Source organism: Centruroides sculpturatus, unplaced genomic scaffold, assembly GCF_000671375.1.
Source record: "Centruroides sculpturatus isolate CEXI.00-Female unplaced genomic scaffold, Cexi_2.0 scaffold651, whole genome shotgun sequence".
NCBI lineage: Eukaryota > Metazoa > Arthropoda > Arachnida > Scorpiones > Buthidae > Centruroides > Centruroides sculpturatus.
This window is the reverse complement of record NW_019384960.1, coordinates 263469-370548: the sequence shown is the minus strand read 5'-3', so window position 1 is coordinate 370548 and position 107080 is coordinate 263469. Positions and strand designations below refer to the sequence as shown.

General features: G+C 32.4%; 2 protein-coding genes and 1 long non-coding RNA gene across 4 annotated transcripts; all 3 read right to left on the bottom strand.

The window, feature by feature from the left end:
* Positions 1-39461: 39461 nt before the first annotated feature.
* LOC111632433 (E3 ubiquitin-protein ligase SIAH2-like) lies at positions 39462-46685 on the bottom strand. Of its 2 annotated transcripts, none has more exons than XM_023376847.1 (3): positions 46387-46685; positions 40453-40741; positions 39462-39976 (listed from the first exon to the last, which is right to left on the bottom strand). In XM_023376847.1, exons 2-3 carry the CDS (start codon positions 40712-40714, stop codon positions 39630-39632), a joined length of 609 nt encoding a protein of 202 aa, XP_023232615.1. In that variant the 5' UTR covers positions 40715-40741; positions 46387-46685; the 3' UTR covers positions 39462-39629. The 2 variants fall into 2 exon arrangements, with proteins under 2 accessions (XP_023232615.1, XP_023232614.1); XM_023376846.1 differs by lacking the exon at positions 46387-46685 and adding an exon at positions 41303-41482.
* A 3270-nt stretch (positions 46686-49955) lies between these two features.
* Positions 49956-88960, bottom strand: LOC111632428 (zinc finger protein 728-like). The gene is given in 7 exon segments (XM_023376841.1): positions 49956-51454; positions 55583-55667; positions 71980-73589; positions 74433-74496; positions 75913-76101; positions 88376-88563; positions 88681-88960. Coding segments are annotated over 7 exon segments (3915 nt in total).
* Positions 88961-94430: 5470 nt separating this feature from the next.
* Positions 94431-100292, bottom strand: LOC111632440. The gene is made up of 3 exons (XR_002757860.1): positions 100135-100292; positions 98387-98471; positions 94431-94567 (listed from the first exon to the last, which is right to left on the bottom strand). It is a non-coding gene; the product is annotated as an uncharacterized LOC111632440 (long non-coding RNA).
* Positions 100293-107080: the final 6788 nt, after the last annotated feature.

Sequence of the window (107080 nt, the reverse complement as noted above, 5' to 3'; positions counted from 1 at the left end):
AGGCCGCGTTTCTTTATGCAGCGCTCGAGAAGCGCTTTACAGCGAACCCTCTGAAACCCGTTTCTAAATGCAGCGCTGCAATGTAGCGAACCGTTTCTAAACGTTTGCTGCAAGAGGTCGCTGCAGCGAAGATAAAGCAGCTTTTACGTCCGCTACACGTGTAAAGCAAAATGGACGCTTGTGTGTATAATACGATATTATGCTGTAAAAATAAAAAAGTCGAAGTGACTGTTAATAAAAATATTATGGGAAGATTAAGAAGGATTAAATTTTATGAAATGACTCTGAAAGTTATCTAAAGAATAAGAAAATACTATATTTTAAATATAATTATACATCTTTTATCTCTTTACTTTGTTCACATTTATGGAAAGATAAATGCTCGATTCTTTATATCTCTTTATTTAAATATTGTAGTTCTTTAACTAAAGCACTATTTTTGGCTGTAACTGGAATTAAAAGATAGATTATGACGTCCGTGTTTCGCTCGAGCGGAAAGCGTTTTTAAACTATGATGCAGCGACGTGTAGCGATAGCTGCTTGTGACGTCATTTACGCTGCACTCTCGCTGCATAAAGAAACGCAGCCCATTTAAGTGAGCAACGTTAGTTAAAAACAGAAATCAGATTCAGAAAAAAATTATATTAAGTTAAACATTTTTACAAGTAATTTTTAATTATATTCCGAATAATTGTAGTTTATAAGTGATGGACAAAATATATAACAATAACAGGGCTAGAAGCAAAAAAGTGAAAATATTAAAAAAATTATATTTAGTGGATCGCATTTATTCACAGCACTATTGCAATATAAATAACATAAAAAATTGCATTTAAATTTATAAATATAATAAAGACAGAAATTATAAAAAAAAATCAATAAAGTTCATTTTTAAACAAGAAAAACTCAAGTAACATATTGTAACATAGTAACAAATAGTGATTATCTGCATTCCTTGCAAGGAATGCAGATAATTACTAAATATCAATCATTTATTAACATAAAGGGTAATTTCCCTGTTACAGAAGGTGGTACATTTGTTAATGAAAGGGTTACAAAAAACTTGAAACAGTTTCTAAATTATTATTTGACTTATACTCTTATTTGACAATTGATTACAGACAATTCTTTACAGAGAATTTCCAAAATGGCGAAAACCGCACTTGAAAAAACAACGGAAATAGGTGCAATATCGCCACGTGGCTGCACTTTAATCACAGAATTGCCAGAAATAATGATTCATATATTTCAATACTTAAAAGATGAAGAATTAGATGCATGCAGCCAAGTATGTACTCTATGGAGAGATATCATCGTGAACATAATGTATCAGCGAGTAACAATGATCACAAATCCTATGATTATATAATTGCTACAAACGCTCAAAATTCCAAAATCGATTAACATAAATCATTTCTAAGTTACGGAACTCAGTTTACAAAATATTAATTACTAAAACAGCGAATTGTACTTTTTAATATTGTTAAAGTTTACATGATTTAAGCGTAAAATTGTGAGTTTTCTCTTTCTGATTCTAAACCTTTGTAGATTTCTCAGTCATCGATGGATTCAGTTCTGTATCTTACCTCGGAGTTCGTTTCTCTCCGTGTGGTGATTTTCCATTTATTTGTCTCTATTAAACTTTAATTTCATCATTTTTTATGAATTGTATGCAAATGGAGTAAAAATAGCCTATAGTTTTTTGGCTCCAATATACTTTTTATGACAGCCTTTGTTATTTAAAGTTGTAATTATGTTTTTGATATTAAAATTACGTGTTTTTGATATTAAAATTCTTACGTGAACAGCAAACTCCTACAACGTTGCAGTTGCCAGAATCTATCAACTCCAGCATTCGATATGGAGATATAATCAAAATAGACAGATTAATTATAAAGTCAGTAATAAAGAAAAAACGTAAACAAATATTTTATTGTCTAAAAAATTTGAATTAGAAAAGAGAAATAATAATGATGATGGAAATAATAATTGAAATGATCAATATAACATTAAAAAGAATATTAAATTAAATAAAAAATTTGATTACCTTTAAACTGCAGACAAAGAAGAATGGTTAAAAAAATTAATCATAAATTTAACAGATACAGAAGTACCAGAAGATTATCTACGTTTATTATCATATGGAAATAACATGAATTTACCTATATTTACAAAAACTATCGAAGTTGTGGCTGAAATAGAAAGTATTATTCAACGAATTCCGAGAAAACAAGAAGATAAAAATCAGTTAAGGAAATATTTAAGTATAGATTTTCAAAAATATAAAGGAAAAGATGCGTATAAAAATTATATATTAAATTTTTTTATCTAATATATAATTTTTGATTACCCTTTTATATAATATTCCAAATTATATAATATCGAAAATTTAAAATGTTATATTGATCATTTCTATTATTATTTCCATCATCATTATTATTTCCAATATTATTATTTCTCTTTTCTAATTTAAATTTAAATAAAAAAGCAATTAAAATAAATAAAAAAATAAATAGATTAATTAAGTTTTTTAAAAATAAATTTTTGTAATTAAACCAGATAAATATCACGCACTTATAATTATTAAAAATTCAAACTTGCAACAAAAGAAAAAACAAATAGTAGCTACAGATGAATATGAAGTTTTACCTAGTGATCCAACAGAAGACATTAAAAAGAAACTAATTAAATTAATGAAAACATATAGAAAGGAATTTACAAGCCAAGAATTTAAGAAGATCGTAAACTTTAATAATGTACGTATTCCACAACTTAATATTCCACTAAAAACCCACAAGGTGAAACAGATTTTTAGACCATTAGTGGATTTTAAATTTTCGGTATTATATAATTTGGAATTTTATATAAAAAATTATTTGTAGTGTATACCCTACTCTAAATAAACCATAAAAAATGCAGATCAATTGATCTCAAGAGTAATGCAAGGTCAAAGTAAAGAATCTTATAGATTCCTAAGTTTGGATATGAAATCTCTGTATCCTTCAATAAATTGGAATTTTATTNTGCAACCAGATTTGAAAGTAAGATTACATGTGAATAAAGTGCACATTACACAGATTACAACTACAGAAAAATTTGGATGAAGGAATGCCACAACAATAATGAATCGAGAAAACAAGCATCGTTAAAGAAAAAGGCTTCCAGCCGTACTTTGTACCTTAACGTTCTTTCGTTGATACTGCTAGAATATGGTCTAACGTTCAGCCAAATTGTTGTGGATGCACCGATTTTAAAACCGTTGGATGTTAGGAGTGCTGTATTGATTTTCAAACTTACTTGTAAATATTACAGAGGAATTATTTCCACTGTATAGAAATACGGCTTCACTTATCCACATAACAGTTTATTCATTTCATTGAATAAATTTTTCAGACTTTTTTTGATGTCACCCAATAAAACTATATAATCAGTTTATCTTGTGTTATTAATAAGACTCCCATTAATATCACTTCATCTTCTACCTTCTCAAATGCCTCTCTCATCATCCAGTCGTTGTAAAAGTTAAAGACCACATCCTTTAAGTCTTAAAGAATCTTGAAGTAAACTATCCTGTCACTATTATATTTTATCAATTATTTCACCGCATTAATTTCTTTACTCCAATAAAATAATTAAAATCTTTTAAATAGATTTAGGGATTTCTCTTCCTTTATCTGATCATTACACAAGGTAGTTCATATATTTACTCAAAAATGTTCACTAACTTTATTCTTATGTTGTTTATTTAATACCTTGTTAACAATATCGAATGCTTTTTTGTAGTTGACAAATTATAAACATAGGCCTAAGATTTTATTGTTTGCAATCATTTTTTCACCTATTAGTGTTAATAGTGTTATTGCTTCTCTGGTTTAGTTATTCCTTTTTAATTCAAATTGCGTGTTGCATATCTCTACGTTTATATTGTATTCTATTCTTATATGTATATTTATCAGAGCTTTGGAGACATGACTTATAAAAGTTACATTTCTGTGTTTATCGCATTCCATTGACTTTGCTATCTTTTGACATTGGTATGAAAATAGAACTAAGCCTATCAACAGGATATTGTTTCCTCTTAGAATTTTATTGTATCGAGTTCTTAAGACGCTTTTGCCTAATTTAATTAAGCAGTTTTCCTTGTATTTCATGAATTTTCTTTAGTGACTATTCGATCTATGCCATTACAGATTTCGAAACTTTAATGTAGTCGTGTTAGTACATTGTTATTTCACCTTGATTTTTTTCTTCCAAATACAATATTTTTTTTTCATCATTTAAAGAGTTAATTTTTGTCTGCCTTCTCTTACGAAAAATTACATCGATAGTTTCGTATTCTTTCCATAAATATTTAGATACGTTTTGTCCTTTTATTTACATTCAAAGATGATTTATTTTCTTTGGCTTTTCTGGCCAATGTATATCTGCCGCCTTGTAATTTTTTTAGCGAATGTTTTCTTTATGTTCTTATATTTTTTTTTCTCATTTATTTTTTTGCAACACTTCCTCTGTGATTCAACTCTTATTTATCTTTTCTTCTTCATCCAAAACATGTGTAGCGCCTTTTTTAACTTTAATTTTCAGGTCTTCAAAATTTCTTTAGTCTCTTGTTGTGTCAAAGTTTCGGAATCTATTGTTCAACTTTATTTCCAGCGGCATGTACAGAATTTTTCGCATATATATATTTAGCCGATGCGGATAGTTATTCCCTTTTGAAAGTAATTAAAAAAAATAACCATCCGAAAAACTAAACATATTATATTATTGACAAGACTATGTCTTGTTTATAAAATCGTTCAGCCTGCTGTATTACCAGCTTAGAGGTATGAAGGAGTATGTGTCAAAAGTTGCAATTTGGCACAGAGTATTAGGTGCCCAAATCATACGCGCATTAAAAAACCAGACTTGTAGGTACTCGGGAGACCGAGCACTGAGTCAAAATAAAATACAACAGGCAAACCGAAGTCAGGTGGTGAGAGTACCACCCACAGTCATTCTAGGAAGTGGACTCTGACTCTAGGACTGAACACGTAGTATTTTCTTTGTTAAATAAAATTTGTAATCTAATTTTGTAAATTTGGGAGTGTTTCAAATATGACATTAAAACAGGGTTTAATGTCGTTACAAATAGGTTTTTCTAACATTATCTAGTATAGTAAAATCGTGGAATCGATAAAAATTTGACTTATATTAGGGTTGTCGATGAAGTTATAATCGGGTTACTGTATATTCTTTGTGCAAAATAAAAAAATAATTTCGGACGATACAACAGCCACGATTATTTTTTTTCAAAAACGGGAAATTTTCGTTACGCATCGACAAAAATTCAACCCGGGCCGACACGCAAGGGAGAGAAATTTCGATATTGAATAGGTTAATTTCATAGAATCGTTGACGACCAGTGATCGTGGTTGGCGAAGTTTGAACGATTGCGCTCAAAACCCGCGATACCAAAGATTGGAGAATGAGAACGAGACCCGCATTGAGCGTCAAAGTGATTCCGCTTAGTAGTGAGTCTCATAGACATAGTCTTGTCCCAAATACAATTTTGCCGTTTTACTTTGTCTATAATACATTATATTAATGGTGACATTTTAACATTATACTAGTTTGTTACATCTGGCGTTGTTCGGATTTATAAGAGACAAATTTAAAGCACACGAAATTAATAATAAGGAAGAAAAATAACCTCCAAAATACATTAAGTAATCCGGGGTTGAATGGGTTGTGATATACCCTAACGTGATCGAAATTGCAAATTTTAATACCTAACGTGATCGAAATTGCAAATTTTAATATCAGATACATGTCATGTAACACTTGTTTAAATAAAAAAAATCTTGTAAAAATGCCAGAATAAATTACTTTTGAGTGATAATAAACTGTTAGTGCAACCTTTAAGTGATTTGAAAGATCATAAATTTCAAAAATGCATGTGGTAACCGCCATTTTAAGAACATAATCAATATGCCTATAAACTACATGAATAGTATGTAAATAGCGAGCTTAATAAAAAAATTATTAGAATTAAGTAAGTACTAATCAGCAATGAAAATGCCTTTAATTGTTAAATGTAGAGAACCAAATTGCCTACTTAGAAAGTTTTTACAGCGTAACACTGCTATCGACCCACGTGAGTGCTATTCGTTGAAGTAATAATATTGCGCGTATACTTCGCTATATACCACTGTCGTAATAATTAAGTGAATATAGTATATATATTATTATTTTTTAATTTTTTGTCAAAAGATAACGCTAAATGTAAATAAGAACATTTCCAGATTATTGGAATGAGTTCGGTTTATTTGGTTACGGAAATATAACACATGAGCGATTTATTACACAATCTGGCCTTTATTTCGCTATTTCTAACAAAAAAAAAAAAAACGATAAAAACTCCACGTAGCCAATGTGCAGACCCACGACCAGTGTTCTTTGGTTCTATCCACTCGGTCACTAGTGAGAACTTATTGAAATTAAGAAAGTAGCATTTAGAAATGAAAAGCCAACAAATCCAATGTAGACGGAAATTAATTGATATTTATAGATACGAATTCAATATTTCCGAACAGTATGTATGGTATTATCTAAGTTGGAAGTATGTTAACGTAACTACCAAGTTACGTAGCAATGGGTCTAGCAATCTAGAAATGTATAGCGAACAAACATTCTTATTTATACATATGTAAGTGTTTAACATCTCATCTGGAAGTATTCCAAATAAATAAGCAATCTTTTTCACTTAAATTTACTAATACTACACAATTAAAAGTTATTGTGCTCGAAAAGTCTTTTCTTTAATTACGTGATTTTATTACAGAATGTAAAGAGCTATATTAATCCGAAAACGACGGTAATTCTGAATGTTCACACAAAAGTCGCCCACTTACACACCGAAAATATAATCAGAGAATTGACAGAACTCATTGGTGTAGGTTTAAAAGTAATTGTAAAGTATACAAACAAAGAAATAAATTTCATTTAATATTATTTTTATTTCAAAATTATGAATGTGACTTAGTTGCATTAGATACGAATGTAAATAAATTAACCGAATTATTTCGCTTTTATAAAACTCAACATCGATATATAAACACCAGAAACTTTCTATGTCTAGATTGTGAATTGTGACGTCACGTACAATGACTTGATCGCAAATTAAAAGGAGGTAATTGTAGGAATGATTTCAAACGCTAGTTTATTGCACTCCACGATTTAAGAAATGTTCCCTCGTACATCTTTGCTTTTAACGATTTATACTGGCTGGATGCCGACCGTCTTATACCCCAGCAAATGACTAACTCCCTTGTCGAATACACGCAATAGTATAGAACCAAACACTTGTTTAAACGTTCAATTCTAATGGTGCAGTTTAATGCAATAAATTTATTTCCACCATACGAAAACCATTAATGAAAATCTGCAGGGCGCCGGAGTGTTTGTTTCTACACGAAAATACTCTTCTTTGCTTGCAATGATTGATACATAGGAGGGTAAAAAGTTATAACTAACGTAGTTTACTTGAGGAAACACTTCTCTAAATACTCGAGTTGCTGTATCGATGCACTTTATACACGCAACTTGGAAAATATACACGAAACATCGCTTCTGTACCATTTTGAGTTCAGAATGTTTCAGCTTCTCCAATTTTCTTTTGCCATTTTTATAAGCAATTTCGTCTGGACGAATAAGAACACAGAAAGCATTTGCTCTCTTACCATGAAATACTGTAAGTCTGTATACATCTCTGTGAATTGAGTAATTTATGAGATGTTTAGTTTTGTCTTCGTATGGAAGTACTGTAAAATCTTTATAGAAGATGACACATTTAATTTCTTCGTCCGGTATATTCATTTTATGGCATACATTCTTTATTTCCTTCTTTAAACATAATTTGTCAGAAAGCATAGGTTCGTTTCCAAAGAGATTGAACGGATAATTTAAAATATTTAAACCCGGAATGTTTGGAAACATTGATATTTTTATTTCGGTTCTTTCTTCTATTGATGAGAACTTACGACGTTCAGTAAAAGAGCGTATCTCATCTTCATCTGAAATTAAAGACGTGATGATTAATATCAATTGATGAAGAATCTGAAATTCACAAAGTTATTTACTATACTTTGAATAAATAATAATCTTATACTTACTAATTGGGTGTACAATCCCTATACAAAGATGTTGTCCCAGTAAAAAATATTTATATGGAGAATGAAAATTACGTAGAGATTCGTCACCGAAAACGAAACAATTGTATACAAAATTATCGTCGAACCCTGCGTAATGACGCAGTTTTCCTGATTCGTAGATTATAGAGTTTATTACGTTAAGAGGCATTTTCTGTTTAAAAAAATCAGAATATTAACGGTTTTAAATTTATGTAGATTATAAACTAATTAATTGTGTTTTGCTTTAAATGAGTATTTTAACATAACTTCACTTTATAGTAATCAAGGTAATACATAGAAAGAGTCTGCAATTTGCTTTAATTTTTGAACTAACATTTCTACAAATGCAAATGTTCACAATGCAACAGCTCAGTGAAATGCTTGGCAGGATGCAGGATGCACCTGCATCCTGTCAAGCACAGCTAAATTGCCTAATAATAGTTACTGTACCGATTTTGAAGTGACATTTACTCAAGACAAATGCAAAACATCTTTCTTAGAAAAACAAATTCTCGGGAAGAAGACATGCACTCAACGAAAAACAGCATTGTTCCATAGAATGCTGCAAAATCTAGATATTTTGGATTCAAATGGAGAAAACTCACAGTATTACGCATAGACTCGAACAAAATTAAAAAATATAATCCTACGTTTTATTAATTATTTTCTAAAATGGATTCTGTAAATTAGAATATATTTATGTTAATCGATTTTGGAATTTTGGACATTCGCAACAAGTATGTAATCATGGCGTACGATCAACTAAAATAATGATAGAATAATTACCCTTGAGATCATTGTTACTCTGTGATTCATCATGTGTTCGATGATATCTCTCCATTGGCTACACACTTGTCTGCATATATCTAAGTTTCTATCGTCTAAGTATTGAAATATATAAAACATTATTATTTCTGGTAATTCTGTGATTAAGATGGAGCCACGTTGCGTTACTGGAACTATTCTTGTTGTTTTTTCATCTATCGTTTTTGCACTTTTGGCCATTCTCTGTAAATAAAAAAGAATAATGATAATTTATTATTAACACTTATTATTATTTATCTTAACTTTAGTGAGTCCTGTCAACTTTACAGTGGTCTGAATGAAGGATTCACAAACCGCTTTTGAGTGTAGACGTCCTTTCTATGGTGATACAAATTAAGAAGAAATTACAAATAATATAAAAGCTCGTAAAATAATGAATAATACATTTTATATTAAACATAAATCAAAAGAAATTTGTCTTTCAACTTTCAAAGCGACCGTTATTACTTGACTGACACTTTGTGAATCTTTAAGGTACTGCTTTGATTCTTTTTTGAACGCTTAATAGTTATTTAAAAGATAAAAAATCTAGCAACGAGTTGCTTAACTTTTTCGACAATATTTGATAGCGCCATTTGCTACGATATTTTATTTTAAAACTTTTTATATTTTTAACTATTGTAAAATAGCGAAAAGTTTATATTTGAAAGTAAGTTTCATAAAAAGTTGTAAATGCCAGTAAAATAATCATTAAGTTTGATTCCACCATAGAAAAACACGACCCCTTGATCTTCCCACCACCTGGACCTGTAACTACGAAAATTTAACAGCACCAATCCCCTTAATATACAAATCTCCCTGCAAAATTTCAGAAATTTTCGACTAAAAACACAGGAGTTATTCAGCTTCGAAGAGGGGGAAAAATCGTTCCCCTCACACACACTAACACAGAAAAAATTCGAATTGTTTGCATTTCTCGATGTTTCAGGGTCCCGTAACTTAAAAAATGTAAAAACTTTCTGGGGTTTATTTTTTGACCGATTACCACTCTTTCTCTGTGTTATATATAACTGCCGGGAAAGTAAAAATAATCAGATGGAAGGAGAGAGACATCCATTGTGTTTATAAGTATTGGAACTACTAATACGGTAAAATTGTGTATTTTTGTGCATTATTTTGTACAAAATTCTAAATGTACAATGGATAGATAACTACACGATTTTTGTAATACAATCACGTATGTTACAGTAAAGAATCCCTATAACGGACTGATCAATTATTGCGGAAAGTCCGTTATATTGAATGTGTTTTTAAAACATACCTGCCATTCGAGCGTAAGGACCAATTGTAGTGATCACTGATAAGATAATCAGAAAACTTAAATTACACTTCAATAGAAATTCGGTTACTTTTACGATGATTTCATCTATCGAGGTGATGTAAATGTAGTCTCATATTTTTCTTGGAGAGACAGTGAAATAAGCGAAATTTGGCACGATGGCTTTTTACAAGGACATTGATGCTATTACATTTTGGTGATGACAGGTCGAAAGGGTAGGGAGATGGAGGGAATCATATGTCACTGTCGTAATACTCTATACCAGTGATGGGCAAACTACGGCCCGCGGGCCAGATGCGGCCCCCTGAAATGTTCTATCCGGCCCGCGCGACATTATTCCTAATCTGACGAGTAAAAAAGAATACAGGCTGTGGTGGTTGATGCACCACTTAACTTGAGTGTTCGTTGATTATATAAAATAACCGAAGCTTTATATCTCACCATGAAAGTTTATTTACAATCATGTACAAAATTTTGTTTTACACTTATTGAGTAAAAGCTCGATCGGTTACAAGCATGCTTCGGTACAGAACATCCACTCGTCGTGCGTAGCGTAGCCGAAAGAGAGAAAAAGAAATATGGCGGACGGCCTGCACATGTTTTTATAGCGCCACCTGGATTTTCAGATGCAGCGCTAGGTTACAATTATATTGGCCCGCCTAAAGTTTTCTTCTTTTCCTTTGGCCCGCTCTTTAAAAAGTTTGCCCATCACTGCTCTATACTGTTTAATGGAAAATACACATTCGGCATTTTCTTGTTTCTTATTCTCGCAGAGAAAACTTACTAAAATGCTCGAAAATGGTAAAACTACCTATTAACCAAATAGTTATTATGTTTATATTTTGTAAAAAAAAAACTTATTTCGACTGCGGGGAAGAGTTTTGGAAGAAACTATAAAGGCCAATAACAATTAAAGTTTTCGTGAAGTTTGCCTCCACTGGAAATATGACTCGTCACTTTTTCCCACTCTAGTTATCTTTAGCCATAAAAATTTAACAGAATAAATACACCATATAAAAAAATAATGTTGCCAAGTCTCAAAATGTTCGGTTTATCCAGTCCTAACACTGTATACTTGTCCACCAGTGGCCAAGCGGTCTTTGTTCTCTGAACAATGGCAGCCGATTTGAACAGACATTTAGAGGCTAATGGCAGTTTACAGATGGGATAGACCGCTGTTCAGAAAAATTTCATTGCAGAGACGGTATTTCTCGCTTGCGACAATGTAGACAGCGATTAGAAACAAGTTATTTGACCTACTTTCTAGACTCACTCCACAGCAGGTTTAGAAAGCTTTTTAATTCGAGTGGTAGCTTTGTTCGTGGAAAAGTTTAGATAAAAACAGATATCGTTCGTTTGATAAATGTTGTAAACGGTACGAATTGACAAAAAATTATTCATTAATTAATTGCTTGCAGCAAAAACAACAAAATTAAATACTTTAAATTTGTTTTAAGTGTTCCAATTACGATATTCAAACGGGTGAAGACTTAAAACTACAATTAATTTAAATCAGATGCATTTATTTACAATTTGAGTATCGTGTCGATTATAAAACGTTAATGCATTTCGGGGTCATTGTAGTTAATACCCTAGTCAGAACGTTCTGTTAAACAAACGAAACAATTTTAATAATTACCCTAATGTAAAGTTTCGTCCGATGGCAATAATTATAATTAAATATCTGAAGACAAAGTCCTCCCAAGTAAAGAACTACCATTTATAATCTCAATCTAGAATTTGACATAAATTCAATGATTTGTTCTCCATTTGGTCCTCGCAGTAGTCGTTACTGATAGAAAATGAATCTGCTCAGGCCCTGAACAAACACGTGATCGGTTCCTTACCTGTTTCGGCAGCCATCTTGGCTCAAAAACAGCGCCCTCTGTCGGATTTGGCGCTTGCCAATAACAGAGAAGATAATCGACCATCTCTGACCTTTCGCCCCTTGGGGGACATTCCAATTTTAAACGCGAGTGTTGAGTGTTGAAGTCAACAATTTGACGTTATCAACGACATTCCAACTCGAAGTGCTCAGTTCCCATAATTCCATTCTCAGCAAGATGGATTCCATTCAAATGTCTTACCAGTTACCCACAATTCATTGGAAAGTAGCAGTCAACATATCTGTTGAGTACTGAGTGTGTTGAGTCAGCGCTGACAACAGCGCTAACTCAACGTTGAAAAAAGGAACGAATTTTAATGAACGTTGAGATCAGCGCTAAGTCAGCGTTGAAAATTGGAATGTCCCGTTGGATATACCATCACGCCTCGTCTCGCCACACAGAAAACCTATTGGCTAGACATCGAACAGATACGGCCCCCCTGAACAACTTCCTCTATTCTCGACGCCAATGCGCCTTGCCAGATTGCCCCCACTATGGCTCGCCAGAAACTTCCGTACACTATCGGCTTCTCTGCCCGCAATACACACGGGCCCGCCAAGAGCTAGGCCGTCTCTTAACTTTGGACCTCACGAACGTCCGTACCTTAACTCCGATATACTGGCCTCATACCGAACTTCCTCCTCGCCAACATATCGAAATCTTCGAGCGTTTTGTTCACCGCACCAATCGCTTTACCTAATTTCAAAGCGGAATAATTCGGAGAAAAAGCCAATAGGCTAGAGTCTCCATATTAATAAAAAAGAAAGAAAGAAAGAAGATAATCGACACTTGTGCTGTTTACTGGGTACGGCTATTTGAGAGGTTTTCTTCCATAAAATTAATCAAATCTAGACTAATTTTACTCAAATATTTCCAAAACACGTATAATTTGTTAGAAATGATCGATATAAAATATGCCATCAGCAAAAAATTGTCGGAATACTTATCGAGTGTACCCCGTTCGAAGACGCCTTTGCATAAGCTTGTTTTCGTCGCGGAGCGGCACATCGGACGGCGGACGCATAGGAAGCGTGTCACGTGACATTTTGTGGGTGCTATCCGGTCACGTGACATTTGTGGGTGCTATTCGGTCACGTGACTACTCATCTGACGTATTAGTCTAGAATTTAGTCTAGATTTGATTAATTTTATGGAAGAAAACCTCTCAAATAGCCGTGCCCACTAAACAGCACAAGTAACCAAATAATCTTCCATCGGACAGACTTGATTANAAATTCACATGGTTTCAGCCAAAGAAGTACTTCGACTGTGTTCGTGTATACTTTAAAATATTTCGACGAAGAATATTGTTCATGGTCGTTGATGCATTCGCAAGGAGAAAGTAAATCAATGGCAAACACTTTTATAGCAGAAAATAGTGGACTGAATAAACGCGTTGGACAATTATCAACATCTTTGTCGTTATCGTTCATTGTTCTTCGATGTTGTAGTTAATGCAGAGATTTGATGCAATGATTCTGTTCATATATTTGATTGTGTGATTTAATCGAGAAAACTTTAAGCTATCTGTCCTGTTTGAAATACTTTCTATTATGTAAAGTTTCCTACTAATGATTCGTTTGGTATTACTCCGTTCTGTATTTACAATACGAATCAAAATAGACAACCTGGCATATAAACCTGCACAACGCTAGATTTACGTTTAATGTTCAGAGTATTTATTATTGATCTTTCTAACACTTTCTTTGTTGCACAATCGAATATTCATTCCTAAAAGTATCGAATGCATTAAATTCTACGACAATAATGTTGGACAATTTATCGTTTTGGACACAGAAATGTAATATTTCCTCCACTTAAATGATTAAAGTAAATGTAATTTTAATCTACTAATGCAATCGAAATCATCTAAAATCTGTTTATACGAATTACAGATTAATGAAACACGTGTTATATATATAATGCAATACAAAGATGACTTGGTTATATAATATAATAATATAGAGTATTCCCGTATTATCAGTAAACAATAACGTTCCTCGAATGTAATAGAATGTGCTTATTGCAACTACAAATTAAATATTATTATAATTAAATTATTATAGTAACCCAGACTTGGTCTATGTTATTAATAATATGAAAATGATAAGATTAACGTTTTAAGCACCGGTTAAGGCGCATAACGATTGCTCATTATAAATCTCATCTATAAGTCGATTGCACGAAGACAAAGCTTAATTGTAACTGTTTATTTGAATATAACAGTAACAATAATTGAAGTTTTGATTACAATTAGTTTAGTTTAATGAGTATCTTAATATGCATATTACAGTAAATCCTCCGATTCGGATGTACATAATCTTTCTCTTTTGTTTGCAAAATGTAGCTTTCTTCTGAAGTTCTGTCCTGCTCACCAGTTCTCTGGTAAGCAGGACATAACATCCTCTCAACCTTAGGACAACTTTTTAACAGAATATCTAGTTTTGCAGACAAAGTTATACAACTCGTTGTTGGATTTTTTGTATTTACTGGAGATTTGTTTTCTGTATGGTCTAACTTTATAATAATAGATTAATTTTCGTAATACAAATTTGAATTGCTTTTATATGTTAACAAGTCGTAAGAAACCAAGATATAAGTATCAGGTTATATTTTAATCTATATACAGTAGAACCTCGATTATCCGGATTTTCGATTATCCGGATTGTTCAAAATAAAAAAAATTTTACGAATTTGCTAATTTGTACTTGGCGAATTACGACACTGTTTATGTACGTAATGGAATGCATAACTTTTTTTGTTTCGACAACGTCTCACCCGGAACAGTGGTCGTAAACTCTAAAATATATTTTGCATCGTAATAAAAATATAACTTGACATACGTATTTATAAATAATTTATATTCAAATTACATCATTTCTATGACCAAGGGCGGCGTAAGGCATGGACGACGTGGGCCACCGCCTATGCCTCGCGCCTCGAAGGTTTATGCATTACTTAAAAGCCGTGAACGCGAAGAAAAAATTTTACTCGTCATAAAACGATAAATAGTTTGACAAAGTTTTATTCATAAAAATGCAGTTTCAACTGCTTTTTTATTTTATAAAATCAGTCTTCTTGCGCTACCAGAGAGCCTTTTAAACAATAGGTAGTCTGTTAGCGTTGGTCGATAGTAGTCCAAATTCAATACGAACGTTTGTTTCTTGAAAATTTGATCACGATTTAAATACAGTATTTATTTTTAATATTACCGATATGTCATCGAAAAGAAAACGTGTTGTATTATCATTAAAAGACAAATTAAAGTATTTATTTCGATTATCCGGATTTTTCCTTATCCGGACTATCTTTATCCCCAGTTAGTCCGGATAATCGAGGTTCTACTGTATTAATAAAAGTTCTATGAATTAAATTAGGATATAAAAGTTGTTTTTAATATAAAAGAGATGGGGATAAAATGACTTTTTCAATATGTTGCTATGAGATACCAGTTATTTGACATCCTTTTAATTACTTGTTATAAATTTATACTTTTACTAGCTGTTACCCGAGACTTCGTCCGCGGAGGTTTTGCAAGCAAACCCCATTTACATTCAATATTTCAATAACTATACTAATTGTTATATAAAACCTACTGCTGAAGAGAATTGCCGAGAATCAAACGAACTATTTTCAATTTGATCAATTTTCTGGAACGTTTACAATCGTTCTATAATCGAACCAATACGCAATAACAAATTCGAATTTAAAACGGTTCGAACATTTTTAAAATCGAAATAGATAAAAATATTTATAACAGTGTCTGAAATGCTATCAATTTAATACACCTAAGTACTCAATGAAGACTAAACGTAGTTGAACACAAAAAATCGCATCTAAAATAGTACAGTAGAAGCCGTTTTTCCGGTTAAGCCTTAAACTCTCCCTCGCCCTCCGCGGAGGAATTTCAAAAAATCCGTTCTTAGTGTTCGTTTCCATGAGGTACCCTAACTGTTTACCAAATTTCACCTCTAGGTGAAGCGGTTTGCTCTGGGCGATGATGAATGAGTGAGTCATTCAGTCAGTCAGTCAGGCAAGACAAGCAATTTTATATATTTATATTTATTTATTTTTTAATAAATCTTTATGGTAAACTAGGAAATGCTTTAAAATTATACGTAAAATTTAATATTTCTAGTAGTGATTTAATACCTTGACGTAGAAATTTTCACATAATGCATGTTACATTTATCGAAACGTCATATTTATCTAACAATTATTTCCAATTGTTCTTTTTCATTATTGGACTGGCGTGCAATAATAATAGAATCTCTCCAGAAATTCCGACTTATTCACATCGTACTTCGAAGCTATTTCGAATAGGAATATCTCGAGAAGGTAAGTATTACAGTGGTGACTCGTATAACGTACTGTACGCCTCGAATAACGGACGCTGCGAACAACGGATTTTCTGTTTGAACGTTAAGTGACTCGAGCAACAACGGATCAGCTGCGAGCAACGGACTTTTCGTTCGGCAGTTACGTGAGGCGAATAACGGACTTTCTGCGAACAAGCGCGAATGATGTTTCCACTCTTTTGCCGTTGCCAATGACAATCTGCTATTTTTATAATATATTAGTATTGTTGGAATATATTATTAGTATATCTGAAGTACAGAGCTCCCGTTGGGATTCGGCTCGCTCTCTTGTTTATTAAGTACATCACCTCAGTGTAGGGTATTTACATTTATTCAAGTGTTGTGCAAATCGTGGCTTCTAAAAAAAAACAGAAAGGTAATTTCAATTGAAACAAAGCAAGAAATCATCAGAAGGAGTGAAAGTTGACAAAAACTTCCTTTTTTAATCAAAAAAGACACAGTCTGCTCAAAATTTCTTTTTCAAACCACCATTTCTTATGATCATGTGTTCCAGAACACCATCGACGACCGGACCTTTCTTTGTAGGCTACTAGGTCATCTGGCTAAAACATTCCTTTAAAAACACACACAAAAAAAAATCCAATTAAAACATTAAAAAGTAAAGAATTGGAACTGGCGGTCTTACAGACGTCTTAAACTTGCATCCTTTCCAGTTAGGGAATTTTAGTCCTTTATATCCACTTGATAAATGCGCTGTTAAATGTAGATTTTGTCTTATCCCTCTGGTGACGATTTATTTCTTAAAAAGTTTTTAAGAAAACTTTTTAAGAAATAAATCGTCACCAGAGATTTTAAAGGAATGTTTTAGCCAGATGACCTAGTAGCCTACAAAGAAAGGTCCGGTCGTCGATGGTGTTCTGGAACACATGATCATAAGGAATGGTGGTTTGAAAAAGAAATTTTGAGCAGACTGTGTCTTTTTTGATTAAAAAACTTCCTTGTCAAATAGGGAGAGGTTCAGGAGTTTACCAACACTCATTATCCAAAAACAGTTGAGGCCAACAGGATCAATGATCTCTACAATGACACCCTTGCCCGTCATTTCCGACAAGTGTTAAAGAAGAAAGAGAAACAGACCACCTTTGTCATGTTTTTCAAGAAGCCAGCTGCCAAAACACAAAGGATGGAACAAGAGGAGTTGACCCTACAAGCCCGGGTAGCCTCTCCTGAATCTGACTCCGATTAAAAAACAATAAAAAGAGACCCGCTGCAATGTGTAAAAAGTCTGTATCTATATGAATGTGTGAAGAAAGTGTTCCTCCATCTCTTCCTCACAACATCTGATTACTGGGCATAATTGGTGACTGCTCCATTTTCATTTTTTTATGATACAGTATGGTTATTTTATGCTGCGGAACGAATTATATGTTTTAACTATGGGAAAATGCGTTTCGTATAACGGACGTGCACCTGGAACGGATTAAGTACGTTATACGAGGCACCACTGTACTTCTTTTCTTGGTCTGTGATTAAGATTGAATTTCAGCAAACGAAAGACAAAATGAAAAATCAACAGTCATTGGACAAATTGGAAGCAATAATCGATTAAGCGATTAATTTTAGAAATTTTTCTTGCAAAATGTATTAGCAGACGTGGATTTAAATTGAAAATTGAAACGTTGGAGGATTCGAAATAAATTTAGGTATGTGATTAATCTATTTACGATATCTCAATATTAATCACATTTTTTATGGTTTAGAAAGTAAAGGACGAAATTAAAATCAGTCGATGTTGGACGTATTGGTAATAAACTGCGGTTATGTGATTAATTTATTTAAAAAAAATTCGATGTTATATCATTGCTTAACGATTGACAGGCGAGGACTGCAATCGACGGACGATAGAAAACGCAAAATTTGCTTAAATAAATTCAAACGATTTTAAATTGAGAATTTTCATTAACAGAAATCAATTCAGAGATCCAGTTATTCCTTTTGAACGTATTGTATCAGAAATAAAGTTTTATAGCTATACGTAGAAGTTACATTCCGGTATCTGCAAGTGTATTTCATGTTTGAATATCAATAGGCCATATTAATACATAAAATAAACTATCTCTTTACTTTTTTCAGAAAAGTTTAACTCCAAGGTTATTTCTTAATAAATATGTTGTAGCGTAATCGATACAGAAAACAAAATTGTGTTGTGTTACATACGCGAAAGTTTAATGTTTTAAACGGAAAACTTGACGGTATTAAAAGTCAAATAAGCAGCAAAATGAATATTATCACGTTTAAATCACACAACATTAGTAACATAATATTGAGAATTACGATATAAAAAAATCTTTCAGAAATAATATTGAGCGATTTTCCAAAAATTCCTTTCTTCTCTGATAACGAATTAGCATTTGTATTTTATCTACTACACCTTTATTTATTTCTGAAAATAAAATTTAATTTTTTCACGTAAACAATTAAATTCGTTAATTTTGATATATATTTACGTCATTCATCATTTAATATCAGATATTTGACAAGAATATTATTTGGTTTGTACTGCTTCAATATGGAATTTCTTTTGATATTTCTTTGACAAGAAGGAACAATCGGGATAAGTAATCTCTAATATCTTCAATATGATTATTTTTTTGCAAAATTTAATAAGTATATTATCTTAGATTGTATATTATTTAACATTACAATTTGACAAATCAGTATACTTCCTACATTCTTTTCTTTTAATAACACCTCTCAAATTATTTTTTTTTGGAAACAACTTTTACAGAATGGATATATTTTCATACTATGACAAATAAATTATTAAATAATCAATGCAATTTCCAAAAACAAAGAAAACTGAAATACATCGATAATGCTGACATATAAGTTGCTCGTTTTATACATGTAATATGCTATGTTATATTTAAAATACTCGGATCAATATCAACCTTAAAAGATAAATTTATTAAAAAAGACAATGATTCTATTACGAATTTCCAAATATTTTTTTGTAATTTTTTGCTGTTATTCCATCATAACCTATAACAAAAGGGATTAAAAATTTATTACGTTGGCATAATAGTAAAAAAATTATTCATGCATTACTTAAATTCTAATAAAAATTCTATTTGAATCTATTTTTATAATTCTGCCTATTTTTCTTCTGAAAGTAATAATTTCTAAATAAATCAACGATGCCTAAGGCTATCTGGAATTTCCTGCATTACATACTTAATTGAAAAATCCTGATGACACTGATATCCTGAAGTAAAAGGTTGATGAGGACAAGAAATTTCGGTGAAATTCTATGATCACGGGTTCTGTAGTAGAATTCTGAAAATTAGTAAAACTGATAAAATTACGGATGAATAAGTATGGAAGAGATCTCACGCCATTTTATGTCTTTTCTGGACTGTCAAAGATCGCGAAATAGAATTGGCAGAATATGTTGTAACAGTTCTTACAATAACACTTTTAACAATAGACAGTTTTACTAAAAGAACTTGGTTTCAGGATTTCAAGAAAAAAAACTGTTAATTGAACGCTGTAGGACAAGGAGAAACTTGGTTTCAAGATTTCAAAGATTACTCTAGCATTCGTAGCTACCAAGTATCCGAAAGAAAAGCAAGTGATAGAGAACGTTAACAATTTATGGTGACAAACATTCTTAACGGCACACCATGACTAGGAAATGAATCTGCAACTTGGGGACATCATATATTATAATAATTATGAAGTAGTCTATATATTTTATAATCATATATTTTACTATACAATATGTATTTTTAAAATGTGCAAATACGTTATGAATTGTTTACATTTTTAAAGTAATCTTTTATTCGTTGCTACATTTTATTTATAATGACAAACCTGTAACGAGAATCCTTCTTTTCAATAAGAACATTTGATTAATTACAAAAAATTGGCGTTTTTGAAAACGATTTAAGTTTATTGAATTGATCGAATAGCAACGAATATCCAGTTTTATTCGGTGATTGTTATTCTGTCAAGCAATCAGGGTCAGTTTCTGGAGACCAAAAAATTACCACTAAATAAGTGTCGCCTTGACGTGGCTTTCTGGATTAATGTGTGAAAAGTTTATCGAAGTTTTACAGATAATATTTTCCACAGACTAAGTACAGTCGACAGAAATTTCAAAAGTATTTTAAAATAATTTTTCTCAAGTATTGTTTTGTCACTTTCTTAAAAACTACACAGAAACACAATGCATTAAATGGATTGAATTTACCCGCTAGTAATACTTAAAAATTAATATTGTTTAGATATGATATATGATATTTTTTTAAATACTGTTCAGAATGAGGACCAGGTTTCTTAAAAGTCGAAGAACCAAATTTGAAGAAGATAAATTTTTAATGAGAAATTTTAAAAGGCAATAAATATTGACACGCCATATTTGTCTTGAAAGATTTCGTGTCCATCGTTTTATCGATCAAATACTTGACTAATTGCATTAATACTAAAGAATTATAAAAATTCTGAGTAAAATTCGTAATCGAAATATGTTAAAACAATTGTAATAATATTTAATTATTAAACATTACGACTAAGTATTACTCAATTCAGTTTCAATAAGTCTTGAAAAATAGATTCATAAGAGATTGATTAGAAATAATTCGTTGTCAGGCAAATTTTCCAGGTATGGTATCGATTAAAAGAGCCAATATTACACCTACAGCACTTTAGAATATGATTACTTATGTAAACACGTAAGGTTTGCATAAGATCCTAAATTTGTTCATAATGCATTCATAAATTTAAAATACGCTGAAAAATGCAAATTATTGAAAAGATTTCCTTTCTATAATAATTATATAACGTTCATAAAAATGTTATTAAAATACGAAAGTGGTTTGGTTTAATGGGAAAAAGCGCAAACGAAAGTGATTTGTACTGTACATATCTTGGATGTACTGTATGAAACTGGCACTTAAGCGCATGGTAAAACTGCAAACATAAACTAAATTCGTTCAAAGTCAAAAATATTCAAGGTTATATGAAGAGACAAAAGAAATGGACACTTACAATGGAAATGGGAAGTTTTTCTGACTTTACAACGCTAGCTGTGGATTAACACTGAAAAATATTTACTAAAATATTGTTTATTTTGCAACAAATGGTAAGAAACATCCCAAAAACTGTATCTTTACTCATCTACTCCATCATTGTTGAGTAATATTTAAATGTAAGTTACTTTTCCCATTACACATAATATAAAAATATTTCACACGTTTCTAATTCATAATATTTTCAAATATGTCGAATCTTGAAGAGACGATCAATTGTCTCGAATGTGATTTATATCCTAGTCAAATTTTGGCGAAAGCTTTCGGTGTAGGAATGACTTTAAAGTGCACACGTCACAAACACCCGAAATTCCTAGAAACATTCTTTTATATTTACCACCGATTTTTAGTTGTTATTAATTGTTTAATTTCAATATATTTATTTATTACAATTCGATATCCAGAATGGTTTTATTGCGAACAGTTTATGAGAAGTATTTTCAGCGACACTATTATATGGAAAGGTTTTCTCTTCGAAATTTATCTTTGCCTATGCATAATAAGCACTATTAGCGTATTTTATAAAAGCGGGAAATTCTGCCCTTCTTTAAAGTATGAAAATACAAAAGAAATTGTTTTCATCCTGAATGCTCAAAAACGTCTCCTCCTGTTAGATACAGTATGCTATGTATCCATATTAATATTTTTCGGAATTTCTATAATAATACCGGGTTATGGAGTGATCTCTAATTCAAAGCATTTTACGTGCATAAGCATTGCAATTGTAGCTATTGGATACATTGCGGGATTCATTATATTTGGTTTATCTGTTGGTATAATTGCATTTTTTATAATAAAGAAAAAATTCGATTTATTGACTGAAGATATTCGAAACTCGAGTATCAGGGCTCATCAAATGAAGGCATTTTTGTATGAAGTGTACGGAAAATTTAACAGTTGTACAGAATTGGTTGATGAATTTAACGATTCCGGTAGTGTTATTGTCACTATTGCTTACAATTTCAGTATCTCGTTCTGTTGTACAGTTATATATTTATTAGTCTTTAACGTGAAAAATTTAATCTTTTTTATTTTTCTCGGTGTATTATGCATTATCGCATTTGGTTTGACGGCGATTGCGGTTGCATCAGCTTCTGAACTGTGGTTATCGGTAAGTAAGAATATACTTATTAATTTTTAATATAAAATATTTTCGTAGTATTAATGTACAGAGTGATTAACAAGTAACTTTTCTGAGGAACATACCTTACTGCATAATGGCTAAATCATGTAGAATCATCGTTTGTGGATCTAATAAATTTTTTAGCAAGCTCAGATGTAAGTTCAATCCCTGCAAAATGAACAGCTGTCGTTGTCTTCTAAACTTCCCCTTATGTATTTGGTAACAACCATTCGATAACATTTTGACAGAATTCCAGAAGCATCTTCAATACCATCCATAAGATATTTGTATAAAACATTTCTCGAAGCTTATTTTTGAAAAGAAAGTTTACTAGAATGTCAACAGTAAGGAATTTCTCAATCGTTTCCGTAAGTGGAGGAAATGTGAAAAAGTTATCATTCATTTTGGAGTAGACAGAATCTTCAAGCTTACATTCAGCATATATGAGACGGTCAGAAAGTAAATGTGTACTGTGCAATGGCACACGATAAGCTTTACGGATTATTATTCTCTGATGTCATCATCACCTGGACATGCTACTTCTGCCTCAGATTCTAGAAGACATTCCTGATAGCTTACTTTTGCAACATGGAGCACTTCCTTATTATCAATGAAATGTAGCAGCATATCTAAAGATTGATCCGAGGAGGAAACCTACAACCCGGGTTTCATTAAAGACAGTGTTAACGTTACACCATTGCCAAGAACGATAAAGCAACTGAAGAGAGGAATCACAAGCCTTCGCCAATGACACTAGATAAACTGCTTAATCTACGGTGCGAGGGAGAATGTTGGGTACACGAATGTCGGGCAACCACGTTTAATTGGAATAAGTACGAAACATTTCGAGTTTGTCTATTCTAAGATTCACAAACGATAATCCTACGTTCTGTTACTTTTTAAGCAATACGTTATACGTTATGCAGTTTTACGATTATAAGTCAATTTTATTTTTGACATTTAAGCGGAAAAATTAGATATTAACAAATCTTTGCAATCGTTTGCAGTGTAATAATTATGTAAAAATGCAATTCTCGCCTGAATAAAGTCAATATAAATATTTGAATGCTGTAAACACAGTTTACATTGTTCTCACAAAATGAAGAATTTCTTTCTCTCATACTCGAACCGAAGTTTAGGATGAGCGGACTTAACGAATTACAGAACTCCGAGAGTTTCAAAATTTTATCAAATTATAGTAGTGTAATAATCATTATTTCTAAACTTTATTATATAGTTATAGTAATTTTATGGAATCAAAATATATTATGTGCATTTAAACATATATTTTCATTTAAATAGTCGAAACAACCTTTGAAGGAACTACATAAATATTTTTCCTTAACGTGGGATGTGATGAATAATTTATTGGTAAGTATTCTAGTATAAATATAAAAATATTTCTAAGTAAATTATACAATAATCATTCTTAAAGCAAGTCAAATGTATTCTGAAAACAGAGTAAATATAGAGGGTGATAATGATTAAAGTATCCTATTCAACGCTGCTATGCAACAATATAAGTCTAACTTAACCAAGTTTTGTATTCAAGTATTGTGTCCGAACGTACAGATTTCCTTGGGAAAAAATTTAGTTTCAGAACCCACCGTTACGGAATTTGTCAAGCTGCGAGCAGCAATTACCTCGCGCAATGTCTAATGTTGTAATTCGAGCACATTCCAGTAATGACATTGTTTTTATTAAACAGCTTCATAAGACGCGTTCAAGCACGGTTATGATATGATATGCACTAAGACGAATTCTATTTTGCATGTTGTAACAGCAGTGGTGCGTTATCCTATTGAGAAAAATGGCGGTTGTTTTTGGCCCCCACTAGTAGGAGGGTCCAAACCAATCTTTTATGAAAAATGCTTTTTCCGAAAATATCAACAATTCTTCGAATAACGTCTTAATTCAACAGCGTACACGGGGCGCCTAATTCAAGTATGCCTGGACCCTGCATGTAACTATAACGTGTCACTGAGTAGTAGACAGTTCTATATCTACAAATGCAAGTATGCGTTATGCTACCTATTTTTTAATCGCTAGTAGCACCACAAGTCCCATAAAAATTAGCTTTGTAACTGAATTCGAATGCGGAAAACATTTCGCATATCTTAAAACTACAGCGCATAAAGTTTGATCAAATTTTATGCGCTGTCGTTAAATTTTTCGTGTAGATAAAACCAAAGTTCTGGTCACAGATGGATCGCAAGCCAACGTTCACCTAAATGGAGTCTTAATTCAAAAAGTGCAAGAATTTAAATATTTGGGATCATTGGTCGAAGAGAAAAAAGTGTCGTCTCTCTCTGACGTCAATAACCGTATAGGTTAACAACCTCGGCATTCGCCTCAATAAATGGTGTTATTGGCGAAAAACTAACATTGCACTTAAAACGAAAATTTGCCTATTTAGGACGGTAATCTTACCGACTCCTCTATGGATCTGAAACGTGAACTTTAACCGAACCACATCTGAAAAAACTCGAGGTTTTCCAAATGCTATGTTTGCGACAGATCTTGGGTGTTACCCTTCGCGATCGCCAACGAAATAAAATTATTCCGACGTACTGCGACAATCAGCTAATCGTCGAAGTGACCAACTGAAAAGATTGAGATGGTTTGGCCATTTCTGTAGAACGGACACCATATAAGATGCTTCGGCGGAAACGCCTTGTGGGCCTGAAAGTGCGGAGAGAAGCACCGAAAAAGTGGTCCAATCAAATCGAGAAAGATTTGCCAAATCTGCGACTAAGCCTCAATAATGCCAAAGCTATAGCCATGGACCGACAAGCATTATAAACGCTGTCCGAATTCCTGCAGCACCAACAGTTGTGTATGGGCTCTGAAAGATATCTAAATATATTTTCAAAATAAAGCTCATGAAAATTTCCTTTGATAATTTACCTCGGGAATATCCATAGTGGCCGATATCGACACTCAGAAATCGATAACGAATTTTCTGAGGTCGATTAACATTGGCTCATTTAGTCCAATGTTTATGACAATTTAAAATCTATATTTTGCACAATAAGTTGATATTTCCTATAAAAACGGTGTATGAATTAATACTGGCTCGCTTTATTAAGTATTCAGCAAAAAGGAGGAGTCGATAAAAGATTGAGGAATCCTTGAAGAAATCGGAAATCTAAACAATTTGGGGATCTACATACACTTTAATAATTTATGGTTGAACTTGAACATGAAAGCTCACTAAGTTTACCTACAATAATTGTGGTATAATATTTGTACGTAAAAAATTAATTAAAACATTCTCATAAGATTTACTTTTTAAAATAATTTAAAAATTTTTGTCTTTGATTTAGATGATTAACATTCAGAAAAGATACACAGGTCCAGCAATAGGTGTTGCACTTCTTCAATTTGTAGTTAAAAGAAATATTGTAATTAAGGCAAGTTTTGAAATTTATATTATTATATTTATTCACTAACCTACATTATAATTACTTGGACCATTATTACAGTTATGGAATTCCATGGTGGATTATTTTCTCTTTCTTCTAAAGTTCGCGAACATAAGAGGAGGAGCGAAATGTTCGAAAGGATTACTTGAATACTACTGATAGCATCCATTAAATACTTTCTTAGCCTTGGAATACACAATTGAGTTTAGAAGCACCCTAGATGTTTCTTTATTATTACTAGTTGACTAGAGGGTGGCGGCACCGACCGTGATGCCAGTCAGAACTGACACCACTGTGACCTTTTAAGGCAGATAGAGAAGCCTTGTTGGCGATAGTTTCGGTTTTTTGCGAGCGGTCGGATTCGGGAGGTTGGACGTCTAAGAGACAACACTGCCGAAAGAAGTGCACACTACCACTCAATTATAAAGAAATAATACTCGTTTATTTATGTAAATTATTTACACGTATACATAAGATAACAGAGACTTTCGTTATAGCGTCATAAAATAGATAAAGCTTATATAGCGTAAAATAATTGTATTTTATACTATGTTAACGGACCTTAGCCGAGAAAGAGCTTACATTATTACGCGCGATTCTAAATACCTTGAACGGTCGAATCGGCTTGATCGAAGTCGTGATTCTAAAACGGAGTGGAGAGGATTCGGCTCCTTGATGATACAGTTTACGATCAAATGTTCATTTCTAAGGCGTCTACGGCGAAGGGCGGTCGAAGGGATCGGAAGTGATGAAAAACTCACACGAAAAGGAGAAGTCGGTGAAATGTCATTGTCGTTTTCGATGCTTGTCTTTTATTTTGAAGATCCTCCTCTTGATTTCGATGCCTTTTTTTAGGCAATATCAAAGATGGCAAAGATAAAAATATAGAAATAGAATTTTTTAATATGTTCCCTTATATGATTTGTGTGTATTTGTATTGTAGAAATCCTATAACGTGCTATTTAAACAATGTCTTGTTCTTTATTACAATTTGTATATTTATTTAACAGCACTTAAAAGAACATTTTAGACGTTCCTAAAAACACAGAATATTGTGAGATATTGGAGAAGAATTATCCTGCGATGCAAAAAAATATTCTAATCTAAATTTCAATGTTGATCCGTTTAGAGAACTACGACGTTTTCCAGTAGAAGTCGTAACTTTATTGCCAGGAGAAGGTGGTATAAGAGACATTGAACGTGGATTAAGTTCAACTCCTCCAATAATAAGTAAAACGAACAATATAAAAAAGAAAGTATTACTATAGATAAAGGCATCCTCGATATAGGCAATTAATGGTAAACAGTTGAATTGTGGGTCGTAGCAGTAAGTGGTAAAAAACACTCCAACAGCCAGAACTGTCAAAAGCGCCCCGATATACATAATAATCAACAATATAAAAAAATTTAAAGACAGTGAAACCACAAAACTCTGTTAGTAAACAAAGGGTAAAACGAACACCGTGGCCAAGATGTTAAATTTTATAGTAAATAGCCGAAATGGCGTTTTTTATAAATCTTAAATAAAAAACTTTAGTTTGAAGCTCGTGAAGCCATTATTTATACAAATATACTGTTTTAAAAATATATATATACTGTATTTTTCCATTTCCCACTTCATATTTTAGCATTACAGTTGTGTTTCTCGTCCTTAAAGTAACACTGCAATCTTATAGAAAAGTGTTTTTACTCACCTTCACATCTGTATTAAATTCTTTCTTAAAATTCTTTAAATCAATTTGAAATTTTTCTTCGTTTCGTTCATTTGTAAAGTTCGAATGTTTTATTTCTAACTCTGCTTTTATCTTCATTTTCTCTATTTACGATATTCTCGTGTATCAATAATCTGTATTCAATCAAAGAATTAATTGAATAGAAATGATTAATGTTCTTCGAAATTTAAAGCAAGTAACGAAGAAAGACAAGTCAGCTTACTACTATTGTTCCCGTTATAAGGGGTGCACCCTCAAGGTCAACGGAAGAAACTCGGGTGGTAACACGTGTCTAGCACACGTGACACTGCAGCTATAAAATCATGTGTTATATGGCTAATAGTATTGTTTTTAAAACGCACCTATGAGTGTTTATAGTAAGAAATAAAAATTGAATTATGCCTATTTAATCACATCTTTGAAATTTAAAAATTTTCTGGTTTATATTATAATCGATAGCTTGATAGTTGAATGTTAATTCTCTTATAATTAAAAGTTAAAATAAAAAAAGTAAATAAATAAAATATAAACAGCATGTAAATTTATGAAATAAATGAATTAAATTACTAAGAAAAAAAATGAAAATAAATTTAAATTTGATTATCTTTTGTGTGAAACAACACGAAAATAATTTTCATAGTTATGTGAAAAAACAAAAGAAAGTTGCAATTAATTATAAATATTATAATACAAAATTAATATAATGCTAGGATCCAAAGCTCATAATTCACTTCTAATAAAACTTTGTTATATTTATTTGATATTTTTATCTATTTTTGTAACACATAGGAAATTGAAGGAAGAACTTTCTTTTATGTTAAAATACTTCAATTCCCCTTAACACATTTTTTCTTGTCAGAAATACTATAAGAAACACATTTTAAAGAAACTAACAAATTTGGCAATAATTGAAGGCAATGTTTCCTCACACCCGTTTTAAAACAAGAAACAGAAATGTTGTCAGTGACCTCAACCTTTGCCTATTGTCACCGTTCAGTACCACTTCGGGAACTGCGCTAAACAGTCCAGCTTCCTTCACGTGTCAGAAGAGTATAGGCCTTGTGTTGACAGTTCTAATTGGAAGTGTTCGGTGCTTAAGAAGTATATTATATTTAATTTATTATGTAAACTCTACCTTCATTTGAAAGAAAAACTGGAAAGTAGGATAAACCAGCAACTAGCTGCGCATCTTTCCGGCAACATTTAAAATTGTGATGGAGCCATCTTTTATCATATTTTATTTTAAAAACTTTTTATATTTTTAAACATTATAAAATGGCAAAAAGCTTAATTTTGTGGATAGGATTAAGTTTTTAAAAACACTAAAAATGCTAGTAACGGGTAAAATCGTCATTAAGTCTGACCCGAAGGATATAATATTAGCGGCAATCCCGTAAATAAGAAAGCAACTATTACCCCAAATATCGTTGACTTGTCCAGTTATTTCGCAGGTTTCCAAGTGTTTTCGCATTATATCATTAATTTCTTATTTCGCATCATTTTGTCTTACAACTAAAGCCAACTTCCTGGACATAGCGTCGAATCGTTCGTACTGTATTGCGCTTACTAATACCGTTGCATTAAGGATTAATACATCAAATTCATAAATCATAATGTATTGAATATACACAGAATAGACTAGAGCCCGTTCCCTGATGATCTCTGCTCCACTGTCGCAAATACGTAAAACGAATAAACGACTAAACAGATCTAAAAATTCCCTGCTTAGTGTATATTCTGTCTACCAAATTTCAACGTTCAACTCCTAACCGTTTGGGCTCTGCGTTTATTATTTCAGTGGTTTTCGAGAGTGATGATTTTAATATTGGGCCTTTTTCCGCAAAATTTCATTTATGGCCAGATTATCATTTGATATTCAGCTTTGAATAGTACAGTTTCTTAGAGTTAACATTAGAAAATATTATGATATCTTAAAAATTTAAGATATATTTTCAATTCCTGTCTATTTGACAGAAATTTGTGCCATTTTGTATTGATACTATTGGAGTATGGCGATGAACGTGACAACTGTAGATTGAAATAACCAAACTCCCTATATGGTTTTCGTTTTAATGTTTGTTATATTATAGTATTTGATATATATAACTACAAATATTATCTTACGTAAGAGTTTATCACACCGTGTGAACAATCTAACACATTTTAAAAATTCTTTATTCCTCTACCGTACACAATTTAAACAATTTTTGAAATGTGTTATAGTGGACACTCGATGTAATAAACTCTTACGTAATATAACCTTTGTAAATAGAAATCAAATACTATAATATAATACAATAGAAAGGTTAGAAATTCAAAATAACCTTAACGTTTGTTTTTTGTTTTTGCCTGGGCAATGCCGGGCTTACCTAGTAATACTTAACAATTTACATTGTTTAGATATGACATTCACAAATTCTTTCAAATACTGTTCAGAATGAGGACCAAGTTTGTTAAAAGGCGAGGTAGAAAATTTCAAAGAGATGAATTTTTAATTAGAAATTTTAAAAGACAATAAAGACTGACACGCTATATTTGTTTTAAAGAACTTCGTGTCCATTTATTATGATTAAAATCTTTAAGTTTTATCGATTAAAATACTTGATTAATTGCACCAATACTAAAGAATTGTAAACAAAGTTATAAGTAAACTTTGTAACCAGAATATGTTAAAACAATTGTAATAATACTGATATTTAATATTTAAATATTACGGCTAAGTAATATTCAGTTCAGTTTCAATAAATCTTCAAAAATATATTCATAAGACATAGATTAGAAATAATTTGTTGCCAGGAAAATTTTCCTGGTATGGTATCGATTTAAAGAGCCAATATTATTTATAGCTACAGCACTTTAGAATATGATTACTTATGTAAACACATAAAGTTTGTATGCGATCGTAAATTTATTCATAATGCCTTCATTAATTTTAAATACACTGAAGAATATAAATTATTCAAAAGTTTTCCGTTTTATAATAATTTTATAACGTACATAAACATGAGATTAAAATACGAAAGTGGTTTGATTTAATGGGAGAAGGCGCAAACGAAACTGATTTGTGAATATCCTGGATGTACTGTATAAAACGAGCACTTAAGCGCATGATAAAACTGCAAACATAAACTAAAGACTAGTTTATAGACGGTTGTCTCCTTCTTTTCAAATTAAAAAGATTTTAAGTACGTTGAGAGTGAAAAATAATCAAAGTTATATGAAGACACAAAAGAAATGGGCACATACATCAAAGTTTTTCTGATTTTACAACGCTAACTGTGGATTAATATTAAAAACGAGGTAGTGAAAACTTTGTTTGTTTTGCAATAAATGATAAGAAAAATCCCAAATACTGTACTTTACTCATTTACTCCATCACTGTTGAGCAATATTTAAGTGTAAGTTACTTTTCCATTACACGTAATACAAAAATATTTGACACGTTTCTAATTCATAATTTTTCAAATATGTCGAATCTTGAAGAGACGATCAATTGTCTCGAATGTGATTTGTATCCTAGTCAAATTTTGGCGAAAGCTTTCGGTGTAGGAATGACTTTAAAGTGCACACGTCACAAACACCCAAAATACCTTAAAACATTCTTCTATATTTACCACCGAGTTTTAGTTGTAATTAATTGGTTCATGTCAATACATTTATTTATTATAATTCGATATCCAGAATGGTTTTATTGCGAATCGTTTATGAGAAGTATTTTCAGCGACACCATTATATTGAAAGGTTTTCTCTTCGAAATTTATCTCTGCCTATGCATAATATGCACCATCAGCGTATTTCACAAAAGCAGAAAATTCTGCCCTTCTTTAAAATATGAAAATACGGAAGAAATTTTTTTCATCCTGAATGCTCAAAAACGTCTCCTCTTTTTAGATACAATATGCTACGTATCCATATTAATTTTTTTCGGAATTTCTATAATAATACCGAGTTATGGAGTGATTTCTAATTCAAAGCATTTTACGTGCATAAGCATTGCAATTGTAGCTATTGGATACATTGCGGGATTCATTATATTTGGTTTATCTGTTGGTATAATTGCATTTCTTATAATAAAGAAAAAATTCGATTTATTGACTGAAGATATTCGAAACTCGAGTATCAGGGCTCATCAAATGAAGGCATTTTTGTATGAAGTCTACGGCAAATTTAACAGTTGTACAGAATTGGTTGATGAATTTAACGATTCCTGTAGTGTTATTGTTACTATTACTTACAATTTCAGTATCTCGTTCTGTTGTACAGTTATGTATTTATTAGTCTTTAACGTGAAAAATTTAACCTTCTTTATATTCCTCGGTGTATTATGCATTATCGCATTTGGTTTGACCGCGATTACAGCTGCATCAGCTTCTGAACTGTGGTTATCGGTAAGTAGTAATATACTTATTAATTTTTAATATAAAATATTTTAGTAGTATCAGTGTACAGAGTGTTAACAAGTAGTATTAACAAATAATTTTTCTAAGGAAAATACCTTACTGAATAATGGCTAAAACATGTAGAATCGTTGTTTGNCACTGTTGAGCAATATTTAAGTGTAAGTTACTTTTCCATTACACGTAATACAAAAATATTTGACACGTTTCTAATTCATAATTTTTCAAATATGTCGAATCTTGAAGAGACGATCAATTGTCTCGAATGTGATTTGTATCCTAGTCAAATTTTGGCGAAAGCTTTCGGTGTAGGAATGACTTTAAAGTGCACACGTCACAAACACCCAAAATACCTTAAAACATTCTTCTATATTTACCACCGAGTTTTAGTTGTAATTAATTGGTTCATGTCAATACATTTATTTATTATAATTCGATATCCAGAATGGTTTTATTGCGAATCGTTTATGAGAAGTATTTTCAGCGACACCATTATATTGAAAGGTTTTCTCTTCGAAATTTATCTCTGCCTATGCATAATATGCACCATCAGCGTATTTCACAAAAGCAGAAAATTCTGCCCTTCTTTAAAATATGAAAATACGGAAGAAATTTTTTTCATCCTGAATGCTCAAAAACGTCTCCTCTTTTTAGATACAATATGCTACGTATCCATATTAATTTTTTTCGGAATTTCTATAATAATACCGAGTTATGGAGTGATTTCTAATTCAAAGCATTTTACGTGCATAAGCATTGCAATTGTAGCTATTGGATACATTGCTGGATTCATTATATTCGGTTTATCTGTTGGTTTAATTGCATTTCTTATAATAAAGAAAAAATTCGATTTATTGACTGAAGATATTCGAAACTCGAGTATCAGGGCTCATCAAATGAAAACATTTTTGTACGAAGTCTACGGCAAATTTAACAGTTGTACAGAATTGGTTGATGAATTTAACGATTCCTGTAGTGTTATTGTTACTATTACTTACAATTTCAGTATCTCGTTCTGTTGTACAGTTATGTATTTATTAGTCTTTAACGTGAAAAATTTAACCTTCTTTATATTCCTCGGTGTATTATGCATTATCGCATTTGGTTTGACCGCGATTACAGCTGCATCAGCTTCTGAACTGTGGTTATCGGTAAGTAGTAATATACTTATTAATTTTTAATATAAAATATTTTAGTAGTATCAGTGTACAGAGTGTTAACAAGTAGTATTAACAAATAATTTTTCTAAGGAAAATACCTTACTGAATAATGGCTAAAACATGTAGAATCGTTGTTTGTGGATCTAATAAATTTTTCTTCAGCAAGTTCAGACGTTTAATTGGAATAAGTAGGAAACATTTCGAGTTTCTTTATTCTAAGATTCACAAATGATGATCCTATGTTCTGTTAGTTTTTAAGCAATACGTTATGCAGTTTTACAATTATACGGCCTTTTTGATTTTTGACATTTAAGCAGTAAAATTAAACATTAACAAATCTTTGCAATCATTTGCAATGTAATAATTATGTAAAAATGCAATTGTCGCCTGAATAAAGCAAATCTAAATATTTGAATGTTGTAAACACAATTTACGTTGTTATCACAAAACGAAGAGTTTCTGTCTCTCATACTCGATCCGAAGTTCAGGATGTGCAGACTTAAAGAGTTACAGAACTCCAAGAGTTTTGAACATCCTGGACATCTTACATTATTATAATTTCTTCAAATTATAGCATTGTAATATTCGTTATTTCTAAACTTTATTATATAGTTATAGTGATTTTATGAAATCGAAATATATTATGTGCATTTAAACATATATTTTCATTCAAATAGTCGAAACAACCTTTGAAGGAACTACATAAATATTTTTCCTTAACGTGGGATGTGATGAATAATTTATTGGTAAGTATTCAGTATAAATATAAGAATATTTCTAAGTAAATTATACAATAATCATTCTTAAAGCAAGTCAAATGTATTCTGAAAACAGTAAATATAGAGGGTGATCGTGATTAAATTACCCTATTCAACGCTGCATAGAAGGCTATATTACAATATAAGTCTAACTTAACCAAGTTTTGTATTCAATTATTGTTTCCGAACGTACAGATTTTCTTCGGGAAAAATTTAGTTTTAAAACCCACCGCTTCAAAATTTGTCAAGCAGCGAGCAACAATTACCTCGCGCAATTTCTCGTGTTGTATATCTTCGAGCACATTTCAGTAATGGCATTGTTTTCATTAAACAGCTTCATAAGACGCGTTCAAGCACGGTTATGACATGATATGCACTAAGACGAATGCTATTTTGCATATTGTAGCAGCAGTGGTGCGTTATCCTATTGACAAAAATGGCGATTGTCTTGGCTCCCCACAAGTAGGAGGCTCCAAACCAATCTTTTATGAAAAAATACTTTTTCCGAAAATATCAACAATTCCCTGAAGAACGTCTGAATTCAACAATATACACGGGGCCTCTAATTTAAGTTTGCCTGGGCCCCATGTAGCTATAACATGTCACTGAATATTGGAAAGTTCTATATCTACAAATGCAAGTATGCGTTATGCTACCTATTTTTTAATCGCTAGCAGTACCACAAGTCCCATAGAAATGAGCTTTGTAACTGAATTCAAATGCGGAAAAAATTTCGCATATCGTAAAACGACAGCCCATAAAATTTGATCAAATTTTATGCGCTGTCGTTAAATTTTTCGTTGTAGATAAAACCAAAGTTCTGGTCACAGATGGATCGCAAACCAACGTTCACTTAAATGGAGTGTTAATTGAAATAGTTCAAAAATTCAAATATTAGGGATCATTGGTCTAAGAAAGGAAAGTGTCGTCTACCTCTGATATCAATAACCGTATCGGTCAGGCAACATCGGCATTCGCCTCACTAAAATGGTGTTTATGGCGAAAATCTAATATCGCACTTAAAACTAAAATTCGCTTATTTAGGAAGGTATTCTTGTTAAATGTAACTATTTGGCTACTCTGCGGTCAACAGTTTGCCAAGTACATTAACTGAATTCTAAAAGATATAGCTGTAATCTAACATATTCTTTTTATGTAACCTGTTTTACATGTATTATGCTTGTAAACATTCTCCTCTCAACTTCGGTGGCGCTCTGAGGAGCCGAGGCCGTCTTCGGAAAAAAGATTTATACAAAGTGAAGTTGTAATCTTGTCGACTCCTCTATGGATCTGAAAAGTGGACTTTAATCGAACCAGATCTGAAAAAACTCGAGGTTTTCCAAATGCTATGTTTGCGACAGATCCTGGGTGTTACCCTTCGCGAACACCTACGAAATAAAATTATTCGGACTTACTGCGACAATCAGCCAACCGTCGAAGTGATCAACTGAAATGATAGATGGTTTGGCTGTGTCTGTAGAATACATACCATATAAGATGTTTAGGCGGAAACGTCCTGTGGGCGTTTCCGCCTAAACCCTCTCCTTACTTCCCTCTCCTTACTTTCCCTCTCCTTACTTTCCCGCCGAAAGTAAGGAGAGAAGCACCTAAAAAGTGGTCCAACCAAATGGACCACTTTTTAGGGTCCATTTGGTTTTGCATTATTGAGGCTTAATCGCAGAGTTTGTAGAAGAATATGCAAAATCTGCGACTAAGCCTCAAGAATGCCAAAGGTATAGCCATGGACCGACAAGCGTGGTAGACTATTACTAGTGCTGTCCGAATTCCTGCAGCACTAACAGTTGTGTATGGGCTCCGGAGGATATCCCAATATATTTTCAAAATAAAACTCATGAAAATTTCCTTTGATAACTTACCTCGAGAATATCTATAGTGGCCGATATCGACCCTCAGAAATCGATAACGAATTTTCTGAGGTCGATTAACATTGGCTCATTTAATCCAATGTATATGACAATTTAAGATGTATATTTTGCACAATAAGTTGATATTTCCTATAAAAACGGTGTATGAATTAATACTGGCTCGCGTTATTAAATATTCAGCAAAAAGGAAGAGTCGAAAAAGGTTTAGGAATCCTTGAAGAAATCGGAAATCCAAACAATTTGGGGATCCCCGATTTACATACACTTCAATAATTTATGGTTGAACTTGAACATTCAGGCTTAATAAGTTTATCTACAATAATTGTGGCATAATATTTGCACGTAAAAATTAATTAAAACATTCTCATAAGATTTACTTTTTAAAAAAATTAAAAAATTTTTGTCTTTGATTTAGATGATCAACATTCAGAAAAGATACACAGGTCCAGCAATAGGTGTTGCACTTCTCCAATTTGTAGTTAAAAGAAATATTGTAATTAAGGCAAGTTTTTAAATTTATATTATTATATTTATTTCACTAACTTACGTTATAATTACTTTGACCATTATTACAGTTATGGAATTCCATGGTGGATTATTTTCTCTTTCTCCTAAAGTTCCAGAACATAAGCGGAGGAGCGAAATGTTCGAAAGGATTACTGGAATCTTACTGATAGCATTCATTAAATATTTTCTTAACCTTGGAATACGCAATTTAATTTAGCAGCACCCATGCAGTTTTCAATATTATTACTAGTTGAGCAGAGGATGGCGGCCAAGACCGTTGATGCTTATGTTAGGACTGTCACCAGTGTGACCTTTTAAGGCAGACACAGAAGTCTTGTTGGCGTAGTTTCGGTTTTTCGCGAGCGGTCGGAATCGGGAGGATATTAGATATATATATTTTGATTGTTTACTAATTAAAAACATCAAACGAGTTCTTTATATATATGTAATTTATGTATAATTTAGGGTAAATTGTTTACTTATCGACGGTTCTTTAAAATCATGTCATTTAAAATGGCAAAAGGCAAAACATCTGACGACCGTGGGCATGTTTTTTGAGTTTTACATCGGCCACAACGCTTACGATATCAACGAAGACTCACAGTTTATCTTCTTACAATATTTATATGCTTTGAACAATTGAATATTCGTTAATAAAGGAATTGCATAATCGTTTATTATGAAAGTGGTGCAAGTCTATTTCCCATAGTCTAATTAAACATTGGGTAAGTTAAGGATTAAAACTGGTGGCTTCTTGCCATTCGACTCACAATGTAATAAGAAAATCTAAGCGTTTATGAGGAAAATATTTAATTTTGTATTCAACATCGATAGAAGTGTCGAAATTATGAGTTCATGACTTCTCCAAAAGATTCTTGTCGTTTTAACAATACATAAATTTGATGTCGATTGTTTCTACTTATGTTCAAGGTAGCATTGAGTAGGGTGGTTTGTGATCGTAATAGATGGACAATTCCTTCGTTACGCTGTTTAATTTGGGAAATCTCAGTATTTAAAGCTTCAATGTCTTCTGACGTAGCAGTTTCGAAAAGGAATTTAAGAGCTTTTCCCCCTAGATTTATTAAGCCTCTTCTTCTTTTATGAGGGGTACGTAGGGTGATTAGTGCCATAAGTTCTCAATATTCTCGTTGGTAATTAATTCTTATCAGCTCGAAGCCTTTGGGAGGGAGTTGCGTGGTGCCGTTGTTCTGGAGATATTGTTCTTGACGCTCAATTATAGCCTCCAAATAAGAAAGGGATTGTGAGACGAATTGGACTTGTCATTCCAAGTGTTCGAAAGAGAGATCGTTTACTAGAGTCCAGTGTCTTGAGGTTATTAGGAAATTTCCTTGGTGTAGAAAAATTACTCCTTTCGTGAACTCTATTGGTCTCGACGGAGGTTCCAATGCTGTACTGTACACCTAAAGCCCTGGTCACACTATGCGATTTCCAGCCGCGCAGGCGACTGCAACCGCGACGGCTGTTCCCGTTAACTAGTAATCCCCCCTCGAAAACCGGCGCGACTGCAATCGCAACTAGAAACAAAAAGTTTGTTCTACTCGCGACGATTGCAAATGCGCATCCAATCAACAAACGCCTTTATGCCACGTCATACAGTGACAACATTGAAAATACTTCATCATCATGGCGGATAGTCGGAGGATTAATACTTTTACAGAATCGAGATTGATCGAGCTTATCCAGGCTCACGAATACCTGTGGGATTTTAATTCTTCGTTTTATCGAAGGTTTTATCTTTTCATGTATTTTCGCCAGCTCTATTAAAATAATCGCCTTTTTTCTTTTATTCATTCCAGAAAAGGAACTGCTTGCTATTTTAATAAGAAAAGTGGCTAAAATTCCGTAAATACTCTGAAGTAGATCGTAAAATATCGGCAAACTCACGAAAGTAGTCAAAAACAAGCTACTGTAATTTTATTGGTTTATTGTAGGGTCACGTGTTTCCGAGTTGCAACGTCAACGAACAATGTGTGACCACGAGAAGCGCGACTCGCGCTTGTTGCAGTTGCAGTCGCCTGCGCGGTTAGAAATCGCATAGTGTGACCAGGGCTTAATACTCAGGAAAATGACGATAACTTGGAGATAAAGCATCTTGGTCTCCTGGATGAGGCGTTTAAGTTCAGATAAGGGTGCTTGGCAAAAGGATATCTCCTGAATTAGAATTTTCTTCCTCTAGAACAGGGAAATATTTCTATTAACATTGAAGCCCTTCTGAAAAAGGGGGTGTGTAAAATATCTCCCTTAAGGGGACGGATTTAGAATAGGTTAGACGTGTTAGAGCAGTATTTCTCAACCTCTAACGAATCGTCGCCCCCTTCAACGTAGTATCGCCCCCTTCAATAAAACCCTTCACTAGTATTGCCCCCTTCACTACAAAATTCCGATGCCGAGGGACAAGGCTAACGCCAAATTCGTACTGCATCTAATAGACTAGTGACTAGTATAATGTTATTTGTTTAATTATTGTACGATATAACGAATAAAATATCTAATTATTCTTAATATAATGTTATACTATATCGCCCAGAAAATTGCTTTTCGCCCTCAGAATATAAATTGTTACTAATCGCCTCCTGAACATGGAAAAACGCCCACATGGGGGCGATATCGCCCCTGTTGAGAAACACTGTGTTAGAGTATTCTACTATTCCTGGAAATCTCCTTTTCTTTAAAATAAAAATTTCAAAAGATACGCTTTTTAAAAGAATTTCTAAGATAATAATCTAGCTCTCTACTATATTTCTCTAAATTAATTTTTTTCCCCCGATAAGATTAAGCAATAAGCTATCTTTTTTTTTCTCTATGGTCCCGTTTGGGTGTTTAAGCCTACGGCCTCGTGCCGTATAAGTAAAAGAGGACTCACTATGAAATAAAATAAGTGATATTTATTGAAATTTTAGACTGATATACACTCGTTAGATTTTTCTCTGACTTGGAATACATAACTTTTTAACTATGCATAAAATATTAAATATATATAATTTAATTAGGAATACATTGTAATTATAGGATACGTTATGGAGCATACAAGTAATTAGTTGAGATTTATGGACGAGAGGGTCGGCCCCGGGTTCTAGGAGTTCGAACTTGGCGGGAGCGTCCCCTCACAGGGGGATAGGAAATAATGGGGTTCTGGCTGCATAAACAGGGAGGTGGTGGCGTTCAGTTGATAATATCGGTCGGTGCGCTCGGTTTCTTCCCGGAAGGCGGTTTCTAATTGTGGAGGACATTTATAACCGACGGGTAAGATAATCGTAGCTGGTGTAGTTTCGTGCCTGTGTTGGGCTCGAGTAAAGTTTAGTGCGGCCTGTAGGGAGGCGCTGTTCACTTCCGCTGATGGTGGTGGAGGAGGTGGCGATGAGACCGGGGTGTCCCACCAGTCATTAGATTGTGCCATTTCCGGAAGGTGTAGGAGATAAGCTTTATTGGTAGGTAATAGTTAAGAAAAATTTAAAATTATTGGATGCGCAAAAGGAATATATAACGTTGGCCGGGAACTGTAAAGGAGAGTGACGACTATAGGCGTCGGGTGTGCCGAATAAAGGAATATGAGAGGATGTCCATTGGAGGGTATTGGGCCCCTTTTTAAAAGCGATAAAGTAAGAAAAAGGAAAGAGATTTTGCTTAATAGATAGACCTTGATAGTGAAAATCGGATTTTCTTGATGAGATTTAGTGACCAGGAGGCGAAATTGCTGATCATGGGCCACTAAAATTGTAGCCCACATCTGGGGAGGGATTTATTTTGCGTGTACGCCTAAGAAGAACAAGGAGGATCGTTGAAGTAATTTTACTTGAGGATGGGTTTGCAGAAGGTGAGTCACTACGTCAGAAAACTCTCCTTCCCAAAGACAGTTGAGATTTTTAAAGGGGTAAGATAGGGATTTTAAAGGATACTGTCGTTGATGGGCTGCCCGATTTGGTTCCGGTAGACATTTGGGCAGCCAAAAGGTTGATTGATGCAAGGCAACCGCAAAGAAGACGCAATCTGCTCGACCACGAGGCTGCGGATGTGTCCCAGAGTCTCGCGACAAGTGTGGCATGTGGTGATTTGTGGCCGGCACTTGGAACAGACGATGTGTCCATTAGTACACTGGTAAACCGGCGTTTTGACCAGCTCGTAACAGATGGGGCAGCTTAGCAACGTCGTAAGAGCCATATCCTGCTCGTAGGAAGCCACATGTATCTGAAAGGGAGAAGGAAGATATATAAAGAGTTGTAACCAACAATATTATCATAAATTACTCAGCAAATCACTGTACATATAACTAAACTCCTTATTTCAAAACAAACGTTTTCAGCCAGATTCATAGGCCATCCTCAGGTTGAGAACCAAATTTGAATTAAAGGATTCCATTAATGGAGTACAAAATTCAAAAATTAAACATCAAAATATTAAATAACCAACGGAGTAACATAAAATAAAAATATAAAAATGTAAAACATGTACAGTACATAGAAGTATTAAGAAATGCAATTACTAATATGTGAGGATCAAGGTTAATCCTCACATATTAGTAATTGCATCAGTTAATCAAACTTTTCCTACGTGGATTAACACGCGTATCGATATTGTATGGAGATGAACTTCCCGTTTTGATTCAGATAACGTAAGAGACATTTCTTTAACAATAAAAATAAATATTTAATGGAACAAAAATAAACGAAATTATACAACTTTGAATATTCGAATAAAGCGATTTCGAGAGAGAGAGAGAGCTCACAAATTCTATCAAATTCATACTACCTTTAAATATCTTTTATCTTCGTCTGTCTTTCAGATGTAAACGACGATTCTTTCTTCTTAGTTCATTAATGGCACATATTTAAATAATTTTCTTCTGTATTTACCGACTTAACTTATTTTGTAGAATCTTCTGGATTCGATTTTGGGCGTTGGCTTCCAGGAGATTATATGGAACACGTCTGTCCTCTTCTGAATCTTTCGGCGTACTCCTCGAATAATGCTAGATTCTTCCTCTTTCTCGCGAATTTGAACCAATCACCAATTGGTATTTTTCCGCGTGAACAGGGAAAAAAAGGGGGTTTTACCGAGGGGTTGCAGTTCCCGGAGTTGCTAAGATTTTTAGGAGATAAGGGAAAACTAAAAGGAAGTCGATCTTCCGTTGAAGGAAGTGACTTTTACCCGTTTCCTTCGTTTTAGAAAAATAATTTTTCCATCAAAATTAAAGAATATTTTCGTCAAAAATTTTACTTCTTAATTTAATTGTTAATTAATTACATCTCACAAATACATCCAACAAAATTACTATTTTGACTGGTTAGAGATCTTATTAAATTTGTTAACTATAAACTTCCATACAGAAGGAAGACTTTCTGCATCCTTCGCATTTAAATATTCGAATAGCAAAAAACAGAAAGTTCGGATTATTGAATGATCTCGTTAACCTAGAAAACGCCATATATAATGAGGATCCAAAGAAACTAATAGATGTTAATAAGAGGGTGGTCGATCTAGCTGAAGCAGTCCATAAGAATTCTACTAGTAGGCCTAATTATTTGAAGAAATTGAAATGGATTATGCATAAACAAAAGGTTAGAAATACCAAGAAAAACCTTATTGCTTTTCACATATGGGACCAAATAGAATTACCGGCAAGGATCAAGGAGCTTCTAGAAAAAGGCCCAAATTTTATTCCAGCGGATGCTATGAATTGGGAAACTTCCGTACAGGAAATTGAAAGGGGCATTGTTGGGCTAGATGATTTAAACAATTTTGTCCCAAATGGCGCAAGCACTAGCATCTGTAGTCGAATGGAATAAGGCAGCCATCATAAAACCTCTATCTTCCCCATCTTTGGCGTTGACAGCTGAAAAGTTACAGATTTATAGGAGTAAAATACAGGAAGGCTGTTTAAATGCGAGGGATACAGAAAGTCTTCCCTCTGCATGGAAGTTTATAGTTAAGAAATTTAATAAGAGTTCTAACCAGTCAAAATAGTAATTTTATTGCATATATTAGTAATTGTATTTCTTAATACTTCTATGTACTGTACTGTACATGTTTTACATTTTTATATTTTTATTTTATGTTACTCCGTTGGTTATTTAATATTTTAATTTTTGAATTTTGTATTCTATTAATGAAATTCTTTAATTCAAATTTGGTTCTCAACCTGAGGATGGCCTGTGAATCGGGCTGAAAACGTTTGTTTTGAAATAAATTATATTTCTCGGCAAGGATAAGGTTTTAGTTATATGTTGTAACCAACAGTCAAAGTATAGAAAAAGATATGTAATATACTCCTAATTAGTACACTCGTAAAACCACATAGTTTTTCTTGTACTTGGAGGGTACATTTATTAGTTTAGCTATCGGGCTTAAGGAGAGAACGGCCGAGTATTAGCGGGAGAAACGAATCGAGGTATGCGGCTACGATTGGGTCGTGGCATAACCCATGGCTGGTATGGCACTGGTCCTCGGCTTCGTAGAGCATAAGGAGGTGTAATCTCCTATTTTGCTTCCGTTTCCGTTTCAGAAACTTCGCTTTCTGGCTCGGGTTCATCGCTCTCACTCTCGCTTTCCAATTCTGTCTGTTCTTCCGGTAATAGTGTTGGTATAGAAGCCATATATTTTGTATATTTTGGCGAGTCTTCTCCCGGTGAGGCGTCAACGGTAATGGGTTGATCGGCAATTATATCGGTTTTGAGATAAAATTCTTTCCTAGCAGTTGTCGGTTTAATTCTGTCCGCATGTACCTTTAACTTTCGCTTTGTTTGGATGTTTTTGATCCTAAAATTAACAGGGCTTAGTGTTTCGATAATTCGATAGGGTCCTGACCAACGCGGTGCTAATTTTTGCATTAATCCTTTTGGAGTGACAACTTCCTTTAATAACACTCTGCTCCCAAGCTGTAACGTGGAGGTTTATTTTGTCGGCGGTGTCGTTCTTGTCTCGTCTCTGCCGCTTGTTCAATATATTGTTGAGCCGTTTGATGGGCGTGTTTCATCCGCTGACGTAATTCGGAAACAAAGTTGTCTTCTGTATCGTAGGATATCGTAGTAGGGCTCGTGACTAAGTCAAATGGATACGTAGGGTCTCTTCCGTATAGAAGGAAAAAGAGACTTTCGTTCGTAGAAGAGTGTACTGACGTATTATAGGAGGATAAAGGGTAGGGGATCCATTCGTCTCAATCTCTTTGGTCGTTAGACACATGGTGAGATAAAATGTCAATTAAGGTTTATTAAATCGTTCGACGACACCATTACAAGCCGGATGATAGGCAGTAGTAAGAAGTCTTTTTATCTGTAGCAGTTTACACACTTCCGTAAACATTTTAGAGATTAAGTTCGGTGCTCTATCGGTTAATAATTGAGTCGGCGTTGAGTGACGTAATACGATGTGTGTGACGTAATACGATGTGAGTGACGAATGCTTTTCAATTGTCTTGCTACTAACATCCGGTAGTGGAACGGCTTCTGCATATCGACTGAAATGATCCACAAATACTAGAATATATTTATTTCCGTTGGTAGTAAGTGGAAGTGGTCCTACTATGTCCATGGCGGTTCGTTCGAACACGCATACGACTAAGGGCATCTGCATTTTTATGAGAGTTTCCTGCCTTGTGTATAACATCAAAGTCGAATTCCTGGAGGAAAATGATCCATCGTGATAATCTAGAGTTCGTCGTAGGATCTTTGCAGTCGAGTAGCCATAGAAGGGGGTCGATGATTTGTGACTATAGTGAATTTACGTCCATATAAATAGGGTTTAAAGTACCTCACAGCCTACACTGTGGCTAAACATTCCTTTTCCGTTGTACTGTAGTTTACTTCCGGCTTCCTTAATAATAGGCTTGCATATGCAATCGGCTTCTCTTTGCCGTTTTCTTTTTATGATAATGCCGTCATAAGGATAAATAACATCTAGGTCCACTAGACAACCCGCAAACTAAAATCGCAAGTCTCCTATTTGAAAGGTAGGACTCATAATACCGTAGGTTTGAATAGGATGACCTGTGGCACTTCTTAGATCTGTTTCTTGGTTACGATCGAGAGGTACAGTACCGTTTTCTTCATCGTGTCTGCAAAAGCTTTAGATAAAAGTGACACCTTAGCCCCTGTATCTATCTGTACTGTGGCCGGATTTCCGCCGATATTACAATCGAGAATAGCCTCGTTTGGTGAGGTTGTATATTTTGTAGAATTTAAAGAAAAAGTTTTTCGCTTCCGTGCTCGCGGACTTTTATGGGTCTGCCGATTTTGGTATACAAAGAAACTCTGCTTCCGTTTAGATGTAGAATAAGGGAACGTACTGTACAGTTTCCTCGTAGATTATATCGAGATCGTCGATCCTCGACGCTTCGAACCTTGCCTCTCCATCGGGTTCGATTTTCTTCCGCAGATTTCGGTCAGGAATCCGTTTCTCGAACGCGTTGACGACCATTATTGTTATTATCTCGGCGGACAGGCGAGTTCCTGTTCTGATTGCTTTGTGTGTACGGTCGCTCTAATCGGCGAGTGGGTGCAGCCTGACGATATTCGTTTCTCCGGAAAAATGGATTATTATAACTCCCACGATTATTTCGTCTTAATATAGGGCTTCTTGCATTATTTATGGATGAGCCTCATACTAAACCGTCCATTCTAGCTTTAAGTTCCTTCATCGCGGTTGTCAGTTGCTCTAAATTGTCTCTTGAGGTGAAATCCGTATGATCTGATTTTCCGTATGATCTGATCGGTAAGATTTTCAATTATTTCCTCACTAATTGCCGCTTTTAAAGCGTCATCAAACGTCTCTGGCTCTCGTGATATAACATGTTGCCTAATCGATTCCGTTTAGGAATTGCGACTTTAGCCGCTCATCTAACTCTTTCCGTTGGAGTCTCTAAATCATGGCAGTTTCCGCGGCATTTGCCCCGGCCTCCGGCGTAATCTGAATTTCCATGACCAACTCTTGAAGCTTAGCAGCGTACGTTTGTACGTCTTCCTCTTTCCTTTGTACGCATGTGTAGAATTTATTTAAGCAGAATGAAAAGGGTTCTCGCTCAAACCGGGTTATCATTATTCGTTTAAATTCATCAAACTCTTCTACCTCTTTAATCCTACGGTCTTTTCTTACAAACTCCCGAGCTACACCAGTAAGTTTTAACTTGGCTACCGCCAGCATTTGTGCTTTCGACCAAGCCGCTACCTTTGTGACATCCGCTAATGAGTCAAAAAAGTCCGTAACTCGGAGACTTCCCTTACCGGCAATAAGGGAATTATTCCACCCAGACCTCCCAAGGTGATTGGGTTTGTAGTAGGATTGGAATTTGGATTAAGATTAGAGTTTTCTGCCGCAGACGCACGTTGGGTATCGCCCTCCATTATTTCTCCTAATCTTAAATCTACTTATAACGATTCTAATAATTCTCCTAATTTTAAAGTCTCTAACGCGACTACAATCGACCATTTTACTCGAATATAGCCTTTTTCCGCCTTACCGATAGTTCGAAAAAGTCGAACCCAACTCCTGAAAAACCAATTTGTGGGTAGACCTTGAGGTAGGACGGAGTCGTACCTCTTTCCTCTTTCGGGTCGCGTTACAAGCTGCTTAACTTAAGCCTGCCCACTGGTCAGAGGATGGCTTGTTAATTTTTTCTATCCCGAAAAATCGGGATTCTTTTTGTCAGGTCGGGTGGAGGTAAGAGGGGTTGTCGGTAAGACGTTGGCGATATTTAAATAAAAGACACCATTTATCAACAAAACAAGAATTTATTAGACAATAGCTTAGATAACATAACTAACATCGAGATTCTATCGACCTTACACGCGGAAGTGGATAGGTGCGCGACGAGAGAGAGTTTAGAATATTCGTTATCATACCTCTAGGATTTGGGTTACTGACTGACGTGAGAGACACGGACGTCTTTTTCTACGGAAGGCAACGTTGAACAATGACGACGGGCGGCGTTGATGGACATCGATCACGGAAGGTGACGGCCGACGGCGATGTCAAACAGGGACGACGGACCTCAATACGAACGGCGATCGGCGATGACAGGCCCTTCTTCTTCCGTCACACCTCTTTTATACCTCGAGTCACGTTATTCTTCTTCGCCAATAGCAAATTTTTATGTCATAAGAGCCTTGTGATTTATTCTTAAGTTCCTGAGAGATAGGAAACGGCTCCGGGGAAGGAAATGTGTTCATCCGTTTGTTATAAGATTTCGACGAAATTTCGAAAGAAGAAAAAATAGAGGGTTTCTTTGTTTAAATTTAATTTCTTTGTTTAAATTTATTCGGTTCGATCCTCACACTTACCTTTATAACGTTCCGCTTTTACACTTCTATAAATTTTTTTTTCATGTTCTTTGCAGCTGCGAGAGTACTAAAAACGACCCTTTTTTAACCATAGTAAATTCAGCATTAATCGGGTTGCCAAGTTACGAGGTACGGGTTTGGACGTATACAGGATGGCCCTACTAAAACCCTTGGAGAGGTGTCATTCCGGGTTGGATTCCGTTTCCATTAGAACAGTAGGATGACGAATTAACAGCCTCGGTTATAGTGGCAGATTTCCATTAGATCCACTAAACCTAGGGGCACAAAAATTCAAAAATAACTTTTCCTAGAAATAACTCATAAAAAATCAGTGCAATCTAAAGCTTATTTAGAGACAAAGTCAGATATATCAGTTGGTAGTAATACTAACACATCCCATAAAAATCTGGTAAAGCCAGGTAGAAAAAGTAAAGCTCAGCAAAAATATATAAATTAAGGAAATTTTTAAAAGTTGTAGTATGATAGTGTAAGCAGATTTGACAATAAAAATATGTGAATAGTGCACATTGCTTCATCTAAAACTTCCTTTAGTTGTAATCTGTATAACGTGCACTTTATTCACATATTGAGTCTTACTGTCAAATATGCACTACTGTCATCTTACACTATTTTTATATTACAACTTTCAAAAGTTTTTTTCAGTTATATATTTTTGCTGAAAACCTGGCTTTACCAAACTTTTAAAGAGGATTTCAAGTATTTTTCAGTCATCAGTAACTTTATAACAGAATAGTTTTTATGGTAACTCTATATTCATCTAAAAGTCAAGTCATCTAACATTGAAAAATTGAAAAAAATTTCGCAACTTTAACGGATCACCCTAGTTAATCTGCATTAACGGCTTTCGAGCTTTAGCGGTAACATATATATAAATGCTAGTATGTGTGAAGGACACGATTTTCTTCATCTGCTTTCAAGCTTATTAACTCGTGTTTTTTTTGTAGAAAATTTCTAAAATTTTGTTCGCGTATTAGGGGCATTAATGCTATTAAATATCGATGGTTAATGTTCGAGAAAGTGGAGAGATAAAGGGGTCGCGTGTTATATCTGAAGTAGGGTCGAAGTTAATGACTATTTTATTCGTTATTAGCATCTATAATATTTCTAATTAAACCCGTCTCTACCCTCAAAATTAAGCTTTTTGCCGTTTTATAATTAAAAATAAAATATGGTAACAGACGGCGCCACACGCGGTTTCAAATATTGCTGGAAAAGCTAAGCAACTACTTGCAGGATTTTTAAATAAATAAACAAACAGTTGTATCATTTACTATAATGATTTAGTACACGGTGCTATTGTACTGTTTTTTATTTGTGTAGATGTACCAAGTAAAAACATTTTTCCTCTTTTGATTGTCAATTGAATTCCTTCATTGCATTACCTTGTCCACTTATTTGTACTTTGCTCAGCTGTACACTGTAGACTAGCTTATCGTATTGTCATGTCATAACTTTAAGCAATACACTCTGTCTAATCTAGTGATTTTTATAAACTATATTCAGGGTTCCTACTCAAAATTTCATTTTAATAAAATACTGAATTTTTGTTTTGTTTCTCAACATTTGTTACTTCATGTACAGTTTTTGACATTTAATATTATCACTCATTATTGAACATTTTATAGATTTATTTTTCCGTATTTTATTTATACATATATAAAATGGAAAGCACGCGAGGGTCAACAGGGTTCGCGAAGGTTACCCCCAACAGCGTTCTCCCATTTTAAACATTGGTTGATGGCCAACCTACATAAAATTCATGTTTGTTTTATTAAAGCGGAATTAAAAAAACTCGTTATTTTGCCTGGGGGTAAGCGTAAGAAAAAATTGTTCACGTAAATTCTAGATTTAAAACAATAAAGAAAACCGAGGCCCGAGAACACTTAACTCCGACTTAAGCAACATAGAGTAAGAATTGGCTTTGTGAAGAGATGAGGAACAGCATCACAACGTCAAGCTCGACTTGAAGCTCCTCTCAATTCTTCAATCTTTATTTTCTCATAAAAAATGTTCCGTCGTGTTTGGCGGAAAAATTTCCAGTATAATAAATATATAAATGAAGGCACAGACTGAAGATAAACAGAAACTGAAAACTCCTTACTCCATTTGTTATCGATTTAAAGACACGTGATAAATTTAAACCAATCACAATGCACAACTATGCCAAACTCGGTTACAGGGCACCACCATTAAATTCTTATGGCATCGTTTTAGTTAAATTTATTCTTTTAGATTTATATTATTCCTAATTACAGATATTTATAACTGAAATATAAAAAAAAAATAACGATTGTACATATGAATATATTTATTTTAATACTGTATTAAAACAATTTATAAAAAACAAAACAAGAAAAATGCGAACAAACACGTAATATACAGTACTTATTAAAATATTTTATTATTAAAGCATTTTATTATACATTACTGACATAGTCAGATTGTATCAATAGATTAAAATACATTAATCCTGAGATTATTTCCACAAATTATTCAAAATTTGCCAAAAATGCTTAATTAAAAGTCTTAATATCTTTTTTTAAAGATAACATACATTTATTTCCATTTTTACTAAAGACTTTGTGTTCATAATGTTAAGTATTTTTAATATATGTTATACTTAAAATTAATAATAAAAATATCGAGAAGTCTGTATTGTTCCATCTATCCTAGTGCGTATATTATATTAATGCAAATGAAACAGAATAATTATTTTAAAATATTTAAATTATTTCGAGGCATTTCACAAGAACAACTCCATTGTGAAAAATTACTTCGCACGTTTATTTAAAATGTAATTTGAACAGAATATTTTTGCCACAAGCATTACATTTCTTAACGCATAAGTCGGAATTTCACTTCATGTGCCTAATTAATCCAACCTACTTTTTAAATGTTTTCTTGCATATTTCAATTTGTAATTCGATTTTGTTTTAAATTCGCTATTACAATGGCCGCTAAAGTACTAATAATTATGATAACGAGTTGATGGCTTAAAAAATGTTTAATATAAAAACCTTTGTTACACACTTCACTAATGTAACGAAGATTGTCTTTATTGTCTAGGTGTATTATACTTTTTCAAATAATTTATTACACATTGTACACTTTTAAATGTGTACTTTCGAATGTTCTTCTAATGTGTTTTTAGTCTTAAATGGCTTGTTACAAATATTGCATACATACATATTTTCATGTTTAGTAAGACAATGTCTGGCTAAGGCAGGTTTATAGGTATAACATTTTTTACATATGTCACAAGCATACTTTTCTCTATCGCTATGAATTACTTTGTGCTTTCTTAAATAATGCTTTGTTTTAAAATATTTGTTACATATATGACAAGAATATTTGTATTCATCGGTGTGTGTACGAATATGCTTTTTTAACTCAGAACTGCGTTTAAAACTTTTGTTGCATACCTGACAAGTATGGTTACGTTCATCACTATGAGTTTTTTGATGCTCTTTTAATAGGCCTCTCAATTTAAAACCCTTATTACAAATATCGCATTTAAAAGGTCGTTCTTCACTATGCATTGCTCCATGATGTATCAACAACTTTTTCAACTTGAATTCTTTTCCACATATCTTGCAGGCATGTATTTTGTGCGTTCTCTTGTGTATCTCTAAACGGCCCTTACCATATGGAACGCGCTTACCACAAATTTCGCAATACAGATTTTCCAGCTTGCAATTAGATCTTTTACTATGTCTAAGTTTATGTCGTCGCAAATAATATTTTTCTTTTAAATATTTGTTACATATATCACAGAAATATTTTTGCTCATCGCTGTGTGTATTAATATGCCTATTTAAATCACGACTTCGTTTAAAACTTTTGTTACATACCTGACAAGTATGGTTAAATTCGTCACTATGAACTACTTTATGAAGTGACAAACACTGTTTTGTTTTAAAACTTTTGTTACATACCTGGCAAGAATAGTTAAGTTTATCATTATGAGTTTCGTAATGGTTTTTTAGTACGTTTTTCCTTTTAAAACCCTTATTACAAATATCGCATTTGAAAGGACGTTCGTCACTATGAGTTTTTTTATGCGTTTTTAAATGATCTTTCCATTTATAACTCTTATTGCAAATATCGCATTTAAAAGATCGTTCTTCACTATGCACTGCTCCATGATGTAACAACAACTTTTTCGACTTGAATTCTTTTCTACATATTTTGCAAGCATGAACTTTACCATTTCTTGGAGATGAATTCACTCGATTCCCAGATGGCCGCAAACGTAAATTCCTAAGAGAGATTTCGTTTTTATTTTCAGTTTTGTGTTCTTTCACGTGTTTTCTCAATAGAAATTGCCACAAAAACTTCTTATTGCACGTTGTGCAGCGAAATGGTTTTTTACCAATATGACACAACAGATGTGTTTCTAATACTTTCTTATATCCAAAAGTCTCTTTACATAAATCACACGTAAATTCCTGTTTAGAACGAGGTGCAAACTTAATCCTAACGTATTTCCTTATAATCTTATCATAAATTGTATTGCATTTTCTATTCGAAAAAACGTATTTTTTTGTTTTGATATATTTGTAACACTTTCGCTTTTTTGAATTGTGCTGAATTTGCTCTTCCTTTTCAACTGAAAGTTAAAAAATAACATAATGAAGTAATACCTATTACATTTCTATAAACATAATATAGCTTCAATATTAAAATATTAGAGCTCTAGTTGTATATTTGATGAAGTATCCTAGGTTTTTCATTTAATAGCAAGGCATCATTTGTTGTTTGCACGAAAATTTTAACATCTTACAACCATAAACTGATTGATTCTGCTTTAGTTTCTTTATCAAACTTTTAAATGAGTGTGAAATATTAAATTGTTTCACTTTATCTGTTTTCTTTTATTTATTTTTTTTCTGTATGTAGTTTGTTCTAATGGTTATCATGAAAACATAGAAGAAATCGTATGCTTTTAGAGAGAGAAAGAAATCTTTAGTGTAAAAGACAAAGTTCCACAGCCGAAGCCAAGTCCAAGTAGAGAGAAAAAATCGGTTAATTTTAAAGATTTTTTGTATCAAAATTCGTTAATTTGAGCGTATATCCAGTAGATATATACGTTTTTCATATATTCGTAACGTGTTTTCTAATACGTTGCAAATATTTACTTAACTATGTCATTAAATAAGTTATAGAGCCCTCGTTTACTTTGTTTCAATACATTTTCTTTACTATTTTAGCGGATCCATGAACAAAGAAAAGTAACATAAATCATTAAATTACAACTTATGAGTTGTGATTTAATAATTCTGATCTTGCCAACAAATTTTTATTAACTTCAAAAGTTATATTAATACGATGTAGGAAGTTACTTGTAGACTATTTCTCAAATATCTAATGCCAGATAAATGTATGACAGTTGAAACTTGAATGCAGTTTTTCAGCTGCCTTCTAAATAATACTAGATTAAAAGGTCTGATCTAAGTAACATGTTACTTACTTTGAATGTTCATTTCATTCCTGTTAGAGTTTCCTTCCGGAGTGAAAAATTCATTCTTGACAGGCTAAACCATATATAAACAATACATGACAATCACTAATAATCACTTATGATAACGAGTTGCTCAACTTTCCCTGCAACGTTTTAAAATTTTGATGGCGCTGTCTGTAATGAAACGTTTTTTTAAATAAAATATGAACTGAATTTTGAAACTAGAGATAAATTTTATTAAAAAAAAAGTTAAATGCGAATAACGAGTAAAATCATCATTAAGTCCAACCCTACCGCCATTATCTCTCCATCTTCTTGAATTTTAATCAGCAAAATTTAATAGCCTTAATTTCCATAATAATCAAACTTTGCTGCAATATTGTAAAAATTTTCGACAAAAAGAACAGGAGTTATTAAGTTTCAAACAGGGTGAACAAAATCGTGCAACCCCAGACACAAACATTCATACATACCAACCTGTCAATGAATCTGAAATAAAATCTCATTGTTTATTCTATAATTCATCGTGCGCAGAAAGAGCAGAAATACCCAAACCATTAACTGAGAGCAATTTGAAACATATATAAATTTAATGTTAAAATTTTCTTTTTACTTTCTCGTTTGTTATGTATGTTATGTATGTTTGTTGTGTATATACAAGGTATGTCTCGTTTGTAATGTATATGTTAGACTCAAAGACCGAAATGGCTCAATGAGCGATTTCAGTCTTTGAGTCTAACATATACATAACAAACGAGCTATAACAATACAAACATAACTAACGAGCCTAACATATACATAAACAAGGAAAAGTATTGATATAGTGTCAAATTTCACCCTCCGATTTTTGCAAATTTCCAGCTTTTAAGATTATCTAATCCGAAATTTTGTACCATACGTTGTGTATAAGGAGCATTAATGGTATTAAATTTTGGTAAAGAAACGTCCAGGAGTAAAGAGATAAAAAAGGGAAACGTGTAAAATCTCGAATAAATTCTTCGTGGCAATAAATTCTTAGCATCTATAATTCTTCGTGGAATGCATTTCTACTATTAAAGTTAAGCATTTCTTCATTTTATAATAATTAAAATTATAGAGAGTTTTTATAAAATATTGCGCCACAAAAAATTTTATTTATTTATTATGATTAATAATATAAATGTTATTTTTTAAATAAAATCTCTTAACAGACAGGAAAGCTACGCAACTCGTTGTTAGATATTTTCTTATATAATACCCATATTATTTATTTAATATAGAATACACCTAAATTCAAAGCATAATATTATATTAGTGATATTAAGCTATGTTTTTATTTATTCAGTAAGCTAAGGTAATATTAAAATTTCACTTTAAATTTTTCGAAATATTTATTACTTATCATTACTTGTTTATTATCATCTGGATAATGATTAACTTCGTTACAATTTTTAGTCTTTACTTCAATCTTCAATTTTTTCAAATCAACTTTACATTCTGATTTTATTTCATGTTTTACATCCCAATTATTTTTTACATTTTCTTTCTTGATATCTGTAGTGGAATTTAAAATGTTTTGTGTTAAAGTAATTTAAGAAAAACTTGAAATATAAAATAAAACTGAGCATATTTTCAATAATTAACATAACAATATTAAATTACATGCTTCACTACATTATTTGTGATTACAAGCCGAAAACTAGCTATTTGTCGCGGCGAATTGGTGTGATGTGTGACACAAATTATAATAAATGTGATTAGAAACTTCTTCGTTATTAAATAAACAAGCAACGACAGCTGTATTAAGTTTCCCGGAAATATTTAAAACTATATGTGGCATCATCTCTTATAATATTTAGTTTAAAATATATAATTATAACTATTATAAAATAAAAATAAAAAAAGTTTGATTTTGAGGTTAAAGATGACTTTTATAAAAAAATGTAAAAGAGAAAATGAGTAAACTCCTCATCAAGTCTGACCCTACTGAAGATAAACACGTCCCCTATCCATCTTTAATTAATCACAAAACCATAAAAGCATTTTAATAAGTCTAAAAAGTCCTTTTAAATAACAAACTTTTCTTCTAAATTACAGAAATTTTCCTCAAAAAGCACAGTAACGAAAATGTTCGGGAGGATTATTTTTATTCTCGTAGATGTTGTAAAATATAACAAATAAGTTGTTTAATCAATCAAAGTTCGACCTTCCGGTGTTTCACAATTATCAAAGTCTGATTCTCTATTAGCACAAAAAAATATAAAAGACCTTACAAAATTCTATTTGTCGACGTTGATAACTTTATGTATGAAAATTCAGACGTATGTCAAATGTACTGTACAGTGCGTTACGTGTAATCTGCGTGTCACTCCCTAACACTTCGTTTCATATATATTACATATATGTATATGCAATAAAATCCTTTATTCAACACAAGTAATGTGTAAGTATAGACGAAGTGTACAGGGATTTATTTTCATGTGCATTCTGGGTGGATAAATATTTTGTTTTCATGGCATTCCAACATTCTTTAGAAGCACATATTGCTTAGTACATAGGTCAACAGATAAAATTTACTGCGTGAGTAATACAATCGTTATTTAATTAGAAGCTGATCCAGAATTTCGGTATTTATTAAAAAAAATCAAATTTAATCATATAATCGGACTGTAATTTAAAAAATTGTAGGCCTATAAATTCTCACTGTAATCTGTCTGTGTGTGAATTCTTTCTTAATCTCGAGAAAAACTAAGATAAAAGCCAAGGTAGGATAATGCGGAAAGTTTAAGGGCACGACACACCGATTAACTATGTTGGAACTTTTGGTGAAACACGAAAGTTACGTTATTTCAATTAAAATCTTTACTCCTGAAAACAGTTAACAAATGATCGGCAAAACTCCATTGTTAAAGGAAAAGTATAATGTACAGAGGCAAGCCACTATTAATTTGAGATGAAGAGCATATATTTTAAATTAAATACATTAAAAATATAATCATAAATTGCAGCCTAGCATTTGTGACGATGCCATAATAAACAATTTCTCTTTTCATTGAAATCTAAAATATCTAAATTGGACTTTTCTCTGTTGTAAGATTCTTATCAATTGAATTGACAATTTTAAATCTGTCAACTGAATTAATCGTTATTGATAATATTAAATTCTATTTAAATCCTTATTCACTATACACGACGTATTCGCAACATTTTTCAAATGTTATCATTTCCATTTATATAAATAAAAATGTATGTAGTGCCTATTATTCTTATTCTTATTAAAAGTATTAAAACACTTACCTCTTTCGATTTTATAACCGGAATGATTCCACATAGTGGACCCGTTTGTGTTGTATGCAGAAATTGGTTCTCTTTTAATATTTATCTGAAATAACAGAAGATTACGTTATATTATTAGACAGATTAATCTTTATAGAAAAACAAATGAAAAAATTATTTAAACTTAAGCATAAAAATACGGTCACTGAATTTAAAAACGAAAAAAATATGGCCTACTAACTACACTAGACCCCCTATAACACTGTATATAAATCCGTGTTATATGAATTGCATGTTGTACGAGTCACTTAGATTTTACATATACGTGAGCGAGCTGTGAATGGCTCACGTATATGTGAAATCTAAGTGACTCATGTTTTCTCTTAATAGTAGTGTCTGTTATTTATTTAACACCTTTCGAAAGAAAATTTTGAATTCAAACGACGGAAATTCCGGTTTTCAGCATATATACGTATACAGTTTATTGGAGCCTCCTTCCCAATTAAATGAATCTAATATTATATGAATATTTGTTTTTTGAAATACTGTATGAATATGTAAGTAATGGTTTATTAAGAATCGAACTGCGATTTTAAAATAGACTTATAAATTTCCACTTTCTTTAGTCTGTACGACTGTTTGACTGTCCTTTCTTAATTTCGACAACAGAGTTAGATAGGCTAAAGCCGAGACAAGATGTGGAAAACTTAGGGGCACGAGGCCCCGATTAACTATACAAGAATTTCTGATGCAAATCGGAAGTGACGTTATTTCAATTTACGTAAACGTCATCACTCTATTACTAACAGGAAAAGTATAATGTAAACAAGCAAGCCACTACTAAATTCAAGTGAAGAGCATTTATTTTAAAATAAATAAAATATAATGAAAAATTGCAACCCTGCATTGTGACCATATCACAATAAATATCTGCTCGTTGATTGTCTTTTCTTTTTTCTAATTAGAATAAGTTTGAACTTCTTATACTTTCGGATCTCGAAATGCGTATTTGAAGCGAAGGCATAAAAATCGTGTCAGATTTGACTCTCAGCTTTTGGAAACTTCTATCTTTTAAGACTTCCTGACTCCCAAAAAATGTTTAAAAATATAAAGATTTTACTTGTGATTACAAATTACAATATTTATAAAAATACGATTTATCTTTAATCTGAAAATTAAGCTTTTTTCCTTTTTATAACAACTAATAATATGAACAGGTTTTTGAATAAAATTTCTTAACAAACACTTTTGAAGTTTTTTGCCGGAAAAGTTACGCAACTCGTTTATGGATTTTTTTCGCTAAGAGATACAGTAATTTTAAGTTTTTTATTTTGTGATAATCAATCTCTCGATTATCGTCAATCTCCAAAAGACTTGATCGAAAATAGGAGAGATCTCGAGTCGAGTTCTACTGGTGCTTAAGCGTGATGGGACTTAAATGTTTCGAACACATATTAACTTCATTTATTTTACAAATACAGTAGAGCCTCGATTATCCGACCTTCGATTAACCGTCACCTCGGTTAACTGACCGTCCTAGTTGGCAAATTACAAATGTCCGCTAGTGATGTGCCGCTACAATATTTGGCTATGTCTTGGCTACTTTAATATTATTTTTACGTGTTTTAGCTGGCAACACTGGATCGACCACGAAAGGGAGCCAGTATTTAAACGAGGCTTAATTTTCTAATTTTTAACGATACAATAGCGACAATTATTATTTTAAAAATTTTTGTTAGGCTTAACATGGAGGAAAATTCAACGCGAAGTAGGTAATAACGATATACTAATATACAGTAGAGCGTCGTTTATCCGAATCAATTGGGGACTGGGGTGGTTCGGATAACGAATCGTGTACGAAAAAATATATTAATTTATCCCATGTTGAAATTTTTCTCCGTTGCGTGTCGCTTTGCGTTGAATTTTCGTCGATGTTAAGCCTAACGAAGACTATTGTATCGTTAAAAATTATTTTCTTATTTTGTACAAACAAAATAAATATATTGAAAAATATAAAAACAATAAAAAATTATACTTTAGATGTTAATTTAGTATCAAAGACATAAAATATTTGAGTAGCCCGAGAAATTGCCGAAGATTGCAGCGCGAAAATTTAAATTTTCCAACTGGAATGCTTTCGGATAACCAGCTTTCGGATAAACGACGCTCTACTGTACTAATATACTAATTACATAGGATATAATATTATACTACACTAATAATGAATTTTTTCATACTTTTCGGTTATCCGACTTTTCAATTATCCGACCAACCCCAGTCCCCAATTGAGTCAAATAATCGAGGCTCTACTGTATAATGCATTAAACTCAAACTATACAAACCTGGAATATAAAATTATAGATACAAATGTAGATACCTTCAAAATATTACATAGAATTAAGCATGAAATGAAGCAATATCATCTACTACCAATCAAATTACAAAATTTCTCTGAATAAATCGTAACTTGTCTAAACAAGTACTGATCCTGAAATAATAAAAAAAAATCTAGCAAGGAGTTGCGTTACTATCCCGGCAGTTATGAGATTTTATTTTGAAAACCACATTTTAATTATTAACCATAATAAATATATAAAATTGTATGTATGGCATGTGTTAAGAGATTTGGTTTAAAAACTTTACATACTTTTAATTGTTATAAAATAGAAAAAGACTTAATTTTGATGATAGAAATAAGTTTATAAAGCATTGTAAATAATAACAAGTAAAATCTTCAATAAGTTTGACCCCTCGCGAGATTTGACACATAACCAGTGGCGAGCCGTCTATGCAAGCTGTGTAAGCGCAGTTTTCCTTGTATTTTCCTAAAACATAAATACATATTGTGCGATTACTTTCATATTTTAACATACTTTGAATTAATTAATGGTCGTTAAGGGGTTAACTTAATTTTTATTAAAATTAATATTATATTATATTCGAATTATGTATTTTATTTACATTTTTAAACTATAAGTAAAAAACAATAAGATTCGAATATAAATTCGTATATGTTTATTCTTAATAGAAGCGTTGTATTGCTGAATATTAAGCGAAAATAAGCGAATTTTTTGAACGATACAGCTATATTGGTACTGTATTTTGTTCTTATCGGATAACTCAATTAACAGAAGTCGTCGTGATTTTCTAAGACGGGTTTAATACCAGTATTTTAAAGATACGATTTTATTATTTCTTCTCATAATACGACTTCGTTATATCAATGATGATCGCGGAATGGAAAAAGGAAAATACTGTAGGTCTAAGGTAAAATAAATTGCGTTTTCCCTCAGTTAAACTTCGCCGCAAAACCTCGTTGGGATAAACCATTTTCATTTCTTTGATAACTTTAACAGGATCTTCTAAGAACAGCACTTTTCATTTCTTTCGTTTTTCGAACAAACAAATGAATTTCTTTTGTTGCTAGACTAATCCATTAACACCTGCACCTAATTTCAAGAGTGATAGAAGTGCCCGAGATGGGGTTTAACAAGAGTTTAGATTAATTCGTTATTTTTTGACGGAAAAACGTTGTTGAGATGGGTTCGAACAATACTGTAGACAGTATTGTTCGAACCCATCTCAACATTAATTCGCAAAATTAGTCGTTTTTTACAGTTGTTGTATGTTGTTTCGAACCAAAAATCGATACCAACAGTCGCGTTACAAACGTGGTCGTTTAGTACAGGTAGTTTCTACGAAGACACTATATATAAACTGACCCACCAGTGGCCAATCGGTCTTCGTTCCGTGAACACTGAGAGTTCGCTCGTAAGTTCGGGCCTCGCTCTGACGGGCTGAGCACGTGGAGTTTTCTGGGTATTCACCACGTCCGTAACGTCTAAATAAGGGCCAGTTTCCTTAAAAAGACCTCTCAACTAGGCAGTTCGCCCGAGTGTCCCATTGCCTAACTAAACAAACTATGTATAAACTATTCTGTGCCAGAAACTTTTGCCCGTTTTCACAGGTGCCTGTCGAATGCAGATGGCATATATATATGCCTGTCGAATGCATTCGACAGGCATATATATACATGCATTCGACATGCGACATGCGACATATATACATGCATTCGAATGCATATATATACATGCATACATGCATACATATATATGCATTCGACAGGCGACCATCTGCATTCGACAGGCATATATATATATATATATATATAAGAAGCCAGTTTGATCTTTTTATTACTTTTTTGGGTTCAGGAAGTCTCATAACGTAGAGATTTGCAAAAAAGTCGGAGAGTCAAATATGACAGGATTGCATTACTTTTCCTTGTTGACAAGACTATGTCTTGTTTATAAAATCGTACTGCCCGATGTTCTTACCAACATAGAGGTTTGAAGGAGTACATGTCGAGAGTTGATATTTGGCACAGAGTATTAGGTGCCCAAATCACTTGCGCATGAAAAAATCCATACTCGTAGGTAGTCAGGAAACCGAGAATCGAGTCAAAATAAAATACAAAATGGGGACCCTCTTTTACAAACAGGAAAAACAGCCGCCTCACCCCACCGAAGTCAGGTAAGGGAGAGTACCACCCACAGTCATTCTAAGTGAACTCTGTGAACTCTGACCTTAGGACCGAACACGTAGTTTCTTCTATGTTAAATAAAATTTGTAATCTAATTTTGTAAATTTGGGAGTGCTTCAAATATGATGTTAAAACGGTTTTATGTCGTTACAAGTGAGTTTTTTTTTAACATTAACTAGTATAGTAAAATCTTAGGACCGATAAAAATTTGACGTTATATTAAGGTTGTCGTTACATTCGATGGCGTTATAATCGGGTTAAACTGTATATTGTTTGTGCAAAATAAAAAAAATAATAATTTTCGACGATAAAATAGCCACGATTATTTTTTCAAAAACGGAAACTTTTCGTTACGCATCGACAAAAATTCAACGGAGAGAAATTTCGAAATTAGATAGGTTAATTTCATCGAAGATGCATCCTGGACGTGGCCGGCGAATATTGAACGATCGCGCCCTAAAGCAGTGATATCAAAGAAGATAGGAGAATGAGAACGAGACCTGCCTTGAGCATGAAGTGATTCCGTCTCCGAAACATAGTCTTGTCTCAAATACGGTTTTGCCGTTTTACTTGTTATGAAGTTAGTAAACCAGAAAGTAAAACGTACAATTGTGCACAACGTGACTTCATACAATAGTAACAGGTAATTGCCAGTGAGCTGTAACGTATATACAACAATATAAAAATTTTCAAAACCATTGGGACCACAAAATTCCGTCAGAAAAAAAAAGTTGTACTTTTTAAAACGAATACTGTGGCCAAAACGTTAAATTTCAGAGTAAAGAGCCGAAATGTCTTTTACTTCAAATCGAAAATAACGAAGCTCAGTTTAAAGCTCGTAAGGCTATTATTGATATTTAAACAAATATACTGTTTAAAAATATGTTTCTCTATTTCCAACTCTATAATTTAGCATTTTAGTTGTGTTTTAAAGCTACATTGCAATATTATAGGAAAGTACTTTTACTCACCTGTAAAGGTTCCGATTTAATTGTTTTATAACACTTCACATCTGTATTAAATTCTCTCTTGAAATTTTCAAAATCAACTTTAAAGTTTTCTTCGTTTCGTTCATTTGTAAAGTCCGAATATTTCGTTTCTAACTCTTGTTTTATCTTCATTTTCTCGATTTATGATATTCTCGTAAGTCAACAATCTGTATTCAATCAAAAAATTAAATATTTAATTAATATTCATTCAAAATTGAGGGCAAGCAATAAGGAAAGACGAGCAAAGTCATTACTATTGTTCCCGTTGTAGCAATAAATTCAGGATGGACTTTCAGTGTTGACGGAAGAAACTGAAGTAGTGACACGTGTCTAGAACACGTGACACTTTTCTGCTTCAATATCACTTGTTATATAGTTAATAGTGTTGTTCTTATAACGCACTTATACATGTTTATAGTAAGAAACTAAAAATAAAATATTTAATCATACCTTAAAACCTAAAAGCTTTCCGGTTTACATTATGCTAGGTACTGTACAAGGGCCTATCTACGTTTTTCTGAGGCCTAGTACTTATGGAATTGCAATTGGACCCCATTTTTGTAAAATTAAAACTTTTTAAGTAGGGGATTAAAATTTATTTTTTATAACATCAAAATCAAAAATATATATATTTATGAAATGTTAATAGAAACGTATTAAAATTTATTATAATAATTCAATTTTTGTGCGTCCTTGACGAATGGGGGCCCACGGCTTGAGTCTTATTAGTCCCTATGTAGATTTGCTCCTGACTAGGTAGACTGATAGTTCAATTTTAACTCTCTTATAATTAGAAAATAAAATTAAAAAGCAAATAAATTTATAAAATAAATTAATATAACTACTAAAAATATGAAAATAGATATAAATTTGATTAACTTTTAAGCGAAACAGAACTAAAATAATTCTTAACAGTTATGTGGAAAAAAAAGACAGTTGCAATTAATTAAAAATAGCATAATTAACGTTGAAAATTCGATGCAAAATAAATATTACGTGTGGATTCAGAGTGCATAAATTATTTTTAAAACAAAAGTTTGTTATATTTGTTCGATATTTTTTCCTATTTTTGTACAACATATGAAATTAAAGAAAAAACTTCCTTTTTTGTTAATGTACACCTGTGTTTGTTAACATCTAACGAATCGTCGCCTCCTTCAACGTAGTATCGACTAGTGATGTGCCGGATCGTTAAAAATGTATATCCGCGGATACGGATACGGATACGGATCTCAACTTTCGTACTCAGTCGGCGCCGGTGCGTGTGACCTTGGACCAATAGTTGACGCTTTGCGTTAATAACGCGACGTGTTTTGACTTGCACTGCGCGTGTTTTTGTTTATAGTGTGAAAGTGTGCTAAATTAGAATTCACCACAAAGGCAGACAGGATAAAGTAACAAAAGTTGATATAATTTTCCAATTAAGCTATTTCGCGTCTTTATACAGATTCTATTTCGGGGGATTCCAACTTCACGGTACAAACAGTAGCATGCGAAATTACAGCGATAATAATAGTTCGCTGTATCTAAAGCACGTGTACAATACAGATCCCGATCGCGACAATATAACCCGGAACCTTAAAACTAACCTTAAACACTAACTTAACACTAATAACAGAAAAAGGGATAGAATTAAGAAGACAGAAAAAATGGTAGATAAGATAGAAATAGGGATATCTGGGATTTTGTCCCTTTTTTCGGCTTGTTTCTTTATGCGTACTGTTGGGTGGGATAACACACGTCCTTCTCTTATAACTGGCCAGTTCTCTTCTTCAATAATTAGGATTTTTCCTTCCACAGTCGTCAATACGACCTTAAAACAGGATCTTTTTTCTGAACTTATTTCTGAACAATCCGGTCATTGAAAATACGACTCCCAGTATTCTCACCTCGTCCGTACACTCTGCTGTCCAGTTTACGAATGATCTGCTACGTCACTTCGTTTTTTTCTCCGGCTTCTGTTTACACCTTTGCTCCTCAAATTTCTAGGAACTGCTCATCCCAGCCAAAGGACAGGGAATAGATAATACAGTTCTAGAAGAAAATAGAACAATAGAACAAAGGGTAAAAAGAAAAAACAAAACTAAACTAAAATTTATATTTACAAAAATATAGCGTACCGCCACAATAGTTTAGTGCAGTGTTTCTTAACTTAAACTCTGGACAAGTACAAGTCCATATTCGAATTGCCCACCTTAGCAATCCAATTGCTCCCTGTGGGGCGTTGGCCCCACGTTGGGAAACACTGGTTTGTGGCTAGTATGACCCGGGATGGCGTAGATTACGTTTGTGTTTTGGAGAGTGTTGAGTTAAATTAAAATAAAAACAATGTCGACAAAAAAATTTAGTAGTGTAATATGGAAATATTTTACGATAGTAAATGACGAATGTGCTATTGCTACCTATCTTTAAAATTTCATATAAGTAATGTAATTCATTAAGATAAAAGTTCCGTTAAAGATCCACTAAAAAGTAACGGATACGGATACGGATACGAATACGGATCTTTTTTTTTCCCTCGGATATACGCGGATACGGATACGAATACGGATACCGGCACATCACTAGTATCGACCCATCAATAAAACCGTTATGTAGTATCGCCCCCTACACTACAAAATTACGATGCCGAGGGCAAGGCTAACCAAATTCGTACTGCATCGAATAGACTAGTGACTAGTATAATGTTTTCTATTTAATTATTGTACGATATAACGAATAAAATATGTAATTACTCTTAATATAATGTTTTACTATATCGCCCAGAAAATTGTTTTTCGCTCCCCAAAATATAAATCGTTACTAATCGCCTCTTCAACATGGAAAAACGCCCACATGGGGGCGATATCGACCCCGTTGAGAAATACTGATGTACACCAACGCTCCCTAACCCATTTTTCCTTGGGTGAGAAATTTGGAAATATTTTTAGAAAAAACTTTTCTAAGAAATTTACACTTTGTGTCCTTACCGCACATTGTTCTTCAAATCCGGAAATCATTAAACGCAGTGTTCCTTCACACACGTTTTAAGAGTTAAGCAAAAGATTATCAATGACACCAACCTTTCTATACGTCATCGTCCAATACTCTGCCTCCAGTGCCTTCTGTCACCCAATTGCTTATTTTTGCCCCCCCTAGATTTACTAGCCATCAACAGGGAGCCACTAAACAGTTCAACTCACTTGTCAGACACGTGTCGGAAGAGTAGAAATCTTGTTTCGATAGTTCTAATTGGAGGAGTTCTGCGCTTGAAAATGAGGTTACCCTCAGACAGGGCAGTTCCTTGGAATTTGCCACTTAAAACTTGTTGCCTGTGTGAAAGAAAGACGACAGTAACGCTAAAATTCCAATACCTCCGACAAACATAGGAAATAAAAAGGAAAAAATTCGAAGACGAAAAGAAATATCTCCGATTTAAAAAATAATTGTGAAAACAGTAAAGGTATATTATATTTAAATTATTATGTGAACTCGCTCTTTCCCTCTATGTCCATTCGAAAAGTAAATTCGGATGTAGGATGAACAAGCTACCAGTCACGCAAATTTCTCGGAAACATTTGAAATTTTGCTGGCGCCATCTGTTATCATATTTAATTTTTTTAAGTTCTAGTCTAGTATATTAATTTTAGTAAGGAGTAAAATCGTCATTAAGTACGCCATGACGCGTTTCTATCAGCCAATAACGGTTCGTCTGATAGTCACGTGAGAAAATAAAATCAATGGCAGGAAGAACGATGCGGTTACATGAAATGACTGACATTAGATACAAGAAAAGAAAATAAATTTAAATTAAAATCTAGTTAAATAAAGCCAGCCGTACAAAACAAAATTTGTAAACACGTGGATAACGGCAGTGTCCGTATCATTCGCCATCTTGAATACTGTACGCAAGCGCCGAAATGAAAGTGTTGCCGCGAGGCGAATATGCGTTTGCGTCACCGGTTTTCGTTGCCGCTCCACGTGTGCATCACCCTAATTGCTATACATACGACTCCTATTAACTCTGCACTCCGTCGACCTTAAATCATCGAAATTTCATAACATCAATCCCCTAATTAAGGTGAGAAAACCTAGAAAAGGACTGACGATGTAACAACGGTGTTTGCCAGACGAATGATAAAAACGAGGTGAATTCTATGAACAATATTTGTTTATCATATATCTCGTGGGTTTCGTAGCTACTAACTATTTCGTGAGTTGGTTACGTGATACCTCTTGATTCTCTTCTATTAACATTGAGTGTGCATTTCTTTTTTACTGCTACAACACGAACAAAAAACACTGAGTTTACTTGCCTGTCTTTGTTAGGGTTCTTTCATACTATAGCCAACTGGTCCAACCTCAAGTCTTGTTGTCATGGCAACAGCAGTCAGTTCGTTCTAGTTCGACAGCTTTTAGAAGGATGCATACAAGCACCACGGCAATGAAAAGCTTCAGAATAACGTCACTTTTTCTTGCCGCAGAAGTCGATTTTATGCCGCTTTTCTCGTGCCGGAAAAGTTGGTTGAATTCTATCTTTTGAGGCGACCGCCGCCAAGACGCGCTTCTATCAGCCAATAACAGTTCGTCTGGTAGTCACGTGACAAAATAGAATCACGTGTTGTTTTAAAAAGGAAAGGATAATAAATTTTACACAAGTTCTACACAAATAATCACATATAGTTTAATATATAATTTTATTGTGAATATTTATTAAATGATATCAATTGATAACACTATACAAGTAAAAATAGGTGTTTCGTATTGTATACATTTTATTTATGTACAATACTATGTGTTGTTTATAAAATCGTACTGCTGTTTTATGTTACCAGCGTAGAGGTATGAAGGAGTACATGAGGAGATTTGATATTTGGCACAGTGTATTATGTACCTAAATAATTTGCGCATAAAAATCCGAGAAACGAGTCAAAATAAAATCCAAAATGGCGATCCTTTTCTAAAAACAAACAAAACAGGCACCTCACCCCACCGAAGTCAGGTGAAGGAGAGTACCACCCAAGGTCAGAGTTCATTCTAAGAACTGAACTCTGACCTTCGGACCGAACACGTAGTTTCTTCTGTTAAATAAAATTTGTAATTTAATTTTGTAAATTTGGGAGTGCTTCAAATATGACATTAAAACAGAGTGTCGTTACAAGTAGGTTTTTTAACATCATCTAGTATAGTAAAATCGTGGGACCGATAAAAATTTGACGTTATATTAGGGTTGCCGTTACATTCGATGACGTTATAATCGGGTTAAACTGTATGTTTGCACAAACAGTTGTTTGTGCAAAATAAAATAAAAAATATCGGACGATACAATAGCCACAATTATTTTTTTCAAAAACAAGAAATTTTCGTTACGAATCGACAAAACTTCAACCCGGGACCAATGTTCCCTCTAAGCTGCGCGGCCGCGCACTGCTCAAATTGTTGCCGCGCATGAGAATTTATGTGCCGCGTAGGCGAGCATGCACACCGATTTAAATTGTTGTTTACTTATTTCTCACTCCGTCTACAACATGATTATTGCTACATAAATTTCAATTAAATACATTAAATCAGCGACAAGAGATAATAATTTGTATAAAAGTATGTTTTAAAATAAATTTTAATCTATACTTTATAATTAGTTATTTTAATTTTTATAGAACAAAATAAGATTATATATATATACTCAGAAAAATTTTTTGCTCAGAATCTGCTCAGCAAAAATGTTTTTTTGCTCAGAGAAGTATATGTTGCGCTCATCGACGAAAAAAATTAGAGGGAACATTGGCCGGGACAACACGCAACGGAGAGAAATTTCGAAATTGGGTAGGTTAATTTAATGGACGACCTCGTGGTCGAAGTTTGAACGATCGCGCCCAAAAGCAGCGATATCAAAGAAGATTGGTGAATGAGAATGAGACAAGCCTTGAGCGTCAAAGTGATTTCGCTTAGTAGTGATTCTCCGAGACATAGTCTTGTTCCAAATACGGTTTTGCCGTTTTACTTGTTAATCTTTATTAAACACATCTCTGTCCTAAAAATTAAGCTGTTGGTTATTTTATAATAATTTATAATATAAAAATTCTTATAACAGATGGCGTCACAAACGATTTTATATATATCGTAATGAGTAATATAAAAGTTATTTTTAAAATAAAATCTCATAACAGCCGGAAAAGTTACGCAACTTCATGTCTTTTAAAATGGCAAAAGGCAAAACAACTCACGATCATCGGCATGTTTTTTGACTTTTACATCGGCCACGATGTTGATGATATTAACGACGACTCACAGTTTATCTTCTTACAATAATTATATGCTTTGAACAATTGAATATTCGTTAATAAACGAATTGCATAATCGTTTATTATAAAAGTGGTTCAATTCCATGTCCCATAGTCTAATTAATTAAACACTGGGTAAGTTAAAAATTAACCCTAGTGGCTTCTTGCAATTCGACTCACAATGTAATAAAAAATCTAAGTGTTTATGTGGGAAATGTTTAATATTGTATTCAATATCGACGAAAGTGGCGAAATTTAAAACTACATTTATCATAAATCAGACAAAAAGAGCATGTTGACGATGTCCCTCGTCTGATGTTTCCGTTTGGAAACTTCAAATTTACATATATAACATCTTTATATAAAAATGCTACTCGTAAAGAATTTTACTAATTCAAATGAGTGTAATTAATATAATTTATCACAACATATCATGTATATAATTTATAATTTATAGCAAATCTATTTAAATATAGTAAAGCTTACCTGTATAACTTTTCGCTTTTACACTTCTATAAAGTTTTTTACTTTGTTTTATTTTTTGTTCTTTTCACCTTTGAGAGTACTAAAATGGACCTTTTTAGACCATAGTGAATTCAGTATTAATGACGTGGCCAAGTTACGAGATACGGGTTTGCACGTATCCAAGATGGATCAATCACTAAAACACTCGGAGAGGTGCCATTTCGGGTTCGATCCCGTATCCCTTAGAACAGTAGAGTGACCAGTGCCGTATTTATAACGTAATGGTCCCTGGGCTAGGACCAAGATGGGATCCCCTTAATAAAACAGAAACAATAGTATATTACACACCTAGTGATGCATTATTTGTTTCCTCCCGTAAAGTATATACGATTTTTCACCTCCCTCGGGCAATAAGTGGAATTTTTTTCCGCGCTGCAAGAAAAAAGTACCGTTTCGGCCGAGATGTGGTGAATAAAAAGTTTCAAAAATTTTGTAAGTTTGCTTAGTTTTAAGATCATTTTTAACTACATATAGGAGAAATAAAGTATTCGATATTTTTAATAATTTGTTTATTTTAATTAACTATTTCTTATTTGTAACTTTATTACTTTCGGATTAAGGGCGCCCTACGGTCTGGGGGCCACGGGCCAGGAACCCGTAGGCCCTGCCTTAAAGGCGGCACTGAGGGTGACAAATTAACAGCCTCGGTTATAGTGGCAGATTTCCATTAGAACCAGTAAGCCTGAGACAAGGGGCACAAAAATTCAAAAATAATTTTTCGTAGAAATAATTCATAAAAAAATCAGTGCACTCTAGAGCTTATTTAGAGACGAAGTCAGATGTATCAGTTGGTAGTATTACTAACACATCCCATAAAAAACTGGTGAAGCCAGGTAGAAGAAGTAAAGCTCAGAAAAACATATAAATAAATGAAATTTTTGAAAGTTGTAGTATGATAGTGTAAGCAGATTTGACAATAAGAATATGCGAATAGTGCACATTGTTTCATCGAAAACTTTCTTTAGTTGTAGTCTGTATAACGTGCAATTTATTCACATGTTGAGTCTTACTGTCAAATATGCTTAAAGTATTTTTATACCACAACTTTGAAAAGTTTTTTTCATTTATATATTTTTGCATAGCTCCATTTTTCCAACCTGCTTTCACCAGTCTTTTAATGAAAGTTTCAAGTATTTTTCAGTCATCAGTAACTTTATAAAAGAATAGTTTCTATGGTAAAAGTCAAGTGATAGACTGCAGATTTTTCTGTCCCAAATAATATGAAAAATCTGTTTCCGATCGGATAAAAAATATAGAAGTTAATAAAGGGGTGAAATCACAGTGAATGTATTAATTAATAGATTAAAATAAATCGCAAAACGTCATATCACGTTATATAAAATCGACCAATTAATATTTTAAAAAATACGCATTAATTCTATAAATACTTCGCATTTTTAAATAAAACTTTCAAAAAAAACAACGAAAGAGGTTATAATTCAATATCATTACGATTTATGTTTATTTTCCAGACACGTACTATTAACATATTTTTAAAAAATTCCGTAAATAGCTTTAAGATGACATTTCTCTCTTCGCTTCTGCTTCCGCTCTTTCTTTCTACACTTTCGTGTTTCCTAAGATTGTCTTATTGACTTCGCACAAAAGAAATTTTGTTGAGTTCGTAATTTCAATTTAGAATTTACGCGGGTTTTAATTTGAGGGTGTTGCACACGAAATTACAGTACTAAATATTTTTCATTTTTTAAATTCATCTAGTTAATTATAAAAATTCAACCACTGTTTACTACTCTTTATTTTGCCGGTTGTGGTACAAATAACAGAAGGAAATCGTATCAAAAATGATCCTCTCCCAAGATTTATACTTTTGGACTCGGAGGACCTTGAAACGTCGAGAAATGCGAAAAAATTCGTCTTTTACCTGTATATATGGATGCTGGTATGTGTGGACGAAACGATTTTCTTCGTCTGCTTTCAAGCTTACTAACTCGTGTTTTTTTTGTCGAAAATTTCTAAAATTTTGTTTCCCTATTAGGGGCATTGATGCTATTAAATATCGATGGTTAATGCTCGAGAGGGTGAAGAGATAAAGGGGTCGCGTGTTACATCTGGAGTAGGTTCGAAGTTAATGACAATTTTATTCATCATTAGTATATATAATATTTTTAATAAAACCCGTCTCTACCCTCAAAATTAAGCTTTTTTCGTTTTATAATTAAAAATATAAACATTTTTTAAAATAAAATATGTTAACAGACGGCGCCACACGCAGTTTCAAATATTGCTGGAAAAGCTAAGCAACTAACTACTTGCGGAGTTTTTAATTAATAAACAAACAGTTGAATCATTTACTATAATGATTTAGTACACGATGCTATCGTACTGTTTTTTATTTGTGTAGATGTACCAAGTAAAGGCATTTTTTTTATCGTCAATTGAATTCCTTCATCGCATTACCTTATTTACTTATTTGTACTTTATTTGTACTTATACTTATTTGTACTCAGCTTTATACTGTAGAGTACCTTATCGTATCGTCCTGTCACAACTTACACTGTCTAATCTAGTGATGTTTATAAACTATACTCAGGGTTTTTACTAAATATTTTGTTTTAATAAAATACTGAATTTTTGTTCTCTTTCTCATTATTTCTTACTTCATGTACGGTTTTCAACGTTTAATATTATCACTGATTATTCAACATTCTATACATTTATTATTCCGTATTTTATTTATACATATATAAAATAGAAAACACAGAAAAAGTCAACGGGTTTCGCGAAGGTTACCCCCAACAGTGTCCTCCCATTTTAAGCATTAAGTGATGGCCACCCTACATAAAATTCATTTTTGTTTTTATCAAAGTGAAATTAGAAAGACTCGCTATTTTCCTGGGGATAAGCGTAAGAAAAAAATTGGTCATGTAAATTCTAAATTTAAAAAAATAAGCACAACCGAGACCCCGAGAGCAGTGAACTTATATATTATAAATATATAAATGAAGACACAGACTGGAGATAAACAGAGACTGAGAACTCCTTACTTCATTTGTTATCGATTTAAAGTCACGTGATAAATTTAAACTGATCACTGTGAACAACTATGCCAAACTCGGTTACAGGGCACCGCCATTAAATTCTTATCGCAACGTGTATACCTGACGTGTATACTGATATAGTCAGATTGTATCAATAGATTAAAATACATTAATCCTGAGATTATTTCAACAAATTATTCAAAATTTGCCATAAATGCTTAATTAAAAGTCTTGACATTTTTTTAAAGATAACATACATTTATTTCCTTTTATACTAAAGACTTTGTGTTTATAATATTAAGTATCTTTAATATATGTTATACTTAAAATTAATAATACCATAGCGAACGCGCTTACCAAAAATATNTTTAAAAAAAGGTTTGATTAATTAGGCACATGAAGACAAATCCCGATTTATGCGTTAAGAAATGTGATGCTTGTGGCAAATAAAATAAAATAATTATTTCAAAATATGTAAGTTATTTCGAGGCATTTCACAAAAACTACTCAATTGAAAAATGAATTCGCGCGTTTATTTAAAATGTAATTTGAACAGAATATTTTATTCTGTTCAAATTACATTTGAATTCTGTGCGAATTCATTTTTCAATTGAGTAGTTTTTGTGAAATGCCTCGAAATAACTTACATATTTTGAAATAATTATTTTATTTTATTTGCCACAAGCATCACATTTCTTAACGCATAAATCGGGATTTGTCTTCATGTGCCTAATTAATCAAACCTTTTTTTAAATGTTTTCTTGCATATTTTAGATAAGTGTTTATTTGCTATGACATAAACATACTCTTGATGAGTTTGGGATTCGATTTTGTTTTAAATTTGCTATTACAATGGCCTCTAAAGTACTAATAATTTTGATAACGAGTTGATATCTTATAAAATGTTTAATATAATAACCTTTCTCAAACACTTCATTAATGTAACGAAGATTGTCTTTATTGTCTATGTGTATTACACTTCTTCAAATAATTTATTACACATATTACACTTTTAAATGTGAACTTTCGAATGTTCATTTAATGTGTTTTTAGTCTTAAATGGCTTGTTACAATCATTGCATACAAAGATATTTTAATGTCTAATAATACAATGTCTGGCTAAGGCACTTTTATAGGTATAACATTTTTTACATATGTCACAAACATACTTTTTTCTATCTTTATGAATTTTTTCATGCCTTTTTAAATTGACTTTTGTTTTAAAATATTTGTTACATATATAACAAGAATATTTGTGTTTATCGATGTGTGTACGAATATGCATTTTTAAATCAGAACTGCGTTTAAAACTTTTGCTACATACCTGACAAGTATAGTTAAGTTTGTCACTATGAGTTTTTTGATGCTTACTTAAATTGTCTTTCCATTTATAACTCTTATTGCAAATATCGCATTTCAAAGAACGTTTAACACTATGAGTTTTTTGATGATGTTTTAATAGGCCTCTCAATTTAAAACCCTTATCACAAATATCGCATTTGAAAGGACGTTCGTCACTATGAGTTGCGTGATGTCTTTTTAAATTATCTTTCCATTTATAACTCTTATTACAAATATCGCATTTGAAAGGTCATTCTTCACTATGCATTGCTCCATGATGTATCAACAACTTTTTCGACTTGAATTCTTTTCCACATATTTTGCAAGCATGTACTTTGTGAGTTCTCTTGTGTATCTCTAAACGGCCCTTACCATATCGAACGCGCTTACCACAAATGTCACAATACAGATTTTCCAGCTTGCAATTAGATCTTTTACTATGTCTAAGTTTATGTCGTCGCAAATAATCTTTTCCTTTAAAATATCTGTTACATATATCACAGAAATATTTGTGCTCATCGCTGTGTATATTAATATGCCTACTTAAATCACTACTTCGTTTAAAACTTTTGTTACATATATGACAAGTAAAGTTAAATTCGTCACTATGAACTACTTTATGAATTCTCAAATACTGTTTTCTTTTAAAACTTTTGTTACATACCTGGCAAGAATAGTTAAGTTTATCATTATGAGTTTCGTGATGGTTTTTTAGTAAGTCTTTCCTTTTAAAACTCTTGTTACAAATGTTGCATTTGAAAGGACCTTCGTCACAAATAGTTTTTTGATGCGTTTTTAAATGCTGTTTCCATTTATAACTCTTATTGCAAATATCGCATTTAAAAGGTCGTTCTTCACTATGCATTGTTCCATGATGTAACAACAACTTTTTCGACTTGAATTCTTTTCCACATATCTTGCAAGCATGAACTTTACCATTTCTTGGAGATGAATTCACTCGATTCCCAGATAACTGCAAAGATAACTGCAAACGTAAATTCCTAAGAGAGATTTCGTTTTCATTTACAGTTTTGTGTTCTTTCACGTGTTTTTTCAATAGAAATTTCCACAAGTACGCCTTATTGCAGGTTGTGCAGCGAAATGGTTTTTTATCAATATGACAGAACAGATGTGTTTGTAATATTTTCTTATTTCTAAAAGTCTCTTTACATAAATCACAGGTAAATTTCTGTTTAGAACGAGATGCAAACTTAATCTTAAAGTATTTCCTTTTAATTTTATCATAAATTCTATTGCATTTTCTATTCGAAAAAACGTATTTCTTTGTTTTGATATTATATTTATAATTGTAACACTTTCGTTTTTTTGAGTTGTGCTTAATATCGTATTCTTGATTCTGCTCTTCCTCCTCAACTGAAAGTTTAAAAAATGACGTAATGAAGTAATACCTATTATATTTCAATAAACATAATATAGCTTCAATATTAAAATATCAGTGCTATAGTTGTATATTTGGTGAAGTATACCTAGGTTTTTTATTTAAAAGCAAGGCATTATTTGTTGTTTGCACGAAAATTTAAACATTTTAAAACCATAAACTGATTAATTCAGCTTTAGTTTCTTTATTAGACTTTTAAATGAGTATGAAAAATTAAATTGTTTCACTTTATCTGTTTTATTTTATTTTTTATTTTATTTATGTAGTTTGTTCTAGTAATTATCATGAAAACATAGAAGAAATCGTATGGTTTTAGAAAGGAAAAGAAATTTTTAGTGTAAAAGACAAAGTTCCACAGCCAAAGCCAAGTCCAAGTAGAAAGAAAAAATCGGTTGATTCTAAAAATTTTTTGTATCAAAATTCGTTAATTTCAGCGTATGTCTGGTAGATATATACGTTTTTCATATAATCGTAACGTGTTTTCTAACACGTTGTAAATATTTACTTATTTATGTCATTAAATAAGTTATAGACCCCTCGTTTACTTTCTTTCAATACATTTTCTTTACTATTTTAGAGGATCTATGAACAAAATAAAATAACATAAATCATTAAATCACAACTCATGAGTTGTGATTTAATAATTCTGATCATTCCAACAAATTTTTATTAACTTCAAAAGTTATATTAATACGATGTAGGAAGTTACTTATTTTTCTCAAATAAATGTATGACAGTTGAAACTTGAATGCAGTTCTTTAGCTGCCTTCTAAATAATACTAGATTAAAAGGTCTGATCTAAGTAACATGTTACTTACTTTGAATGTTCATTTCATTCCTGTTAGAGTTTCTTTCTAGAGTGAAAAATTCATTGTTGACAGGCTAAACCATATATAAACAATACATGACAATCACTAATAATCACTTATGATAACGAGTTGCTCAACTTTCCCGGCAACGTTTTAAAATTTTGATGGCGCTGTCTGTAATAAAACGTTTCTAAATAAAATATAAACTGAATTTTGAAACTAGAGATAAATTTTATTAAAAAGAAAAAGTTAAATGCGAATAACGAGTAAAATCATCATTAAGTCCAACCCTACTGGAGATACACACGACCGCCATTATCTGCCAATCTTCTTGATTTTTAACCAGCAAAATTTAATAGCCTTAATTTCCATAATAATCAAACTTTGCTGCAAAATTTCAGAAATTTTCGACAAAAAGAACAGGAGTTATTAAGTTTCAAACAGGGTGAACAAAATCGTGCATCCCCAGACACAAACATTCATACATACCACCAACGTGTCAATGGGTCTGAAATAAAATCCCATTGTTTATTCTCTAATTTATCTTGCGCAGAAAGAGCAGAAATACTCAAGCCATTAACTGAGAGCAATTTGAAACATATATAGAAATTCTCATCATACTTTATCGTTTGTTATTTCTCATTGAGCGATTTCGGTCTTTGAGCCTCACATATACATAAACAACGAAAAGTATTGAAATAGTGTCAAATTTTATCCTCCGATTTTTGCAAATTTCCAACTTTTAAGATTATCTAATCCGAAATTTAGTACCATCCGTTGTGTATAAGGAGCATTAATGGTATTAAATTTTAGGGCCCACTAGTGGCCGAGCGGTCTTCGTATCCTGAACAGTGGGAGTTCGATCGTCGGTTCGCATCTCGCTGGCCACGTGGAGTTTTCCGGGTTTTCTCCACGTCTGTAACGCCTAAATTGGGGCCACTTTCCCTTAAAAGACCTCCGTGAAGGCATCCCCCTAGGCACATCGCCCAAGTGTTGCGTTGCCATAAATTAACAAATAACATATCAAATTTTGGTAAAGAAATGTCCAGGGGTAAAGAGATAAGAAAAGGAAAACGTGTAAAATCTCGAGTAAATTCGGACATAATGAAGATTTTAATTGTTGTTAGCATCTATAATTCTTTGTGAAATGCATTTCTACTATTAAAATTAAGCATTTCTTCATTTTATAATAATTAAAATTATAGAGAGTTTTTATAAAATATTGCGCCACAGAAAATTTTATTTATTTATTATGATTAATAATATAAATGTTATTTTTTAAATAAAATCTCTTAACAGACAGGAAAGCTACGCAACTCGTTGTTAGATATTTTTTTTATATAATACATATTATTTATTTAATATAGAATACAACTAAATTCAAAGCATAATATTATATTAGTGATATTGAGCTATGTTTTCATCCATTCAGTAAGCTAAGGTAATATTAAAATTTCACCTTAAATTTTTCGAAATTTGTATTACTTACCATTACCTGTTCATTATCATCTGGAAGATGAACAGCTTCTTTATGATCTTCAGTCTTTACTTCAATCTTCAATCTTTTCAAAACAACTTTACATTCTGATTTTATACCATGTTTTACATCCCAATTATCTTTTACGTCTTCTTTCTTGATATCTGTAGTGGAATTTACAAAGTTTTGTGTAAAAGTATTCTAAGAAAAACTTGAAATATAAAATAAAACTGAGCATATTTTCAATAATTAACATAACAATATTAAATTACATGTTTCACTACATCATTTATTTGTGATTACAAGCCGAAACTAGCAATTTGTCACTGCGTATTGGTGTGATGTGTAACACAAATTATAATAAATATGATTAGAAACTTCTTTTCGTTATTAAATAAACCAGCAAAGTCAGCTTTATCAAGTTTCCCGGAAATATTTAAAACTATATGTGGCATCATCTCTTTTATTTGTGATTACAAGCCGAAACTAGCAATTTGTCACTGCATATTGGTGTGATGTGTAACACAAATTATAATAAATATGATTAGAAACTTCTTTTCGTTATTAAATAAACCAGCAAAGTCAGCTTTATAAAGTTTCCCGGAAATATTTAAAACTATATGTGGCATCATCTCTTATGATATTTTGCTTAAAATATTTTTATATTTTTAACTATTATAAAATAAAAATAAATAAAGTTTGAATTTGAAAATAAAGATGACTTTTATAAGAAAATGTAAAAGAGAAAATGAGTAAACTACTCATTAAGTCTGACCTTACTGAAGATAGACACGTCCCCTGTTCTTCTTCACAAAACCTTAAAAGCATTTTAATAAGTCTAAAAAGTCCTTTTAAATAACAAACTTTTCTCTGTAAATTTTTTCGTCCGATGGAGATTATTTTTTAATAAAATTTTAATCCATCGGACGGAAAAATTTTAAAGTTGTACTTCAAATCGAAAATAACGAAGCTCAGTTTAAAGCTCGTAAGGCCGTTATTTATACAAATATACTGTTTGGAAGTATGTTCCTCTATTTCCAACTTCATATTTTAGCATTTTAGTTGTGTTTTAAAGCAACACCGCAATATTATAGAAAAATACTTTTACTCACCTCTAAACGTTCCGATTTAATTGTTTTATAACACTTCTCCTCATCTGTATTAAATTCTCTCTTGAAGTTTTTAAAATCAATTTTACAATTGAACGAAACGAAGAAAAATTTAAAGTTGATTTAAAGTCCGAATATTTCGTTTCTAACTCTTGTTTTATCTTCATTTTCTCGATTTACGATATTTTCGTATGTCAATAATCTGTATTCAATCAAAGAATTAATTAATTAATTAATATTCATTTGAAATTGAGGGCAAGCAACAAGGAAAGACGAGCAAAGTCATTACTATTGTTCCCGTTGTAGCAATAAAATTAAGGATGGACTTTCAGTGTTGACAGAAGAAACTGGAGTAGTGACACGTGTCTAGAACACGTGACACTTTTCCGCTCCACTATCACTTGTTATATGGTTAATAGTGTCGTTCTTAGAACGCACCTATAAATGTTTATAGTAAGAAACTAAAAATGAAATATTTAACAATACATTAAAACCTAGAAGCTTTCCGGTTTATATTGTGCTAGGTACAGGAGCCTATCTAGGTTTTTTGGGGCCTAGTACTTATTGAATTGCAATGGGACCTCATTTTGTAAAATTAAAACTTTTTAAATAAAGGATTAAAATTTATTTTTAATAACATCAAAATCAGAAATATATATATTTATGAAATGTTAATAGAAAAGTATTAAAATTTATGATAACAATTGAATTTTTGTGTGACCTTGACGCATCTGGGCACAGAGCTTGAGTCTTATTAGTCCCTATATAGATTTGCTCCTGACTAAGTAGACTGATAGTTCAATTTTAACTCTCTTATAATTAAAAAATAAAATTGAAAAGCAAATAAATTTATAAAATAAATTAATAAAACTACTAAAAATATAAAAATGAATATAAATTTGATTAACTTTTGAACGAAATAGCACTAAAATAATTCTTAACAGTTATGTGGAAAGAAACGACAGTTGCAATTAATTAAAAATAGTATAATTAATGTTGAAAATTCGATGGAAAATTAATATTACGTGAGGATCCAGAGTGCATAAATTACTTTTAAGACAAAAGTTTGTTATATTTGTTCGATATTTTTTTCTATTTTTGTACAACATATGAAATTAAAGGAAAAATTTCTTTTTCTGTTAATGTACCGTACACCTGTGTTTCTCAACATCTAACGAATCGTCGCCCCCTTCAACGTAGTATCGCCCCCATCAATAAAACCGTTATGTAGTATCGCCCCCTACACTACAAAATTACGATGCCGAGGGCAAGGCTAACCAAATTCATACTGCATCGAATAGACTAGTGACTAGTATGATGTTTTCTATTTAATTATTGTACGATATAACGAATAAAATATGTAATTACTCTTAATATAATGTTTTACTATATCGCCCAGAAAATTGTTTTTCGCTCCCCAAAATATAAATCGTTACTAATCGCCTCTTCAACATGGAAAAACGCCCACATGGGGGCGATATCGACCCCGTTGAGAAATACTGATGTACACCAACGCTCCCTAACCCATTTTTCCTTGGGTGAGAAATTTGGAAATATTTTTAGGAAAACTTTTCTATAAATTTACACTTTGTGTCCTTACCGTACATTGTTCTTCAAATCCAAACATAATTAAACACAATGTTCCTTTACACACGTTTTAAAAGTTAAGCAAAAGATTATCAATGACCTCAACCTTTCCCTACGGTCATCGTCCAATACTCTGCCTCCAGTGCCCCCTATCACCGAATTCCTTCTTCTCGCCCCCCTACATTTACTAGCCAGCCATCAACAGGGGGCCGCTTTTAGGGACAACTGCGCTAAACAGTCCAACTTCCGTCACGTGTCGGAAGAGTAGAAATCTTGTTTCGACAGTTAGGAGTTCTGCGCTTGAAAATTAGGTCACCCTCAGACAGGGCAGTTCCTGGAATCTGCCACTTAAAACTTCTCGCTTGTGTGAAAGAAAGACAGAGACTAAAAATTCCAATACCTGCGATAAACATAGGAAAAAAAAGGGAAAAAATTCGAAGACGAAGAGAAATATCTCCGATTTAAAACATAATTGTGAAAACATTAAAGGTATATTATATTTACGTTATTATGTGAATTCTTTCTCCATTCGAAAGGGAAATTCGAAAGGGAAATTCAATAGTGGGATAAACCAGTAACCAGTCATACATATTTCTCGGCAACATTTGAAATTATGCTAACGCCATCTGTTATGATATTTAATTTTTCCTAGTTTTAGTCTAATGTATAATTTCTAGTAACGAGTAAAATCGTCATTAAGTACGCCATGACGCGTTTCTATCAGCCAATAACGATTCGTCTGGTAGTCACGTGAGAAAATAAAATCAATTTCAGAAAGAACGATGCGGTTACATGAAATAACTGACATTAGATACAAAAATAGAAAATAAATTTAAATCAAAATCTTCTAGTTAAATAAAGCCAGCCGTACAAAACAAAATTTGTAAACACTTAGATAACGGCAGTGTCGGTATCGTTCGCCATCTTGAATACTGTACGCAAGCGCCTAAATGAAGGCGCTTGCGCAAACGCATGCCGCGAGGCGAAAATGCGTTTGCGTCAAAGCTTTTCGTTGCCGCGCCACGTGTGCATCCACCCTAATTGCGATACATACGATTCCTATTAACTCTGCACTCTGTCGTCCTTAAATTATCGAAATTTCATAACATTAATTCCCTAAATAAGGAGAGAAAACGTAGAAAAGGACTGACGATGTAACAACGGTGTTTGTCAGACGAATGATAAAAAAGAGGTGAATTCTATGAACAATATTTGTTTATCATATACGTCGTGAGTTTCGTAGCTACTAACTATGACGTAAGTTGGTTACGTGATACTTCTTGATTCTCTTCTATTAATATTGAGTGTGCATTCCTTTTTTACTGCTACAACGCGAACAAAAACACTGAGTTTACTTGCCTGTCTTTGTTGGGGTTCTTTCATACTATAGCCGACTGGTCCAACCTCAAGTCTTGTTGTCATGGCAACAGCAGTCAGGTCGTTCTAGTTCGACAGCTTTAAGGAGGATGCATACAAGCGCCACGGCAATGAAAAGCTTCAGAATAACGTCACTTTTTCTCGCCGCAGAAGTCGATTTTATGCCTCTTTTCTCGTGCCGCAAAAGTTGGTTGAATTCTATCTCTTTAGGGGAGTAAGGGGACAGCCGCCAAGACGCGTTTCTATCAGCCAATAACAGTTCATCTGGTAGTCACGTGAGAAAATACAATCACGTGGGGTTTTAAGTTCGACGCGGTTAGCTTAAATAAATAACATCAGAATAAAAAGGAAAGGATAATAAATTTTACACAAGTTCTACACAAATAATCACATATAGTTTAATATATAATTTTATTGTAAATATTTATTAATTGATATCGATTAATGACACTATTCAAATAAAAGAGGTGTTTCGTATTGTATAGATTTTATTTATTGACAAGACTGTCTTGTTTATAAAATCGTACCGCTGTTTTATGTTACCAGCGTAGAGGTATGAAAGAGTACATGAATAGAGTGATATCTGGCNAGCCGTAAATTTATTGTAAATATTTATTAATTGATATCGATTAATGACACTATTCAAATAAAAGAGGTGTTTCGTATTGTATAGATTTTATTTATTGACAAGACTGTCTTGTTTATAAAATCGTACCGCTGTTTTATGTTACCAGCGTAGAGGTATGAAAGAGTACATGAATAGAGTGATATCTGGCACAGAGTATTAGGTGCCCAAATAATTTGCGCATAAAAAATCCAGACTTATAGGTAGTCAGGAAACGGAAAACCAAGTCAAAATAAAATCCAAAATGAGGACCCTCTTTTATAAACAGACAAAACAGCTACCTCACCCCACCGAAATCAGGTGGGGGAGAGTACCACCCAAGGTCAGAACTCTGACCTGAGGACCGAACACGAAGTTACTTCTGTTAAATAAAATTTGTAATTTAATTTTGTAAATTTGGGTGTGCTTCAAATATGACATTAAAACAGAGTGTCGTTTCAAGTACGTTTTTTAACATTATCTATCAATAGTATAGTAAATCGTGGGACCGATAAAAATTTCACGTTATATTAGGGTTGTCGTTACATTCGATAACGTTATAATCGGATTAAACAGTATTTTGTTTCTGCAAAATAAAAAAATAATTTTGGACGATACAATAGCCACGATTATTTTTTTCAAAAACTGGAAATTTTCGTTACGAATCGACAAAAATTCAATCCGGAATGACACGCAACGGAGAGAAATTTCGAAATTGGGTAAGTTAATTTCATGGAAAATGCATCGTGGACGACCTCGTGGTCGTGGCCGGCGAAGTTTGAACGATCGCGCCCAAAAGCAGCGATACCAAAGAAGATTGGAGAATGAGACCCGTTTTGAGCGTCAAAGTGATTCCGCTAGTAGTTAGTCTCCGAGACATAGTCTTGTTCCAAATACGGTTTTGCCGTTTCACTTGTTAATTTTTATCAAACTCATCTCTGTCCTAAAAATTAAGCTTTTTGCTGTTTTATAATAATTTATACTATAAAAATTCTTATAACAGATGGCGTCACAAACGATTTTATATACAGGTAACCCCCGTATAACACGGCACTTCTATAGCACGAATTCGCTTTAACACGGTTCGAGAATTGGTACCATCCCCCGNGGCTACTCAAATATTTTACGTTTTTGATACTAAATTAACTTCTGAAGTATAATTTTTTATTGTTTTTATATTTTTCAATATATTTATTTTGTTTGTACAAAATAAAAAAATAATTTTTAACAATACAATAGTCTTCGTTAGGCTTAACATCGACGAAAATTCAACGCGAAGCGACACGCAACGGAAAAAAATTTCAACACTGGATAAATTAATATATTTTTTCGTACATAATTGGTTATCCGAAAAATAAGTTATCCGAATAACCCCAGTCCCCAATTGATTCGGATAAACGACGCTCTACTGTATTTAAACTGTAGGCTATAATTCTAGAAATACTTCGTGTTTTTAAATGAAACTTTCAAAAAAACCACAAAAGAGGAATTCAATATTCATTACGATTTATGTTTATTTTCCAGATACTGGTATGTGTGGGTTGTTCACCCTGTTTGAAGCTTAATAACACGTGCTTTTTGTCGAAAATTTCTAAAATTTTGCAAGTTCGTGTATAAGGGGCATTGATGCTATTAAATTTCGATGGTTAAAGATCGAGAGGATAGGGAGATAAATGGGTCGCTTGTTACATCTGGAGTAGGGCCAGAGTTAATGACAATTTTATTCATTATTAGCATCTATAATATTTTTAATAAAACCCGTCTCTACCCTCAAAATTAAGCTTTTTGCCATTTTATAATAATTAATAATATAAAAGTTATTTTTAAAATATTGATAAAATCTCATAACAGCCGGAAAAGTTACGCAACTCGTTGTTGGATGTTTTTAATTAGTAAACAATCGAAATATGTATATATATTATATGTAATTTATGTATAATTTAGGATGAATTGTTTACTTATTGACGGTTCTCCAAAATCATGTCATTTAAAATGGCAAAACAACTCACGACCATCGGCATGTTTTTTGACTTTTACATCGACCACAATGCCTATGATATTAACGACGACTCAGCGTTTATCTTCTTACAATATTTATCTTCTTTATTTATATGCTTTGAACAATTGAATATTCGTTAATAAAAGAATTGCATAATCGTTTATTATGAAAGTGGTTCAATTCCATTTTCCATAGTCTAATTAATTAAACACTGGGTAAGTTAAAAATTAACCCTAGTGGCTTCTTGCAATTCGACTCACAATGTAATAAAAAAATCTAAGTGTTTATGTGGGAAATGTTTAATATTGTATTCAACATCGACGAAAGTGGCGAAATTTAAGACTACATTTATCATAAATCAGAGAAAGGGCACTTGCTGGCGATGTCCCTCGTCTGATGTTTCCGTTTGGAAACTTCAAATTTACATATATAACATCTTTATATAAAAATGCTACTCATAATGAATTTTACTAATTCAAATGAGTGTAATTAATAAAATTTATCACAACATATCATGAATATAATTTATAATTTATAGCAAATGTATTTAAATAAAGTAAAGCTTACCTGTATAACTTCTCGCTTTTACACTTCTATAAAGTTTTTTACTTTGTTTTATTTTTTGTTCTTTTCACCTTTGAGAGTACTAAAATGGCCCTTTTTAGACCATAGCGGATTCAGTATTAATTTAAATTAATTAATTAAATTAATGGGGTGGCCAAGTTACGAGATTCGGGTTTGCACGTATTCAAGATGAATCAATCACTAAAATCCTCGGAGAGGGTTCGATCCCGTATCCCTAAAACAGTAGAGTGACCAGTGCCGTATTTATAACGTAAGGGGCCCTGGGCCAGGACGAAGATGGAATCCCCTTAATGAAACAGAAACAATAGTATATTACAGATCTAGTGATGCATTATTTGTTTCCTCCCATGGAGTATATACGATTTTTTACCTCCCTCGGGCAATAAGTGAAATTTTTTTCCACGCAGCTTGAAGAAAGTACCGTTTAGGCCGAGATGTGGGGAATAAGAAGTATCAAAAATTTTTTAAGTTCGCTTAGTTATAAGATCATTTTTAACTACGTATAGAAGAAATAAAGTATTCGATATTTTTAATAATTTGTTTATTTTAATTAACCTATTTCTTATTTGTAACTTTATTACTTTCGGATTAGGGGCCCCCTACGGTCTGGAAACCACGGGCCAGGACCCCGTAGGCCCTGCCTTAAAGACGGCACTGAGAATGACAAATTAACAGCCTCGGTTATAGTGGCAGATTTCCATTAGATCCACTAAGCCTGAGAATAGGGGCACAAAAACTCAAAAATAATTTTTCGTAGAAATAATTCATAAAAAAATCAGTGCAATCTAAAGCTTATTTAGAGACAAAGTCAGATACTGTATATCAGTTGGTAGTAGTACTAACACATACCATAAAAAACTAGTGAAACTAGGATGAAAAAGTAGAGCTCAGAAAAACATATAACTGAATGAAATTATTGAAAGTTGTAGTATGATAGTGTAAGCAGATTTGACAATAAGAATATGTGAATAGTGCACATTGCTTCATCCAAAACTTCCTTTAGTTGTAGTCTGTATAACGTGCACTTTATTTACATATTGAGTCTTACTGCCAAATATGCTTACACTATTTTTACACCACAACTTTCAAAAAGTTTCTTTCATTTATATATTTTTGCTGAAATCCACTTTTTCGACCTGGTTTCACCAGTCTTTTAAAGAGGATTTCAAGTATTTTTCAGTCATCAGTATCTTTATAAGAGAATAGTTTTTATGATAACTCTATATTCATTTAAAAGTCAAGTGATCGCCTGCAGATATTTCTGTCCTAAAAAATATGAAAAATGTGGTTCAGATCGGATAAAAATATAGAAGTTAATAAAGGGGTTAAATCGCACTCAAAGTATTAATTAATAGATTAAAAGTAACTGCAAAATGTCATGTCATGCGATATCAAATCGACCAATAAAATATAAGTACAGTAGAGCGTCGTTTATCCGAAGGTCGGTTATCCGAAGGAATTCCAGTCGACAAATTTAAATTTTCGCCAGTGCCGTGGCGCTGTAATCTTTGGCTATGTCTTCGGCTACTCAAATATTTTACGTTTTTGATACTAAATTAACTTCTGAAGTATAATTTTTTATTGTTTTTATATTTTTCAATATATTTATTTTGTTTGTACAAAATAAAAAAATAATTTTTAACAATACAATAGTCTTCGTTAGGCTTAACATCGACGAAAATTCAACGCGAAGCGACACGCAACGGAAAAAAATTTCAACACTGGATAAATTAATATATTTTTTCGTACATAATTGGTTAACCCCAGTCCCCAATTGATTCGGATAAACGACGCTCTACTGTATTTAAACTGTAGGCTATAATTCTAAAAATACTTCGTGTTTTTAAATGAAACTTTCAAAAAAACCACAAAAGAGGAATTCAATATTCATTACGATTTATGTTTATTTTCCAGATACTGGTATGTGTGGGTTGTTCACCCTGTTTGAAGCTTAATAACACGTGCTTTTTGTCGAAAATTTCTAAAATTTTGCAAGTTCGTGTATAAGGGGCATTGATGCTATTAAATTTCGATGGTTAAAGATCGAGAGGATAGGGAGATAAATGGGTCGCTTGTTACATCTGGAGTAGGGCCAGAGTTAATGACAATTTTATTCATTATTAGCATCTATAATATTTTTAATAAAACCCGTCTCTACCCTCAAAATTAAGCTTTTTTCGTTTTATAATTAAAAATATAAAGATTTTTTAAAATAAAATATGGTAACAGACGGCGCCACACGCAGTTTCAAATATTGCTGGAAAAGCTAAGCAACTAACTACTTGCGGAGTTTTTAATTAATAAACAAACAGTTGAATNAAACTTTCAAAAAAACCACAAAAGAGGAATTCAATATTCATTACGATTTATGTTTATTTTCCAGATACTGGTATGTGTGGGTTGTTCACCCTGTTTGAAGCTTAATAACACGTGCTTTTTGTCGAAAATTTCTAAAATTTTGCAAGTTCGTGTATAAGGGGCATTGATGCTATTAAATTTCGATGGTTAAAGATCGAGAGGATAGGGAGATAAATGGGTCGCTTGTTACATCTGGAGTAGGGCCAGAGTTAATGACAATTTTATTCATTATTAGCATCTATAATATTTTTAATAAAACCCGTCTCTACCCTCAAAATTAAGCTTTTTGCCATTTTATAATTAAAAATATAAAGATTTTTTAAAATAAAATATGGTAACAGAGGGCGCCACACGCGGTTTCAAATATTGCTGGAAAAGCTAGCAACTACTTGCGGACTTTTTAATTAATAAACAAACAGTTGAATCATTTACTATAATGATTTAGTACACAATGCTATCGTACTGTTTTTTATTTGTGTAAATGTACCAAATAAAGGCATTTTTCCTTTTTTGATTGTCAATTGAATTCCCTTATCGTATTAAATTATTCAGTTCTTTGTACTTTGCTCAGCTTAACACTGTAGACTACCTTATCTTATCGTCCTGTCACAACTTTCAGCGATACACTCTACCTAATCCATTGATTTTTATCAACTATATTCAGGGTTCCTATTCAACATTTTGTTTTAATAAAATACAGAATTTTCGTTCTTTTTCTCAACATTTGTTACTTCATGTACAATTTTCGACGTTTAATATTATCACTGATTATTGATCATTCTATACATTTATTATTCCGTAATTTATTTACACGCCTACATATATGAAATGGAAAGCACTGGGGGTCAACAGGGTTCGCAAAGATTACCCCTAACAGTGTCCACCCTTTTAGGCATTGGGTGATGTCTACACTACATGAAAGTCACCTTTGTTTTATCAAAGTGGAAATAAAACACTCGCTATTTTTCCTGGGGGTAAGCGTAAGAAATAAATTGTTCAGGTAAATTCTAGATTTAACAGAATAAACACAACCGAGACCCCGAGAGCAGTGAACTCCGACTTAAGCAACATAGAGTAAGTATGGCTTTGCCAATGGATCAGGAACCGCATCACATCGTCAACCTGGACTTGAAGCTCTTCTCAATTCTTCAATCTTTTTTTTATTCATCAAAAATGTTCCGTCATGTTTGGCGGAAAAATTTCCAGTATATTAAATATATAAATGAAGGCACAGACTGAAGATAAACAGAGACTGAAAACTCCTTACGCCATTTGTTATCGATTTAAAGTGAAGTGATAAATTTAAACCAATCACAATGAACAACTATGCCAAACTCGGTTACAGGGCACCGCCATTGAATTCTTATAGCAACGTGTATACCTGACGTGTATACTGATATAGTCAGATTGTATCAATAGATTAAAATACATTAATCCTGAGATTATTTCAACAAATTATTCAAAATTTGCCAAAAATGCTTAATTAAAAGTCTTAATATCTTTTTTTAAAGATAACATACATTTATTTCCATTTTTACTAAAGACTTTGTGTTTATAATATTAAGTATCTTTAATATATGTTATACTTAAAATTAATAATACCATAGCGAACGCGCTTACCAAAAATATGGAGAAGTCTGTATTGTTCCATATATCCTAGTACGTATATTATATTAATACAAATAAAATAAAATAATTATTTCAAAATATGTAAGTTATTTCGAGGCATTTCACAAAAACTACTCAATTGAAAAATGAATTCGCGCGTTTATTTAAAATGTAATTTGAACAGAATATTTTATTCTGTTCAAATTACATTTGAATTCTGTGCGAATTCATTTTTCAATTGAGTAGTTTTTGTGAAATGCCTCGAAATAACTTACATATTTTGAAATAATTATTTTATTTTATTTGCCACAAGCATCACATTTCTTAACGCATAAATCGGGATTTGTCTTCATGTGCCTAATTAATCAAACCTTTTTTTAAATGTTTTCTTGCATATTTTAGATAAGTGTTTATTTGCTATGACATAAACATACTCTTGATGAGTTTGGGATTCGATTTTGTTTTAAATTTGCTATTACAATGGCCTCTAAAGTACTAATAATTTTGATAACGAGTTGATATCTTATAAAATGTTTAATATAATAACCTTTCTCAAACACTTCATTAATGTAACGAAGATTGTCTTTATTGTCTATGTGTATTACACTTCTTCAAATAATTTATTACACATATTACACTTTTAAATGTGAACTTTCGAATGTTCATTTAATGTGTTTTTAGTCTTAAATGGCTTGTTACAATCATTGCATACAAAGATATTTTAATGTCTAATAATACAATGTCTGGCTAAGGCACTTTTATAGGTATAACATTTTTTACATATGTCACAAACATACTTTTTTCTATCTTTATGAATTTTTTCATGCCTTTTTAAATTGACTTTTGTTTTAAAATATTTGTTACATATATAACAAGAATATTTGTGTTTATCGATGTGTGTACGAATANTAGATACAGATGTAATTCATTAGAATATTTTTGCCACAAGCACCATATTTCTTAACGCGTATATCGAGATTTGTCTTCATGTGCCTAATTAATCCAATCTGTTTTCTAAATGTTTTCTTGCATATTTCAGCTTGAAATTCGATTTTGTTGTAAATTTGCTATTACATTGACCTCTAAAGTACTAATGATTCTGATAACGAGTTGATGGCTTAAAAAAATGTTTAATATAAAAACCTTTGTTACACACTTCACCAATGTAACGAAGATTGTCTTCATTGTCTATGTCTATTACACTTCTTCAAATAATTTATTACACATATTCCACTTTTAAATGTGAACTTTGGAATGTTCTTGTAATGTGTTTTTAGTCTTAAATGGCTTGTTACAAATATTGCATACATACATATTTTCATGTTTAGTAATACAATGTCTGGCTAAGGCAGTTTTATAGGTATAACATTTTTTACATATGTCACAAACATACTTATCTCTATCCCTATGAATTACTTCATGCCTTTTTAAAATGACTTTTGTTTTAAAATATTTGTTACATATGTCACAAGAATATTTGTATTCATCGGTGTGTGCACGAATATGCATTTTTAAATCAGAACTGCGTTTAAAACTTTTGTCACATTCCTCACAAGTAAATTTAAGCTTGGCACTATGAGTTTTACGATGCGTTCTTAAATTGTCTTCCCATTTATAACTCTTATTGCAAACATCGCATTTCAAAGGACGTTCGTCACTATGAGTTTTTTGATGGTTTTTTAACAGGTTTCTCAATTTAAAACCCTTATCACAAATATCGCATTTGAAAGGACGTTCTTCACTATGAGTTTTTTGATGTCCTCTTAATGCGTCTCTCCATTTAAAACCCTTATTACAAATATCGCATTTAAAAGGTCGTTCTTCTCTATGCATTGCTTCATGATGTAACAACAACTGTTTCGACTTGAATTCTTTTCCACATATTTTGCAGGCATGTACTTTGTGTGTTCTCTTGTGTCTTTCTAAACTACGCTTACCATATGCAACGCGCTTACCACAAATGTCGCAATACAGATTTTCCCGCTTGCAATTAGATTTTTTACTATGTCTAAGTTTATGTAGTCGCAAATAAAATTCTGTTTTGAAATATTTGTTACATATATCACAGAAATATTTGGATTCATCGCTGTGTCTACGAATATGAACTTTTAAATCAGAATTGCGTTTAAAACTTTTGTTACATACCTGACAAGTATATTTAAGTTCGTTACTATGAACTATTTTATGAACTGACAAGTACTGTTTTGTTTTAAAACTTTTGTTACATACCTGACAAGTAAAGTTAAGCTTGTCACTATGAGTTCCGTGATGGATTTTTAGTATGTCTTTTTTTTTTAAAACTCTTGTTACAAATATCGCATTTGAAAGGTCGTTCGTCACTATGAGTTTTTTGATGCGTTTTTAAATACTCTTTCCATTTGAAACCCTTATTACAAATATCGCATTTGAAAGGACGATCTTCACTATGCATTGATTTATGACGTAACAATTTACAATTCGTCTTAAATTCTCTTCCACATATCTTGCAGGCATGAACTTTGTGTATTCTCTTGTGTATTTCTAAACGGCCCTTACCATATCGAACGCGCTTACCACAAATGTCGCAATACACGTTTCTCCTCTTCGTATTAGATTTTTTACCATTTGTTGCAGATAGCTTCTTTCGATCGTTAGCTAGCTGCAAACGTAAGTTTCTATGAAAAATTTCTTTTTGATTTTTAGTTTTGTGTTTTTTCGTGTGTCTTCGCAAAAGAAATTGCCACAAAAACTTCTCATTGCAGATTGTGCAGCGAAATGGTTTTTTTCTAATATGAAAGAATAGATGTGTTTGTAATATTCTCTTCTTTGTAAAAGTCTGTTTACACAAATCACACGTAAATTCTTCTTTAGAATGAGATGCAAACATAATCGTGAAGTATTTTCTTTTAATCTTATCATAAATTTTATTGCATATTTTACTCGAAGAAACGTATTTCTTTGTTTTGATATTATATTTATAACGCTTTCGCTTTTTTGGATTGTGCTGAATATCGTATTCCTCAATTTGCTCCTCCTCCTCAACTGAAAGATTAAAATATAACATAATAAATTACCTATAATATTTGAATAAACATAACTTCAATATTAAAATATTAGTGCTGTAGTTATATAATTAGTTAATATCTTTTTCGTTTAAAAAGCAAGGCATCATTTGTTGTTTACACTAAAAATGAAACATTTTACAATCATAAACTGATTAATTCTGCTTTAGTTTTTTTATTGGGCTTTTAAATGAGTGTGAAAAATTAAATTGTTTAACTTTATCGGTTTTCATTTATTTTATTTATATAGTTTGTTCCAATGGTTATCATAAAAACATGAAAGAAATCTAGTTCTATTAGAGAGGGAAAGAAATCATTAGTGTAATAGAAAAAGTACCACAGCAAAAGTCTATGAATTTCAAGTAGGGAGGAAAAATCGGTGGATTCTTAACCTTTTTGTATCAAAATTCAATAACTTGAGAGTAGATTTACACAACGTTTTTCAAGAATATTAGCAACGTGTTTTTTAACACGATGCAAATATTTACTTATTTATGTCGTTAAAGAATTTATACCGCCCTCGTTTGCTTCGTTTCAATACATTTTCTTTATTAATTTAGCGAATCCATGAACAAAACAAGATAACATCGTTAAATCACAACTCACGAGTTGGAATTTAATAATTCTGATTATCCCAACAGATTTTTATTAACTCAAAAGTTATATTAATACGATAAGTAGTTATAAATCTCAAATATCTAATGCCAGATAAATGTATAACGGTTGAAACTTGAATGCAGTTCTTCAGCTGCCTTATAAATAATACTAGATTAAAAAGTCTGAACTAAGTAACACGTTACTTACATTGGATATTCATTTCATTCCTGTTAGAGTTTTCGTCCAGAGTGAAGAAGTCATTGTTGACAGGCTAAACAATATGCAAACAATACATGACAACCATTAATAATCACTTATCTATCTATATAACCCATTGAACGCGTGTCCGTCCATCCGCGTAACGGTATGCCAAAAACAGGCACCAGAGGGGCCCTAGAGATGATTTTAAATTAACAATAAATGATTATTATTTGTAATAGGAATTTATTATTGATATGAATTTATTATTTATATCACGGAATGGTATAAATCAGGGGTGTCCAACCTTTTTGTTTCTCTGGGCCACATTGGAAGAAGTCTTGGAGTTTTGGGCCACAAGTATATATTATATAGGCCTATACTTGTGGCCCAATATACAAGTATATTTCAGGATTAACATGTTTGGATTATAATAATAAGTATTAAAACTTTATCATGAATAAGAATATTTAAAAAAATTACTTATACAGACATTTTCAATTTTTACTTAGAAATAGATAAATTCATTTATTAAAAAAAAGACAAGCGAAAATTTATTTAAAAACACAAATATTTGTTATATTTGGGTCACTAATTAATAAAAACCCTCATTTTACGCCATTTTAAAGTACAGTTTTTTTAGTTTTTTAAACTGACGGTACTCAGAGACATTTGTAGAGCAATCTAACAGCCGGACTGTCGCCATATCTGGGATAGTGACTAAAGATGACGTAACAAAGGGATTCCGCGAAGGAAAAAAATAGTACCTAAATTCGCCGGTAGGGGTGGATTTGGCGCTGTTGTAGAGAAACAGCTAAGAATTTGCATAAAACCCAGCTGCAATTAACAAACATACGAATGAATAATCAGACAGAGGTTTCAGTGCAATAATGAAAGTTTAATAAATCATCAAATAATCTCCCTCCTTCAATGTGACCACCGTCCTGCTGGACATCACATTGCATCCTGAACATCGCGTTCTCTACAGCCGAACGTAACATGTCTGCCGGAATGTTCATCACAGTTCGAGAAATGTTGTTCTTCAAGGTCATCAGGTTGGGGACACCACCAAGATAGACCTTGGACTTTAAGTAACCCCACAGGAAAAAGTCACATGGGGTTAGAAGACTTAGAACCTTCAACGAGTGCAATCGCAACATCACTGTCTGTGCAGACACGGGTTTTTGCCCTCTACCAGGCCGAACTGCTAAGGATCTTGTCTCTTCAAATTTCTTTATCAAGACTTTCTCTGCATTAATTCATAGAGGACCTCTGTGCTGGTTGTTACGGGTTCTAAACTCACGAAGAGCGCCCGGTTGGTTAAGATAATAAAGTTTCACAAGCAACGCACGCTGAGGTAACGAAAGATGCATGTTGAACTCTGCTAAAGTCTGGAATGCACTTCGGACTATTGTGCTTGCCTATTTTAAGCTCAAATTAGATGGTACTGCTGTCGACCACGTTATTGTGAATTCGGATTTTGAGGTGTTACCAGCGCGTTAAACAAATTCTTAGCTGTTTTGCTACAACAGCGACAAATCCACCCCTACCGGCGAATTTAGGTACTACTTTTTCTTTTTGAAATCTCTTTCCCATGTTGTCCTTAGTCACTCTATCAAATTTGGCAACAGTCCGGCTGTTAGATTGCTCTACAGATGTCTCTGAGTACCATGAGTTTAAAAAAAGCACCCTATATTTATGAATCTGATATGGCACGAAGAAGAAGAAGTATTTATGAATAATATAATAATATGTAGCCCAAAAAGTAGCCAAAGCGCCAAATAATAGTTTTTCTGTCAAACAAAAGAAAACGTAGCCACATTTGGCGCAATGTAGCCAAATGTTGCAAGGAAAGAAATACTAAATAATGGAGTTGGGACTCAAGAATTATAGACCCAAATGCGGGAAAAGGAGAGAAAGGACAAAAGATAAATAAGTGAGGAAGGTTGGAAAATTAAAGGTCAACATTTGCATAACAAAAGGTTTATTTAACCTTTCTCACTACTTTTCATCTTTCGGATTTTCTCTTCTTTCCCCGAATTTGGGACTATAACGAGTTACAATTTCAGCTTTATTTAGTATTTCTTCCTCATTCACACATTTCCAAGTATTTGAAAATATTTCCTTTCCACTGAAAAATAGAATATGTATAAAGTTTGTAAAACTTCTTTTTTGAGTTTATGCCGTTGAAATAAATAAATAAAAAATAAATAAATAAATTTTTTTGGTTTTGTTTACACGTTTATTGGGCCGCATTGGAACTTGCCTTGGGCCGCATACGGCCCGCGGGACACGGGTTGGACACCCCTGGTATAAATAATTATTATATGCCTTAATTAACCTTGTGCCACACGTTTACAACATCCCGTGACTCAGTGAACGTCGCGCATTGACTCACGGGAAATTTGTTGAAAAAATGACGGATACATTTAAAATCGAGGTTTACAAACGAAGGTAAATCAACAAATTAAACTATTTTAAAGTATTTATAGAATGTTTAATAGATAGAAATATAGATCAGTATGACAAGATTGGGACTTTAACAGAGCTGTTCAAACAGGGTGAACAAAATCGTGTATCTCCACACATTAACATTTATACATATATATCATCCCGTCAATGGGTCTGAAATAAAATCTCATTGTTTATTCTCTAATTTATCGTGCGCAGAAAAAGCAAAAATACTCAAGCTACCAACTCAGAGAACTTTAAAATACTATAATTTAAATATATAAATTTAATTTTAAAATTTACGTTTTACTTTTTCGGATGTTATGTATACATAAACAAGGGAAAGTATTGAAATAGTATCAAATTTTACCTCCGATTTTTGCAAATTTCCAGATTTTAAAATTATCTAATTCGGAAAAACACAGCTTACAATTTCGTAATTGTGTACGCGTGAGCGTATATTTTGGCGTCTACTTCATTTAATATTTTAGAATCAATTAAAGATTAAAAAACATTTAGTACCATACGTTGTGTATAAGGAACATTACTACTATTAAATTTTGGTAAAGAAACGTTGAAGGGTGAAAAGATAAAAAATGGTCACGTGTAAAATCTCGACTGGGATCGGATTTAATGAAGATTTTATTTGTTGTTAGCATTTATAATTCTTTGTGAAATGCATTTCTACCATTACCATTATGCATTCCTTCATTCTATAATAATTAAAATTATACAGAGCTTTTATAACATATGGCGCCACAGACAATTTTATTTATTTATAATGAGTAATAACATAAATGTTATTTTTAAATAAAATCTCTTAATAGCCAGGATATTTACCCAACTCGTTGTTAGATTTTTTCTTATATAACACATACTTTTTATTTAATACAGAATACACCTAAATTTAAAAGCATAATATTATATTGTGTTTTTAACCATTCAGAAAGCTAAGTTAATATTAAAATTTCCATATAAAATATTTCGAAATTTGTATTACTTACCATTACGTGTTCATTATCATCTGGAAGATGAACAACTTCTTTACAATACTCAGTCTTTACTTCAATCTTCAACTTTTTCAAATCAACTTTACATTCTGATTTTATCCCATGTTTTACATCACAATTCTCTTTTACTTCTTTCTTGATATCTGAAGTGGCATTTATGTTGTTTTGTGTTAAAGTATTCTTTGAAAAACTTGAAATATAAAATAAAACTGAGTATATTTTCAATAATTAACGTAACAGTATTAAATTAGGCCTACATGTTTCACTACATCATTTATTTGTGATTACAAGCCGAAACTAGCAATTTGTCACTGCGTATTGGTGTGATGTGTAACAGAAATCATAATAAATATGATTAGAAACTTGTTTTCGTTATTAAATAAACCAGCAAAGTCAGCTTTATCAAGTTTCCCGGAAATATTTAAAAACTATGTGTGGAGCCAAATGTTATGATAGTTTGCTTAAAATATTTTTATATTTTTAACGATTATAAAATAAAAATTAAAAAATTTGATTTTGTTGAGTTTTATAAGAAATTCTAAATGAGAAAATGAGTAAACTCCTCAGTAAAGTTCGACCCTACTGAAGATAAATACGACTCCCCTTCATCTTTAATAACAAAAACTTAAAAGCATCAGTCCTTTTCCTTCTATATTTCAGAAATTTTGGACAAAAGCACAGTAATTATTAAACTTTAAAAAGGATGAAAAAAATCATCCTGACCCTCCACACACACTGACATTTATGACATAATTTCTCGACATTTTAAGCTATCATAAGTTTAAAAATGGAAATGTTGGAGGGGATTATTGTCGTAGATATTGTGAAATATAACAAATAAGTTGTCTAATCAATAAAAGTTCGACCTTCCTGTGTTTCTCAATTATCACAGTCTGATTCTCTATTAGCAGAAAAATATAAAATACGTTATAAAATTCTATTTGTCGACGCTGATAACTTTACGTCTGAAAACTCAGACGTATGTACGATGTACTGCACAGTGATTTACGAATCTGCGTGTCACTTCCTCACACTTTTTTTTCATATATAATACATAAATGTATATGCAATAAAAACTTCTTTCGACGCAAGTAGTGTATATAAGTATAGACTAAGTGTACAAGGATTTATTTTCACGTGCATTTTGGGTGGAGAAACATCCTGTCCTCATGGCATTCCAACTAGGGATTGCAATTGCTGGATCCCTCATCAAGCAATCCAGCTGGATCCAGCGCATTCTTCGGCCTGCTGGATCCACCATCAGGTACTGGATCCAGCGCTGCGGATCCGCAAATACTCAATTAACTTTCTAAATAATGGCGCAAAAATATACGTTGTCGGTGTTGCCGCGTTTCTACATGTGCTATCGCTCGGCAGCGAGGGCGACGTTGCTGTTCAGTGTGGCACATGCTACACCCCCTTTCTATACCACACTGCCTGCCCTTTTACCTCTGCTGATCTAATTGCCTGTTGAGTTTCCACTCTCGCTAAATAAAGTGTCTTCGCGCTAAATGAAATAAGTAACTCCTCTCCTAGTCCTGGTGCATAAATTTAATTTTCGGTCGGCTGTAACGTCAATGAATCACGTGACGGAACGATCTCAGTTTAAGCCTATGGAGAGCTACAGCCTCGCGGCTTGTCCACGAAACCTAACCTATAAACTGGCCGTAAAAGCTCTCTGTAGAAGAGAGTCGAGTTTGATAACTGCTGACACAACCCTGAAATTTGTCTTAGACAAACTAAAAACCCAGGACACAATCTTGAGTGCCGCAAAAGAATCAGAGAACGGCGTCTTATCGAGGTCACAGAGATGCTGATTTACATACAGAACCCGAAGAAGTATAATCAAAAAGTTAGAAAGCCCGATTATTCTTTCATAATACCGAAAAAAATGTAATGCGCCAGGAGATGAAAAATATGCTGAATCGAGTAAATACATATGTAATGCAACCAGCAGCAATAGCTGAGGATACTATGGAAACGGAAAACGATGATCCAGATAACCCGCATTCATTCCATGAATTTCACATTGGAATAAGAATCGTAGATCCAACTAATGCGTGAGAAAGAAAACTTCATGAAACGAAAAGAAACTAGTACTGAGAAGGATTATGATAAGTTATTTAAAAAGGAAATGACTGTTTATGAACGTGAGGGAGTCAAAGGTAAAAATATATCTTTGATTTATGATTATTTGATGACCCTGAAACCAACTAGCATAGAGGCAGAAAGAGCCTTCTCCACAGCGGAATATATATGCAGTTCGTTAAAAAGTAGGTTGGGAGACAACACCACCAATACCGTTTGTTTCTTGAGCTCCTACTTTTAGAAAGTCAAAAAAATAACAGAAGTGATTGATTTAATTTTATTTAATCCTTTAAAATACTTTATTCAAGACAAGACTAATATTTCATAACTTCTATTCTAATTCTATTAAGTAAGAGTTTTTAACTTTTATTCTATAAGTGGTTAGTGGGCTAGACTAGGCAATTTTATTGAGAAAATTAGTGAGAAACTGAAACTACCTAGTTAGTTAATTAAATTAATGATTATCAGTATCTTAGATATATGATGATATGAATGTACGTGATTCATGATTGTGATAATAATAACTAACTACTAGACTACTACTAATTACTTACTTACTACTTTATTAATACTAATAATTAAATTACTTATAAATAACTACAAACTGATATGTAGAGCCTATATAAGAAAACTGGTAAGACTGATAGCCACTTAGCCACTGATTATCCGTCCTTACATTATTATAATATAATATATTAATATAAATTAATTAGTAGAATTACCTTTGCTATTATTTAACTTAAAGATTACATTATAATTATAATCTAACTAAACATTGAAAGTTAATTATCTCTATCTCAAGTGTTAAACCGAACCAAAGTTAAGTTTACTACCTAAATATGTAAGAAGTTTTATTGATTTACTGTATAGTGACCAGTCTAAATAATAAAAGTTTCTTAAGTATTTAAAAAAATGCTTTATTTGTTTAAAAAACCATAAATTACTGGATATATAGATAGATAACACTTTATTGCACCAAAAATACATCTGTGCTGGATCCGCGCTGGATCCAGCTGGAATGATGTTGATCCAGCAAACATCCAGCTGGATTGAAAACACTGCTGGATTGCAATCCCTAATTCCAACATTCCTCAGAAGCACATATTGCTTAGTACATAGGTCAACAGATAATATTTCTAAGTGATAAATACAGTCGCTATTTAATTAGAAGTGGTTCCAGGATGTTTTGCTTGAATCTTAAGTACAGTACATATTATATGCACAAGTACTTAATAACTAAAATAAAAAATAACTTGGATGGAGCTTATGAGCGATATGTTTATGTATCGCATTGTAATTTCTTTGCACTGTTGTACCGATACTAATAAGTAATAAAAAATGTGTAATGCTATGGTATTGCACATAATTATTTTGAGTTTGATCAGATAATATGGAAAGATTAGGGGCACGAGACACCGATGTACGAACTTTTGTGAAGATAGAAAATCACGTTGTTTCAATTAAAATCTATTCTTCCGAAAACAGTTAATAAATGACGTGTATAACTCCAATATCAAAAGAGTAGTATAATGTATAGAAACAAGCCACTATTAATTTGAGATGTATTATATATATTTTAAATTAAATACATTAAAAATATGATTAAAATTTACAGTCCGGTGTTGAGGCAATGTCATAATAAATAATTGCTCGTTTCTGATTCTGATCAATTGAATTGACAATTTTAAATTTGTCAACTGAATTAAACGTTATTGATAATATTAAATATATTTAAATCCTTATTCAGTATACACGACGTATTCGCAACGTTTTTCAAAACGATTTATATGAATTTAAATTTATGTATTACTTATTATTCTTATTAGTAGGAATATAGGCTGCTTTCATTATATTAAAAGTATTAAGACTCTTACCTCTTTCGACTTTATAACCAGAATCACTTCAAATAGTGGATCCGTTTGTGTTGTTTGTGGAAATTGGTTCTCTTTTAATATTTATCTGAAATAAGAAAATATTACGTTATATTATTAGATAAATTGATCTTTATAGAAAAACAAATTTAAAAAATATTTAAACTGAAGCATAAAAACACGCTTACTAAATAATTTAAAAACGAAAGAAAATATGGCATACTAATTAATTTCTCTTAATAGTAGCGTCTATCATTTATTTATCACCTTTCTTTAGAAAATTTTGAATTCAAAAGACGGGAATTCCGGTTTTCAGCTTATATAAGCCTACGTATATAGTTTATCGGAGCCTCCTGACCAATTGTGTAAATCTGATAGTATATGAAACTATAAATAATAGTTTATTAAGAATCGGACTGCAATTTCAAACTAGATTTATAAATTTCCACTTTCCTTAGTCCGTACGACTGTCTGACAGTCCGTTCTTAATTTCGACAACAGAGTTAAATAGGCGAAAGCCGAGACAATATGTGGCACGAGTCCTCGATTAACTATCAATATACAAGAACTTCCGATGCGAATCGGAAGTCACGTTATTTCTATTCAGAAAGTTTCCTCTGAAAGAAGTTAGATACGTAAACGTCACGACTCTATTACTAACAGTAAAAGTATAATGTATACGGGCAAGCCATTACTAATCTCAGGTATAGACAATATATTTTAAATAAAATAAATTAAAAATACAATGAAAAATTTCAGCTCGGCATTGTGGTCATTATAAAATAAATATCTGCTCGTTGATTGTCTTTTGTTTTTTTTCAATTAGAATAAGTTTGAACTTCTCTTACTTTCGTGTCTTGTAATGCGTGTAACAAGCAAAGGCATAAAAATCGTATGAAATTTGACCCTCGTTCGGCAAACGAACGGCAAATTTTGTTTGTAGCATAAATTAATTCTGACTGTTGAGTATTTACACCAATTGTGTTCACCCACGTGATTCAGTGACGTCACAACCGACCGTAAATTAGAATTATGCTAGTCGAGTTTTTTGACGTCAGGAAGTAGCGACATCTTTTGCTAAAAACCAAAACTATCGCTACGGAATTGTTCTGTAATTAGCCGCCAGTATGGCATGTCCGTTGACATAACTAAAAACACTAGAAATTCTGTGCAAGAAACTTTTGCCCGTTTTGACAGGTGTCTGTCGAATGCAGGTGTCACCTAAGTAGTTTATATATATATAAAAGAAATCAGTTTGGTCTTTTTTTAATTTTTGAGGTTCAGGAAGTCTCATAACGTAGAGATTTGCAAAAAAGTCGGAGGGTCAAATATGACAGAATTGCATTACTTTTCCCTGTTATGAAGATATAAAACCAACAAAGTAAAACGCACAATTGTGCAAAACGTCACTTCATACAATAGGAACATGAAATTGCCAGTCAGCTGTAACGTATACACAACTATATCAAAAATTTTAAAGACAGTCGGACCACAAAATTCTGTCAGTAAAAAAGGGTTGTGCTTTTTAAAACGAGCATCGTGGCACAAACGTCAAGTTTCATAGTAAAGAGCCGAAATAACTTTTACTTGAAGTCGAAAATAGGGTAGCTCAGTTTAAAGCTCGTAAGGCCATTATTTATACAAATATACTGTTTAAAAATATGTTTCTCTATTTCCAAATTCATATTTTAGTATTTTAGTTGTGTTTTAAAGCTATACTGCAACCTTACAAAATAGTATTTTTCACTCACCTCTAAAGGTTCCGATTTAATTGTTTTATAACACTTCACATCCGTATAAAATTCTTTCTTGAAATTCTTTAAATCAACTTCAAATTTTTCTTCCTTTCGTTCAATTGTAAAGTCCAAATATTTCGTTTCTAACTCTTCTTTTATCTTCATTTTCTCCATTTACGATATTCTCGTATGTCAGAAATCTGTATTCAATTAAAGAATTAATTATTAATAAATGTTCATTCGAAATTTAAAGCAAGTAACAAAGAAAGACGCGTAAACTTATTACTATTGTTCGGTTTGTAGCAGTAAACAAGGGTGCACCCTTAAGGTTAACGGAATTAACTGGGGTGGTGACCCGTGTCCAGCACACGTGTCACTTTTCCGCTACAATATCACTTGTTATATGGCTAATAGTGTTGTTCTTAAAACGCACCTATAAATGTTTATAATCAGAAACTAAAAATAAAATATTTAATCTCCTCAAAATCTGAAAACATTTCGGTTTACATTAAAGTACGTTCAGGGGCCGATCTAGGTTTTACGGGGCCTAGGACTTACTGAATTTCAATGGGACCCCATTTTTTGTAAAATTAAACATTTTTAAATTGGGAATTAAAATTTATTTTTAATAACATGAAAATCAGGTTGAAATATACATATTTTTGAAATGTTAACAAAACCGCATTAAAATTTATGATAATAATTTAATTTTTATGCGACCTTCACAGTTGGGGGTCCAGGGCTCGAGTGTAATTAATCTATATGTATGACTAGGTAGCCTGATAGTTCAATGTTAACACTCTTATAATTAGAAAATAAAATTAAAAAGTAGGTAAATTTATAAAATAAATAAATATAACTATTAAAAATAGGAAAATAAATATAAATTTGATTACCTTTTGGGCGAAACAACAGTAAAATAATTTTTTTAATTTTAAAGTTTCGCTAGATGATGAACTTTTCTTTAAAAAGTAGAAAGACGTAGTCGTTTCAAAAAACTTGGATGGTCATTATTTATTTCTTTTAAATGTTGAATGTTAAATGTTAAATGTCTGAAGTTTTTACTATAAAACATTTTTAAAAAATAAATTATGACCATTCAAGTTTTTGGAAACGACTATGTCTTTTTATTTTTTAAAAAAACTAAAATAATTGTTAATAGTTATGTGAAAAGAAAAGACAGTTGCAATTCATTAAAAATAGTATAATTAATGCAGAAAATTGAATGCAAAATTAATATTACGCGAAGATCTAGAGTCCATAATTTACTTTTAACAAAGTTTGTTATATTTGTTCGATATTTTCCCCTGTTACTGTAAAACACACGAAATTGCAGGAAACATTTCCTTTTCTGTTAATGTACACCAACGCTTTCTAACCCATTTTCCCTTGTGTGAGAAAGACTTGGAAATATTTTTACGAAAAACTATTCTATAAAATTCACACTTTTTGTCCTTACCGTACATTGTTCTGCAAATCTGGTATTCATTAAACGCAATGTTCCTTCACACCCGTTTTAAAATAGTTAAGAAAACCGTGCTGATTGTGCCTACGGTCACCGTCCAATACTCTGCCTACAGTAGCCCCTGTCACCCAATTGTTTCTTTTCGCCCCCTACATTTACTAGTCATCAACAGGGGGCCGCTTTTAGGGACAGCTGCGCTAAACAGTCCAACTTCCGTCACGTGTTGGTAGAGTAGAAATCTTGTCTCGACAGTTCTAATTAGAGTTCTGCGCATAAAAATAAAGTCATCCTCACACAGGGCAGTTTCCTTAAGTCTGCCACGTAAAACTTGTTGCCTGTGTGAAAGAAACACAGAGTAACGCTAAAATTCCAATACCTCCGACAAACATAGGAAAAAAAAGGAAAAAAAATCGAAGACGAAGAGAAATATCTCCGATTTAAAACATAATTGTAAAAACATTACAGGTATATTGTATTTAAGTTACTCTGTGAACTCTCTCTCTCTGTCTCTATCTCCATTCGAAAGAGAAATTCGAATGTAGGATAAATTAGCATCTTTTCAAACAGGTCACTCAACTTTCTCGGCAACATTTGAAATTTCGCAAACGCCATCTGTTATCATATTTAATATTTTCTAGTTCTAGTCTAGTCTACAAATTCTAGTAAAGAGTAAAATCGTCATTAAATACGCCGTGACGCGTTTCTATCAGCCAATAACGGTTCGTCTGCTAGTCACGTGAGATAATAAAGTCAATGGTACAAAGAACAATGCGGCACATTAGATGAAAGAAAAAATAATAAATTTAACACAAATTCTACAAAATAATCATATATAATTTAATTCAAAGGAAAAAGCAAACGAATGTTAGTCGAAATAGTATTTTTTATCGATAGATCTTGATCAAAGAATAAACGTATTTTTACACTCAATCCAAGAAAATATTTCTCATCCAAAACCTTCGACAAAATCTTCTAGTTAAATAAAGCGAGCCGTACAAAACAAAATGTGTAAACACGTGGATAACGGCAGTGTCTGTATCGTTCGTCATCTTCAATACTGTACGCATGCGCCGAAATCTGCCGCTTGTGTGGTTGTGCAGCCGCGCGGGAAAAATGTGTTTGCGTCACTGCTTTTCCATGTCACGCCACGTGTGCATCCATCCTAATGGCGATACATACGACTCCTATTAACTCTCTACTCCGTCGACCTTAAATCGTCGAAATTTAATATCATCAATCCCCTAAATGAAACGAGAATACCTAGAAAAGGACTGACGGTGTTTAACAACGAGTGATAAAAACGAGGAGAATTCTATGAACAATATCTGTTTATCATATATCACATAGGTTTCGTAGATACTAACTATGACGTGAGTGGTGACGCTCTATCTCTTAACTCTCTTCTATTAACTTTGAGTGTGCATTCTTTTAACACTGCTACAACGCGAACAAAAACACTGAGTTTACTTGCCTGTCTTTGTTAGGATTCTTTCGTACTATGGCCGACTAGTCCGACTTCAAGTCTTGTTGTCATGGCAACAGCAGTCAGGGCCCTTAGTCTCGAGTTTTTCGTGTTACAACTCCTAACGTGTAGAACGTGTCACGTGGTATTATATTCCTATAAGGCAAAACTTTTAACTGTAACACGTGTAAACTAATTCACGTTGATTTGTTTACAACTTGTTACACTCAAGTTGATTGGTCGAATTAGTATAGTCGCAAACCCAGATGTATTGTAAATAATCCCATCATGCTTAATGACATACGTAACCAAGTGAGTATGACGTATTTCCGCTCGCCTTTCGAGTTTGCTTGATGGGTCTAACTCGAGACTACCGATTTTTAATATTTTTTTAAACTCTTTTCACCCTGTGAGCACTAAGAGGGCCTCTTTATGATGCAAGCACATTATGGGTTCGGCCAGGCCCACAATGGGGCTGCCGGGTGGTGAGGGACGACGTACGACTAAATATCCAGATGGCACAACGCCCTGATTGGTCGGCTGAATGACATCGAAATAGAAAATGCTGGTCGATTATATTTTGTGGTCATCAGAACGAAGTTACGCAGAAATAGATTATTTTTTTAGTTGTAACATTGAGTGAGTATAAAGTGAAAATACAGTGTGAAATATCAGACGCTCTTATAAGAATTTTAATAATAAAAGGTAGTTAAAATTTTTCTTTCATCATTATTTCCTTTATTTCTCCCGTTTTCACCCTTTTGCCCGGGGAACAGACCTTGTGACCCCAGGCCTTCTACTGCGTCACTTAGAAAGGTGACCTACTGTGCAGACGGAGTCGTCCGAGGCGACCGCGGAAGAACTCCCCTCTCCCTAGGGGACTACTCGATTATAAGGTATCAGCGATATAACCAATTAGCAACCAAAAACATGTGTTACTGGGTTGAGGGTGGACAACATTACTTTTTACTGGCACTTATATCGATAAACAATTTCCATGATGAAATGTGTGGAAATTCTTATTTATTTATTCAAAGGAATTTAAATACTTACAGTATTATTGATTGTTAAATAATTTATACAAGAATTCTATACTTTTAATTTGAAAAATGGTCATACAAATTTGATTAAACGTATTTACATATATATTCATGATGGAACTGGATATATGAAATTTCTGTATATTTGAAAAGTGTTGTTTCTTAACACACAGATTTTGAACTGACATTCAAAACAACGAAATATCTCATGACAAAAAGAACTGTCAATCCTAATTAAAGCATTAAAAAAAATTCTGATGAGAGTAATCTACGGAGAATAGGCCTATTCTTTATTCAAAATTGTTCAATAACTTTTACATTTAAACTTTTATAATTTGTTAAGCAAGATTTGTGAAAATTTCTCTTTCAAAGGTATACAAAACTTAGCTAATTTTATTGTTTCATCTAACTATATTAAATGCGTGTGACAAATTCAAAAAATTATCTGACTCGTAATGTTGCATTTGTACTGTAATGTTTTCATAGTAAGCTATTTTTGTTTGCGTTGCGTAGAAAAATATAAAGCGAAGTGATATTCGGTGTTTATATTTAAGTTTCCACAGGATTTGATTTGAAAAGCAAACCAATGGATTAGAGAATTTGTAGAAAAAATAACTTATTATTTAAAATGTTTTAACAANGATAAAAGAAATGATCTTGGATCAGACTAATAATTGCAACTTTAATAGTTCAAGAATTTGAAACTTTAAATGGCTTTTTTCAACAAATAAAGCAAACTGAGTTGCATGAAAGTTTATTTTTGCACTACAGATCTTTAAAAAGTAGACTTTATGATGGTAATTATAAAAAAAGTATTTCTAAAGTTGATTTTGAAATGAAATTTTTGAATGAATGCGATAAATACCTGCAAATAAATAATAATAATGAAAAAATCATGCAATAAGTTCTGTGTCAAAGAAAGGTGTATACAAATGTTAGAAACCTTAAATCAAGTTCAACAAAGGCTTCCATCTACAAGTAATTTATTTCAAAATCTAGCGCAATTAAGCCCAAATATCATTTTAAACCAATCTTTATGACCAAAGTTTTCTGAATTGCCATTTTTGAATTTAGCACAATACGATTGAAGAGCAATACAGAAAATTACGTTTTGTCAGTTGGATAGACGAAGAACAATTTAAGAAATGTGGAATACCCAATGAAAGTGAGCTTTTTTGTCAAAAAATATTACAAAAACCCCAATTCAAAAAACTTGCGACTTATGCCCTCAATTGCCTAATAAAACCTATTAGCAACGCTACAGTAGAGAGGGGAATAAGGCAAGGAATAGAATGCAACTTTCTCTTCTAGATGCAATTATTTGGATTAGGGTCACAACTTTTGTTCTCAAATATATGTTGCAAAGAATTTGTCCCTTCACATAAAATTTTAGAATGTTTTACTTCTGAGAAACTGTATTCCCCTGATTCAATTTCTTCCCTTAATCATCAAGATGTGCTTTTTCGGGAAAAAACATTAATATAATAAAATAGCATTAAGTATACTTAAAGTATAATGTATATAAAATATATAATAAATTTTGGCTTTTTTCTGGTTTTTTTTTTACCTTAGTTGGCAAACTTTAAGGTTTTCTATAAAAAAATAATAAAACATTTAAGTGACAGATATGATTTCTCAAAAAACACCGTTCACTATAAAATGACAAATTGAGCCTAACAAGTGTCATACGTTTTGAAGAGTTCTGCGATGGGGTGAAGGCATTTAACATTCCTGATATATACCTGTATAAATGAATTATACGAAGAGTATGGGTTTGTGAAGCCCATTATAAATAATCCTGAGATGGTAAACAGCAGCTGCGAAGAACGCTGTCTGAAGTTATTTAATAAAGGTGACTTAGAGATTTCTTTTTAGTGCTTATACGTTCTCCATAGCATGTAGCAATGCTCATGCCGAACGAATTTTCTCAATGATGATTTTAGTATGAAGAAATGAGAGAAATCGTTTGAAAGACTCTGTCAAAGCAGAACTCCAAATATGTAATAACTTCACAGAAGAATGTTCAGTTATATACAAAACACTTCTTGTCAACAACAAACTACTGAAAATGGCGAGAAAAGAACAGAAATATAAAAAAGGAGACAGCCATGCCCTCAGTATTGTTTTGTTTTTCTTTTGTTTTTTAAATAAAATACTGAATTTTTGTTTTTTTTCGACATTTGATACTTCAATTATAGTTTTCGACGTTTAATATTATCACTGATTATTAAACATTCCATACACTTATTTTTCCGTATATTATTTACACATGTGTAAAAAAAGGAAACCACGAGCGTCAACAGGGTTCGCGGGGGTTACCTCCAACAGTTTCCTCCCTTTTAGACATTGAATAATGGCCACCCTACATAAAAGTCATTTTTGTTTTATCAAACTGGAATTAAAAAACATAGAGTAAGAATGGCTTTGTCAAGGGCAGAAGGACAGTATCTCAACGTCAAGCTCGACTCGAAGCTCCTCACAATTCTTCAATATTATTTACTCATAAAGATATTCCGTCATGTTTGGGAAAAGAATTTCCAGTATATTAAAAATATATAAATGAAGGTACAGACTAAAGAAAAACAGAGACTGAAAACTCCCTACGCCATTTATGTTATCGATTTTAAAATTACGTGATAAATTTAAACCAACCACAATATAGTATACAACTGTTCCAAACTCGGTTACAGGGCACCGACATTAAATTATTATAGCGTCGTGTACACCTTATGTCACGGTTTAAATATATTCTTTTAGATTTATATTACAGTAGAACCTCGATTATCCGACCCCTTGGTTAACCGACCGTCCTAGTCGGCAAATTTCAAATGTCCGCAAGTGATGTGGTGCTACAATATTTGGCTATGTCTTGGCTACTTTAATATTATTTTTACGTGTTTTAGCTGGCAACACTCATTCGACCATGAAAGGGAGCCAGTATTTAAACGAGGCTTAATTTTCTAATTTTTAACGATACAATAGCGACGATTATTA

Bases quoted from the DNA above. Each gene is read 5' to 3' on its own strand.
- LOC111632433 (XM_023376847.1), bottom strand. From the start codon at position 40,714: ATGGCTCTTACGACGTTGCTAAGCTGCCCCATCTGTTACGAGCTGGTC. The intron at 39,977-40,452 runs GTATCCTTTAAA...CTACCAATAAAG, and splicing joins CGGGCAGCCCATCAACGACA to CTTATCTCCTACACCTTCCG.